General features: G+C 41.5%; 4 protein-coding genes across 6 annotated transcripts; 2 read left to right on the top strand and 2 right to left on the bottom strand.

Annotated features, from left to right (window-relative positions):
• Positions 1-4,515: 4,515 nt before the first annotated feature.
• On the bottom strand, positions 4,516-7,926 carry LOC119220564 (uncharacterized). The gene is made up of 2 exons (XM_062558270.1): positions 4,774-7,926; positions 4,516-4,736 (listed from the first exon to the last, which is right to left on the bottom strand). The coding sequence occupies exon 1, from the start codon at positions 7,794-7,796 to the stop codon at positions 5,142-5,144; it is 2,655 nt and encodes an 884-aa protein (XP_062414254.1). The 5' UTR covers positions 7,797-7,926; the 3' UTR covers positions 4,516-4,736; positions 4,774-5,141.
• A 17,162-nt stretch (positions 7,927-25,088) lies between these two features.
• LOC119215738 (cell adhesion molecule DSCAM-like) lies at positions 25,089-71,130 on the bottom strand. 2 transcript variants are annotated; one of them, XM_037468155.2, is made up of 12 exons: positions 70,672-71,128; positions 57,968-58,285; positions 57,696-57,845; positions 36,588-36,734; positions 35,400-35,678; positions 34,959-35,234; positions 33,720-34,016; positions 32,296-32,571; positions 31,089-31,367; positions 30,762-30,881; positions 29,474-29,650; positions 25,089-25,228 (listed from the first exon to the last, which is right to left on the bottom strand). In XM_037468155.2, exons 1-11 carry the CDS (start codon positions 70,712-70,714, stop codon positions 29,577-29,579), a joined length of 2,259 nt encoding a protein of 752 aa, XP_037324052.2. In that variant the 5' UTR covers positions 70,715-71,128; the 3' UTR covers positions 25,089-25,228; positions 29,474-29,576. The 2 variants fall into 2 exon arrangements, with proteins under 2 accessions (XP_037324052.2, XP_037324053.2); XM_037468156.2 differs by lacking the exons at positions 57,696-57,845; positions 57,968-58,285 and having other exon boundaries at positions 70,672-71,130.
• Positions 70,986-88,497, top strand: LOC134106184 (uncharacterized). The gene is made up of 4 exons (XM_062558192.1): positions 70,986-71,136; positions 87,788-88,090; positions 88,188-88,306; positions 88,378-88,497. Exons 1-4 carry the CDS (start codon positions 70,986-70,988, stop codon positions 88,495-88,497), a joined length of 693 nt encoding a protein of 230 aa, XP_062414176.1.
• A 118-nt stretch (positions 88,498-88,615) lies between these two features.
• On the top strand, positions 88,616-91,234 carry LOC119215779 (piggyBac transposable element-derived protein 4-like). 2 transcript variants are annotated; one of them, XM_062558099.1, is made up of 3 exons: positions 88,616-88,680; positions 89,092-89,934; positions 90,105-91,234. In XM_062558099.1, exons 2-3 carry the CDS (start codon positions 89,130-89,132, stop codon positions 91,217-91,219), a joined length of 1,920 nt encoding a protein of 639 aa, XP_062414083.1. In that variant the 5' UTR covers positions 88,616-88,680; positions 89,092-89,129; the 3' UTR covers positions 91,220-91,234. The 2 variants fall into 2 exon arrangements, with proteins under 2 accessions (XP_062414083.1, XP_062414082.1); XM_062558098.1 differs by lacking the exon at positions 88,616-88,680 and having other exon boundaries at positions 88,872-89,934.
• The last annotated feature ends 52,945 nt before the right edge of the window (positions 91,235-144,179 follow it).

The following is a 144,179-nucleotide window of genomic DNA, read 5'->3' as shown; positions in this document are numbered from 1 at the left end:
GACAGGCATTATGTTCTTAGAGGATGGCCTTGTAATTCTGTTTTTTTCCAGGCTGCTGATCATTACCACAGTGTCTAGGAGTGGTGGTGATGAGAGGCAGCACGGAGGACAACAGGTAGTCCTCTTGGCTGGCTGCGTCACGTGTGTCTGCACTCAATGCAAAACAACATCTCCAAGACCCAGGGGGGACATGAGTCTGTTTCTAGATGGGATTCAAATTCATGGAATGAAGAGATGTATGCAATACACAGATAATTATAATGTAGTTTTATTAATACTATCAATCCTATGAATACAGGATGATAACCAAATGGTATCGAGGGATCTCATCTAAATGAGAGTGCAGCTCAGCATTTAGTGTTGTATTTTATAACATGTTACTCATCAAGAATTTAAAACCGGAGGAGGAGGACTTCATTTGACATAAGAAAATGTGTCAATCATGGGGACTCAGGGAAAAGTGGTTTGTCAGACCCTAAGGGGGCCACACTGACCTAAATACAAAATTGTCAACAGCAGTCCTACACTGACCGACCAAAAGTGAACACTGGGGACACAGACATTTAACTCTGCAAAGACGACATCAGTGCCTGAGAATGAAAGGCTTTCTTCAATATTTCATAGGACAAGTTCCACAATGTGATTCAATAAATAAAGCTGATGCTTTCTGGGGAAGAATACATGGTATGTGTATATGTTCAAAGAACATGTTGTCTCTGTACAAAGAGACAAGCTCGCCTATTTGTATGTCCTTTTGTTAACTTTAGAAAGGTTTAGACAGATGTTTTTCCCTATTGTTACTGAGTGTTTTCACATGAAGGGTGAAAAGAGAGTGTTAAGATTAGAGTTTAACCCTAACCCATTAAAGAGGATTTTTCTCAATTCAACTCGTTAGTGGTGCTGAGGTCATGGAGTCAGTGAGGACGGACACCACCGTGTGGTCAGGGGAGGAACTCAATACGAGCCCTACCCCCCTGTGCAAATCAGGATGCATGCTTGTTGTTGTTGTTCTTTACATTGGGTAATTTGCACTATAACCATGCAAGGGGTGAGTAGCATTATAATATGTGTCCTCGGTTTGACCACACGCCTCACTCTTTGTTTTGCATCCATCTTAATTGACAACTGGACTGGAATGACAATTGAAAAGACTAGCTGAAGGGTATGACATTGGCTGGGGTTTGTTGCGCTCTAGTTTATTCATGTTAATTACTTGTCTCCACTGCATACTACAGTCTGTAAGGTAACTTAAGTAAAGCTAATCAAGTACTATACCTCAGTGCAATTGTGAGGTACTTGTCCTTTACTGGTTTAATTGCTTAAAGTGTTCATTTCATTATTGACAGAAAGGTGAATGATTCTCTTCGATTAATCATGAAATAGCCAGCAGTTCCCAAAGTCAAGGTTATAATGCACACAATGACACGTGTTGGGACTTAAATACTGGTTGACCTACAAAACCAGTGAGAGTGCTGATGTTCATCACAACCGCACGGCCCTTGTGAGTCATGTAGATCTGAGTCTATGAGGCTTGACGCGCGACACCCACCTCACCAGAAGAATGAGCAGGGGGATAAACATGGCACTACCCAGTAACAGGGTCTGCCTCCTTATTGGCTGCATGATCATTTCATTTTTGTGCGAAAAATGACACATAAGGTTTTGATCCAAGCGTAAGCGGGAAGGATTATCGCAAATGTTCACACATTCAAACATGGACAGCAGTTTGTGAGTGTGCATGCACGTTCTGAGGCTTAAACATAAACAGATACACATTCTTTTACCCTTATTCATGCGTGTGCATAATTACACGTACACACAGTTCTCACTTTCACACAGTGGCAAAGTGTTGTTGAGAACTAGGGCAGAACCACACCCGTAAGCCTCTTTTTTACTTAAATATCCGCTGAGAATTCATTTTTTCACACTCCCAAGATTAGCGCGTCATTGTGTTGTAACTATTCACCCACCATAGTTCATGTGGTGGGTTGCTTACTGCTTTTTAAAACAGTACAGAAGCATTTAACAAAGTACATTTATTGAGCCTAAGCATTCCAATAACATGAACATTTATTTTCTTATAAAATGTTGAATTAATAAATTAAAATTAATGAATAAAATCCCCTTCGCAGCTTCTCACTGCCCAAGGTGGCTTCCTAAAATATCCAAATAGACATATTTAATATCCATCATAGACTCAGCTCTTGAAAAACATATACATGCATACACACACACACACACACATACACACACACATATATATACATACACATATGGATACAAATATGAAATTAAACATATACAACACTGACAACAATTAAGGTGTTAAGGTGCAGTCTTTCATTGTTTACAAGAGAGAGGGCCTGAGGGGAGATGCTGCTCCTGTTCCTGTGTCTGCTGGTTTAGGCGTGCAGTGCCCTGTAGCACCTTTAGGTGGTAGGAGTCTCTACTGCTTGTGTCCAGGGTGTGAAGGTATGTGGAGATCTTTCCTGCCAATTTCCTAACAGGACAATCGGAACATGTGTTGTTACTTAACTATAAGGGGCCATGTTGGGTTCTAAAAGGGATCTGCAGTTATTCATGTCAATGTTAATGGGTCACTGTCAGCTTTCTTATTAGATTCCTTTCTATTTTGCCGCCCACAATACTGACACACATAAACCTTTCTATATCTTGAAGAATCAAGAATATGCATGCTCGAGTTGGCTTCTTCTTCACATCCAATGTACAAGAACAACCACAAAGCTTTCAGCGAGCGGTGCGTCAGAAACCAACAATGCTTAAGAAAAAATAAGTGAATGTCCCCAATCTAGAGGACTGCTACATCAGCTCATTTGTGAAGCTTCCTAGAAAGTAGTTTAAGTATTGCCTCATGAGCTACTTAGCACAATGCCCAGAACACTAACCAAAGCCCAGCAAGCCAGAAGAGAACCAAACATGTCCCCATGCAGACCACTGGGAACTTGCCTTTTCATGTCTGCAGCGCATTTTGCCGTGCAACTCTACAGCTACCAGTTTAGCCGGAATAGTGAGTCTAATTTGGGGATCTGGTGAAAAGACTGTTTGCTCAACACGTGGGGGTTCCCGGCTTCTCCATGCCTCATTTGCGAGTCAGCAAGAAAAAAGCAAATAGATGAAAGGCGGTCCCCACAGTTGGAGATGATGCACTAAGGGTCCTCTCGCTAAGCAGGAGGCTATTCAAATGAGTGGCTAATTGTGGCATCCTTTAACCCATTGAAGAGGCGTCAGCGCGGTATCATGGGCCTGTTAATTGGTACAAACAGGTAGCAGATGCAGGCACTGGGTTTGAGCATCTGCCATTTAGTGAGCCAACCTCCATGAGCAGCAATTAGACAGGCAAGATGATGGAGAGAGATCAAAGAGGAAGGAGGCGAGAGGAGAGGAGAGGGTTAAGGAAAAGGAGAGGAAACTAGGGGAGAGAACATGAAGAAAGGATGCAACATTTGAAAAAGAGAAAGCGTAGCAGAAGAGAAAGACAGCTGCATACACATTTACAAAAGTGCAATTTAGCAAAGCTAATTTGTAGATTTATTTTTCATCGATTATTGTGGACCTGCTGATTAATTGGTTTAGAATCATAAAGCAAAAATAAGTTAATTAAATAATAATTTCACTTCAAAATATTCAAAATACATAATATTGAATCATGGTTGGTTGATTAACAGGTTAGAGGTTTTTAGTGTAATGTATTTACATGGGAAACGTTAACATACAGTTTGGAGCCTCGCAAATGTTCCAACATCATCTTAAGATTTCAAATGTCTCTGACAAGATAAGTTATTAATAATGAAATGAAATTAAGAACATACAATATAAACAATTACATCAGGCTAAGTCAGTGACATAAAAAATAGCTAGATTCATAAATTAGGGATGGGCACATTAACGCGTTATAAATGTGTTACCGTAGCAATGCATTAACGCTGCACGTTTTTTGCACCGGGGCTTAACACTGCTGCGCACATTAACCGAGAAAATGAAGAAAGATACTGCACTTTGAAATGGACATTTTTATTTGAAATGTCAACCAGCGATAAAAGCAGTGCTATTAGTGATCACTGCAAAACAGAAGTATCTTATCACCAGAGTATTGCAAGGATGAAGTATTACAAGCATGAAGCACTACAAGCGTGAAGTACTACGACAACCAGTGGTGCAACTACGGTAGAATCTCACAGAATGAGGCGGGTGCGAGCCTGACACATAATACAGGAGTTTCATGAAAACGGAGTGACGCCGTTACGAGCACCAACTGTTGCTCTCACTGACGACATGCAGACTCACACAGCAGTCTGAGGTACAACATCTGAACCCTGTAAAAATTGGTTCACTTGCTGGTCAGATTGTTCAGAAGAAACGTAAATGACCATGTGTGTCACAGCAACTAGTTCGGGGAAGAGTAAGAAGTAAGAAAATGTAAAAGTAGGAAGAGTGGTTAGAACTGTTGAGTTAATTTTGTCATTCAACCTGCAAGTTTTTTCAAACTAAAAAGACTACTGTAGTGGCCATTTGTCCTACGTATCCTTGATCAAAGGCCACTGATGCACCTAGTTTGACGTCTTTAACTCAGAAAAAAGAGTGTTGTCCAGGCGGTGTTTTCTTGTTGCTTGTTGTTTATTTTTAACCAAAATATCACCAAAAAACATAACATAAAGTGAGCTGCTTTCCTATGCACTGCCTAACTGTTAACTGTTTCGCCTGTTTCACTGCTGTACCTGTAACTGGTAACTGGTAACTGCGTAACTGTTTAACTGGTAACTGGTAAAAACTTATTTGTCACCCTGGTGCATGCTGGTCCCACCTGGCTATGCCCTTAAGTAACCTCCAGGTGCCCACCGCATTACCCAATTAGTGATCCAATTACTCAATTAGTGATCCCGCTACCCAAACAATCAAGAAAAATATATTTAAAGAATATATAACTAAATAATAGCTCCTACATTCCGGCCCCTAATTGGGAATATTATCACAATTTATCCATATACTCAAACGGAGCTATTTCCATAAACAAATAATGACATCCACAATTAATCTTTCCATGCATTAACCTAGATGAATCTTGTTGCACCTATAAGGAGAATAGATAGAGATAGAGAAGGTAGAGAAAGATAGAGAAAGAGTCAGTCCATAGTGCTAACGGCTGCTTCCAATAGCAGACAAAGCTTGGTCACTGGCCTCTCCAGAATGCTGGTCTTTGTTTGTAGCCGCACAGAGCGCACCAGACCCTTTGCATCTGGTCTCGTATCCAAAACTTTCCCCATCATCCAAGATCCTCTTGGCGCTGTGGCATCCGCAACAAGGACAATGTCTCCCGGAATGAGACTTCTTCTTGGTTTTGTCCATTTTTGTCTCTCCTGCAACATGGGTAGGTACTCCAAGATCCACCGTTTCCAGAAGAGTTCAGCCATGTACTGTATTTGCTTCCATCTTTTCCTGACATAGAGATCTGCTTTATCAAATAGTCCTGGTGGCATGATTGGTTTGCCCTTTAATATTAGAAGGTGGTTTGGTGTCAGAGCTTCGAGGTCATCTGGGTCATCAGAGACCCTTGTAATGGGTCTGTCATTAAGAATTGCTTCTACTTCACAAAAAATGGTCTGGAGACCTTCATCATCCAGAATTTGCTGTCGAAGAACTGAGGTGAGAACACTTTTCACTGAGCGAATCAGGCGCTCCCAGATTCCGCCTTGATGGGAAGCTGCTGGAGTATTAAAGTTCCACTTAATGCCATCCTGGACCAAAGCGTTTAGAATTTTACCATGATTCAGTGCAGCAAGACTTTGCTTTAACTCTCGGTTGGTGCCAACAAAGTTTGTGCCGTTGTCAGATTTGATGGTGGAGACTGGACCTCGTCTACAAATGAATCTCCTTATTGCATTTATACAGGAGTCTGTATCCAGTGTATGGGCTACTTCCAAGTGCACGGCACGGCTGGTAAGACAGGTGAAAAGCACTCCATATCTTTTAAGAAGACTTCTTCCCCTTTTAACATTGATGGGCCCAAAATAGTCAACTCCAATATTTGTAAAAGGAGCTTTGTCAGGCAACACTCTCTCTTCCGGCAAATCTGCCATCTTCTGCTCACCAAGTTTTCCTCTGTTGCGTCTACAAACAACACAATCGGAAATGACTTTCCGGGCAGCTGAGTTTGCATTTATGATCCAGTACTTTTGCTGTAACCTAGACAACATGTGATTTCTTCCTGCATGTCCCAACTGATGATGAATATGGCGTAAAATCAGTGTGGATACGTGCAGGTCTTTGGACAATATTATTGGATGCTTTGACTCTGCTGTCAGCGCTGCTTTACTCAACCGACCACCAACTCTGAGGATTTCAGCGTCCATTATTGGGTCCAGTTTGTACAGTAAACTTTCTTTGGGGACGTTTACGTGCCCCTTCAGGGAGGCAATTTCCTTTTTGAACCGCTGGCTTTGTACAAATTGAATAATTGACTCTTCCGCCTTGGCAAGATCTTCAGGTGTTAGGCTTTGTCCTTTGAGTGTGGCTTTAAAGTTCTGAACTCTCCTTTCCACTTCTTGCTTCTGTATCTCCAAATGATCCTTCCGGAGTATTGTAGAAGCCCAAAATTCCTTTCTCTTCTGTCCCAATGACTTGAGAATTTCCTTGACCTTCAAAATCCAAGCCACAGATGTATTCAGTTTGATCCAAGATGAAAAGTAATTGATCAGGTGGCTAGTGGCATTTTGCAAATCATTAACAATAGTATTCACTATCAAGTCCCTTTTGACCTCTGGGTCATCTGCAGCAATAACGTTAAGGTTATCGACCAGTTTAGGCCACTTCTCCTTTGGCATGTGTAGAAACTGAGGTCCATTTATCCATCTCCTGCCTTTCAGGAAATCCTCAGCTCCCATGCCTCTTGATGCTTCATCTGCCGGATTCTCCTTGGAACTCACATATCTCCATTGTTCCACATCTACTGTATCTCTGATGAAAGAGGTTCTGTTTGCCACAAAAGTATGGAATCGCCTGGTTTCACTGGAGATATATTTAAGGACTGTTGTACTGTCTGTCCAGAAGATTGACTTTTCAAGTTTAAGTTGCAACTCCTTCCGCAACATCTTATCAACACGAACAGCAAGAACGGCAGCTGTGAGCTCCAGTCGAGGGATTGTAGTCTGTTTTAGTGGAGCAACTCTGGCCTTTCCCACTAGAAATGCAACGTGTACTTTATGATCCTTTTCCAATCTCACATAAGACACAGATCCATATCCAACCTGACTGGCATCGGAGAAGTGGTGAAGTTGTGCTGTAACAGGTTCTCCAAAGTCTCTGGGTTTAATACATCGATCAGCCTGGAACGTAGACACCCTTTGTAGGTCCTCAAGCCAATTAGACCATTGCTTAGAGAAGAAGTGGGGAATAGCATCATCCCACCCAAAGTTTCTCCTACAAAGTTCCTGTAGCAGCAGCTTGGCTGGCATACTGAATGGGGCCAGAAATCCCAACGGGTCGTAAAGTGAGCTGACCACCGACAAAATGCCTCTTCTGGTTCTTGGTTGCTCTCGTAATGTTGTCCTGAACTTGAACTTGTCTGTTTCAATGCACCACTGCAGTCCTAGGACTCGCTCCATTGGAAGTTTGTCCATATCTAGGTCCAATTCCACTATTTCCTTTGATCTTTTATCCACAGCGATGGATTGCAGCACTGTCCGGCTGTTGCTAATCCACCCTGAAAGATTAAAGCCTCCTTTGTGACAGAGAGCATTTAAATCCTTGCTCAGTTGTAGTGCCTCCTCTTCTGATGCCATGGATTTCAGGCAGTCATCCACATAGAAGTTACTTTTGACTGTTTCTATCACTTCCTGCGGGAAATGTTGCACATTATCATCTGCAGTTCTCTTCAAAGCATAATTTGCACAACTTGGTGAGGAAACCGCGCCAAATAGATGTACCTTCATCCTATATTCCTGTGGAGCTTGAGTAATGTCACCATCAGGCCACCAGAGGAAGCGGAGAAAGTCGATGTGTTTATCTGAGACATAGACTTGATGAAACATCGCTTGGATGTCAGCCATTACGGCTACGGGCTCTTGCCTAAAACGAATGAGGACTCCTATGAGCTTGTTAGTAAGATCAGGGCCCTGCAAGAGCTGGCAGTTCAGTGATGTTCCTTTATATGTTGCTCCACAATCGCAAACAACTCTCAGTTTGCCTTTTCTGGGATGATATACTCCATGATGAGGGATATACCACACCTTTCCATCCCGTCGATCAAGTTGATTAGCAGGTACTCTCTCAGCATATCCTCGAGTTATCATGTTTGTTAGAAAAGCAGTGTATTCTTCCTTAAACGGGACATTTTTGACAAATTTTCTTTCCAGAGTTCGAAGGCGCTGCTCTGCGACACAGCGATTGTTGGGCAGAACAGCATTTTCCCTTTTGAATGGTAAGTCCATGCAGTAGTGGTTTCCAGTTAACACTGTTGTGTTGTTCATAATTTTCATGAACTGTAGGTCTTCTCTAGACATTTCCATCTGTTCCTCTGATGATCTCTCGTTAAAGTCATGGTTATATTGTTCAACCAGCATTCCTTGCAGATGTTCCACAGTGATTCGGTTGGCTGTTACAGCACTGCGGCCAGTCTTACACCGGCTTCTGCCTCGAAGTGGACCATTAATGACCCAACCAACTCTGGTTCTTACAGCATAAGGTCCTTCGTCCTGACTGTTAATCAGCTGCCAAGGCTCCATCACCTTTGGAGCATCTGTACCAATTAGTAGCTCAACACTTTCATCAATATCGTGTAGCTTAACATCCTTCAGATAAGACCAATGTACAAGATCCTCCTGTCGCGGAACATTGAGTGTAGACACAGGCATGGTCTTTTGAGTTAAAACATCAGGTAACTCAATGAAGTCCTCTGTACCCATACCAGACACTTCAAGACCTGACAGAATATGTGCTTTAACAATCTTCTTCTGATTCATTGTTCTCAACAGAATACTTGTCTTTTTACCCCTCAGGTTCAATTTTCTTGCCAAGCTCTCTGTACAGAATGTGCCGGAACTTCCTGGATCCAGAAAGGCACATGTCTGCACCAATTTACTATCCCTTTTGCTCTTGACTTTAACTGCAACAATGGAAAAGGTGGAATTATCTTCGCAACCTGCCCCAATATGGCAAGAAGTCTGAGACATTGCATTTGAAACACTTGGAGCGCTCACAGGTGTCTGGCTTTGTTGCGAGGTTGCTCCCTTTTCTGGCCGCTCTAGATGAAGGACTCCTGGGTGCCTTTTGTGACACACGTTGCAATCCAAGCGACTCCTGCAGTCTTTGCTCATATGACCCACTTTCAGGCACCCAAAACACAAACCCCGTTCCTTGATAAAGTTAATTTTATCTCGATGATCTTTCACCTTAAACTGTGAGCATATATCCAAAGAATGCCAACTTTGTAAACAAAACATACATTTTTGAATACCGGATGACTTCTTGTTTTGTGTATATTGAGTGATGCCTCCTACTTCAGTAACATTTGTAGCAAAGCTGCTTCCCCGTTTTTTTTGCCTCAAGTGACTAACATTTCCGACCTTCGAGTTGATGGATTGTAGGTCCTGGATGTTGCCAAACAGTGGATCAGAGGCAATCCTGACTTGCTTTTCAATGAAGGCAACAAGATCCTTAAACATGGCTCTCCGGCCAGTTGTCTCTTGCAGATTACAAGCAACATTTCTCCATCCTTCCCTTAGTTTATATGGAAGTTTCAAAATGATGCTCCTCATGCTAGATGGTAGGTCTAGTTCTTTCATATGCATAATTTGCTCGGTAAGATTTGAGCATCCTCGAAGAAACATGGAGAATGACTGTAATCCTTTAAGATCTTGACCTTTAACAGGTGTCCAGCTTAAAATCTTTTCCATATACGCAGATGCAATTTTGTATTTGTTTCCAAAGTGCTCTGCTAGAAGATTTTTGGCTCTGTGGTATCCCTGATCTGAAGGTAGATGTTGACAACTGCACACCAGGTCTCTTGGCTGCCCACAGGTGTATTGTTCGAGAAAGTGTAAACAGTCACTCCAATTAGTCGTCTTTGCCTCCACTCCATTTTCAAAAGCTCTGATGAAAGACTTGTATTGAAGAGGGTCTCCATCGAACACAGGAATATGTCTGACAGGAAGGACAGAGCATAGATTTTGTTGGGCCAGCAGAGCACTGATTTCATTTTGTCTCTGCATAACATTTACTATGTCACTCTGATAGCTCTCAGTCAGAGCTTGTCTTTGAGGTTGCACTAATCCTGCCTGATTCTCACTTACATTTTGTGTTACTTGAACTGGAGCCTCAGTCTTTAATAGCATCTCATAATTATGTGTTGTTGCCCTCTGCTTAGGCCTAACAACTGGTGGTTGAGTTATGAAATCTTGGTCATCAATAACATATCTTTCATCCCTTTTAACTGGATCGAAGGTGTCAGCATGAGGGTTCAACTGGCTCGTTTGCTTTTTTTGCCTTTCAAAATAAGAGTTCATTCCGTCTGAACACTTTGAGCCATACTGAGATGAACTGACTTCCAAAATATGCAGCTTTGCATTTGCCACTGCCAATTCTGCCTCAAGTTCCAATTGTTCCTTTTCTTTCCTCAACTTTTCCTCCTGTGTTTCTATGAGATGTTTCCTTTTCAGAGCAGAAACACGCTCTACCAAAGCCGCCTTGTCAACTTTAGCTTTAATGCGTGCAGACAAGGTTGATGAACTCTGTGATAGTTGAGAGTTCGCCTTTTTAATTGACACATTAGAAGCGCTATCCTCTGGCTCTATTTCATCTACGACACTTTCGCTGTCATGAGTGTCTTTATTTGGCTGCAAATATGGTTGACCCATTTCAGACAGCCAGTCCTTCACCTTTTCAGTAAAATCATTAAACAGTGTCATTTTTTCTTTGAAGTACTGACTTTGTCTTTTGCCCTCATCTTCGGGTAAAGGTAAGTTTACAAAAGAGCCATGCATGTTGTTTGCTTCTTGGCAACACTTAATGAACTTAGTAAGCTCCGCATTCACTGATTTAAGATTTTCACTTGATGCCATTAATACACGCACATTGCCCATACACTCCTTGGCTTGTTTACATCTTTTACTCCTTTTCCGCTGATACATTTCCATGTGGAAGGCCAAGCCTTTAGGAGTTAATTTACTTTCTCTTTTTGCTGCCATCGTCTCAACGTCGTTTGCCGTTCGTACGTCAGACATCTTGAATGTTTGTTCTTGTTTAGCATGCAGGCAGAGTGCAAGAAAAGCATCAAAACGTGGTTATTTTACAGTCAAGTCCATTTCATCAAACAAACGCACACGTCAGGTTTTAATCAATGAAAGTCGCCGTGGCCGATGCGCGCCGTTGCGCAATACTTATGTGCGCCGTATCGTGGCTTCTGAAACTTCAAACATTTTTGGATCGCTGTGAGTACAGACTTTTGAACTCCACTCGTTCGGCCGTTTTCCTTTACAGCAGTCTTATCACATACCCGTTTTACTCGTCGATGTCTCAGAGCCGTTGTTGATTGGTCAACGTAGTTTTCCAGCTGATGATTACTCCAAAAGAGTGATGAATGGAAACAATCCGTGCAGATCAACCATCCGTTTCCAAAACAATCCAACCCGTCCAATGAAGGGGGATCCGTCTTCCTCGTTCAAGGGTGAAGTTTTTACTTTATGTAGTGGCCATTTGTCCTACGTATCCTTGATCAAAGGCCACTGATGCACCTAGTTTGACGTCTTTAACTCAGAAAAAAGAGTGTTGTCAAGGCGGTGTTTTCTTGTTGCTTGTTGTTTATTTTTAACCAAAATATCACCAAAAAACATAACATAAAGTGAGCTGCTTTCCTATGCACTGCCTAACTGTTAACTGTTTCGCCTGTTTCACTGCTGTACCTGTAACTGGTAACTGGTAACTGCTTAACTGTTTAACTGGTAACTGTTTAACTGGTAACTGGTAAAAACTTATTTGTCACCCTGGTGCATGCTGGTCCCACCTGGCTATGCCCTTAAGTAACCTCCAGGTGCCCACCGCATTACCCAATTAGTGATCCAATTACTCAATTAGTGATCCCGCTACCCAAACAATCAAGAAAAATATATTTAAAGAATATATAACTAAATAATAGCTCCTACAACTACTTTAACCTCCCGCCAACAAGGAAACTTACTACTTAACATTAACTGGTTATGTTCTTTCGTGATAAAAGAAAAATGTTTCTTCTGGTACTTGAAAACAGATATATACTGTTTGTTAACTTGCTGTTACTCAATAATTACCAATCAGATCTTTATTTTTGTAAAGTTACTATGGCTCCTTAGTAAGGAATAGTATTTAGTAATTTTCTCAATTAATTGATACAATACCTAGTAATTAAACTCAATTGGTAAGTTATCAATAGCTGGATTTAGCTCATCTCAACTTTTTAGTCAGTTCAGAATACCAACAGCGCAGCTGTGCTGCTTGTTGTAAAAAGTCGCTCCAGCACATAATACCAGACAGACTAGAAGATGGTGTTTAAGAGTAGACAAATAGAGTAGTTTTTGTTCTGCTCGTGCTGCTAAGAAAGTAGATCCGTCAGTTTGCTCATCATTGTCCGTTTAGATGAACCACACTTTTCTGTTACAAACCAGGCAACCATACTGCAAACAGTGCAAGCAGTGCAACACTGACACCAGCTGGTACTTTTGACAACTTGATCAATTTATAGTGATCAAGCTCTCAATAAATGTTTAGAAAAGAATGTGTGACCACCGCTTCCTGCAGGGGATGGTTATCGTTCCAAAAGCAATAATTAGTAAATGACCACAGTAGGCAAATAAATATAGACCACGGCAAAGTATTTCTGTAGCGTACAACAATTTTTTTTAAATATCAATGATAGAGGCCGAGAAACCCTGCGGCCGTCGGACGAAGCGTTCGCAAGTCAGTGGTCGTTAACCGCGTGGAGCAACGCCTGGATTGCCGCTTTGCAAACTTTATCTTTGACATTATCATGGTCTTAGGCCTTTTATGTCAACCTAGAACCAGGAGCTTCTGATGTGCCATTAAAAATTAAAGCCTCTCAGAATACCATACATGAGCCAATTTCCTTCAATATCTTAACACAAGACTACATTCTGTCATTTTCAGATTAGATTTAAAAGGAAAAAAATGTTATGACCTTCAAAATACTTTCATGACCATTCCACTTCAGGCTGAGAGTACACATCACCAGGGTGTGACTTGGTGATAACCAAGACCTTGGGATGTACCATTCCAAAATAAACCTGTGCCAACTTTCAAGTTGATCGGACATCGGGGGCGAAAACTGGCCTAGTTACATAGTTACATTTTTTAATTTCTAGAGGGCGCTATAGAGACATTTCTTTATACCCAAATGTGGGACCCAAAAATTATCAATTTTTTAACAGTCCAGATATCCATGCGAATTCTAACAATTTTTTGAATATGATAAAGGCCCCAAAAAGGCCCACGGTTTGTGAGAATAATAATAATTCCTTGAAATTCAATAGGTTCCTCTACGACTAGTAGCGAGGACCCTAATAATTAAAGCTGCGAGCAGTGCTGGACGGGTCCTCGCTACTCCTTGCACGTCGGGGCACTGGCCGAACGGTTACAAATGTTGTATGTTGTCTATGTTGAAATTCAATTTTATAAGTGTTTGGGGAGGGGGGCTCGACAAACAGCGGACGTTATGGTTGCGCGTTTATGTTTGCATGCGTTGCAAGGCAATGGTCACTCTCAAGCTCAAGCTAACGTAAAATCAACGACGAAGAGGAGGAGAGGAAGGCCCTGCATAGAGGTCTGTATCTCAGACAAGATGTTTCATGTCACACATAGGATGCTTTAGATTAACACTGTCTTTTACGTAGCTAGCGCTTGTTAGCCAAATTGCGTCATGGCTTAAGCAACCTTCCAGCTAGCATAGTGATGGTGCCATGCTCTTGACACATTCTAATTACTAATTTTAAGGTACCACATGGGTTTGACGATCACTGACAGTAAAGACAGAAAGTATTTAATAAACGAAAGGGTGTTGTGTCGCTGGTCTCCGCAACCAACAGGCCACAGGACAGTCTCACGACCATCCCTAGACCATGTCTGTTGTCCGTGCCGGCGCTCCGCACACGCACTGCGCGTCGGGCACCAAGTGCCTGGGGGGCATCAGAAAATCTGGGACGTGAAAAATCATCACAGTAGGCTACTAGTATAAATAACAGATAAAATATTTCTAAAGCATGTTAATATGCAAAAGCAATACAAAAGTAATAGGCCTAGACCAAATTAGTCGAGAAAAAGGGGAACCTCCTGTGCGCCCCCGCCTCCCCCCACCTCCCAGTGATTTGTTCGATTATGCCTCAAATCTCAAATGTGGCAGACAGCTTTGAAATGGCTTCAAAAAGGCATCAAGAGTCGGGGGCGGAAAAAAGAAGAGACAGCGGGATGATCGCGCGTCACTCTCAGGTAAGACAATGTTTTTAATCAGGGGTCCCCAAACTTTGTCTTGTGAGGACCGTTGCTAGCGGTTACCGGGCGGCCGGCTGGCCACATAAACTCGCGCTCATAATGTCCGCACGGACCGCCGGTGGGCCGTATTCGATACTCGTCCGCGGGCCGCCCCAAGTTTCTTTTACCATTACCGTTTTTGTTATCATTTGTTTTTTATGTAATCATTTACGTTTTTGTTATCATTGATGTTACCGTTATCGTTTCTGTTACCGTTAGCAATAATACTAGCAATCATTCCTTAGGTTGCTAGCTAGCTAGCAATGGTATTTCTGATTATGCTTAAATTGGGCCTGGTATTTATTTTAGCCATCAGAGATATAGTCAGGAAACGTTAGCCTATTAGCCTAGTTTGCTTTGCACTTCAGGACGCTTTTTTGCGTTTGTTATCAATTATGTTCAAACAATCTTATTGTGTAGTGAAAAAGTAGCTAGCTACACTAACACTTTCACAAAGTAATGAAATGATGGGTGGGAAACGGCTCTTGGTAAGGTTAACTGTGGAAAAACCCTTCGACTGAACGTGATGTGATTAGAGAACGTTTAAGTGATCTGGCTGACATCAGCATCAATGGGGACGTGGCTCAGAATGACCTCATATGACCTGATAGCTGATTTTGCAGCTAGGAAATGCAGGTGTGTGCCTCTGTAGGGCCTTTGACAACTGATGGTAGTGAAAAAAATTTAAATCGGATAGCAGAATGGTCTCTTTATAGAGATGGTAAAGTAAATTCTTCTGTGCAGTTTGTACATGGTTATTTGCACTTTAAAATTTGCACTTTATTATTATTTGTACTTATGTATATTATTTACTGAAGAAATGTGCACATTATTACTTACACGGTTTAATACTGGAATACTTTCTGTGTTTACAATGTTCAGTTCAAAATCTGTGTTTAGTAATTGTGGTGGTATTTGGAATTTATAATTTTATCTTTTATATAATTCATTTCTTTTAATGTTTATGTAATGATTTATGTTTAGAAGTTATTTGAGGAATAAAGAGAACCTAACTAAGAAATTCTGAATGGTTGTTATTCCTTTGGGGGTGGTGGTGGTTGGTTGGTTCGTTGGTTGGGGGGGGGCACCACCAAGCATTTGTGCTTAGGGCACCCAAATGGCTAGCGCCGGCCCTGTCTGTTGTCTACAACCAGCGAAATAGAGAACAATGGCTGCCTACAAGTATTTATACTGATCAGTAAAGATGTGAAAGTCCACGCGCCCTGGGAGTGGTCTCCTGGTGAGTTCAATGTAGCTCGGATTTTGAAGGCCTCTCCGTCTATCAGTTGTGGTGTTATTGTCACATAATATAAATAAGTGAGCAGGTGATTGAGTTTAGTTTATTTTGTATAGTTACTTATTGTTTGCTGTGGTCTCTATATATTGTTTGCTGTGATTTTCTTAGTTGTTGCTGTGGTTCTGCGTTATTGTATATAGCTGTCAATTTGTATTTCTTTCCCTCTCACGATTAATTGACACACCTGCACCTAATTAGCTCGGAAATAGAAATAAATTATTGTTCTGATACGTATATATTTTGTCTGGCTGTTTTCTCGCTGTGTTGGTGTGGCCCGGGAATCGAGTTCAATTTAAAAGTAGCCCGCTTCTTTACGGACAAAGAAGAGAAAAGGGGGGGGTTACATTATCAAGTATTATATGAATGCATTTCGGGAGATTACATTACATTGAATACAATCATAACTGAACAATGGTATTATTCTATTGATTACAGTTTCCAAATTACAGTGGTTTTATAACATTCCCATTATGTATTTTATCTATAGTTAATTTATGAACCCGGTCGTCAATTTATTTTTTAATATCTTACAGTGTCAAACATCCGGCCCGCCGGGGGTTCCAGTGCGGCCCACTGGATGAGTGTGAAAATGAATATAATAATATCTCAAAGAACCATTTAATATACCAATAAACCATATAAAAACAGGTAGAACCATCCAATAGATTAAATGGTTCTTAAGAAGTTCTTTGTAGAACCCACTGCCTTCTAAAGAACCATTTAAGATCCTTTCTTTTCTGTGTGATGATTGTGTTTTTTTGGGAAGTACAGATATTTTGAATGGTTTTTGAATTGCTCTTAGTCTGGACTCTCCCCTGAGACCTGTCGTCCTCGGGCCACAGTGACAACAGATCACAAGATCACTGAGCCACTCAAACTCCTCCACCACGTTAAAGGTGGCGATTCACGGAGGAGTATTTTTTGGTGGCAAACCCAGAAAAGGGGGGGGGGGAAACCCATAGGGTGTTAGCGGGGTTGAAGGTGGGGGGGTGTCTTTAGCGCTGTCAACCCTGGGTGTTAGTGGGGTTGAAGGGGGGGGGAATCTTTAGCACTGTTAACCCTGGGTGTTAGTGGGGTTGACCGGGGGTAGATGGATGAGGTGTTGAGGTGGGAGATGAAGGAGGTTGTTGTTACTGGTGTCCAGTCACAGGCACATTGATGTTGACGCCCTGGATGGTCTCCTTTTTCTTCTCTTCCCTCTATTTCTTTGTCTCTTTGTCCTGCATCTTGCGCCTCATTTTGTCAATCTCCCACTGCCGGTCTTTCATCCGTCTCCCAAAAAAGCCTCTTCTTTTATTTAAGTCAAGGCAGATGTTCTCAAAGACTGTTTTGTCGTCCTGTAAATCTTTGATCTTGGAGATGAGGATCTGATTTCCTTTGGCGATCGTCTCCATCTGTCAAATCTGTGACATCAAGCAAGACTCGGTGAAATCCCTGCTAGAGACCACCTTGTGATGGGTCTCCTGTTGGCTCTTTAGTAAATCAAACATAGCCTCTGTCTCGATCTTGAGCAGTTTGCCTTCTGCTTCCAACTGGTGTTTTTTTGCTGGCTGCTTGTGCAGTTCCTGTTGAAGAGAACCGTTGGTGGAGAGTAACCCTGTTACTTCTTACTCCAAGGACTGTTGTTGGTAATCCAGTTCCCTGAAAGTCTTTTTCTCCAGTTCCCTATCAGGGAACTCGAGTTGCGTAAAGATGCTATGGGAACGCCCCTGCGTGACGGCGTCATTAAGCACGTGTGAAAATTAACCAATGTCGAGCTGGTACGTCATAGCGGGGACGCCGGACCAGGGCGCTATAAAGGGACCCGAAGGGCAGGACCATTCATCTCTGTGCCTTCATCTAGTGCGTGTGAAGTTTTCCACTTAGATAGAAATGGCTGAGCGGTTTGTCCAATGTGTTCCCCCTGGCACGCGATAAGGGTATTACGGGCAAAGACTCACACAACCTGTGTGTTGTCTGCTGAGGCATGGAGCACGGCCAGCTAGCCCTTGAGGGGGCTGGCTGTGCAGACTGTGAGCATTTGCTGCGGCAATTTCGCGTCTCCCGTCGAGCTCTCTTCACTGAGGACGGCTCTACGAGGCGTGCTCCCCGCGGCTCCGCTTCGGCTCATGCCGAGGCGGAGCCCCGGTTGCCTTCCTGGGGATCACAAATGGATCTCACGGAGGATTCCGGGACGGCTGACGCCTTTTCCCGGCCCTTCACCGTGGGATCCAGGCGCTCGTTTCCGGAGGCGGAGGCACGCTCCGCGGCTTCCTCCACCCCGGACGAGACGCCGCTCTCACGTTTTTCCGGCTCCGAGGAGCTGGACGTGGTGAGTGTAGAGGCAGCGGAGGCTGACGCCGAGGCGACTCATTCCCCCGCTGCCGCAAAAGAATTGCTGGAGGTCCTCACCCGAGCCGCTGACAGATTACATATCAGCTGGCCGGCGGGTGAGCAGCAGCCATCTGTAGAGAAAGTCCCAGTAAACTGCAGGAGCGGTTCTTACCTTCCCGCAGAGCGCCTCCGCGCCAGTGTCTGCCGTTCTTCCCAGACGTCCACACTGAGGTGTCGACGACCTGGAGTAGGCCGGTGTCTGCTCGCGTGTACAACCCGCGTACGGCATTGTACTCGTCTTTAGCTGAGGCTAAGCGACACGGCTACGGAAGTATGCCGGCCGCGGAGGGGGCCCTGGCCCTCGCGGCGGGGCAAGCGGCGTGCTGCCTGCATACGATGGCGCTTATCCAGGCGTATCAGGCAGAGCTGCTGGCCGACGTGGCCGAGAGGTGACAAGCGGAGGCGCTCGATTCTTTCGTTCCCCGACGACGCCACGTCCGCAGGGCCGCTCGAGGGCGCACCCCCCCGTCAAGGCCGGGCCGCAGCACGGCACGCTCGGTCGAGGTCCTCTCGCGGCCGGACTGGTCTGAGGACCGCCACCGCGGAGAGGACTTCGTCCAATATGCCCTGACACCGTAAGAGTCAGGGCCCGGAGAGTGACCCCCACCGGAGGTGGTAGGGTGCCACCGCACTCTCCGGGAGTCGGTCCGTTGTCCCCGCCGCCGCCTCGATTTCGGGGCGTACTACCCACGGTGGTAAACCCCCAGCAGGCTCTGGTGTCTAAACAAGAAGTGCAGACCCTGCTGCGGAAGGGAGCCGTAGAACGAGTTCTCCCCCCAGACAAAGAGTCAGGCTATCATAGCCGGTACTTCATCGTTCCAAAGAAGGATGGGGGTTTGCGTCCGATTCTGGATCTCCGCCGTTTGAACCGCGCTGTTGCGAAGTTGAGCTTCAAGATGCTCACTCTCAAACAGATCGCGGCACAAATCAGGTCTGAGGACTGGTTTGTCACGGTAGATCTCCAGTACGCTTACTTTCATATTCCCATCCTCCCTCAACACAGGAAGTTCCTGAGGTTCGCTTTTGGGGATAAAGCTTACCAATACAAGGTCCTTCCTTTTGGCCTAGCCCTCTCCCCCGTATGTTCACTAAATGCGTGGATGCAGCTCTGCAGACGGCTGTGTGGTTGTTCCCTTGATACATTTCAAATATCACTTGTGTTGGTCGCTTAACGACTAGATCAAAGTGATGAATGCACAAGTCTGGAAGCCCTCAAAAAAGCGTGAAGCCTTTAAAAAGGGTGGTCGGTTAACTGATGTAGTCTTCAAAAAGAGTGATGCTATCTTGAAAAAGGCTGGCTGATGTCAGTTAAGGACTAATGTCGTTGAAAAATACTCACATATATACATATACATATATGTTAGTGCTGTCACTATCCCTAACGATTAAAATATTTAATCACAATTAATTGCATTTATGTTATAGTTAACTCAAAATGAATCACAATTATTTGCAAGTTTTTATTAATTCTAAATGTCCCTTCCTTTATTTTTTTTTCCATAATTAGGGTCCTCGCTACGACTAGTCGTAGAGGAACCTATTGTATTTCAAGGAATTATTATTAGGGTCCTCGCTATGACTAGTCGTAGACGAACCTATTGTATTTCAAGCCCCCAATTTCCCTCTGCACGTTCCACTTGCAAATTATTTTTCCTGCTGAACTAAAGGAAAATGAACTAGTGTGAGCCCAAGATGGAAATATTTTGTAGATTCTTTATAGAAGTGGATTCAAAGGAAAGTCCTTTATTCGATTCTCAGGGGCTTGTTGAACCTCATGATAGTATTTCCAATATATCTAAAAAAACAAGATGATTAGCAACCTATTCATCAATACATTCAGAACGCCTTAAAATAGCCACAGCAAAATTCTATGGTAGCCAAGACTACAGTGTGAAGAATTTATATATTTGTTTGTGAAGAGTACAGGATATTCCTGTTGGAAGTTTTGTGGCGTTGACCATAGCAGCATGCCTCATCTCCTTAGGTTCCCAGTTTGATTAGATCTTGCGCACAGGAGCCCATGAAGATAAACTGTTTACATTCTCAGGCCACGTGGCAACAGTGACCTCTGCTGCAGATCTACTGGTAATACCGTTTGAGGATGTGATAGGCCTGTGGAGAGCTCGACCGATATGAAATGCACACGAATGAAAACATGTCCAAAATGATGAATTACATTACAGCTTTTCTACTTCATCGGACAGTACTTGTCACAATGTGTGCTGCTGGTGCAGGTCGGTAGTGTTGTTACCTCCGACTCTCCTGCTTCGGAGCTTGTGTCGAAATATGATCCAGTGCAAGGCGAAGCAAATATATTGGTGCTTGGTTCGTTCGCCACTGATCAGTGACGTCCGAAGCTTCGTTCCGGCGCACAGTCATGTGATCGCTTCGATTTGATTCAAATGGGTTCAAAACAGGGTTCAGGCTTGTCTGTCTGATACACTCAAAGTCAGCGTTGTTGTGAGTAGCAAAGAGGTCGCTCCGAGATGTGGGAGCCCTTCAGTTTGATTTCCTCTAATAAGGTTGCCAACAGGCAGGCCAATTCTGTGACTTGTATTGTGTAATTAATAATTAATTATGGATATTATATCTCAATAAAAATAATTTCATGCCCCATCCCGTGTCCACAAGCACCTCAATATCCTGTCATAACAAACTTGTACAATCACTGCCCCTTCCTCTGTAAATCACTTCCGACATTCCAGATAAGTCATGCCATGAACTGCACATGCAGTAGGAAGCACTTGCTGGTATTTTTAATTATATTGCTTACATATATGTATACATATCTCTTCTATTAATTATTTAGCTTGTATGATCACAAACATACATGCACAAAGGTGCAGAAAGACAGACAGATAAGTGTATGTTCTACTTCTTCCCAATGTACAAAGAATTGAAAAACACAAACAAGAGCACAATTCAAACCTGAAATACAATAGTTGTATTCATATAGGAATCCATGTATTTATTAGATGATTTATTGAATCAACTTTTCATAATCATGTTCAACCCACAGAGACTGGGCCAGTATACTGGTAGGCTATTTGAAACATGCACTACAAGTTTTCATCAGCAGAGGTCATCACAGAGTTTTTGATGCATTAAATGAATGAACCTTTTTCCGATACAATTGGCTGGAAAGCTTCACTGGTTCAGAAAGCTTTACTTTGCCATCACTACAGGTCGGAGGGAGGGAGGGAGGACTCAGACACAGGGTCTTCAGGTTTTCAACAAGTGCTCTTTAATCAAAAAAACAAGACGTGCTCCAACAACAGGTAGACTAACAATGACGCGACAGGGGACAACAGGCACACAGGGCTTAAATACACTAGGGAGATGCAGGTGATTGGACACAGGTGGAAACAATCAGGCAATCACAGGACAAGGCAGGAAGTGAAGCTAACCCAGGGACACAAGAGGCATGAAACTACAAAATAAAACTACAGAGCCGCCCTCAGTGCTGTTTTTCATCCAGAACCCAAACCCTTTGTAAAAAGCCAGAAGGTAAACAACACATGGGGCGGGTAGACGTCACTCCATCTTTGGTCTCACTCCCCTGATGTAGACTGTGGATACAAGCCTGCCATTGGCCACCTCTTCCTGCTGGCGTTCTCCTCCCCTCGAAGGAGCCATCATCGCCCACTTCCTCGGTGCCAGTTGGGTTCGGAAGTTTGTCACACGCAGTGTCACCATCTCCACATCGTCTTTACAACTCCAAGGGTCTGGTTTTGAATTAAATCAACAGAAACACCAGGCATCTATAATGATCGTATGTTTTGTGAGCGTCTTTACCTTTGGTGGGTTTACATAAGGTTTCCTATTAGCAGATAACATTCAGAGTTACAAATGTAACACAACCCATTACTAGAGTTCTCTAAAGGCTGTAGAGCGAAGACAGTGACATTACAACCTTCAAAAAACATGAAAAAGTTTACCCGCGCATCGAGTGCAGCTCATTCAGCACATTTCAGACTGCTTGTTTATCCATGTGTCCTCAGTCAAGCCCATATGTGTATTTCCTGGATCTTAATTTAGATGCTATCACTATTGGTAAATAGTGGAAACAAATGAATGGAAACAAATCATTTTCTTTCTAAATCCAATTGAGCTTTCATCTATTTACTTAAATACAAAGTACTTATTTTTTAGTTGAATATGTATGTTTTATTTAGGTACATTTATTAAACCTTTATTCCACTAAGGTTCCTGGAGCTGATTGTAAACCTCCCATCAATCATATTCTCAAGTAGTCTAACCAGACTAATATAACAAAAAGATGACACAGCAAATAAAACAGCATGATTTAGAACAAAGGAAATGGCAAAGCTCAAATTAGCCCTTCAGACAGTGTGTCTGCTCCTCCGCAGTAGTCCTCTTCATGCAGACAGCATGAGGTGAGAGCCAACAGGTGGAGGCAGAAGTTACATCAAAAGGACCATTTGTATGCCAAATTAGCCACCCTATGTTCATATTTCTCAGACACTCAATTAAAACTTTTTGTCAGGATCTTCCTCTACCACGTTAATGGAGGACATGACTACAATGGGAAAAATACATGTACATTTCTCGATGTGCTGAAATACAAATATTCATGTCAAAGGTGAAGTTGTCTTTTAACCATCTTGCAATGAGAAGTTTGGATGTGTATCGTTCTGTATTGTCCAACTCTCTCTCCGTCTACACCTCATTTGTTGTGCAAATTGAAACTGTTGTTTTATTGAAACAAATAAACAGCTTGATTTTTGTTACATTCCATTTGTGCTAATGTGAAGAATTATATAAACATAATATGATGATACATTTATATTTGTAAAGCTTTCTTGTTACGTCTCACAAAAATATTGCTGATCAATAAGTTCCCTTGAAGTTTCAGATTTAAAGTGCACTGTTTTTAATAAAGGAAGGGCGCTGATTGATGAAAGAGGTTGGTCTTTGGGTTCATCCAGAACTCAGTCAATCATTCTGTGTTGACACAAAAAACATAGTTAAAAACATGAACATGTTGTAGAGTTAGAGTTACTAGTCATTATTATTATTTCTATAACATGGTTTAAAAACCTTAATTATTTGTGGCATTTTTTGTCCGTTGCCATCTTGGCTTTTCACAACCAAAAGTGACACCAGAAAGTGGAACTGAGTACACGTAAGAGAATTCCTTCATGAAGGGAAAACATCATGTGATAGGGTCCAAGTTAATGGACGGAACAGAATCGGAATCACGAACAGCCTCCAGACCGCACAACAATGTGGTAGCCACTTGTCAATCACAAGGTAGCCCCGCCCTAAAGCATACTCTGCTTCATGGCCTATTTGAGTTTAGACAGAAGATCACTCACTTAATGGACATCATGCTGTATTGATGAATACTTTGAATCAAAAAACTAAATTATATATTATAGATAGATTGAGACCATGAACCCTTGTTTACAATGTTTACTCAGGTAATAAATTAAGATAGAAGTAGAGTCATTTCCTCATAGTGTTTTATGCAGTCAGTGGAGTCTCTTCTTGATGATAAGTGCAGATTGAAGGCACTTCTGCATTGACTTCACTTCTTAAACCCAAGGTTCACGGCAGGGATGAATGGATTTTATATCCAGGTCAATAAGATCTCAAATCTGCACTGTCTTGTGGACATCATATCAAATGGAATCTTGCACACAAACATCCACCTCAAGGATGAACGGATTAGAGCTTTAGTGCTTCTGCCTCTCGTGTTCCCCCTCACCTGCTTCAGTTACTCTGATTTGGCAGTATCATGGTACCACATCAGACTCTCGTTGCTGTAACTGTATATGATTTTTGTTGTTCAAAGAGGGAGAAGTGAGTGTCTGAAATGTGTGTGCGGGACACTTGATTGCAGAATACAACATACTACATTCCATTTCTCGCCTCCAGCCTGGGAGACACACCTAAGCCCACCTCTCAGCCAGAGAGGGGCTCGGCCTGCAGCTCAACTCAAAGGTGGGTTAATTCCTCACCTGCTTCATCTGTGGTGATGGTGAGCTCGTTGCTGGCCTCACTCTTGCCGATTAGGTTCTTTGCAAACATGCGGATGTTGTAAGTGGAGGAGGGGTGGAGGTCTATGATGGTGGCCTGGTTGAGCTGAGGTGACACATCTTTGGTCTTTTGAGCAGTATCCCAGGAGGCTGTGGAGGGGAGAGGTTTATTGGTCTTGTGTCAGGTTAGATTTTAAAGGTAAGTGCGTTAGTCTGGCCAATATTAGGAAAACACAGGCACAGTCAATCAAAACACATGTGAACCCAATCCATTGTATGATCATATGATTTTTCTAGTACCTGATTTGTTCTTGCTCTCAATATCGAAGCCTGTGATTGGGCTGTTGCCATCAAAGCCCATAGTCCAACGCAGTGCAATGGTCCTGTCATTTACTTCCCTGATCTCCACCTCTGGTGGATCAGGGGGCTCTGCAAGGTACAACGGCGACCCACACAGTCATTTCAGTTTTCAAAAAGGCAGGTAAAGTCGAGCAGAATGGCAACACAGCAGAATCTGTGATTGTAGTGCGGGCTTTGTCAGAACATTTTCAAATTTGAATGGAGAAGATGAGGAAGGTGAAGTCATACCTTGTACTGTGAGCTGGATGATTCCCCTGTCTTCGCCAAAGGAGTTGATGGCATGGCAAGAGAAGAAGCCAGAGTCCTCCCTAACTGTGGGCATGATCTGATGGATGCAGACAAATGAGAAGAGTTTTAAATAAAATAATAGTATGCAGGCAGTGATCAGTGGCATTTCAGACTGATATATTTATATTTTAAACAAAGCAATCTAAAGACCATTATTGAATTTTGTACTTCTAAGTGCCTCCTACCTGCAGGGTGGAGATGACTTTGTCGCCCACCTCCTTGACAGAAACCACGTAGCGGCTGGTCTCGGGGTTAATAATGCGTTCCTCCTTCTCCCAGCGCACCATGATGGGCTTCTCACCGTGGGCCGTGCAGCTCATCTTCTTCTCTTCCCCTTGCGTGGCCAGAGTGGTGTTGGGGTAGGATGTGATCATGGCAGGAACTGGTACGAGAAGTAAGATGGAGAGGAATAGATTTTATATGGATGAACCTCATTGGTACATGTGTTATAAGGACCAGCAACGGACACAAAGGCACAGAGAGGATGAGATTTGCTGACAGGTGATACTGGTGGTTAGTTAACTGTCACAAAAAGTGACATTGTGCAAAGAAACTGTAATTTGGACATGACAAACAACCAGATCATTCATTTAATGCATCAAAAACTCTATGATGACCTCTGCTGATGAAAAAATGCATCCTGCAAGTCCTCTGAGGCAAAGTATCTGGGCTCCTCAAAGCAGTATCATTCGAAAAATGATGCCAACAACACTTTGAAGACATCACAGTAAACGCACACTAACGATTTACATGCCTCGTTACATCCGTTACAACCCCCTTGCTCCCAGAGGATTACACACACTGATCCCACACACACACAAGCTTGTGCAAGTACTGTCGTCGAGCTCTTGCATACGTATATATATTAGGGCTGTCAAAAATAGAGCATTAACAACGTTAATTGTTTGTTGTTAATTACGTCAATTTTTTTAACACATTTCACGCATGCGCAGTGTGACAAATTATTCAGGTCAGGAAAGTACCTCTTCCTCTAGGGAATGCACTTCATCCTATACAACACATTACTGCCACCTGTAGGCATATGTCAGACCAACACAATAGCAAGATGTTCCAACACGTTGGAATTCGACGCTGGAAATGGTCAAGCGCGTGAGCAGAAATAAAGAGGCCGTCATCGCCATACTTGCCAACCTTGAGACCTCAGAATTATCAAAAGGACCGGGGGGGTGCGGGTGCTGGCGGCGCTGGCGGTGTAACCTTTATTATTGTTCGGTCTGAAACGGCGCGCCCAGTTTCGGGAGAAATTTGGGAGAAAGGTCGGTCCGGGAGATTTTCGGGAGGGGCTTTGAAATTCGGTAGTCTCACAGAAATATCGGGAGGGTTGACATGTCTGGTCATCGCAGCCCTGGACCATCAGGAGCACAAACTCGTTTTTTGCCGACCGCAGCAGAGTGGGATAAACTGCAGAGGCTCGAGACCCTTCTAGAGCCATGCAGGGAAATCAGTCTGTAACTTATCAAATAACATTGCTTTGATTATTTTCTGGAATGAATTAAACCAAGTCAAATATAAATAACATGTATTGATGTAAAGAATAATAATGATGATAATAATAATGATAATTATCTGTGTATCTGTGTCCTGTTATTTATCTTTGGTATGCATTTCAGAAAGAAAAAATGGTTAGGATTCAAGTGTAATTGCAAAAAGTGATTAATCCTGATTAATGCACTGAAAATTCGGATTAATTTGATTACAATTTTTAATCATTTGACAGCCATAATATATATGTATGTACACACACTTATGCTTACACCCAAGCACAAACTGTCACGGTTTGGTCTCTCTTCCTGTTTTAGTTTGAAGTTTCATGTTCCTTGTGGTCCTGGGTTAACTTCACTTCCTGCCTTGTCCTGTGATTAACTGAGTGTTTCCACCTGTGTCCAATCACCTGCACCACCCTTGTGTATTTAAGCCCCGTGTGCCTTTTGTCCCTTGTCGCGTCATTGTCTTTTGTCACTCGTTGGTGGTGCACGGTCTTCGGTTTTTGTTGTAAATAAAGAGCACCTTTGGAAACGCCTGCATCTGAGTCCTGTCTGCCTTCAACCTGCACCCTCGCCCTGACACAAACATACAAATCGTGACTTCAGTGTAGTGATGGCAAAGTGAAGCTTTCTGAACCAGTGAAGCTTTCCAACCAATTGTATCGGAAAAAGGTTCATTCATTCAATGCATCGCAAACTCTATGATGACCTCTGCTGTTGGATACGTGTAGTGCATGTTTCAAATACACTACCAGTATATTTTGGCCCAGTCTCTGTGGGTTGAACATGATTATGAAAGGTTGAACCAATAAATCATTAATAAATACATGGATTCCTATATGAATACAACTATTGTTATTCAGGTTTGAATTGTGTGCTTGTTTGTGTTTTTCAATTCTTTGTACATTGGGAAGAAGTGGAACAAACACTTATTTGTGTCTTTCTGCACCTTTGTGCATGTATGTTTGTGATCATACTAGCAGTAGAATTAATAGAAGATTATATATATATATATATATATATAATTATAGTTATATGTAAGCAATATAATTTAAAATACCAGCAAGTGCTTCCTACTGCATGTGCACTTCATGGCAGTCATAGGGACTTATCTGGAATGTGGGAAGTGATTTACAGAGGAAAGCTCAGTGGGGCAGTGATTGTACAGGTTTGTTATGACTGGACATTGAGGTGCTTGTGGACACATGGGATGGGGCATTAAATTATTGATTTTTATTGAGATATAATAAACATCCATAACTGATTGATAATCACACAATACAAAGGACAGACTTGGCCTTCTTATTGCTAACCTTGTTAGAGGAAATTAAAGTGCTCCCACATCTCGGAGCGACCTCTCTTTGCCAAAAGGTTCCATTGTAAATTTGCTCTTTGCTACTCACAACAACACTGACTTTGACTATCAGACAGACGAGCCCGATCCCTGTTTCGTATGGGGCGCCGTTTGTAAAATGTAGCACGTTCTAAAATCCTGCACCATTTTCATACATTTAGCATCATCATATGTATAAAAAAAGCAGGACAATATTCACATGTCGCTTTTTCAAACATTTGGAGTCAAAATCATGTAAATACATAAAATATGTAAAGCATTTTACAAACGGCGCCCCATAGTTTCGCACCCATTTGAATCAAATCGAAGCGGTCACGTGACTGTGCGCCGGAACGAAGCTTCAGACGTCACTGATCACGTGATCAGCTGCGAACGAATGTGATGGAAAATGTCAGCCAAGAGGTTGCAAACATTTAAGCATCGTCTCTTATTCACTCAGCAGCCATTTGGGGCTCGGTTATGGAAAAGATTATTCTGAGCTGAGATTTCTTCTGACATGTAGTACCTCTCTACCTGTTCTGTGGTTTTATCATTTTACATCCAACTATTCGCTTGCATTAGTCTACAGCAAGTGTTCTCAACCTTGCCTTCAAATTAACAAGAGCAACTCAACATGAAGACAAAAATAGAAAACATTAACTGGCATGTAAACATTTAAAGCTCTAATAAACAAATTCAATATTCTGCTTGGCCTCAGCCATCACTGCCTGCTGTTATAGATCCGCATTTAATAAACTCAGAATCATATTTCCTCACCAAAGGCTTTCATTTTTGAGCATGTGAAGGTATGAAAAGTGTTAGCGTTGTAAATCATCGCCCCCCCATTTGTGTATCTAATCTTAAATTTTGGTAGTTATCTGCGGTCGACTAGATGGTAAAGATTTACAAAAACTTTAGACAATGGAGAACTATGGTAGCGTTCTGTAGTTGGAAACTTCAAAGATGTTTTATTGTGAATCAGACTTGTCTGGCTGAAGACACTGGACAGTGAGAATGTGTGTGAGTGTGTTTTGGCTGCGGTTGACAGACAGTGAGACGCTCAGCAGGGTAGCAGAACTCTGCTCCGGCTTGATAAGCCTGATCTAGCAGCGACTGATCAAAAAGAGCGCAGAGCAACGGCGAACTGGCTCAAGATCACACTGGCACATGCAAAACCACCAGTGTTGGGAAAGTTCACTTTCTACATTAACTAATTCAAAGTTTAGTTCACAAATTTTAAAATGAACTAGTTCAGTTCAGTTTTTTTTCCATACGTTGCTGCGAGCTATTATTTTATCAGATTTAATCTTCATATCCAATTTTGAATCCTTATCCAACCATGGTTTACATTAGCATTGAGGGGACAGCATTTCCCCTTTGTTGCTTTAATGTTTCTGTCCATTCACTCCACACTAGCAGCAGCTGCAGCGTTCACCCCTACAGTACATTCTCAAACACGTGCTGCTTGAATGGTCTAAGGAATTATTAAAAGAAAAATACGACAGTAATCGTTAAGGTGCAAATGTTTGCAAAAAAAAGTCAGATTCCTCCCATCCTCACCGACCTAACTTCATAAAACTCTTTTAAATTATTATACGCCGTCTCTTTGCTACACGCAGCTGTCACCTCCATGCATTTCTCTTTTTTTTAAGAAATGTTTTGCTTTGAGGATAATCTACATATAAAAACAAATAAGCGGACCTCACAGACTGCAGCATTGTTAAACATGCAACAAACAGGTGACATTTACATTCTCAGGTTTTGGCTGGTCTTTCCCCATGAGACTTACTTTTGACATTGAGATACATGGACTTGCTGACAGCTCCAACGTCGTTGCTGACTCTACACAGGTAGAAGCCACTGTCTTCTTCCAGCACGTGCTTGATGAACAGCTAGCCGTTGATCAGCACCTCGATCCGAAAGCCTGAGTTGAGGATGATGGGTCTGAACTGAGGGACCCCGGCACCTGTCAACGGGGGGCAGAGTGAGTGTTGATCAGGAACACACACGCAGGCTAGTATTTAGTTTGTCTCCTAATCACAGAAATGTCTGCACATTTTGAGGTAGCATTTTGAACACAATCACTGAAACTTAAGCCATACCACAATATTTGAGCTATAACAAAATAATGGGAGTGGGGAAATACATTGTGAGGGGTTATTGAAGAACGATTGAAGGTTTCAGAAATGGATTAATTAGATTGTACTAGTGTGTCTATTTGAAATAACATTTCTTTAATGAATATATATATTGCCAGCAAGCGGACAAGCAGAAAGCAATGCTGATGTTTCGGGGGTGTAATGTTGGTGACCATCTATGGTGAGCATTTTAGCTTAGAAACATTTGAGACTGATGCAATTTTTAACAGCTTAGCAAGTATTTGGTCATAAACCAAAGTAATGGATAAATAATGTCCTGATAATGGTGCTGGATGAAATGTCAGCGAATTACCAAAGTTAATTACAATTGAGGATTACATAATGCACTAATCAAAGTGACCACAGTCCTTCCAACAGGGCTACTTCATTCAGTCACTTCATTCAAAACCAAAATTCTGAACGTAATGGAACCTAGCTTTAGATAAGCTTTGCCTTAAAATAACAGTCGTGAACCATAATATGTAATGTGATAAGATTGTTTTTGTTTTTAAGAATCACTGTCATTTTGTCCAACCAGGAAAGGAACATGGTAGCTTAGTTGTTACATCATTTCTCTCCAGGAGTAAGAGAAAGCTCTTGCTTCTCATCTCAGAGTGATTGTGTGTACTCAATGTTGGTGTTACTCTGCGTTCAACTTCAAGGCTGTGGACATTAAATTTGTTGTGTTGCATTCAAAAAGATGATAAACCATGGAGAATCAAGTTGCTGTAGGGCAGAAAAAATTGTCTGAACATAACACGTGATTTTTAAAAGAAAAGCCAGGCAGGTTATCCATCTCAAAATCTTTTGAAAACACATCCAACACTCTTAACGGACCTGGAGGAGACAGCTGTGCACTTCCCATGTCATATACTGTATGGCTGAGTGTGCAATTAGGAGACGCACGTATACTGGTGTGTGGTCAGCCTGTTCGTTTACCTATAGAGTACTCCCACTGGATGGTAGGAACAGGATAGCCTTCAGCTGAGCAGTTCAGTATCACTGCCTTTCCATATATACCGTCCTGGTCCTTTGTTTGCACCACAAATTTGGGAGGAACTGCAAGTCAAGTACAAATTACACATAGTCATCTCAAAATGCAACATATGTCTACTAACAAACAGCTCACTTTCACAGCTCAAAAAATGGAACTGCTTTTCATTGTCTTCAGAGAGACAAATCAAGAATCAATGTAAACCTTTGGGGAAAAAAGTATCTGATACTATCACCCACTACTATGTTTTCTGTTACCGGCCCTACACTCACCTTGGACGATGAGCTGACTATGGTGCTCCACGGCGGCAGCCTGGTTGCGTGCAATGCAGGTGTAGTTGCCGTTGTGCATCAGTGTGAGGTTGGAGACGCGAAGGAAGCTGGTGAAGTCGATGTTCTCAATAGTGACACCCAGGCTGGCCGGGATGGGCCGACCATCCTTCTGCCACGTGATGAAGACGGGTTGGTCGCCCGACATCACCACGCAGGGGATGAAGATTCGCTGGCCGATGGACAACCGAGGGAACCCAAATAGGTGGATGGTGGGTGGAACTGGTGGAATCAAATTAAATTGCATAGCACTGGTTTGAACGGCACACCCACAATTTAGGATTAACACCAGCAAATACAATACACAGTATGTATATTGTGTTTTTTCACAGTATATTAAGTGTATAGTTTTGAACTTGCCCCATGTGTTCAGTGTATCGTCTATGTTTTCTTTAATATAGTGTAAAGCCTTTGCCGTTACTTATATGTAATATAACATCCTCACTTATAAAATGACTAAACATATATGCGGCATAATTGTCACTCAACCACCATGCATGTAACACTCTCTCACTGTCTTTTGCTCTCTGGGGACCCCTTAGCCATCGCGAGAACAAGATACTTTGGAAAATTAATTATTTTAAATAACATTGGAAAAAATGCACTTCAGTGCTTACTTAACTAACAACCAAACAGGCATAATAGGCTCCTGGGGCTTCCCTCTCGGCAGTGCTGGAATGCTTAGCAGCTGAGAGGCAAATTAGCTTTGTCTACTCCACACCACCCCCCACACACTTGTGAGCATGTCAGGAGGGATGGAGGGGGGGGGGGGGGGGGTGTTGCCTATCCCAACATTTCTAATCATGCAGTGTCATTGAAGAAAAAAAGCCATCTCAGGTGATCATCATCCAGGCTAAAGCCCCGGATAAACAGGCTGGGATGATAGAGATGCTGCTTCACTAGTCATTAGTCATCTCGGTATCCAGGAGATTACGGTCAGAGTAAACTATATACTGGCGTATGATTCTGTCTGCATGTACATCCCAAATAAATGGCCTGAGCTGCTAACCTGACACTTCAGGTTGACCCAGAACTACACTCACCCAGGGCGCCTAAACTTGCACCTTTGTTCTGTAAATAAAGTCCCAACTTGATATCCAGTGTTGAGACGTGAACTGTAACTGGAGATGGATCAGACCGAGGTTCGTACCTTTCACAGTAACATAGACGCTCTGGTGCGTGGAGAGCTGCGGCTGCACCAGCACGTTGCACATGTATTCGCCTTCATCCACGTCCTTCTGCATGTCAAACAGCTTTAGGGTGCCGTTGTTCACAAAGGCCCGCTGGCGGTGGTTGAATGGCAGCAAATTGGAGTCTTTGTACCACTTGATGGAATAGTACGGGTAGCCAATGACGGGGCAGTGAATGAGCATGTCCCGCCCAGCTATGGCGGTGAGGTTTTTCATTGGTCTGATGCTTGCAGGCCCTTGAAGGACACATTGGAGAGACAACTCTCTTAAAATGATTTTGAGGTGGGGGTGTTGCTAAAAAAGACAGGTGTGTGTTTTCAGGAGGCATAAAAACATAAACTTGACATGCCTTGATTCATTTCGAAAGTAGGAAATCTAAACATTGCCTGGATTCGTTAAGGAGATTCAAACCGCCTGATAAACATATCTTTAAATGGAGTCTTTAGTGAACATTACCTTGTGCTGCCACCGGCTGTGATTGCCTCTGACAAGCATTAGAGTGCAATGTTCCCTCTTTCAACTCATGAAGCCCTTATCGAAACCATTACTCATGTTGCAAGCTTTTGCGCACACTTGTGAAAAACCAACAGAATAACCAATGTGCTTCCATGACAGAGTGTCTGTCAGGGAAATAGACTATTAGGCTTCTCTTTAAACCACTGTGGAAGACAGTTTAACTAGGCTCCGTAGTATACTTTGAGCCCAGGAATATCCTGGGTAGCTACTCTCTTCAGCACGATTAAGGAGCCAACGAGAGAAACAGTCGTTACATTTCCACAGGTGCCATTGCAGAGAAAGTGTATCTTCATTGCTTGGCTGCATTCGGCATCCGCGAATCCTCGCTTAAGGGTTAGAGGATTGCCCTATTTAGCCTTATAAAATGCAAGAGTGAACGCTATAAGATTAAACCAATCAGTGCACAGAAAATGCAATTCCCTCTTTGCAATAGAGAAATATTAATAGCATCGAAGCAAGTACAGAAGGCTGGAGTTACCGCTACGTCACAAAAAGCAACCCAGCCCGCCATGTCCCTGTAAAGAGCAGAAAGCACTGCAGTCATACATTGGAGATAACAATAAATCAACCTAATGGCGCCCCAATATAAAGCTATCAGTAGGTGTTGGGTAGGATGTGGGGCATTATAAAAGGTAATACTGGCAGCCGTGACTGATGATGAGAGGAGCCACAGCAGTATCTGCCGTATTCTGAGTACTTAAGCTACTATAACAGCTTTCTACTCTGAAAAAATGGCATCACATCTCAAAACTAGTTTTATCATGCCATCTTTCCTCATTGGCACATCACAGGCACTTTAAACATAACCAATTAGAAACAGAATAAATCAAGACATGTTGATGTGTATATGTGATGATCTGACAAGCACCTTTTACGTTTATTCGCGCCTGGTGGGAAACTGTCCCAGCCGAGTTGTTGCAGATGCAGCGGTACACCCCTTCGTCGGGAACCTGGGTCTGGCTGATGTTGAGGTGGCTGACCATGTGGCCCTCAGCGTTGCCGTAGTGGGAGATGCGATGGTAACTATCCCTGACAACGGGCTCGTCGTCCAGGGTCCACGTGACCCGGGGCTCCGGAGTGCCCTTCACCATACACGACAGCGACACAAACTCATTGATGTTGTAGACCCTCTCGCTGAATGAAGCCAAAATTTTGGGCGTGCCATCTGGGTAGTGGATGGAGATACACAAGATAATGGGAAATGTATAAGACTTATTTATTAGATGGGGCTGTATGCAATATTGAGAATGCTGCTTTCAAAACGTTCTACTTGTAAATATAAATTAAAAGGCTGCAGAACCATTTCTATTGGTTATGTTGATATCTAGTGTGTCTGCAGAGTTTTGGGAAAATATCAAGCTACATTAAGAAGATTAGTATTGTAGTATTTGTAGAATTAGATTGGCTTAGTAAGTTTGCTTACAACTTGTGATTCAAATATTTCACATATTCTGCCTGAATCTATATTTGTTGGTGTTTATCCTTTTAAAAACAAAAGTTACTGTGGCCAAAAGGGAGTTTGCACTTCTGCTTGCTGCACACAAAGGGAGTCAGCACTTGTATTAATAGTAGCCGCAATCCAACAGCACCATTAATTGCATTTCAATTCTATTCTATTTTTCCTAATTTTTTAGGATAATGGCGCCATAAAACACAATGGCAGCCATTAAAAGCATCATTTGAAAACCAAAATCCAAGATTCAAATGATTAAAGGAAAGATATTTGGTACATCCTAAACAATAGATTCTTTTTCTAGAAACAAGAACTAGAATCTATGCAGATTTCTTTTCCCACTGCCATACATAGCCGCTGCATAAAAAGCTAAATCGGAGGGTAAAGCAGATTAATATTCCGCCTTTCTCTGGCTCCACAGCTTCATTGATTATCAATATTCTCCTTACATTGGTGTGGTAAGGGGAGGCAGACACGGCAGAAACCCGGCTTGTGTAACAGTATGCAAGCCTCTTTTGGAAAATCTAATAAAGTGTGTACTGCAGCACTTGGTACCACATACACTGTCTGGATTTGAACACTAACACACAGAGACACCATGCATATAAAGTGAAGTGTGATTACTGCACTCATTCACATCTTAGACCTTCTGACCTTCCAGTATGACTTGAACAAAATCCTGGGCGGACATCTTGCCGTGTCTGGCAAAACACTGATAGGCTCCTCCATCGCTCTTGGCCATTCCCGCCATGACGAGGTTCTCCCTGTTTTGGCCCGTCATGCGAACGCTGTTGCTGAGGTAAATGAGCTCTCCGTTGCGGTACCAGGACAACTGGTACTCCTCGGAACCGGTCACACTGCACGACAACGAAACCTGGCTCCCCACGCTGCCCTTCACCTTCCGAGGGCTCACCACGACCTTCAGGGCCTCTGTAGGTTAGACATTTTTTTGTATTACTTGTTTTCTGTAGTTTAGGCAAAGCTTAATTATTTTGTGGAATAGGCAATGCTATGTGCAGCATAATTAACATACTAGCTTGCAGGTGTTTTGAAGCATTATGCCACTGACAGGGATCAACCTAAAATGATATTGACCTTTTACCAGCAGCCTGCCGATCACCTCAGCATTGCCGTATCCATTCCACACCTCACATACGTATGTCCCTGTGTCGCCGGGCTGCGCTCTCTCAATCAACAGGCCTGTCACACTCTGTCTGAAGCGAGTGTCGGGCTCCAGCGGCCGGTTGTCCTTTAGCCAGCGGTATTTTGGTGCGGGGTGACCGGAGGCCTTGCAGGGCAACTCCACTCGATGAGACGCCATCACCTCGCGCCGCTCAAAGCTGTCCAGGATGTGTGGCGCTGAGTTAGCAGGGTCTGCATGGGACCAGGGAGGTGTTGAGAATCTAGTGTGGTGTCACTTCTAAGCAATTTTCAAACCTTTGTTATAATGCATATCATATTATTATATTCTCCCAATAATCAACGCTCAACAGAGATTAGAAGGAAAATATTTGTTTCGGTCCTTAATCTTTAGCTGCATTAACAAAACATCAATCTCATAATCTTTTCCCACGTTACGGCTCTGGCAAATGTACTAGGCTGTTGTCTTTGTGTGTTTTTACTTACCCACATAACACTGGTTTCTGGGTGATTACCTACTTTTATTCCTGATTAAAAGCTCCAATAACACCGGATCGTATGATTCATGTAATGCAGTTTAATAGCTTCTTTCGGTCTTTTACACTGGTCTATTGGTAGTATGAAACTCAATACGAGATGATTCTGATCACATCCCATTCTCACAGGTTGAATAGTACCCCTTGCGACATGGCAACTGATCTTGAAATCTTTTCCTTTAACTGGTTGTGGAAAAGGGAGGGCGATTTTCTGTCCTGAAGCCGTCCCCACAAACTGGGTTGGCACAGTTGTGATGACCTTTATCACACGTCACCTCCTCTTTAGTTCATGTGCTTTTCCTGTCACTCTCCATTCTATTCACTATATCTACATCCTTTTTTTTTACAAGCACAGATTTATTTCCATATGGTCCTTTGTCACTTTGCACTATCTTTGCAACCTACCAAAATCAACAGCTGAACTAAAGGCTAAATGAAACCGCTTTTCAAGACGGAATTTGTACAACCCATTTGTTACGTTGTGTTGTGTCATTAACAGCAGAGAAGCAATAAAGAGCTTGATCATTCGATCGATTTAGCTGCATAGCAGGATGTCATGTTGCAGATGTAGAACTATAACATTTGCATTGATTGCTGTTCTTCTTACCTGAGACAATAAGGCGGGCACTATTGCTCTGTCGGGTCTCTCCGGTGTACCGGTGGCGTGTCATACATCTGTAGTTATACAGCCCGTCCTCCATTTGCACATCCAGGATATACAGGGCTCCCGTGGATGTGATGAGAAACCGTGACACTGCAAGTAAATACATAAATAAAACATATTAAAAGAAAATAAATCAAATATGGCATGCAATTTTAAACACATGCATTACAGTTCCTAAAGTTAAAATGAAAACAAAGGAACCTTTTAAATCGACGGCTCCCTGAAAGTTGTTTGAGCCAATCAGCACCAATTATGTTACTTCCCTGTGACCTGCAAATTGCCCCTGGTCATTTTGGGAAAGCCTTCCGAATTTCCACAAAAAATGTACTCACTCACCCACTAAAGAATGCACATCAATGCGAAACAAGCAGTGACACAACATCACCTTGTTCTGACCTGTAACGTAACCCCCACAACCAAGAAAAGTAATCCTGAACTTGGTGGAAAGGAACCACTGTCCCCAAGGCTCCATGTGTGACACATGAAAGGAACAAACAAAAGGTTCATTTGCCTCTGGATTTCATCACAGGAGTTTTTTTAACAACAAATAAGACTCTACAGTCACACTGTATTCTCGTGCACTGGAATCACAATACAGAAAAATTCAATTTTGAAGTCTCTTAGCAAATATTTGCAAGTCAACTGAGGTGTGAGCTCCGTTTAGTTGTAGTCACCAAACATCTGCTGCACCCTATTTAGCTCAGAGCCATCTGAGGTGCTGTGACAGCTGTGTGTTGTGTGTGTAACACAGCTCGTTATCATGTAGCTCATCGTTCTCTCCTTTCTCTCTCTCTGTCTCAGAGGAAACTCGCTTTCTGTCCCTCTCTTTTTCTCTGCTTCTCTCTTGCTTTCTCCTGCTCCAGCAAATAGTGCAGGGAGCCAAGGATCACAGAGTGCTTTGATAAGGCATGGCAGCGCAGGTCGGAAGTGCTAATATCATGCTAATGTTATGCTAATTTGTGTGAGCACATGGAGCAAGAGAGAGGTAGTCTGTGTTTAGGAGTACTGATGTGCGCTGCAGCCGGTGGCTGCTGTGGGTTTTCATGTCACAGATGACGGAGAAGCCAATCTGAGACGGGGATCAAACTGGGTGGCTGTACGTCTGGGGTATTATGGTTGAGGTATCATAATACACCTTATGGGTTGTTTAAATGCTCTCATTTAGTCTTGTCATGACAGTTTAACTCAAATTCAGACTGTTGGTACAGGCCCCTGCACAGTGCATGGTAGAAATTGACTTAACTTAATTTTTCGAACTAGTGATGCTGTAGTTTACATCCATCTTTGCCCCAAATGTAATCTCCTTACCCTTTTAAACCCATTGGCCATTTAGCTACAACTGTGATTAGATGCTCTGTGTTTGATCGATGGTCAAACCGTGTGTTTTGGGAGGCTAGAGGGACATACAATCAAAAAAGGTGGATTTTTATTTACGGACTTGTGTTAAAGCCATTCCCTGCAACATATCCACAATAGACAAAATTGGAATTTTTGCGAACACGTTCAAAAGTGTATTTGGTGACTATTCACCTCTGTATTTCTTTTCTCTGTATTTCTATTACAAGAAATATATTCTGCACACGGGCGCAAAAGGATCTTATATTGGTTGTGGTAAGATTTCCAACAAAAAAAAGCTTCTTACAGTTAGAGACAGAGGATGAAGCGAACGACAAAAAACATGACTTCCAACATGTTTACAGATCCCAGTAATGGTGCTATGAGAATGAATGAATGAGAACACAGAAGAAAGCAGAGAATACACATAAGAGGCTGCAAGGGTGATATTGTGAGCAAGTGATGACCTAGATAGGAATAAGAGACCATGGATTTGTCACGGTTTGGGTCTGCTCTATGTCTTATTTTGTAGTTTTCATGTCCCCTCTGTTCCTGGGTGACTTCACTTCCTGCCTTGTCCTGTCTTCCCTTGTGAATGTCTGCCGTGCCTGATCTTTTCCACCTGTGTCCAATCACCTGCACCTCCCTTGTGTATTTAAGCCCTGTGAGTCTCTTGTCTTGTGTGGCGTCATTACATGTCGAATGTTCACGTGTCGTGTCAAGTAAGTCAAGTCTGTGTTTTCAAGTCCAGGTCCCTGTGTTTTTGCCTCCTTCCTCCCCTATTTGGTTGGAGTGATTTTGAGTTTGAGTTCTTTGACTATTAAAGTCCTTCTATTTTTTCATCATCTCTGCATCTGAGTCCTAGTGATGGCAAAGTGAAGCTTTCTGAACCAGTGAAGCTTTCCAGCCAATTGTATCGGAAAAAGGTTCATTCATTCAATGCATCGCAAACTCTGATGACCTCTGCTGTTGGATACGTGTAGTGCATGTTTCAAATACACTACCAGTACATTTTGGCCCAGTCTCTGTGGGTTGAACATGATTATGAAAGGTTGAACCAATAAATCATTAATAAATACATGGATTCTTATATGAATACAACTATTGTTATTCAGGTTTGAATTGTGTCCTTGTTTGTGTTTTTCAATTCTTTGTACATTGGGAAGAAGTGGAACAAACACTTATTTGTGTCTTTCTGCACCTTTGTGCATGTATGTTTGTGATCATACTAGCAGTAGAAATAATAGAAGATATATATAGTTATATGTAAGCAATATAATTTAAAATACCAGCAAGTGCTTCCTACTGCATGTGCACTTCATGGCAGTCATAGGGACTTATCTGGAATGTGGGAAGTGATTTACAGAGGAAAGCTCAGTGGGGCAGTGATTGTACAGGTTTGTTATGACTGGACATTGAGGTGCTTGTGGACACATGGGATGGGGCATGAAATTATTGATTTTTATTGAGATATAATAAACATCCATAACTGATTGATAATCACACAATACAAAGGACAGACTTGGCCTTCTTATTGCTAACCTTGTTAGAGGAAATCAAAGTGCTCCCACATCTCGGAGCGACCTCTCTTTGCCAAAAGGTTCCATTGTAAATTTGCTCTTTGCTACTCACAACAACACTGACTTTGACTATCAGACAGACGAGCCCGATCCCTGTTTCGTATGGGGCGCCGTTTGTAAAATGTAGCACGTTCTAAAATCCTGCACCATTTTCATACATTTAGCATCATCATATGTATAAAAAAAGCAGGACAATATTCACATGTCGCTTTTTCAAACATTTGGAGTCAAAATCATGTAAATACATAAAATATGTAAAGCATTTTACAAACGGCGCCCCATAGTTTCGCACCCATTTGAATCAAATCGAAGCGGTCACGTGACTGTGCGCCGGAACGAAGCTTCAGACGTCACTGATCACGTGATCAGCTGCGAACGAACCAAGCACCGATACATTTGCTTCACCTTGCACTGGTTCATATTTCGACACAAGCTTCGAAGCAGGAGAGTCGGAGGTAACAACACTGAGTCCTCGCTCCTTGCCCTCGCACCCCGCGTTGTGACAGTCAACCATTTTGTTACAGGCGGCCAACTGACAACTGCTGAAGGTTGGCACGGCAACGCAAGAGCCTCCATTGGCTTAGAAAGCAATATTCCCACTGTAGTATTATTGGTGGAGAGTCAAGTACACGCGTATACTTTCTAGTCAAATCTTTCAATGCTTAGAAAAATGCAATAAATATGTGGCTTAAGACCATTTTCAGCATTGCCAAATAATGTATTTATTTTGAAAGTAATTCCAATATTTTTCCAATTTACTTCCATAATACTGTCATTCACAGATACAGTATATGTGCATATTTTGATTTTAATGTTCTTCTTTTGTTATTGCTGACTGCTTTTAATCTTGTTTTTACTTTGTCTGTGTGAACTTTACCTCCTTTCCCTGTAAATTATGCCGCCTCGGGACTAAAAGGATTATCTGTCTTATCTTTTGCATTTTGCAGTTTTTCCCAATTCTTTCCTCAATAAATGACATGTTTTGCTCTCCCTTCTTATAAAAGACACCACGGCACATTGTGTGGGTGGCACTCGGACCGCAAGTACGCAAAATCACAAATACAAACACAAAAACACATACAAACCAAGCGGCTGCCCTAATTTACCTTCACACCTGGACTAGAAACTGGAAGCAGCCTATCTAGGGTCCGGACCCTATCTGCTTGCTGCAGAAAAGGAAACCAAGGATTTATTTTTTATTGCTACTCCTAATCAGCGGCAGCATCACTCTGCTCATTAACTAGACACACTAGCCTGAGGCTAACGGCCTCATATGTCAACCACAGATAAAGATGTCATCGTCTGCTTGAATGGATAAACCACTATGAAAACTAGATGCAAATGGACGCTGAACGATATTCAAATCGGGAGGCAACAGAAAGCTCAAACCCTGAGGCGCTTGTCCTCGCTGTTGCCCCGCATTCCTGTGTCGTGTTAAAAGGAGAAGAGATTTGAGATACTGGCTGTCACCGTAGCGGTGTTCTACGAGACATCCCAGATCACTGCCGAACGATACCAACTATTCAGTAAGGATTCATGGTAGATGTTCTCTTCATACAACTGTGGAATGGAACAACGTTCCATTCTCCACTGACGCCAAAAGACCCATGAGACGAGTCACTTCTAGAACATAAGCCAGCTCATCAGACAAAGTGGACGAGGCCCGGTGTGTCCCCAGAGGGAGCTCCACCAGGCTTCGTCAAGTCAAGCACTTTGCTTCAAAGTCCTTGTTAGCGTCCTCATGTGCGATGGCTCCTGACCGGAACAACCTCATCAAACTGAATTAAACACTGGTCGCTGGAAGAATTGGGTGTATTTGTACAGGACTTATTTGCAACAGGAGTGACAGGATGTCTCTATTCTCCAGGAGAAGCATCCGAGGCAGCAGTGTGAGCACTTCTCTTTCCACCGGACAAATGGTTGTCTGCAGAAGTTGCAAATTAGGAGGGGAATATTAGGTTTCAAACCTGTGCCTGTCTGCGTTTCTATGAGAAGTCTGTGTGTGTTTGGCTTCATGCACGCCGTAATTAGCCGGTACTGGAGTTGAGCTATTAAACCCCTGATGGGTGTGTGTTACAATGCTATCATTGGCCTCTCTCTGGCCAACACTAAATGAAGCAGTGTTGAGGCTCAGCTGTGCAATCATAAATATTCATCCCTCTGTCAGTGAGAACATCTATGTGTGTGTGTGTGTGTGTTCAGCACTGGCAGGGATTAAGGAAGCTATTAATATCTACTCAATCACAATCAGTCACTTTGTCATGATGATAAGTCCAGCTGACAGCAATTCTCCATATCGCCAAAGCCCAAACAAAACCCCCTTTAATTAGGGGGTGAAGCCCGTATCCAGTCCTGCAGCTTTTTACGTGAAAAGAGCCCCGTGGCAGGTCAGGGTTATCTTAGAGCGCCCCCGACAGTCTGTTCTCACCATTTTGTAGATTTATACGCGTACATGCGTAGTGCTTCACCCTTTCACTCATGCTCGTGGAAAGCTCATGATTTATTCATTAAAAAATAATAATATTTGTGCCACCTGGAAAAAAAAGGTATTGACCGCATCCCATCAGCAAAACAAGTTCAGAAATGATGAAGGACATTTTTAATTTAAAGGCACGCAGTTTCCACGCAAACAGAGATATCAACACGGCAGCCCTTTGAGAGCTTTGCATAATTGTGATAACCTGGGTGTAAAGGAGTTCCCTCCCAAATAGCAATTCCCATGGGAACTTCATGGCATTGTATTCCCGCATTTAGGAAAAGAACTTAAATAAAGTGCTCATTGGTGTTTCATGGTAATTTGTGCTGGCAAGTGGAGCGGGCAATGGCGCTCTGTGAGTAAAGCAGAAGGGGCAAGAGGAGGATTAGATAATCAAACAGTGTGCAACTTTAAATAATCTCTGGCTCCTCTGGGGGAGGTGAGACTTAAAGCTGGAGCCCTTCTGATTTTATTGTCTGATTTCCCCGTCATTACGGTTGAGGGCCTCAGTAATTCCAGCTTATTAAATATTCAGCAGCCACGTTGAGGCAGGGGAGGGAACAGAGGAAGGAGGATGACGGCAGAGAGGAGCAGGAGAAGAAGAGCGAGAGGAAGTTGTGGTGAGACAAGGCAAAGATTCAGACAAAGCTGTACTTTGATCCCCACTGTGAAGAAAGACCCCTGTTTTACGACGATGGAGATAACTGGAGAGGCGTGATTGGGAGGAATGGCCTCCCTGATCTGAACCCGAGCGGTCGTTTGTTATTGGACTTCTGTGCAAGTCACGGATTGTCCATAACAAACACCATGTTCAAACATAAGGATGTTCATAAGTGTACGTGGTACCAGAGCACCCTAGGTTTTGACCTAGGGTGCTAATCGTATCATCTGATCTGAGACTGCATGTTCTGGACACTCAGGTAAAGAGAGGTGCAGAACTGTCTACTGATCACCATCTGGTAGTGAGCTGGGTCAGAGGATGGGGAAGACTTAGGACAGACCTGGTAAACCCAAGCGTGTAGTGCGGGTGAACTGGGAACGTCTGGAGGAAGCTCCAGTCTAAAAGATTTTCAACTCACACCTCCGGCGGAGCTTTGCTCACATTCCTGTGGAGGTAGGAGACCTTGAACCAGAGTGGTGCATTTTCAAAACTTCCATTGCTGAAGCTGCGGCAGTGAGTTGTGGCCTCAAGGTCTTAGGTGCATCAAAGGGCGGCAACCCTCGAACCCCGTGGTGGACACCGATGGTCAGGGAAGCCGTTCTACTGAAGAAGGAGGCCTTCCGGGTTATGATATCTGGTGGGTCTCCGGAGGCAGTTGTAGTGTACCGACAGGCTCGAAGGGCAGCAGCCTCTGCCGTGATGGAGGCAAAGCAGCGAGTGTGGGAGGAGTTCGAGGTAACTATGGAGAAGGACTTTCGGTCGGCACCAAAGTGCTTCTGGAAGACCATCCGGCACCTCAGAACGGGGAAACGGGGAACCATTCAAGCTGTGTACAGTAAGGATGAGACCCTGTTGACCGCGACTGAGGTGGTTATCGGGCAGTGGAAGGAACACTTTGAGGAACTCCTAAATCCAACTACTACGCCCTCTTTGGTAGAGGCGGAGCTGGAGGCGGAGGAGGGATTTTCGTCATTTTGCCTGGTGGAGGTCACTGAGGTAGTCAAACAACTCTGCAGTGGCAAAGCTCCGGGGATTGATGAGATTTATCCAGAGATGCTAAAAGCAATGGGTGTTGAAGGGTTGTCTTGGATGACACGCCTCTTCAACATTGCATGGAAGTCTGGGACAGTGCCAAAAGAGTGGCAGACCGGGGTGGTGGTACCTCTCTTCAAAAAGGGGGACCAGAGAGTGTGTGCCAATTACAGGGGTATCACACTACTCAGCCTCCCTGGTAAAGTCTACTCCAAGGTGCTGGAAAGGAGGGTTCGCCCGATAGTCGAACCAAGGATTGAAGAGGAACAATGCGATTTTCGTCCTGGTGGTGGAATGACGGACCAGCTCTTTACTCTTTCACGAATCTTGGAGGGGGCATGGGAGTATGCTCATCCAGTCTACATGTGTTTTGTGGATTTGGAGAAGGCGTATGAACGGGTCCCCCGAGAGAAAATGTGGGAGGTGCTGGGGGGTGAGGGGGTCCTTACTTGGGGCCATCCAATCCCTGTATGGCCAAAGCGAGAGCTGTGTACGGGTGTTCGGCAGTAAGTCGGAGTCATTCCCTGTAGGGGTTGGCATTCGCCAGGGCTGCCCCTTATCACCAATCTTTTTTGTGGTTTTCATGGACAGGATATCAAGGCGTAGTCGGGGGGAGGAGGGTCTACAGTTCGGGGGGCTGCGGATTTCATCGCTGCTTTTTGCAGACCATGTGGTCCTAATGGCATCCAACTCTCACTGGAGCCGTTCGCAGCCAAGTGTGAAGCGGTTGGGATGAGGATTAGCATCTCCAAATCTGAGGCCATGGTTCTCAGCAGGAAACCGATGGATTGCCTGCTCCGGGTAGGGAATGTGTGCTGAAAGAACGACCGAAAGAACTAGGTCATGGGTACAAGCAGCCGAAATGGGTTTCCTCAGGAGAGTGGCTGACGTCTCCCTTAGGGATAGGGTGAGAAGCTCAGCCATTCGCGAGGAGCTCGGAGTAGAGCCGCTGCTCCTTTCCGTTGAAAGGAGCCAGTTGAAGTGGTTTGGGCATCTGGTAAGTATGCCCCCTGGACGCCTCCCCTGCGAGGTGTTCCAGGCACATCCAGCTGGGAAGAGGCCCAGAGAAAGACCCAGGACTAGGTGGGGAGATTATATCTCTACACTTGCCTGGGAACGGCTAGGGATCCCCCAGTCAGAGCTGGTAGATGTGGCTTGGGAAAGGGAAGTCTGGGGCCCCCTGCTGGAGCTATTGCCCCCACGACCTGACCCCGGATAAGTGGCTGAAGATGAGATGAGATTAACTTTTACAAACATTTAGAGAGAAATTCATGTAAATTCATGCAATAACTTTTCCAAAGATAATGTTTGGCAGTAACACAATGTTGTTAAATATAAATATTAATAATGATATGGTACATAATGCTAAAGGTACCAAAAACTGCGCAGGATGTTAGAAAGAAAACGCCAGGTTATGAAAGGACTCACAGGGCGTGACGTGTAAGTAACATAGATTAACAGAAGATTATAACTCAAGTATCCAATAATCCACTTACATAATACAAAATGCTTTGAAAATAAAACCAATGTGATAGAAATTCAGTTTTTTGGTGGTATAAGGTTGTAAAACCAACTTATGTCCTCAAATAGGCACTATCACAATCATGGATAAAAAAAATGATAACAGATAATCACTAGACTTTTATTTACGTTTCTTTATGTGGCAAAAATGCACTATTTCTATGATTATTAGGCTGAGCAACAAAGTAAAACCTAAAAAGCAAAAAAACTAAATATTTAGTTAAATTTCACAAACACACACACATACACATATGAAAAGGAGAAACCCACGACTAATATGAAATATGTCAAATCTAAAGGATGAAGCCCCTTTCATTGGACCTCCTTATAGACTTGATGAGCAGAGCTGTCCGTGGTGCTGAACTATGCAGCGGAGCGACAGAACAAGTAAAGCAAGAGGCCAGAACTAGCTTACAAACAAACCCATCAATCACAACCAGGACTTGTGCATAAGCTCGGTAAACAGGATACCGACAGTTAAATTATGCATAAAATCAAATTCAAAGATAATTTCATTCACTTATAAAAACATCCCCGCTCTCATTAAACATACAGCCCTGATCAACCAATGAATGAAACTCATACTTTGGATGCAAATGGAATTTGTCTAAAACATGCAGACAGGTTAAACTACTTTCTGTGGATATGAAAGTCAACAAATGACAAAAACCACATCATTGTGATTATGTGGACAGATGTGACAAAACAAAGGGCAGCTCTCTAATGAGTCACATTATCTGATCGAGGCCCCGGGGCTGCATCCTCCATCCCAAACATGAGAGAAACTACACCTTCCTTACATTTAACCGGTTAAATGCTTATTTGTTATAACATTAGAAAAACATTATTTGGCAATCAAGCAAAAACCTTTCCCCAACCTTGTGTGCAAATGAGCTTGTTGAAAGGGTTTAGTTTGAATCAAGGGACTTTATCCTGGCTACAACATACTATTACATTATTTCAAACTATTGTCTAATCAATTAAAACACGTACAACTTTGTATATTATCAAAACAAATAATGAAGCTGGTTGAGGTGACGCGAGTATGAATCTAAGTACCGGGTATTTAGGAGACAGGTATTGTCACTAATCTGGCATGATACGACTTTTCATTGACATCATTGACATCTTCCTCTCATTGTCCTCTTATTTTGGTGCAGGAGTATTCTTATGCAAGGTGTTTTATAATCCTGATTTAAATCCCAATGGACTGCAGCTTTGCACAACTCCAACCTGCCAGTGCTTTCAGCCACAGTACAACATCTTGAATCTATGTTTTCTGTTCGAATTCTGTTTAAAATTCAATTGATTTGATTGAATTTTCTGATGATTGTATATCTTTTTGTAATAATACTTATTTATCAGATGGCAGAACACAAAACATCAAAGAGACCATTGATCACTATCTTTCCAAAATAAAAACCAATTGGAAAAAGGGTATTTGAGGCCTTTGCATTGCAGAGGAAAAATTGATAAACAATTCTTGGCAGACAACGCATAACAAATCCACTTGAATATTTGATAATAAAAATCTGTTCTCCATGAGAGATTGGGGAAGGTTGCAAGGTGCCTGTAAGTACACACTGTCAGGATCCGGGTCTCTCTTCCCCTCTACCATATACATTCACTGACACACTCATTTACCCATTAGTCTCACCTTAGCGCACACACCCACTTCTCACATAGTCTTCCCATCCACCTGCCGCTCATTTCAATCAGTGCCCGCCCCGTTTGCCGTTACACCTGTTTCTCGTCATGTCTAATCACCCTGTCTATATCTTGCATGTGTTCCCTTTGTGTCTTGTCGGATTGTTATTGTGAGTCGAGTTCTTGCCCTGTCCAGCAGCCTCAAGACCCCCTCTGTCTTTTACGCACAGCCTAGTCCTGCTCGCCCGGTCTCCAGCGTCGTGCCGCGGGGGCTGCATCCCGTGGGCTCCTGTCGAGCTTCCCTCTTCAAGGAGGAGACTTCCCCGCCCGGAGGATTACTTTGTGTTTTGCCTTTTTGCTTAGCTGGTCTCTTAGAGAATACATTTTCGTTCTATGTTTTGCCATCGAGCTCTGCTCGTTGTTTCAGTTGAATATTAAAAACCCTCATTTCTGTGACTTCCCTCTGCGTGTGGATCCTTTCCGCCCGATACGTACCAGCACGTGACATACACACCTTTCTCTGAAGAGCTTTTTTGGACTGACTTCTGTGGGAACATTCAGACACCAAAACCTAGTGGACATCACAGTTCTAATCTTTTAAAGCTGATTCTGACAAAAGAACCAATACGTTAGAACAGAAGAAAAAGTAATTGCCAACTGATTCTAGGCCTTTCGTTGCCATAAGTGGCAATCTTTTTTTAATTCCCCAAATTAATTAGGTATTTGTTGCATTTGTGAAATTTCAAGATTGCTGGTAGAGTCTGGCCACCACTTTGAAAAGACAGTAAGTAATTGAGGCCAAAGGGCTTATGCAACCAGATGGATATTGTGCAAGAAGATAAGGAATATGATGACTACATTAATCTAGCTACATTGAGAGAAGTCTTTTGACAACCTGACTCCATTTATCGCCTTTTACATCTCCGTTTCCAGGATGCCTCCACCGCCATGTAGTCTAATTCTCACATGGGCCTCCACCTTTTCGTTACTGGCTCAAGATCACAATACAAAAATATCATGACATGGCTTTTCAATTTCATCTCCCTCGCCTCCACATCTCTGACTCCGTCACTGTCCACTCTGTGTCCTAGATTGTGCATGGTGTTTCCCTTCCATCCTTGTCCACCTCCTCTTCCTCCCCCCACCCGTCGCTCCCTTCCCGCAGAGCATTAGCTTGCAGTGGTCAGACAGCTTGACAGCTGCTGCACCTGAAGAATATCAATCAATGCTGTGGAGACGGAATCTACCTCCCCCTTCTTTATTTTGTAGCCCTCTGTTTCCCTCATGTCGTCACAGTCTTGCATGCGTCTGTTCGTGGAACAAGCATGATCCAGTATTTGTTTGTTTCTCCACATTTGCAAAAGGATCATGGAGCTCACGCAGGGTGTGAATATTAGGATACCATTTAAGATCTTGAGCTGATCTATTACAGCAGAAAAGATTCAAGCCTCTCGCCGCTAATTTATTTGAGGTGTGACTAATTGAGTTGCGGTTGCAAACCCGACGACGTCTCAGACTATCACTCCAGGTGAGACGGCCAGACAGGCGTGGGATGGAAGTGTCTATCACTGCTAACACATGACAGAGGAGCGAGCGCTGTACAAATCATGCTGCTCAATATAGGCCTGCGATCAATGGGCTTCTAATTTACATGAAGGACTTCTCTGTCATCCGTGCAGAAAAAGAAAACCCGGGCCAAAATGCTTCTTAAAATTTGTCATATTTTATAAACATATTTAAATCCTCCCGGACGGCCAAACTGTCAGGAGACCAATCACACTCTTCCCTCTATATGCTACAATCTACTTCCCATAAGGCGCACACTCCCCTCTCTGAGCGCGTCTCCAAACCCGGCCCCAGCCCTGCTGCTACAGAGCCATCGTCACTGGCACTGATGCCAGGCCTGCCAGAGGAGGGTTAAGTAAATATTGGGCAAAGCAGCCGCTCTCAGAGTGCCTTCGTCTGCCTGTGTTCCTGCCTGCTCCCAGCCTGGTACAAATTACACACAGCAATTAGTGCCACGCTGCCCTTGTTAAACAAGCCTGCCTGCTGACGGAGCCCTTGCACATCAGACGCAGGCCCACATGGGACGGATAGATGGATACAATGATAGTTGTTTTAAAGAATTTCACTTTACAACCAATGTTTTTAATGTTAACCATATGATTATTCTCTACAATGTTACTACAATGTAATCACACTAAGAAAACAACAAGATCCTACAGCCTGGCAAGCAACCCTTACAGCTGTGTTTCGAGCTAAACACAATGTAAGTGCCCTCATAATGATAATGCTTACACACTGACGATAATAAGGTACCATGTTTACCATGTATGTTCACCCCCTTAGCATGCTAACATTTAAAACTCTGGGCCAATCAATCTAGTAGGTATTTTTTGTGAACTTCACAGGAAAAAACTCAGTTAGGTTAAGGCAACATTAGGTTAAAATATGTGGTCCTATTCTTCGCCACACTCAAAAAGAACAGGATCACACGCTGATGCACCTGTGACACTAAATGGATCATGATTTTTAAATATTAGTCAAATAAACACCTAATTTGTTTTTTAGATGTTCAGACTACTAGAAAGAAAACACCTAAAATACAAATTAGGTGTTTATTTGACTAATTTCACTATGTGCGTTAAAATTAATCTTAAATTTAGCATAAGTGAGTATTTGTTGCCTGATTTGCCTCATATTCAAACATAACATAAATAAAAAGAACTAGAAAATGCATTTCCTGCTGAAAATGCGTTGGAATGCAGAAAGCTGAAATTAATTTCAAAAGTTGCTTAAATTACAGAAATGAAAGAAGCTGAAATTATTCTAAACATTGCTGAAAGAATAGAAAAAGCTGAAATACATTTAAAAATTGCTGAAAATACAGAAATGAGAAAAGCTGAAATGTACTGAAAGTACTACTAGAAGTACTACAAATATTAATAGTGGCTGTAGTAAGTATTCAACGAAACAGCTGTATCCTAAGCTTCATGGTTAAATTACAGATAATCATTGCAGCTTTTATTTTGAAATGATGGTATTGGGTAAGTGGGTGGAGGGGTTGAGAGACAGAATATTGGTTATTCAAACTAAGAAGCTATAAATTAAAATGCCTCATCAAACATTACAGTAAGAATTCCCTCCATGGGGGGGTTGTTTTGAAATGAGAGAAGGTGGAGAGAAGGAGGTCATGTCAGGCTGCACTAATCAGCTAATATGGATCAGCTGTGAGTCACAGAAAGAGCCCCAGCTAGTTGCCGTGACAACAGAGCAGGTGCCGTTAGTAACAAGCTCACAGGGGCAGACAGACAGTTAGAGAATCCACACCTCAAACAAATGCTTCCTGGAGCAAAACTATTTGGGGTAGCCCAAAAATAATGGGATTTTGGGAGACAAAAGACTCTACCGAAAGCATGAGTATAGTTTTCATGTACCTTCTGTTGTTTTCTGACCTTGTCCGCACTCTAACTTCGAAAAGGACCCAAAAACTAATGAAACATAAATAGTGATTACAGAATACAGAAATGAGAAAAGCTGAAATAAACTTGAAAGATTTGCAAAAAAACTGAATGGGAGAAGCTTCTATGAATTTGAAAAAATACAGAACTAATACAAGCTATATTGTAATAAATATCCAATAAATATTCAATGAACAATACTTGGAATGCATCAATGCATTCCAACTAATGAGGATAAGGGGCTTTTGTTGGACCGAGGGGATGGACAGGAGAGAGATAAAGAAAAAGAAAAAGGTTGAAGAAGTGGAGGAAGGAAAGCAAAGCCCAGACTGATTTGACTCTGGTAAACTGTCGGAGAGAGGGATTACCCCACCAAATCCCTGGCGAAAATAGAGGCCAAAGTTATTTACTAGCCTTACAACCAGTGGCAAACCATCTGTACCTAATTGTAAGACACAACCTTTATGCAGATCAACTGGGGATTTGGCTACAAAGCCTCTTACGCCGCTGAATTGGTGTCCCTGCCTCGAGGGGTAGAGCATGGGAGGGTGCTCGAGACACGTCACATCTACTTTGGAGGACGTGGACACAGCTGCTCTCTCTAGTACCAATCAGGGCCCCGTCTTGGGTGGGGGGGGGGGTTAGCGAAGGGAACCTGCGACACGTGCGCTTGCTGAGAGGAGAGCGGGAGTTGCTTTGAGCAGAGGCCGCTCATGAGGTCCCGATTGGGCGCGCAATTGACCCGGTAACCTACACTTTAGCCATGGAAATGGGCACGGGGAAGACAATAACTAAGACGCAGAAAGCCAGCATGTGGTGACATTGTATTGTTCCTGGCAGGCATCTGAAGGCAGGAGATAAGAAGTCCTGTCCAAGCCATTGAATGGCAGGTAGCCCGCCTAATCCTATTTAACGAGAGATCCGGGCTGTATGTTGGTGGGGTGGAGGGGGTGCTGGTCAGGGTCACACGAGGAGCGCGTCGGGAAAGGCTGTGGTTTTGTTAGAGGTGTGCTACAGCACATGAGTTTCTTAAAGAGTAATGTACCTCACATCTCATCCATATTCACAGACATATATGCATATCAAGTACTTGGGAACTGAAGTGTGAGCGTGTGTTTGGTTGTTGTTGTTCTTATCTTGTTGAACAACAACAAGTGCTAACTAAAGGAAGAAAAGGCTCAGGCCCTAAAAATATGCTGAAAATACAGAAATGAGAAAAGCTGAAATAAACTTGAAAGATTTGCAAAAAAACTGAATGGGAGAAGCTTCTATGAATTTGAAAAAATACAGAACAAATAATAGCTTAAATTACTTCTAAACATTGCTGAAAGAATAGAAATAAGAAAAGCTGAGAATTAAAAATGCATTTTTTGTAGTAATATAGTTGTAATTGTGGAACTAGCAGTAGAAGTAAGTACTAGTTGTACTATTATTTGAAAGCAATTGTGGTGTACCTATGGTTGAGGTAGAGATAATCATTGAGACTTTTATTTTGAAATAATGGAATTGGGTAAGGGGGGTTGGGAGAGAGAATGTTTTTCATTCAAACTAAATGAACTTGGTAAATGGACTTGTACAGCGCTTTTCTAGTCTTCTGACCATAATACCAGACCAGAATACTACATGACATCTCTCACCCATTAATACACTAATGACAGGACCGACCATACACAGTGGCACCTGCCCATGTGCACAGAACAAACAAGACAGGAGAAGATCCTGGCAACAGGTCAAGATAAAATAAAAAAACATTTTGCATGGTTGGTGAGTGCCTCAAAAGTTTGCAAATTATGTAGAACTTACTGAGAGCTTCGTGCTGGTCCCATCAAAAACGCCCCTGTAGTATCTTGGATCCTTCCGGTTAAGTTAACCGTCACGTGTTGATGATGTCACAGAGGTGCGTGGTTGTGTGAAATAATAAAGATGGACATTTAAATGTCAGTGGTCACACACAAATACTACAGCCCCCATCATGACTACAATTGTATACTCCTCCGTGCGCAGTTTCGCCCACAAGCGGACCCCCAAGCAGATTATGAAACATAATTAGTGATTATGAAAAAATTATAATAAGATATCAACAAGCTGTTTTTTAATAAAATTGTTAAGACTTGTGTCAACATTTTAAAGTTTAAATAGTGTCTCTAGCTGAAAGATAAAAAATTGAATAAAGATTAGAAGAACAATACTTGGAATGCTTCAAGCATTCCAACTAATAAGGCGGAATAAATATTCGAAGAACAATACTTGGAATGCATCAATGCATTCCAACAATAAGTTGAATACATTTTGGAAGAACAATACTTGGAATGCATCAATGCATTCCAATAATAAAAACTTGTCTTTAGTCTTGCTAATTGCTTTACTGCTGTTATTAGCGAGCTAACGCTAGCTTGATCAGGTCGATGCTGCTGCAGGCTCCTTACGCTCCTCACGTAAGGAGGAGTTAAAACGGGACAACTAGGTGTTCTTGGGCCGTTACCTTGACTTTGCATATTTTGGCATTGACACACTTTTTTTTCAATGTGAATGCTCTTTCCTATACGTCGGCTCGGCTCTTTTATTTTTTTATTATAACACATTTAGGGGACGTGATAGTCGCGCGACACAACAAAAGTATGGAAGTAAATCTGTGCCATCGGGGGTTGAAATAAAAAGGTGATTGAATTTCTAGCACTGAATATTTATGCATTAAAGGATCCTTTTTCAGAGCGGCACAAGCCGATCTCAGTTGGGTATTAAGCGGCATTCAAAGTCCACGTAACGTTAAATGAGTCTTCATGTCCATGGGTAAACTTTATTGAGGATCTGGCACAATACAGCGAACTGCAAGTAGCGCAGAGTCTTACATAAAGGGATGTACGTCTTAATGTGAGGCTTTAGTGTCAGGATCCCTCATTTCTGTGACTTCCCTCTGCGTGTGGATCCTTTCCGCCCGATACGTACCAGCACGTGACATTTAGAATTTATCTCAAAGGGATACTGTATTTGCTCATAAAGTCTGAAACGAGAACCCATTTTTCAGTGACGGTGTTACATGCCTACTGGTTTTTGAACTACTGGTTTGGCTACGGGTGCGTGTTTGTTTTCCCCCGACAGGCAGGTGTTGTCTGCCTCCGTCACTTGAGTCGTCACACATTTGCAAACATATTGTGCTGAAAATGTTAAAAAATGCATCACATATCCATTGCAGCGATTACGATTGTATAAGTGAGCACTACGTCACTGCCACGTATGAAGAAATACATAAAAGAACATTTATCAAAAGTCCGCCACAACCGGGATTCGAACCGTGTCGCGCAAAATAATGTTGAGCCACAAAGCGGCCGCGCTACAAGTGGGCCAACCGAGCTTATAGGGTTTTAGCTGATTTGTATAGTTGTAATTAAGCTGTATATCGTCAGTGGCAAGCAAACGTTTTGGTTCAGGGTAAACGTTCTTTTATGTATTTCTTCATACGTTGCCACACTGATGGCATAAAGAAGTGTTAACGCCCCGTTATTATTGGACATGGCTACAATCCGAAGCCGAAGGTGTTTTGGGTGCTAACAACCGGCAGCCTTTTGATGGTAACTCTTGATATTTACTTAAATTATGCACAGCCAATTAAACCTACATGGTGTGACTGGCTCTTCTCCCTCCGGGTAAAGGCTGCGGGGAATCAAGGATGGCTGCAGAAATAACTCCCAACACACCTCCAAATGTCAACACACATGAAAGCAATGAACTGCACAAGATGGCTCAGCAAATGGCCAGACTAAAAGCGTTGGCGCAATCTGCAAATCCTTTAACAAACTGTCTCTACACAGAACCAAACCCAGCCGTGTGACAACATACCAGTGGGTAACAAGTAATCAGGGGTGTTAATCTAGTGTTCTAGAAATAGGCACTTTAAGAATGTAAGAGAAAAAAGTGTTAAGCTAAGTCCCTAAGCTTGCTTGTGCGCTGAATGAAAAGAAGCCCTAGAGTGGGTGTGTTTGTATGCCTATGTCTGTGTGTGTGTGAGTCTCTGCAGTAGTTCTAGGTGGGGGGGGGGTCGGCCCCCGGTCGGCCCCCGCTAAGCCCTGCTAGTGCTGAATGCAGAGCAGCAAGCATCAGGCCAAAGCAAATTACTACAAGGCCTCCTCAGTGACTACAGCGTAGGCTGCACCTGGGTAACGGCCCTGCACAGCAACATGGCCGCAGCCAGCTCCGGGCCAGCCCCACACCACCCAAAGAGTGGCCCGGCAGGAAGAAGTTCATTCGCACCAAGTGCAGGGCTTTTTGATAAACTAAAGTCAAAATGTGACCACGCATTTTTCGATCAATGTGATCAAGATGTACACATTACCTCTCCTCTCGAAGTCATTCCTGCACATTGTTTTTTTCCTTTAATTCAGCTGAGCAGCATTCCCAATTAGGTTTAAAGGAGAGTGTATTTTCTCCCTGATAATGGTGGCCTTCTTAAACACGTAAGTTGAAAGAACAAAAACAAAGAGGCTACTGAGGGAATGATTCTGTTTGGGTTGGACCCAAACCGCTTCCCTGTCAAAATAAACATAAAGTATGGCTGTCATGTCATGCAATGATGGTGGTAATGGTACTTGTACTCTGTAATCATAATCCTCTTTGTACAAATAAACCAGTCTTTCTTCAATAGAATCGGACTTTTTAAAACAATTAAGTTTTGGAAATGTATGGATCACACATCTGGGAAACAATCGTGTGCAGCAGCCGCTGGAATCCAATTCTTCAAATAAAATTCACTCTGCTCTTTGCTATCTTCATCCCTCTTGACAATGGGCCATGAGCATTCTCATTCAATGATTTCTCTCTATTGTGTCGATGAATCAGAGTAAACCCATCACAATCAGACTCTGTCCTTATTGGCTCCAGTCTAAACAATAACTAAAGTCCAGGACAATTGGCAGCTTTGGAATTGATGCATTCCCTCAACTTCCCTTGATACTACATGAGGAGGTGGGGTGGTCTGGTCAAGGCAGTGAGAGTAGATCGCGAGAAATTGGGAAAGAAATCACGTCGGGTCACCACGCATGCGGGGTTGACCGGGGCAGATAACGGAAAACTTGCAAACTGGCAATGGTGATTAGCGATCCTTGCTTACTAAAAGACACATTTAGCAAAAGCAACCCTGGCTGACTCCAACCAGTACAACTAGTATGAGTAAGTTACTGACCCAAGAAAGTATGGAATGCTCGTGACGCTACCCTCGCTTCGGAACAATGGGTCGTTGTGTTTTTTAATATTAATTTTGCACTCACGGTATGCAGCGCTGTTTCCTTTTCGGTTTGGTTACTTGTTTGCCCAACTACTACCCGACTACTGATCAAGTTTAGTAACATACTCCTGAGTATAGTTCTAAGTTTTCCAGTTCAATGAAATAACTACATTTGTCAATAAGCGTCTTAATGAAAACTGAAGTAAGGTGGCTGAACTGAACACTTACTACTTGATTCTGTTAATACTCTGGACCACTATAATAACACTGCATCAAACAGCTATACCGCACTGTCATCAAAATTTCCAATTCTATTCTAATGGACACCAGGGTTCTTTAAGTGGTGCTTTGTTAGTCTACCCTGCAGTAACTCAAAAGGCTCTCGTCCAGTGAGACTTACAAAGGGCCTATCTGACGACCGCGCTACACCTTCCCAGCTGAAAAGACACTTAAATTATTCATAGACAAGACAGAAAAGCTATATTTCACTTTTCTTTGTTGTTTGAGGGCCAAGTGTTGATATTGTTTTTCTTCATTAAAAATTAAAATTTCGAAGCTCGGTCACCGAGATGAATGGTGATTTTTCTGACAGCGTTTACATGGCTGATGGCTACAGATGTGATGATTTTCACGGCTCTACATAAACACTTTGACAGTTTTTAGGGTTTTTTTCACCGAAAGATGAAGCCTTCCAAAAATATTCAACCCCTTTAGCCACACTGTACAACTATTTAAACATTTATTGATTATTTCAAAACATCTAAACACACTAACATATTCAAAAGGAGAAGAGCTACATTTTACATTGCATCCCTGTAAATGGCGATATCTGAAAATACGCTTCCATTATATCCATTTATGGACTATTAAGAGATTGCTATAGATTTCTACATGGCCAGTTTAGCCTCGGACAAATGTGAAAAAACAGAAAAACATTTTTTAAAAAGCCATCGTTAGCCAGCATTTGCCCTCTATCCAAAAGCAAAATGGCATTAGCCCTCGTTTATCGAGTTTGCTAAATGCCCCACATAAAGTGAATTTGCCCCCCAGGGCTGGGAAACAATCACGCAGAAATGCATTCCATTTAAGTGATTTGAATGATCCGAGTGCTGCAGTGCTTCCTATCTAGGGTTGGGTATCGTTTGAATTTGAACAATTCAGATTCCTGGTTTCGATTCCGGTTCACAGCGATTCTCGATTCAGATTCTTTTAAGAGGCAGGGTCAAAAAGTTTAAGTTTAAGATATTTCAAGGGTCTTTCTGAAGGAAATAGTCTGACCTTCTCCATCAATGTTAATTCTATGAACTTTTTATTAACTTTACTATGAATTTCTAACAGGGCTGTTTTCAACTACAATATAAATATCAAACTATGAACTTGAATATTATATAAACCTGATAAATTATGAATATCTTTTAACAGGGGTACACTTTCCTCAAGAGAGCTTTATTTTTTAAACCTATTTTTGGTCCCACTGATGGGCCCTTGGAGCCAGAGGAAGAGGCAGTGGAGGACGGTCGGCGCAGCGTGTCGAAGACGGGGCACACATAGGGGGTAGCCAACTCTCCCAACCCCAAATCAGGGACACTTTCGCTGACGGCGGGGGGTGCTAGCGGTCGACGCGGGGAGTGCTAGCACAATCTTTTTTCTCTTTGCAGCGACAGCTTCACTGCTCATTTTAACTTTTAACTCAGGCCACCCGGCACCCGCGCGCACTGGTCTGATGCGTCACAAATTCACAACCACCGGGACGCTATCCATGTTCGATCGCGCTGTTATGCCAACACTTCCGGTGGACGCTTTTTCGTTGGTGTTCAGAGGTTTCTATTTCCGGTCGGCGCCGGTGGACTGAGAATCGAAACTAGGAATCGAATTTTAAACTTTTGAACCATACCGGGTAAATCGCAAAGCTAGTCCCGATTCCAATCGATTCTCGATACCCAACCCTTTTCCTATCAACCGGAAAAATGGGTCAATACACTGAGTCTAAGTGACACGGCTGGCAGAGATCCTCGCCCAGTGACTAAACCCTGATGCCAAGTTCAAACTGCCATGCATTCTTCAATTGTAACTTTCAGATATTATTCTTTACTCTAGTAAAGAAGGATGCCACAACTCACTTTCCGCATTGATATATATTGTGTCTTTCTCCCAGGACACAACAGTGATGTAGGCCTCCACTGAGGCAGGGATAATGCACTTGAATACCGCCACATTTCCTCTCATGGCCTTCTGGTCCTCCACCCGGACTGTGTAGGGTTCTCGTAGGACTGGAAGAGTGGACAGAGAGGTGTTTAACATGACATGAGAAATAGCTACATTAAGACAAAGCTACTCCTCATTCTACAACTACAATTGCTTGGACTACGACAAAGCAGTAATAGAACCTGACCGGCCTTAATGTGGACATCTTGGCTCCTGATTCTCCCTGAGGGGTTCTCTGCTGTGCAATAGTAGCTGTTGTCGTGGATGAGTTTGCTAAAGCTGGAAGGGAGGATGTGGAAGATCTGAAGGGTGCCATTGGAGTGTACATGGCGGATCCCTGGCACATCATAGATCTCCTCGCTGGTGGCCAGGTACCAGCGCAGTGAGATAGGGGGCAAGCCTGCGGCGGGACAGGGCACCGATGTCCCTGTGGTGCTGGCAAAGACTACCTCTTGCAGAGATGCATTGACAAAATATAAGCTGGAATGTAGATCTTCACAGAAAACTGCAGGGAGAGAAAAGAGATCGTAAACAGAAATGTTAGAGACATTTACTTTTTAAAATTCCTTATAAAACTTACAAAGGGTAGCCAGTCACTATTGTTACACCCACAACATACCTTTGAACTATCAAATAATCGGACAGAATGTGGGGATCTGCATGTTTGTATTTAGGCCGGGTGTGATTCTCCCTGGTTGACCATTGTGTTTGTGCTCACCGTAGTGGAGCGAGACTGCAGGAGTGCAGTTCTTGTTGTCTATGAAGAGACATTGTAGCAAAGCTCTGGGAGCGCAGCGATGGATGTGGAATAACAGAGCCTGCCTTCACAACATGCCTGTCTGTAGTTACACCCTGGCATCAAAATATAGGCATGTGTGAAAACCACAGAACACCACGGATGATTAATCAATTATCAAACTGATTTAAAATAACAATCGTGGCCATTGATTAACTCTAATGGTTTCAGTAATTATTTAAAAACTGTTGCAAAAAAATGCCAAATATTATTTCATGATTATTTTTTCATAGCTTCTCTTTTTACATCACCCCTTCAATCAAATAAAAGATACATATGATACATTTCTGGTTTCAAACAGAACATATGTAAAAAGTACTTTATTCCTCTCATAATGTCCGTGTGCATATACCCGTCATCCCGCTCTGTGGGAAAGCTCTGCTTCTGTCTCTTAAAGACTCCTAAAAACACTATTTAGCACTGATACGCTTGCAAGAAAAATATGGCACACCTTTGCAAAGATGGGTATTGGGTTTATATGCATAAGAGCCTGCATGTGACATGGGACCGGGAACCACATCTGACTTGCTCGCTGATAATATCAGCCCTCCCAAAAAACTGTCGAGGTCGGCTTGTTTCACAGTGTGGGTTGTTAAGTAATGCAGATACACAAAAGAAAGTACACAACCACTGAAGACGTGATCGTTAGTGAACTATCCACTTTAATTTTGGAAATAAATGTTGATTCCAATGTAGATTTATCATCCACAATCCTCTTCCCTCTGGGAAAACACACAACCCAACAGAGTTCTTGGAAATCCAGGTCTTGTTGTCAGTGGCATCGGGGTCCCTTTACAACAACAGAGGCATTTCTTGGTAACACTTGGTTCACATGTGTACATAAAGTGGCTTCTGACACATAATGCAAGCAATGTTCACAAGATATTTTGGTATTTTTAAGGAGTCTTTTTGCTTCTTTTGTTTGCCCTTTTTGCACGACGAAATGACCATACATTCTCTCTTGATAGACTCATTTGCATCTCCGCTTTCATCCGAAATAAAAGCTGTCACGCAGCATCCATTGCTTCTGAAAAGGTTCCATCATGGATGTAAGTCATCTATCACTGTAACAATCACATTTTTGCCGTGGTGTCAAACACTCACTAAGAATCGGTTTCCATAACTACATTTTAGATATCTGCAAAAAAAGAAGAAAAAACAGGTCCTTAAAGCTGATATTCGGTCAATTTGTCATGTTTACCAAGACAGTGCGCAGCTAATGTTATATCTAATGAAGCAGGTCAATGCAATGGGATGCACTTCCCTAGTAGTAAGTTACTGTGCTGGATAAAACCTGACAATGCAACTCTTTGCTGTAATGGACAATCCACACTGTTGGCACGGAGCCAGGGTATGTACACTGGCTGGATCCCAAGAAAAAGTGGAGGAATTGTTCAATACATCCACCCCCGATCGTGTGTTTTCTCTGTTGTGTTTGAGTAGTGCAGAACCATGCATTGTAAACAATGCAAGCAGCATTTCTAAAAATCTGAGGTTTGGAAGATTCTCTCTGCAAAAGAAGGTAATGTTCTTGAATGTCTTTACATTTTATGAAAACATAGTAACCTTCAAACTGCATTCCTCCTCACTGCACAAACAGGACATTGCTGCTTATTTTCTAATGGACAGCTCAATAAAAAAAATTAATTGCGTTATTAGCTTTCTATTAGAGTATATTTACAATGAAAAATGTCTGCTACAACAGGTGGGAGGTGGAAGCAGACAGTTATCTGCATTTCTGGAAAGAACACATGTGAAACACAATAAAAAAAACACTCAAATAATTTTTGAGCGAGCAGGTGAAAAGTTGTAGGGAAGAGTAACAGTGATAGACAAGAGTATGCCCCCTGTGCTCAAAGCAGGGTTTCAGGTTCCAGCACATTAGCTCACGTGAGCAGCAATATTCTGCGCCGAGTGATGTGAGAGTTTTAAAAAAAACTATGTGCGTTCGCATCTGTTGGAGTGGTTTGACCATGCAGATAATTGTGCTTGCGGATATTGACTTGCCCTCATAACTACAGTATCTGTTTTTACATACATCTGGTCAAATCAGTGTATGTTTTTTTGAAACTTTGTTCATCTTTGATGTATTTGTGGCATTTCTTTCCCTAAATGGTAATTCCGTACTATTCATTTGCCTGGTTTTTCCCAAGATGCCTTTTCAGGACGAGCACAGCGATACAAAAGTAAAAATGTCTCTCCTGCAGCATTGCTTAAGCTATTGTAGCTAAGTGCTTAAAAAGATGACATCTAACTGAATCCTTCCTTTATTAAGCCATTCAACGATAATGGCTGTAGACTGTAATAAAAATATGAAAGTATGTCTCGTGGATGAATTAAATATTCAAATTAGTTCCCCCTCATCTAAAATGATGACTCTACAGCTAACAGACAATGATGACTTGATAATATGTATAATATAAAAATAGGTAAAGTATGGCCCTTCAAAGCTTGACAGTGGCGTTCTGTGAACACTCACTTAACGCCTGTAAATATTTCAGGGATCTCCACTCTATCTCTACGGCCTCAGCTCTCTGTGCTGTGGGCCTGCTCCCTTTCCTGTCGCCTGCCTTCCTGCCTGTGCGGCAGCTGCCAATCCCCCCTCCCCGGAGTCCCAACATTTTAGCGCTTCATAAATTCCTAATGAGCGCGCTCAAATCACCAGCCACTTCCGCCCACTGCTAGTTCAACCGATTATGACAAACAAACACTGGCGAGGACACCGCCCGAAATTTAACCCGCCCCCTTGTCGGTCCGTTTGGCCGACTAAAAAAAGTAAACTTCTTCATATTTCTTTCTTATTGTAGTACAGACAGTAAAACTACATCATGGCAGTAATCAATTGTGAACCTGCAGTGTTTCCCATACCTGTCACACCTGTATGTCAAGTTGCGTCTTTGTCCTGTCTCCACAGTTGACTTCCTGCTTTATTTTGGAAACTAACTCCCTCTCGTTTCAGGTCCCTTGCCCTTCCTCATGTGTCACAGGTCTGATTGTCTCCCCTGATTCCTGATTGTGTCCACCTGTGCCCACAACTCCCTCATGTGTACTTATGGGCCGTTTCTCAATACCTAAGACGGCGAGAACGGACTCGCGTTCCCGCGAGAATAGACTCGGGAGACAGACTCGGGAGTCCTGACTCGCAGGTTCGGGAGAACGGAGAACGGTCATTTCCGCAGTTGGAACAGCAGCTGACTTGATGACGTCACCACGTCAGCTGGTCTTGCTAATACGTTTTTATTTTAGTTTTTGACTTAAACATTTTACTATTCAGTCAGAAAATTACATTACGTTACTTAAAAAAAGTAGTATTTATAAACTTCGACATAAAGTTGTGTTTATTTTCCTCTGTCGTTGTTGCCTGTTGCTGAGGTGAAATGCATTCTGGCATATATGTCTCTCACAAGAACAGACGAGCCTGCTCCGATGCATGCCCGGTAAAATGGGCGGGGCGACCCACATCCGGGTATTATGACCGTTCTCGGCCAGATGCGGACTTGAGAATTGGAACAGTACTCGGGCTGCGACTGATGACGTTTCACGAGTCCACGAGAACAAAAGTCCACACAAGAACGCATATTGAGAAACGGCCATAGTCTGCGTCGCCCCTTGTCCTGTGCCAGTGTGTGTTGTTGTTTTGCCCTGCACACCAGCCCTCACGTCAAGAGTCAAGTCCGGTAACGATTGTCACGTCTCTTTTTGATTCCTGTTATATTTCCTCGTTAAGAGAGATTGAGTTTTTTGCCTTTTGAATTTTGATCACGACCTTTGTTTCCTCGTTAAGAGAGATTTTGAGTTTTTGCCTTTTGAATTTTAATCACGACCTTTGTTTCCTCATTAAGAGAGATTTTGAGTTTTTGCCTTTTGAATTTAATAAAAGCATTATCAGCTGAACCCTCTCTCTGCGTCCTCCTCCTCCTCCTCCTACGCCGCCACCTGCCTGACAATACCATTATATAGGGGGTCGCCCCGACTCTCTCCATCCGGATAGGCACACACAGATACCTGCGTGCACCTCCCCTCCCCCCCCCGTCCGTCTGTTTATTTTTTCAAAAAATTTAATTCAATTTGACGTATGACTGAAGGCAAGTGGTGACAAAAGATTTCACATGAATGACTGAGAGCTAAAAATAGTACATGGCTGGTGAGTAAACAACTGGCCAAACATGAGTTTATAATGTTTGCAGGAGTTCAGGAAGCACTGATATCTTAAGGCTGCCTGCCCTTGTTTAGTCTGACTTGTTGTTAAATAAAAAGCTTCCACCTCTAGTAGACCTTATTTCTGCACCCTCACAAAAGCCTCTGTTCTTATAAAAACTCACAAATATCTTTTTAGTTCCTTGGGCCTGGTTATGAAAAAGTGAGCCACACTGGGGAAGCAGCGAGATGCTACTTCGATGTGAAAATGGCCCATTGGATAAGAATTCACTTTTTCCACAATACATGCAAAATGTTTTAATCTTTCATAGAAAAATACATTCAACATTTCTATTTTGCATCTAGCCCAACTGCCCCAAAAAGTGATGTACACAAAGAGTGTGAGTTCGGCCCTTGTTTTACTATTTATTTACTGGACTAAAAAGAAAATCTTCATGGTTCGAGTGTTTTAGGCATTTCATTAATTATTGCAATAAAAGCTTTGAGATGCATTGTTTGAGGGGTTGTTTTGCATCAGCTGGAAGTGTTAAAAAACAAAAAGCCATTTGCAGGAGAGAAACAAAGAGGCACAATACAGTGACAGTGGAGGGCAAATCAAAGTCCTGGGGTTAAATCGGAATGTGGGTCAGATGACTAGACACGGTTGTCTTTTGGCCCACAGCCATCCTCTTGTGCCTCAGAAACACCCCACCCCCCCCCCCCCTACCCACTCCCCACCCGCACCATCCCCCCAATCCCTGCTTCCACAGACATTTGTCTCAAAGGCGAGTGTATTTCAACATCAGTAACCCCACTGCAAAAGAGAGTTCTCCCTTATTGCTACAATGCAAACAAATAGTTATCTGTTCCGATGCCAATCAGTGTGTTCAACTTTCTATTTTTACAATATTTTCCCTTCAACCCAATACATTTACCTTCAATTAAAACAAAATTATAAATAAAAAACCTAGGATAACCGATTAATTAAATCTGGAGAAACACCTTGCAATACCAGAGTGGCATTGAGTCCTATGGAGGGATACAGCATCGGATCTTCATTATTTAGTCCTACAGGAGCCCGTCCATGCAGCGCTACTATAAATCACCCTGATGAATACACAGCCAATTGAGAGTAACAGTGACAGGCAATGGGGAGGGAATGGCAGCGATCTGCATTAGACCCACACTCAATCTACACACAGATGAGAGTCAGCCTTTATTAATCATCATGTTTTCATTAAAAAAAACGCTGTTTCATTTAGTTCATAACTACATCCCTGTGTAGCCTTTCATACATCTCTCCCTGTCCCATACCTGGATTGTGTGTGTCACACAGATGATGAGGGGCTGGAGGGGTTCTGCAAACACAGCCTGCCAGCAAAATACACATCAACGTATTCAAAGCATTTAGTGCCCGGGAATAATCAAAATATAATTTAATCATCTGATCAAACAGCAATTAGCATAATCACGTCTGGGGAAGGCCTGATAGAGTGGAGCGGAATGGAGCTGGGAGCGAGCAACCCTTTAATAAAACATTTGCCATAATGTTTGAAAATGTTACACATTCAGGGTCTACAGAAACAGAGCTGCATTCCGAATGCTAATCAGCACGGTTTAGTTACGCCTAATGAATCCATCCAGCAGTCTGCCTGAGGGGGAAGTCATTGCAAAGTGAGGTCCGGTTTCAAGATTTGTCGTTCTTTATCCAGGGAAGGCTTTTTCTCTTTAATATGCATTACATTTTTTCAGAAAAAATAAATAACATGCATTATCCCAATGTTTGTTAAATGTAATTTTTTTTAAATCCTACATACTGGTATATTAACCAGTATGATACTCTATTCGAGCTTCATTGGGTGAAAATGTAAGGAACGGTAGTTCTGCACGTCCGCAAATATGTCAGTGTATGCGCACACGTAGCGCTCGCACCAGCAGATAGAGAGCACCAGCGCACTGACACGACCCCCCCACCCCACCACCCCCCGGCCAACGTACGCCCGACTACTTCCGCCCACTGACGTTTTGAACCAAGGGGAAACGCTGCGTATACAGACCACATGCACAGAAAACGGCTAAGCTAATTGTTTATCAAGATTTTACAAATCGTCTTTTATATGTATGCCTAGGCAAGTTCAGGGAAATATAAATACATTTTAGACTTTGTTAGCCTTTTAATAAATAAGTCTCAAGTTTGTAATTGAGTTAATATGTTAATATTTTGTAGGATAAGTCAATGATAAAAATGATTAACGTTGTTCAGTCACCAAGTCATTATAAGTCACTATACAAATTATGGAGGTCATGTTTTTATTCCAACTATAGGTCAAAAATGTAAAAATGATGGCTATGTCCATACATTGTATCGTAAGTCAAACATGTAAAGAGGTTGGAGGTCATATATGCATATCGTAAAATAAGTCCAGTCAAAAACATACAAATGATGGAGGTCGTGTTTATACATCTTTCAATAAGTCAAAAACCTTAAATGGATTGAGGTCATAGCAAAACATATTTACGTTGATAATGTAAAGAGTTGTTGTCTTATCAATGTATCGTACGATTAGCAGATAAAGTAAAAAAGAACTCATATAATAACTATTTATCATAGGAACTATGAACAGAAGACGATGACAATCCTTGCCATGTGAAATTTCATCACCGACGTCAGTGTGTGTCCTTCGGGGGCAGTCAGTCGAATTTTATAGGTGTAGATTAAGGTGTAACCCAGGGTTCCTCACTTGGGCCTTTGTTATTTTCCATTTTTATTAATGACCTTCCACTCAGCTGTTCAAGATGCGACATTCATCTGTATGCAGATGATACAATTATATATTGTTCCAAACCAAATATTGCAGACATAAATAATTCATTGCAACATGACTTTGACTCTGTTCAGCAGTGGCTGTCATTTAATAAACTTCTGCTGAATAAATCTAAATCTTACAGTATGCTTTTCCAGAAGGAAGATAGAATTGATCTTAAGCTGCATTTTCTGGATTTTTCTCCTCTAGAGCCAACCCAAAAATTTAAATATCTCGGTGTTTGGCTGGAAACGGATCTCTCTTTTAAAACTCATGTACATGCGCTGAACAATAAACTCTGTTTTCGTCTGAAAACATTATATCAATCGATATGCTTCGACTGCTTTAATTATGAGGTTAGGAGGAGAATAGTCTCTCAGCCGTTGCTACCTATGCAGATATTATATATGCCAACACTACTGCCACCTGTCTACACTCTCTTGATGTGTTGTATAACAGCCTGTGTCGATTCGTCCTTCGCTGCCACTACAGGACACATCATTGTGTGATGTATGAACAGCTGTCCTGGCTTACAACCTCAGCCAGAAGACTCTATCATTGGCTTCAGCTAATTTTTAAATGTATTTACTTCCAATATCCATATTATTTATGGCAATATTTAGTGCCTCACAGTTCACTTTATAGTCTTTGTCATAATGAACAGATTTTCTTTAATGTTCCTAGAGTTTACAGAGAAGTTGGGAAATATGCTTTCTGTGTTAGAGCTCCTAGTGACTGGAATAGCCTTCCTGCATCCCTTCGCTCGCTTACGTCTTTTCCTCTGTTTCAAACTGTTCTGTTAACACATCTTCAAAATACTTGTCTATGTTTCTAGCGTGTCAGATTTAACATTGATGAGTGTCATATTATGTATGCGTATATACTGTATATATTTTTAGGAATGAGCTTATGAATGTACATAGTGATGTTATCTTTGTTAGTTGTATGTGGGATTATTATGTTAAATTTAGTTGTCTATCAATAACATCTTATATATGATGAGTTTGGGTTTGGGGATAGTGAGAGCTTGCGTGTGTGTGTGTGAGTATGTGTGGTTTTTGCTTCTTGTTGTTTTTTGATTTTATCTTTATTTTTATTATGATTATCTTTTTTCATTGTAACTAATCTGTTGCTCTGTCGATTGGATATGATCTGGAGGACCCCCATGAAAACGAGATGCTGCATCTCATGGGGTTGATCCTCTAATAAAATGTTCATAAATAAATAAATACAATTCTGTTGTACAGTTCTTCATTGAGACTTGGGACATATTGTGAATATGTCTTCAAGGTGAAAGTCATGAAAAAAGGTTTAAATGTTGACAGTTATCAGTCAACAACAGTCAGTTGTCAACTCAACTCAACAGTCAACTCTTCTAAACGGAGACGTGTTGCTTTCTGAAATAAAGGCTTGGATTTAACTAAATCGGCTTGAGACAACTAAAGCCCGATTAGGCTTTAGGCTACTAAAGTATTTTGGTTTGATCAAGGAAATAGAAATGTGCTGGTTAAATATGTTAATGTCGAAGCAAAACTCAACACAAACCCTGATCTGTGGGGTGAGTGCTGTGTTTTCACATTTTTCTGAATATCACCTTGAATCCGAGAATGGACTAGACATTATTATTATTGAAAATCTGTTGTGTATAAACGTGGCGCATAATGTGCAGAAAGATTTAGAGGAAAGCCCCCTTATTCTTTAGTTTATATCTTCAAGGGTTTATTCTGCAAATGAAAAGTTGCATTGGGCCGTTTTACGCTGAGCTGGAACTGCCAAACAACTCCTTGGCGAACACATTGCAGAGCGCTTTGCAAAGAGTACTGCAGAACGCATTGGCGGGGTTGAACGTTCAAAAAGAGGAAACAAAACTATCCAAATATGCTCTTTGGCTTTGGATGCAAATTTAATTTCAAGTTAACGAGAATAAGTTGAAGTTTAATTTGACACATATTTGTCAACGGCAAAACCAGTATAAAGCACAGTTTTGGTATTATTTTAACGTAAATACACTTGTACTAATTAAAGTAGATTGTGGCACTCGATGTGTACTGTGAGGTATAAATGGACAAAATTAAAAATAATAAGTTGAGTCTTATTTGGTACAAATCAGTATGACTGTCGAACACATATTGAAGAGTCTTAAATAGCCTTGTTTCTGCATGGAAAACCCAGCTGATTTGATATGATTATTTGAGCTTTACATAACACAAGCTGACTCGCTGTCCCTATTCTCCCCACTCCTCTTCCTCTTTTTCTGCCTCACTACACACTATCATCTCCTTAAGCATTCTGGTCTGGGTTAAATGAAACCTGTAACAGTTCAATGTGCAACCATTAGCATATGCTCGAGTCTACTATCGTCGGCCAAGGCGTAAGCACACACAGTGGAGCGGCGCAAAGAAATCTCCACCCGATGGCACAGACAAATTCTGGTGTCATTAGTGGTTTCAGCATGTCACTTAAACCTTCTAATATGAATGCATAACATTGATTTATAATCAAGACAAAACGTGACTTGAACTTGAACCCCTTTTACTGCCTGAAATATAAAGTTAAAAGAGAATCTGACCTAAATACATGTAATCAGGGTTCACGTTAATGAATGTGTGTGACGTCATTTTAAATCTTTAGGACAATTATGTGTTTTGTTCTGTATGAAAGTAAAGAAGTGAAGTTCTTGCCTGTGGTGATTGAAAATGGTGACATGGAGGAATGCTCAACGTGTCGGTATTCAAACCCTGTCAACAAGCACCATGTTATTAACACACTGCAGCAGCATCAGTAAATACTGTTGTCTAGTTCAACATCACTACAACCTTCTGGAATAGAATAACCACAGCATTTCCGCTGGCCTACATTGTGGTGCTATTAATGCGAGGAGCTGAGCTCAGTAGGTGTTTGCTGTGACTCTGTCAACCTCATCCTGGCTCTATGTGATGTGACACAGGTATACCAAAGGACACCCGTCTGCACAGACCCATTTTCCCTCTGGCCTTAATGTGACCTCCAAGCAACGCTGTTTGAATTGGCAACAATTGGCCAAAATGTAGATTTAAAAAAATCTAATGACTTTCCAGCATTGTCAAATGATCAAACTACTCATAAAGAACAGAGAAATAATTTGCTTTTGGCATAAAAAAAATAGGTGCCAAAACCATAATGCCCTCTTAATTAACGTTTGAGTTATTAAGATGCAAACTAGCAGAACCGGTTCTGAGGGAATCCAAATCTCAAATTATATGGATGTACACCTTTGAATGGCGTCCACATGTATAATATCTTCATTGAGATGCCCCCCTTCCCTCTCGGTGCATGACTGGTTGTAATCTCTGTCCTCATCAGCGTTTGTGGCATGTCTTCGTTACTCCTGATCAAACAGCCTAACTTCGAATGCTCCCTGTTTTCGTTATTTTCTTTATTTTTTGCTCTGATGGTCACAGCCAGGAAAAATATGTAGAAAGAAACTAAATTCTGCTCCCACATGAATCAATCATTCAGTCTCGATCAAGTTGTACCGCTAATGCTTATGTTTTAATAAACAGAGGTTCTCCAGCAGCCCCTTGTCATCCTAAACTGCAAGCTAAAAATACACATGCACGAATGATACTAAGAGCCAATTGAGGAGCTTCGCTGTATATTTACACAGCTTATTAAAGTCCAATTGAGAATGTGTCAGATCCTTCCCCCAGCGTAGCTGTGCAAAAACAATATTATGCCATTCCCCCTATTTCATCTTTTTATAACAATACTTTTTTCCCATTCCATTTAGGTGTTTAATAGACACTTCTGCTAAAGCAGGAATAAGGAATGAGGAAACATTTATTGCCATAATATGTTGGACATAAATGAAAATTGTCTTGGCGGTTGGTGCATGACGGAAGACAGTACAATAATGACAACATAGTTCTGACTCCTGGCATGGCTCTGCTGACACATGCTGCTGCAATCATCATTACTTTAAATATGATTACTTTAAATATTCCTTCTTGTAGCCGCTGTAAAAAAATCTGTCACCCGTAGTCCAAAAACAAACACTAATGCCACACCTGAATTAGTGAGTAAAAGGATTTGGATGCTTTTTTTTGGAGAAATGCACTGGGCAAGGGTGATAAGGGCTTGTCTGTTTCTTTTCCCTCCAATCCAAAATGACTTCATGTCTGTGCTTCTAACATGGCGGGTGCAATGCCAGAAAAAAAGCAGAGCCAACCTATTTAATCTTTTTTGAAGAACACTCTCGAAAGGTCTAACAGGCAAATAATATGGGCAAGTTATTTAATACCTCAAATCATTATTAGTAATATTTTTTTCAAACATCTACATAACATATTAAAGCATACAAGTAACTATACAAACATTTTTATTAATATGACTGGTTTGGTAGAGGACTTCTGAACTGAAATGTATTTCATGTCAACAAAGAAATTATTTCAATTTCATTGAGAGAATTTCTGCCTTAATATAATTCACAGGCGGATTTGAAGATTTCTAACAAAAACTGTGAACTGACCAGTTGTGGGGGCCAATGTGTTAACTCAATTCTTAACTTAAGGATCATTTTGAATAGGCCACAAATGTATAACTGTGAAAGTCTAACCTTTTAATATGCACATTTAGCATTTAAAAATGTTGGAGGAAAAAGCACCCATGCTGAGGCCCAATGCAGTTTAATGAGGAGCAATTTTTCATGGTACGAATTAAGAAGGACACAAAATAACTTCTAGGTTTCAGCTTTTGGCCAAGGGTTTCTGAAAATAAAAAAAATGAATTGCAAAAAAAAATTAAAATAACAAACACATTGAGGTACCCTCTTCTTCATGCAGTAGAGGAGAAACCATGCAGTCAACCTATATTACTCCCCTCTGTTTGTGTGTGTGTGTTGTGTGTCTACATTTTATGAAAGCCTAATTGAATAGTAAAATATGCACGATTGTTTCATGCGTTCATACGTTAAGGTTATTGTGGATTTGACTCTCTAACCTCACAAAATCAGCACATCGCAACAGCCCTTTTCTTGCTTCAAATGTCCACAACAAGAATAAGATAAAAATCAATATCTACCATATGGAAATGCTTACAGGCTATTTTGGACATTATATGTACACTGGCATAATTAAGAACCACTTGATGTTTAATGTGGACAAATGGATTACTTACCATTCAAGATGCACTGGGAAAAGATAAGAGCCAAAATCCACATGGCCCCCTCTGTTCAATATCCAAGCTTATGCTTTTCTTCTCTCTCTCTGCCCTCCTTCTTCTTATTTCTTCCTTTTATTTCTTCAACAAGTCAATTGCAGTGAAAGAAAAGGGAGCTTGCAAATCTCTCTCTCCCTCTATGTCTTCCTCTCTCTCCCTCTGTCTCTCTCTCTCCTTTCCTCTCTTTCTCTCAATCCTTCACGGTGAAGAGGGAGAGGAGGAGGTTTGCGTTTTTTTCTTCTGCCGCTGATTGTCTTCGGCCACGGCGGAAGATGGTGTATGATCCACAGACCGCGTGCCTCCCCGTGTGTTTTGGACTGACCGCACCGCGCCGCGCGGGGCCTCAGTGCAGCCGTCTCCCCGTGTCGGAGCGCTGCTCTGCGTGGAACATAGGGGAGCTCGGCTCGGTGCGCTCCGGTCCAGGTGAGCTGTGCGGCTGCTGCTGAGTCAGAGGCCGGAGACGCATAGGACAAACTGCCTCCGCGCAGAGATTGGATTAAAATCACTGCTGTGCATGGTCATAAGAGCTCAATACCTATTCCTCTAATCCCTGCTTTAACTACATGATATGATGTGAGGTTATAATCATAACAAAGGGTATTATCCTTCTTAAAACCTTCTGTTAATTAAACGTTAAAACCTTCCCAGACATTTCAACACTGTTTTTGCACTGATAAAGGGACGTGCCACACTGTGAAAAATGTCCAGTATACTTTAAAACTACTGCATGCAAAATTCATTTAAAAAGTAAGAAATGACAAAGTGAACAAATGCTAACTTTGTGAATGTTTTTGACATCTGTAACAAACATTATATTGTTTCAGGATAGAAGAATTTTTTTCACAAGCATTACAACATACAGTATGAATTTGAATTGATTTCATGTGTTTATTATGGATTTATAATATCCACAATATGATACATTGATACATTGCGTGGAAGTCTGGGAAGGTGCCCAAGGCAGTGGCTCCCAAACTTTTACTCTCAGGGCCCCCTTTGAGGATTTAGAGATATTGTAAGACCCCCAATAACAAAAATCTAAAAAATTGGGTTTTTCCTTCTTTGTTTTGAATTAATTTCTATAATAGAATCATTGAATCTATAAAACAGACTTATTTTGTTTATGAAATAAACAAAATAAGTACGTTTACCAGCTCTGGCACCATTGCGTCCCCTTATTTTGTTTATGAAATATGTACTGTATGTTTATGAAATAAACAAAATAACAGCTTTATAACATTTTGGACAGATTTTTAAATACATTTAATTCAAACATTAAAATATAATATTTTCAAACCATTTTATGCTGTCTTTGTGATGCTGTTTGACTCAATCTCTCTTTGACTCTGACTCTGACTCTAATTGGACCATGAATCTCTAAATGAACATCATGTTGTGTTGAAAAGACTTAAAACTAGAGACCATAAACTCTTTTTTATTATTTTTGTTGGTGAAATAAATCAAGTGAGAAGACGAGTCATTTCCTCATAGACTTCAATACAGTCCGGCTTCCTTGTGTCATAATAACTAAGCCTGTCAATCATGTTGATTACATTCAGTGTGAAATCCAAAAGAAAAAAATTATGTTGAACACGTTGAAATGTAGGGGAATTTTAATCATGTAGAAAACAATTTCTGAATTACTGCGCGTTTTCAGTTTTAACGCATTTTCTGTATTTTTGATTTTTGATTAATGATTGGAAAGACAATCCACTCCAAAGAGGGCTTCACAAATGATTCAACACTTCCACAGACACAGGGAAATATATCTATTTTCCTGAAAATGCTAGTTGCAGAAGTCCAAATATGCATGGTTGTTCTTTTTAGGAACCAAGGACTAACTTCATGCCTAGAACAACAGTAACATAGCTGAAAAACACACTTTTTCCTTCTTTGGTTTCCATAATAACCTAGCCTTATAAGGCAGTTACTAATTGAATAGAGCCGAGGACCTTGATGGCCAACCTTAGTCGATCTATTTATTGATCCCACTCATTGACTACTTTGCATCTCTCGGCTCAATGCCCTCCTGTCCAGCCCTGATTGAGTGGCCATGAGGGTCCTCCAGAGGTAGTTCTAGGATTGCAAATGGGAGCCCTGGTAGCCTGCACTGCACTACCCGGTGCCCCCATCCTCCCGGTACTCTCCAGGGGTCAGGCTGGTTTCTCCGCCATCATTTCAGGCCACGGCCGGCCCCAGCGAGCGCAAGCCCGAGGGCCGCTCGCTCCCTCCGAGGAGGGTCCCGGCGCTACTAGACCAGTGTTTCCCTGCCAGTGTGCTATTACAGGGCACTGTGTCTACAGACAAGAGAGTTCCAGAGACCAGTCTCGAGAGGCTGGTACCCTTAAGAATTCTGGGAGAGTGGCGAGCCCTCCCCAATGTATCTCAATGGGTCCTGCGTACGATCGACGGGGGCTACGCCATCCAGTTCAAGAGGCGGCCGCCTCGATCCAGAGGGGTTCTACCCACAGTGGTAGATCCCCAGCAGGCTTTGGTAATGGAGCAGGAGGTGCAAAGGGGATCTATAGAACGAGTTCTAGCTCCCTGCAGGGAGTCAGGCTATTACAGCCGGTACTTTATTGTTCCAAAGAAGGATGGGGGTTTGCGTCCGATACTGGATCTACGCCGATGGAATCGTGTGGTCGCGCGATGCTCACACTCAAACAAATCGCGTCACAGATCAGGTCCGAGGACTGGTTTATCACAACAGATCTGAAAGATGCTTACTTTCATGTACCCATCCTTCCACAACACAGGAAGTTCCTGAGGTTCGCTTTTGGGAACAAAGCCTACCAGTACTGGGTTCTTCCGTTCGGCATAGCTCTCTCTTGCCCCGTACGTTTACCAGCTCTGGCACCATTGCGTCCCCAGGGCACCCGCATTCTAAACTACATCGACGACTGGTTGATTTTAGCTCCGTCCGAGTGACTGGCGGTCCAACATCGAGATGTTGTACCCGCCCACATCAACTGTCTGGGGCTGAGAGTCAACGCCAGGAAGAGTGTACGGTCCCCGCTGCAAAGGACCACATCCCTGGGCGTGATCTGGGATTCGACCACGATGCGGGAACGTTTGTGTGGTGGCGGGCGTGGTTTCGGCTCGGCTGCAGGGGAAGAGAGGGGGAGTGGCTCGGGGAACAGTGCCAGGTGGAAACAATAACAACCAGCTAGCGGTGATTGTGTGTGGGTGTGCTCTCCCCTACTTGAACAGTAAGGCAGGGGCGAGCGAGGAGAGAGAAGGAACGACGAGCGAGCCGGATGCCGGCGCAGTTTTTCCCTGAAATAAACCAAATAAAATGGACGAGGAGCAATGGCAGAGAATGAAGGCCCAGCCAGCGCTCAGGTATTCTTGGAAGCCTTCGAGGCAACGGCGGAGGCGTGCGGGTGGCCAGCAGGGGAGTGGTAAGTTAGGCTGCTCCCGCTGCTAACTGGGGAGGCGCAGTCAGTAGCCATGGGGCTGCCCCTGGCGGCCTGGCGGGACTATGCGACGGTACGCAAGGCAGTAGTCGACTGGGCCTGCTGCCGGAGGACCACCGGCGGCGGTTCTGGGGGGCCAGGCTGGGACCCGAGGACCAGCCATTCTCCTACGGGCAGAAGCTCGGGGACGCTGAGCATGGAGCCAGCAGCAGACTGCAGGACAGCCCGTACCGGCCCCACAGCGGACACCGATGGCCCCGTACCGCATCCCCCCAACCACAGCAAGCCCCAGCACCCTTTTTTCACCCACAGGGAGGTTCTCAAGCGCCAGGGCAGGAGTGCTGGGAGGTGATCCGGTGGGGCAGGTGATCCGGGTTGCCGACGCTCCAGCACCCTCCCCCGGAAGAAAACACATTGGCTAGCAATAGTAACAAGTATCAACCCAATAATAGATTTTGAAAATGATTTTAGTTAAGTTATATTTTTAGGTAATATAGCAAAGTAAACTTAAGTATCATCCTAGGTTGGGTTGCATCAAAAATGATTATTGCATTCTAAGATTAGTCATAATCAGAGTTTAGCAAAACAATTTTTAGAATTGGTAAATCCAGATGTATGCTTGCCCAATTCAGGTAAATACTTTTGCATGCCGTCGAGACGGCGGTGCGGTGAGTCTGTTGCGTCACTTCCTGTCGACAGCGTGTTTGATGTCATTGAACTTTTTCAGAGCTCTTGCGATACCAAGTTAATTCTGTTGTGATATTGTCAGTACAAGCGGCGAATTATCTACGTGAGACGTTGTTAAACGCCTCACCGTCCAGCACTTTGTTGTTTAAACGAATAGTTGCTTAGACGTTGTTTAGCGTTAGCTTAGCAGCTAACCTTGTGATGTCTTCCCTCCCTACCTCCCCTGCTCTCTCTTGCTCGGTGTGTCACGTTTAGCTATTCCTCTGCCTCCCTTACGGATAATGGTACATGTAAGAAGTGTAGTATATTCGATCGCTTGGAGGCGAGGCTTAGTGAGTTAGAAGCACGGCTCAGCACCATGGAGGTAGCCGCTGATAACCAGCCATCTCCTATGGTCGGTGCAGAACCACATAGACGTATCGTTTGCTCCTGCTAACCGTCCCCCGGCAACCCCCGAGCGGCGGGGAGGCTGGGTGACTGTCCGGAGTAAGCATAAGTCTAAGTCGAAGCACACGGTTAACCACCAACCACTTCACGTTTCAAACCGCTTCTCCCCACTCAGCGACACACCGGCTGAGAAGCCAACTCTGGTTATAGGTAGCTCCATTCTGAGGAACGTGAAGTTAGCGAAACCAGGGGCCATAGTCACTTGTATACCCGGGGCCAGAGCGGGCGACATTGAGTCTTATCTTAAACTGCTGGCTAAGGATAAAGGTAAATACAGTAAGATTGTAATACATGTCGGCGGTAATGACTCCCGGTTACGCCACTCGGAAGTCACAAAAGTTAACTTGGAATCGGTGTGTACATTCGCTAAAACAATGTTGGACACCGTAGTTTTCTCTGGCCCCCTCCCAAACTTGATCAGTGACGACATGTATAGCCGCATGTCGTCATTCCGCCGCTGGTTGTCGAGGTGGTGCCCAGTAAATAATGTGGGCTTCGTTGATCACTGGAAGACGTTTTGGGGAGTGCCTGGTCTGATTAGGAGGGACGGCATCCATCCAACTTTGGATGGAGCTCAACTCATTTCTAAGAACCTGACCCAGTTTCTTAATGGACTTAATCCATGATCCAGAGTTCAGACCAGGAAGCAGAGTCGCAGTCTTACACACTTCTCTGCGCTTCATTCCGAGCAGTCACTCAGCGTAATTAACTCTATAGAAACTGTTTCTGCCCCACGGACACCGTTATTTAAGTTAAAGGAAAACAACCGAGGAGTTATATTTAATAACCTAATCAAAGTTAAATGTAACAATACAACTGTGCAACAAACTAGGAGAATTAAAGGGGGACTTTTGAATATTAGATCTCTGTGCTCTAAAGCTGTTTTAGTAAATGAACTAATATCTGACAACCATGTTGATATTTTCTGTCTTACTGAAACATGGCTATCGGATGGGGAGTACTTTAGCTTAAACCAAGCGACTCCTCCAAGTCATGTTAATACTCATATCCCCTGAGGCACAGGCCGAGGGGGTGGAGTGGCAGCTATTTATGACTCCTGCCTTTTAATAAACTGTAAACCTAAACTAGATTATAACTCATTTGAAAGTCTGACATTCAGTCTTTCACAACCAACCTGGAAAATAATCCAGCCGGTTCTCTTTGTAATAGTGTACAGGGCCCCAGGTCCTTATTCTGAATTTTTATGTAAATTTTCACAGTTCTTAACGAGTTTGGTCCTTAAAACGGACAAGGTCATTATTGTGGGTGACTTTAACATTCATGTGGATGTCGATAACGACAGCCTTGGTACTTCATTTCTCTCTTTGCTGGAATCAATTGGTTTCTGTCAGACTGTAAATAAACCAACTCATTGTTTTAACCACACGCTCGACTTGGTTCTTGTATATGGTATTGTGATAGAACACTTAACAATCTTTCCACAGAACCCTCTCCTGTCGGACCATTGTCTGATAACCTTCGAATTTCTACTGCCAGAATCTCCTCCTCCTGCCAAGGGTTTCTACAGTCGATGTTTATCGGATACCGCCGTAGCCTCATTTAAAGAAGCCATTCCCTCTGCTCTAAGTTCAGTGTCTTGTCTCAAGATATCAGAAGACTCCTGTGAAAACTTCAGTCCGTCACAAATCGACCATCTTGTCGATACTGCCACAGGCTCTTTGAGAATGGCACTGGACGGTATTGCTCCCCTTAAAAGAAGAATGGCAACAAGAAGGAACTTCGCTCCTTGGTATAACTCTCAAACCCGGAACTTAAAGAAAACTGTGCGGAAACTTGAATGGTTATGGCGTTCCACCAAATCAGAAGGATCTAGGCTAACTTGGCAAGACAGCGTTAAAACATATAAGAAGGCTCTCCGTAACGCAAGAGCATCTTATTACTCATCATTAATCGAGAAAAATAAAAACAACTCCAGGTTTCTCTTCAGCACTGTAGCCAGACTGACAGAGAGTCACAGCGCTGTCGAGCCGTGTATTCCTGTGGACCTCAGTAGTAACGACTTTATGAACTTCTTCAATAATAAGATTCTGACTATCAAAGAGAAAATTGATGGTCTCCTGCCCCCAAACGGCTCATCTCTACCGGATACTCGGCTGAAACGAGTATCCGTTACGGATAAAGCACTTTTGCCGAGTACGAGTATTATACGAGTAATACAAGTCAATATCTGTGCTCGGATTGAATAAAAGTCCTCATTGGGTAGCTGTCTGTGTCTGCGTTCTATGATTGGCTGGTAGTCGCAGCGCCCCTCCCCTACACACACACTGTTTGTGTTGCTGTGTCCCGCTCGGCTCACACATACACATAACTCCTCTCTCCCTTCCTCAGTCACCAGGTTTGCGGGTCTTTCCCGATAAATTTAAACGATTTCTTCGCCTTTATTTTTTTTTACTTCGGTTTGTTGTTCTTAACTAGTAGAGTTCAGGTAAACGTGGGACTTGTTGAGACGTGGTGCTTAAGAATGCGACTCGCGTTGCGTCTCTGCCTGTCGGAGTTTTTTTTTTCAGTCGGCTCTAACCAGTTTTTTTTCTTTTACTTCACGCACTGACCTCTCTCTCCCTCTGTCTCTGCCTCTCTCTCTCTCTGTCTCTCTCTCCCTCTCTCTCATCAGTTTTTTTTTACCGTCTGCTGGCTCTCTTCACGCACTCACAGAGATGGGGACTCGAGTTGGAGACTCGGACTCGAGTGCGACTCGAGTCGCACACACGGTGACTTCCGACTCGACTTCAGACTCGTCCTCGAAAGACTTCAGACTCGACTCGGACTCGAGCTTTGGGACTCGTGAACAATGTTTAATTTTAGGAAAAATCGGATGAGCTCGCTATATCGCTCCCTCCGTTACCTGCCTACGTAACGCGTACATTGACACATATTGCTGGCTGCGCACGCGCGGCCACACACGAGAAAGATGTCGAATGCCGCTGCTGGGTGGCGCTGACGGGAAGGCGGTGGTGCCGCTGGCGGTCCGACTGACGGTTCGCTGACGTCGGGACGTATGCGTTCCAGCGGCGGACCGTTTACTCTGCGATCTCCTTTAACTGTCTCTGTTCTGCTCACTGAAGCAAAACAATACGTGGACAAAAAAATATCAGAGCCAAGAGCAGCGTGTGTAGTCAACTACTGCTGCTAACACATCCCGTCAGACCAGGATTATTTATTTATATCCGTTCATGAACTTTTCTCCTCGTTACCCTGGTAACCGCTGTCATTACAGACGGTTGCGTCGATTCTTACTGTTAAAATCTACGTACTTCCGGTTTAGCGGCTACGCTTCGTATTTTCATTTTATGGGAAAAACCACAAAAAAAAACATTAAGTAAAGAGTAAAGGAGGAGTAAAAAGTTGTTGGTATGTTTTTTTTACGGTAAAAGGGACGTTGATAAGAGAGGGGGACTCGAGTTGGAGACTCTGACTCGAGTGCGACTCGACTCGGACTCGAGCTTTGGGACTCGTGAGCATCTCTGCGCACTCAGTGTCTGACGTTGACTAGTTGTGTTGAATAGCTAAATATTGATATTACAAATTAAGCCACACACACACTTCCCCTCTCTCTCATGATCAGCAGTGATAAGAATTAAGAAGGAATGCTGTTTTAACCGCAGAAAGGCTTAACCCGACAACTTACGGGGTAAATCCTTCCTACTTCCGGGTTAGGCCCCGCCCAGTCCGAGTACGGATACGGATACAGATAATTCATATGGTTCAACAGATACAGATACAGATAATGCTGTACTCGCTCATCTCTACTAACTACAGACCCATCTCTAATCTTCCCTTCCTCGCTAAGATCCTTGAGAAATCTGTCACGAATCAATTATGTGACTTTTGTGATGGCCCAGCTGGCGAGCAGCGCCCCACATGGCTTGGGGTAGCCAGGCAACGGCCACCAAGAGGCGTGGTAGTGGATGGGCGGTACTATAGCAGGTGGCCCTAAGTGCACCTCCCAGGTGTTCTGAATCAGAACCTCAATCAAGAGCCTGTAAAAGGGAGGGTGAGACGACACTAATGCCTCTGCCCTTCTCACTCCAGGACGAGTCCAGCTGAGCTGACCGATGCCTCCGGCGATCCCGGTGAACCCGGCGTTTTGAGTTTGCTTATGCCCCCTCCCCTCTTCCCCTCAGGTTATAATAAATAAAATTTCTGTTTGACTTCACTGCAATCCTGGGGTCTCGGCTGAACTCTTATTCCCACCTGAAGCCCCAGGCTCCTCTCGGAAGACCGAGCTCCCACATATGGTGGAGGATGCGGACAATCTGATTCATCGCTACCAGTGGATGCACCGTGGAGTGGCAACAAAAGGTTAGAGATGGAAGAAATTTTGAATGCAATGCTGACCTCGCAAGCCAATCTACAGACAGCGGTAGTAGAGCTGTGTAGAGCAACAGGGAGACCGAAAGAGCGGAAGCCAAAAGAGGTGCTGACGAAACTCACGCCAGATGATGATGTCGAGACCTACATTGCATTGTTTGAAAGGGCAGCAACAAGGGAGAAATGGCCAAGAACTGAATGGGCGAACAACCTCATGCCTTTCCTGACCGGCGAAGCTCAGAAAGCCTGCCGGGACCTTTCAGCGGCAGAGGCTGAAAATTATGATAAGGTAAAAACGGCCATCCTAGCTCAATACGGACTTAGCCTCCCCGCTAAAGCACAGCGAGTACATGACTGGAGTTACGACCCTACCCTCCCTGTCCGGGCACAAGTGATGGGGCTAGTCCGTCACACCAGGAGCTGGCTGGAAGAAGCAGAGGGGCCACCCATAGTGGAGAGAGTGGCAATTGACCGGTGTATACGAGGCCTACCAAATGACGCAAAGAGGTACGTCGCCCAGCAGGGGCCCCTTGGGGTGGACACATTAGTGGCCTTATTGGAAAATCACAGAGTAATGGCTGGTCTGATGCGATCAGAAAATAACAAGCTAACCAATCCTAAAAACAAAGCAGAGAGAGAGATGATAGGCAAAGCTGTCAGTTCCCCGTCACCCCGACCGACGTTTGGAGGGACTGGGCCGGCTGTAAAACGAACCCAGTGGCTTCCTCCAATCCCGCGATGTTTCTCTTGTGGCCGAGAGGGACATCTAGCCAGAGGGTGTCCAGATCGGGATGAGCCAATGCCGACAGCCGGGTCCACCGATCACAAAGGCCTCTCCTGCCACCACCTCACTACCTGCTGGGCACATGAGGGAGCCCCCGCCCCAAAGTTCCCAGTGAAGATTGCTGGGAAGGACACAGAGGCACTTTTAGACTCCGGAAGTATGGTCTCCCTGGTCCGACCGGAATTTGCCCGTGCCACGGGGGGGGGGAGAGATGGCGGTGTCCTGCATCCACGGGGACACACGGAAGTATCCAACGGCCAAAATCCAAGTGGTCACTCCTAAAGGACGATTCTCTCTACAGGTTGGGGTCGTCGAACGCCTGCCAGTTCCAGTGCTGTTCGGTCGGGACAGCCCACTGTTCCCCCGCTACTGGCCAGCAGAGACAAGGGTCCCCAGACGGCGAACCAGGAAGCGACCTGGAAAGAGAGAAACTGTCGCGACTCGCCCTGCTTGGGCTGTAGTGTCCCCTGATGGGAGTCCAGCAGCCACTAGTGATGACGACGGAGGTGAGGTGGTCTGCACCCACACCACAGCAACAGACCCGAAACGGGCAGCGGAGGTTGAGCCCCTGGAAGACGTGCAATCAGACGAGGTGTTCTCGCACTTTCCGGAAGCTGAAATGGAAGGTCACCGGCCAGGACAATTCGGCTCAGCACAGCTGCGGGACCCCAACCTGACTCAAGCCTGGAGAGACGTCAAAGTGATCGAGGGTCAAAAACAGGATGGGGTGAGTCAAGTACCATTTCCACATTTTATGATCCGGGACAAACTGTTATACCGAGTAACTAAGAAGAACGCGGATATATTTGAACAGTTGATTGTCCCCAAAGAATATGTGTCAAAAGTGTTGTATCTAGCCCACTCCCACTTACTAGGAGCCCACCTGGGAAGAGAGAAGACTTATGAACGGGTTCTCAGCCGTTTCTACTGGCCGGGGATCAAGAGGGCCGTCGAGGAATACTGCCGACATTGCGCTGAGTGCCAACTCAACTCCCCAAAGGTAGAATACCGAAATCCCCTGATACCCCTCCCCATTATTGAAACCCCCTTCAGTAGGATTGGCATGGACATAGTGGGGCCCCTACCAAAGTCCGGCCGTGGCCACCGCTATATCTTGGTTATGCTGGATTACGCGACCCGGTACCCGGAGGCAATTCCTCTACGGTCCGCTACAGGGAAGGTGGTTGCCCGGGAGATGTTCCTACTCTTCAGTAGAGTAGGCCTGCCGGAGGGAATCCTGACTGACCAAGGCTCCTGCTTTATGTCCAAGGTGATGAGCTGTCTGTGCCAAAGACTTAAGGTGAGAAAAATCAGAACCTCTGTCTACCACCCACAGACTGATGGCCTGGTAGAACGATTCAACAAAACCCTAAAGCACATGCTGCGCAAGGTAGTCGACGTAGATGGTAAAAACTGGGACCAACTGCTGCCTTATATTCTGTTTGCTATCCGAGAAGTACCCCAGGGTTCAACAGGATTTTCACCGTTTGAGCTTCTGTACGGTCGGAGACCCCGGGGATTGCTGGATGTGGCCAAGGAGGCCTGGGAGCAGCAGCCGTCCACCCAGCGCAGTATTGTGGAGCATGTGGAACAGATGCACCACCGAATGACCCAAGTCTGGCCCCTGGTTCGGGAGCACATGCGGCAAGCCCAAGCACAGCAGGCCCAGGTATACAACAGGGGAGCCCAGGTGAGAGAGTTTAAACCAGGAGACAAGGTAATGGTTTTACTCCCAACGAATGATTGCAAGTTTTTGGCCAAGTGGCAAGGGCCTTACGAGATAATGGAACAGGTGGGACCCGTAAACTACCAGGTACGTCAGACAGGCCGTAGGAAAACCCAACAATTGTACCATGTGAACTTGCTAAAGCCATGGCATCAGCCCCTTCCGGTCCCCACTAATGTCCTGGCAGCTAACCTGATTCCCCAGGTTCTCCCGCCGGTGAAAATGGGCGATCAGCTGTCATCCAGACAAGGTCAAGACCTCCGAGAACTGGTTGGCCGGAACGTAGATGTCTTCTCTGAGATCCCAGGTCGAACAACAGCCATCTCCCACGACATCAGAACAGAGCCGGGAAAGACCGTAAGACTACGACCATACAGAATCCCCGAGGCCAGACGGGAGGCCATCAGGGACGAGGTGAGGAAAATGCTTGACCTTGGGGTGGTGGAGGAGTCACACAGTGCCTGGTCCAGTCCTATAGTCCTGGTTGGAAAGCCGGACGGAAGCATTAGGTTCTGCAATGACTACAGAAAATTAAATGAAATTTCTCTGTTTGACACCTACCCTATGCCCCGGGTAGATGAGCTGGTCGAGAGACTAGGACCGGCCCGGTTCATCTCCACGCTAGACTTAACGAAAGGGTACTGGCAGGTACCGCTCACCCCCCAGGCCATGGAGAAGACTGCCTTCTCAACACCAGACGGCGCCTTCCACTATAAAGTGCTCCCATTTGGCCTTCATGGAGCTCCGGCAACGTTTCAGAGGCTAATGGATAAGATACTGCGGCCCCATCAGGAATACGCCGCGGCATACCTCGACGACATCGTCATCCATAGCACGTCATGGGAGAAGCATCTACAGCACCTAGCCGCAGTCCTCCAGGCCTTGCAAGAGGCGGGACTGACAGCCAACCCTGCAAAGTGCTCCCTCGCCTTGGAGGAGGCGAATTACCTTGGGTACACTGTCGGCCGAGGAAATGTGAAGCCCCAAGTAAAGAAGGTGGAGGCCATAACAACCTGGCCCCAACCCCAGACAAAACGACAGGTGAGAACATTTCTAGGGCTAGTTGGGTATTACAGACAGTTCATCCCTAACTTTGCTTCGGTAGCCGCCCCCTTGCATGAACTGACAGGCAAAAACGCACCCAACGGGGTAAAGTGGACGGAACAGGCCCAGTTGGCCTTCAATGCCTTGAAGACAGCCCTCTGTGGGGAAACCGTACTACACACCCCTGACTTTGGCAAGAGGTTCGTACTACAGACCGATGCATCAGAGGTAGGCCTAGGGGCAGTCCTGTCCCAAGTACATGATGCAAGTGAATACCCCATCACCTTTGTTAGCCGCAAACTACTTCCCCATGAGAAGAATTATGCAACTATTGAAAAGGAGTGCCTAGCAGTTAAATGGGCGATAGGTAAACTAAGGTACCACTTACTAGGCCGAGAGTTCACATTGGTCACAGACCACGCCCCCCTAAAGTGGATGGCCTTCAACAAAGACAAGAATGCCAGAATAACCCGTTGGTTTTTGCACCTACAGGACTTTACGTTCACAGTGGAGCACAGAGCGGGAAGGCTACATGGGAACGCCGATGCCCTGTCAAGAAGGGACGACTGCCTGTGGACTGCCGCTCCCCTCCGTAGTTCGGAGCGGAGGGGGGGGGTATGTGATGGCCCAGCTGGCGAGCAGCGCCCCACATGGCTTGGGGTAGCCAGGCAACGGCCACCAAGAGGCGTGGTAGTGGATGGGCGGTACTATAGCAGGTGGCCCTAAGTGCACCTCCCAGGTGTTCTGAATCAGAACCTCAATCAAGAGCCTGTAAAAGGGAGGGTGAGACGACACTAATGCCTCTGCCCTTCTCACTCCAGGACGAGTCCAGCTGAGCTGACCGATGCCTCCGGCGATCCCGGTGAACCCGGCGTTTTGAGTTTGCTTATGCCCCCTCCCCTCTTCCCCTCAGGTTATAATAAATAAAATTTCTGTTTGACTTCACTGCAATCCTGGGGTCTCGGCTGAACTCTTATTCCCACCTGAAGCCCCAGGCTCCTCTCGGAAGACTGGGCTCCCACACTTTCTACAAAACAATGCTTTGTTTGAGGATTTCGAGTGCATCATAGCACAGAAACGGCACTGGTGAAAATTACAAATGATCTTCTACTTGCATCGGACCAAGGACTAGTCTCTTTTCTTGTATTGCTCGACCTCAGTGCTGCATTTGACACCATTGATCACCTTATCCTGCTGCAGAGACTGGAACACTTGATTGGCATCAAAGGAACTGCACTCAGCTGGTTTAAATCTTATTTATCGGATCGATCCCAGTTTGTGAACGGTGAATCATCAATGACCACCAATGTTGGTCACGGAGTTCCACAAGGTTCTGTGCTTGGACCGATTCTATTTACCCTGTACATGCTTCCTTTGGGCGACGTTATCAGAAAACACTGCATAAACTTCCATTGTTATGCAGACGATACTCAACTGTATCTATCGATCAAGCCAGAAGACACCAACCAACTTGTTAGACTGCAGGATTGTCTTGGAGACATCAAAACTTGGATGACCTGCAACTTCCTGATGTTAAACTCGGAAAAAACTGAAGTTATCATGATAGGCCCAGAGCGCCTTCGAAGTCAGCTGTCACGTAATACAGTCTCTATGGATGGAATTGCTCTGGTATCCAACAGCACCGTCAGAAATTTTGTAGTTCTCTTCGACCAGGATATGTCCTTCAACTCTCATATAAAGAAGACTTCAAGGACTGCCTTTTTTCATCTACGTAATATATCGAAAATCAGGAACTTCCTGTCTCAAAGTGATGCAGAAAAACTAGTTAATGCATTTGTTACTTCTAGACTGGATTACTGTAATTCTTTGTTATCAGGCTGCTCTTGTAAATCGCTTAAACCTCTCCAGCTGATTCAGAATGCTGCAGCACGTGTATTAACAAGAAGTAAGAAATGGGATCATATAACTCCTGTATTAACTTCTCTGCACTGGCTTCCTGTTAAATCAAGAATAGAATTTAAGGTACTTCTCCTCACCTACAAGGCACTTGCTGGTGAGGCACCGTCTTATCTTAACCCTCACGTTGTCCTCGGGTCTCTCTGACCCTCGGCAACATTCACACAAGAGAGGCCTGCGCTGTTCGGGTCAAAACGACCCGACGAGGTCTCGCGAGATGACGGCTAGCTACGCATCACCATCAGAAGGGCCGGGACCGTCGTCTCGTCTCCGTCATTCGGGTCAGAAGGACCCGGCGAGATGTCGCGAGATGACGGCTCGCTACGAGTCGGCATCGCTCGGGTCTAATCGGCTCGCTCCGGCGAGCGCCTCAGCCCAGACGACGGCGTCGGGTCACACTGACCCTCGCCTCGGCAACGTCATTCGGGTCAGAACGACCCGGCTCGTAGCGAGCCGTCATCTCGCGAGAACTCGCGAGAACTCATCGCTCGGGTCTAATCGGCTCGCTCCGGCGAGCGCCTCAGCCCAGACGACGGCGTCGGGTCACACTGACCCTCGAATCGTGTCCGTCGTTCGGGTCAGAACGACCCGGCTCGTAGCGAGCCGTCATCTCGCGAGAACTCGCGAGAACTCATCGCTCGGGTCTAATCGGCTCGCTTCGCCACCGGGGGGGTGGGGGCTTCGGAGAGAGAGAGAGAGAGAGAGAGAGAGAGAGAGAGAGAGAGAGAGAGAGAGAGAGAGAGAGAGAGAGAGAGAGAGAGAGAGAGAGAGAGAGAGAGAGAGAGAGAGAGAGAGAGACGATAACATGCATCGCCGCCGAGTGCGAGAGAGGCTTCAGGTACGCGATCAACGTCCGCAAAAGATCCACACAAAGTATAATATCCAACCGTGGCAAGGCCTCTCGAGTTGACCTTTCGCTGTATGTCGCAATCAAAAGGGCCGAAGGGGTGCCGAACCACACACACACACACACACACACACACACAGACAGAGCGAGAGAGAGGGATTCTTTTGGTTTTTCAAAAACACTTTATTTCTCAACATCCCAAGAAAACAATTCACAACATCAAATCAGCTCAACACAAAGCACATAATAAACACAACCCCAAATAAACAAAAGTACTAGTAGAGAGAGAGAGAGAGAGAGAGACCTCTGCGCTCCTTTGGCTCCTTTAGTGATGCGGTGCAGAAATCCCTCTACGTAGTCCACGGCGTGAAGGCCTCCGGGAGCCGCAGCTGCAGTCGGAGGACTCAGCGGAGGCCTCCTCCTCCTCCTCCGTGCGTGCATGCGTGCCTGCCTGCCTGCCTGCCGGAATCGCGATCCGCCGCTCCACTTGTCACTTTTTATTTTTGTGAGAGCCATTTATTTAGCCTGTGAGCTTTCTCCTCTCCCTTCTCTTCGTTCGTGAGGAGGGGCCTCGAGGAGCTGTTTTTCTTCCGCCCCGATCCTCCCCTTTCTACATTACATTACATGTCATTTAGCTGAGGCTTTTGTCCAAAGCGCCGACGTAAGTGCATTTCCACATAGAGTGAGCGTACATTTTTCATCAAATAAGCAGTTTGAAAACACGTTACAGAAAAGTGCCATTACGAGTCCAATTCAAGTGCTACCATTTGTCAGTGCTACGGTCCGCTAGTGTTTTAGTCGAGGTCTGAAAAGGTGCGTCTCGACTTTTCCCGCGGAAGACGTAGAGGCCCTCCGCAGTCCCGATGCCTCATGTCGCAGAGCTCGTTCCGCCATCTGGGAGCCAGGACGACTGCAAAGAGTCGCGATCTCGCCGAGTGCTTTTCTCTCAGAGCGAGGGAGGAACAAGCGGCTTGGCAGATGCAGATCGGAGTGTCGAACCCCGCCGCCGCCTACCTGTCCACCGGCAATCGAGGTCCCTCGCCTCCTGTACAGCACCGAACGTGACCTGCGTCGGCGCGCTGCTTCTGGGAACCGCCGTCGTCATAGGGCTCCTCGCGTGGATCATCCACGAGGTAGCCGCGTAGTCCGAGTGGTGTGTGTGTGTGTGTGCGTGCAAGCTTTTCTCAATCCCTCACAACAACAACCGTTCCTGTGTGCGTGTGTGTGTGTGTGTGTGCGCGTGCGTGCGTGCGTCCGCAGACCCGGATGTGCCGAACGGCCGAGCGCGCCCGGCGGCCCGACGACGCCGTTTACGAGGAGCGGGCGGCCACTTCTCACCGTCGCTTTCGCGTGACGCGAAGGAGCACCCGGACCCTCGTGCGACACGTGTTTTCCACGTAAACGAGCACCCGTCCCCGTCGCTGCAACTTTGGAGTCCGTGTGCGTGCGTATGTGTGTGAAATAAAAAAAAAGGTTAAAACCAATCTCCACGTGTCGTTGCCTTGTCGTGTAGCGTATGGCACAAGATTTGAGGGGACGCTCTCGAGAAAAAGTGACAATATAATTCCCGGTGGCCACCTCGGTTCGCGTACCCTCGGTCGGGGTTCGTGTGGCCGATGACATTGATGTCGGTGACATACTAACGAATGCGCACGCGGAAACGGTCGCGTGCTATTCACGGATCGCCTCGACGCCGGGAAGCGCTCTGCCGACATGTCGACTTTCTACCTGAGCCTCGCGGCGGCGACCCTGTGCCTCTCCTGCGCGGCGGCCCCGCGCGGTCCCGGTGAGCGTCGCGTGCTTGTTTCTGTGTGTGTGCGGGCGAGGCGAGGCGAAATGATCTGGGGCGTGGTTTTTTTTTTTTTAAATCGTCGCAGGGCCCGACGAAGCGGTGTGGAGGGAGCCCGGAGAAGCCGTGACCGTCCGGTGCCGATCTTCCCATCCGAAGCCCGAGTACCTGAGTCTGATGACGGGTCGCGGCACCGTCGCCCCCGAATACCGAGGCAGACTTCGGTGCAGCGAAACGTTTCCGGACGTGGACGTCGTCATCGACCCCGTGACTCCCGCCGACGCGGGGCGGTACGAGTGTGTGTATTTGAAATACGATCGCCAACGGCGACCCGTGGAGTTGCCGGGCACGGGGTCGGTGTTCTTGGTCATGCCGCAGCCGTCGTCGCCGGGTGAGCAAAAATATTGCACGCGCGCGAAACAGGAGATCGCGTCGAGGCCGAGCGAATGACCCGCTCTCTCTCTCTCTCTCTCTCGTGTCCGCGACAGGCGAGAGGTGTCGAGACGAGCGATGGGATGACATCCCCCCTACGACACTGGCGACCTGCGCCTTTGTTGTCCTGGTCGTCGTCGTCGTCGCGTGGTGCTTCGCGTGGACGCTCCTGAAGGTAGGCGCCCGACCCAAAAAAAAAAAAGCCTCGCGACGCCGCGATGACCAACGCGTTCGTTTCCGACACAGGCGTGCAGGATGTCGAAGGAAGCGCTGCGCCGGTGGCGGCAGCGGCAGGAGAGGAAGAAGCTGCAGCGGTTCCCCCTCGACGACGTGTACGAGGACATGAACGCGACGGTGGCGCGCTAGAGACATCGGCCGACCGGGGCAGAGAGAGAGAGAGAGAGAGAGAGAAATTCCAGCACCTCGGACAGACGCCACCCCCCCCCCCCCCCCATCCCCCCCCGCCCACCACCTGACTCTCTGTCCGCGCGTTTGCCTGCGCTGGCTGCGCTGGCGGGTGACCAAGGAGGAGTTTGTGCAAAGTTCTTGGTAAGAATCATGAAAGTATACATGTCTCTCTATCTCTCCCTCTCTCTCTCTCCTCGCGCGCTCGCAGATAGAGCTTCAGGGGGTGGGGGACGCGGGGGCCTCTGTCCGAGGTGCTGGAATTTCTCTCTCTCTCTCTCTCCTCGCGCGCTCGCAGATCTGTCCGAGGTGCTGGATTTGTGTGTGTGTGTGTGTGTGTGTGTGTGTGCGTGTGTGTGTGTGTGCGTGCGTGCGTGTAGGTGACAGAAGAGACAGACAGAAGAGACAGAACGGGTCGGCGAGAGAGGCGATACTAACGTCGCGCGATAAAGTCGGGCGAGGCGACGCGCGAAACACTCGTCTCCCCGAAAGGGCCCGAAGTCATGTCTGCCGCGACGCCGACCGCGCTCGAGCTCCTCGAACGTCTTTTCGCAGATCCGGTGGAGCCGCGAAAGGTCTACCACTACTCTGACATGGGAGAGGGAGAGGGAGAGGCTTCGACCGCGGCTGACAACAAAGAACGAGAGCTACGAGGGGAAGAAGAAGACGACGACGACGACGACGGCGGCGACGGCGGCGAAGAATACAACCCGGAGAACGAAGCTTTGTCTTTGGAGGAGGAGGAGGAAGGAGAAGAAGAAGAAGGAGAAGAAGAAGGAGGAGAAGAAGAAGAAGAAGAAGAAGAAGACCGCGCCATGGGCGAAAGACCCGAGACCTGCACCTTTCCGTCCAAAAACGGCAAACTGACGTGGTCCTCGACGGCGCACGGCAGACGGGGCGCGACCGACGAGCAGAGTCGGCCGGGTCCGCCGACCCCCGGGCCCACGGAGGAAGCGGCGTCCCGCGCCACCGACATCGCCTCGACGTTCCGGCTGTTTGTGACGCCCGCGATAGAAGACATTGTCCTGGAGATGACCAACCTCGAAGGTCGCAGAAGATACGGGGACGACTGGAAAGGCATGGACCGGGTCGACCTGCGCGCCTACGTGGGCCTCCTGATCCTGGCGGGCGTGTACAGGTCCAGAGGGGAGGCCGCCGCCAGTCTGTGGGACGCGGAGAGCGGAAGGGCCATTTTCCGCGCCACGATGCCGCTGAAGGACTTTCACGCGTACTCGACACTGTTGCGATTCGACAACCGCGAGACGAGGCGCGAGCGACGAGCGAGCGACAAACTGGCGGCCGTGCGAGACGTGTGGGACGCGTGGGTGCTCCGACTGCCGCTCCTCTACAACCCGGGGCCCGAGGTGACCGTGGACGAGCAGCTGGTTCCGTTCAGAGGTAAGCGGCGGCGGCGGCGGCGGCTGCGGCGGAGGGGCTTTTTTTTATTTTCTTGTAAAGATTCGCGAAAAGACAATGCCGATGATGATGATGATGACGACGCTCTCTGTCTTGTGTCTCTCTCTCTCTCTCTCTCTCTCTCTCTCTCCTCGTAACCCCCCGCCGCCAAGGGCGGTGTCCCTTCAGGCAGTACATGCCCAGCAAGCCGGCGAAATACGGAATCAAGACGTGGGTGGCGTGCGACGCCAGATCCAGCTACGCGTGGAAGATGCAAGGGTACACAGGCAAGCCGACGACGGGCGGCGGCCCCGAGAGGAACCTGGGGATGAGGGTCGTGCTCGACGTCACGGAGGGCCTGGCGGGTCGCAACGTGACGTGCGACAATTACTTCACGTCCTACGAGCTGGCGCGCCGGCTCCTGGCCAGGGGGATCACCGTGGTCGGCACGGTTCGAAAGAACAAGCCCGAGCTTCCGCCCGCTCTGCTGGCGACGAGGGACAGGGCGGTGTTCTCTTCGATGTTTGCGTTCACGCCCACCACGGCCCTGGTGTCCTACGTGCCCAAGAAAAACCGCAACGTGGTGCTCATGAGCACGCGGCACGCCGAGGCCGAGGTCGGCGACCGCCCGGACGGGAAGCCCGCGATCATCCTGGACTACAACCGCAACAAGGGAGGCGTGGACAACCTGGACAAGGTGATCGGCACGTACAGCTGCAGGAGGATGACGGCCCGCTGGCCCCTGGTCGTGTTCCACAACGTCGTCGACGTGTCCGCCTACAACGCCTTCGTGATATGGCGAGAGGTCCGTCCCGACTGGATGTCCGGCAAGCGGAGCAAGCGCAGGTTCTTCCTCGAGCGGCTCGGAAAAGAGCTCGTGACGCCGCTCGTCGAGAGGAGGGCGTGTCTCCCCCGCACGGAAGCGTCCGCGGCGGTCGTGCGGGCCGCCCGGAGGGCGCGCGGTCGAGCCGAGGCGGCGCCGGAGGCGGAACGGGAGCCGGAAACGCGGGCGGCGGCCGTCGCCTCGGCTCTGTCCAGGGTGGCGAGCAAGAGGAAGAGGTGTCAGATTTGCCCGTCGAAGAAGGACAGCAAGACGCACACCGTCTGCTGCACGTGCAGGAGGTACATCTGCTGGGGCTGCTCGCGCGCGTTCTGCCCCGCCTGCGCCGACCGGCGTGTCTCGAGCGACGGAGGCGGGGGGCGCGGAGACGACGACGGAGGCGCGGCGCGCACCTGCGACTATTGGAGGACGCGAGGACGACAAGGCGTGGAGGGGGGTGACGGCTGAACGCGTGCGTGCGTGCGTGCGTGCTACTAACGGAGGGCGGGGGTGAAGGCTGAATGCTTGACGTAATAAAAACACAATGGATGTACACACCAATCTGCATTGTCTTTATTCACATTTACACAAATACTTGACGGATACATACATATATAGTGCTTACTATAGTAAAAGTTGCACCGTTTAACGTGAAATTCTAAATGAGTCTTCCTCGTCGACACGAACGCGGTCATAATACGCGGATGCGACTCGCGCCGCCCATTGTACCCACAATGCATCGGAGCAGGCTCGCCTGTTGTTGTGAGAGCCAAATATCCCAGAATGCATTTCAACCTAAGCGGCAGGCAACAGCGACCGACGGAGGAAAATAAACACACAGTCCGAGTTTTATAAATACTACTTCATTTAAGTAACGTTATGTAATTTTATGACTAAAGTTAGTTGTTAAAGCAAATGTTTGTCAACAGCCTTTAACGTAACAATCTGCCCCGTGGACGTGTAGTCATGACGGACCGTCAGACACCCTCCAGCGCCGGGAGGTCAGCTGATCATCTCGCAGCCCGCGGAGAGCGGCCTGTTTTCGTCGAGTCTGCTGTGAAATGCTCCGCCGGTCGTTTTCGCGTCTCCGTAGCGGTTTATACGTGAGACTTAGCTGTACCACGACGAGTCTTGGTACGTTTTTAACGTGGTGTCAGAGACGGAGGTTGTTCACCGTCCGTTTGTTTAGATTCATAACTTCATGTTTACATGTAACTTTTGTACATACGTATTGTCTGTATGCGCAGAGCGCAGCTTGTTTATTGTCCATCGTTGTGCATTAAAACTAACAATGTTTTAATTAAAGGACACGAGGTGAGCACCGCGCTCGAGAGTCTAAACTGGCGGAAGAGCTTCAAAGAAAATCTGAAGCTCTGAATTGTAAAAATAATGAATAAAAAAATCCACATATGGATTATTGTACTCTGTAAGATCTTTGATGTGCGGTCAGCGGCTTGCTGCACGAGGACCACTACGCTGATTATCAGCCTCTTGATGAGTAACAAGACAAACGGTAGGTGTGTGTGTGTGTGTGTGTGCATTAAAATATTTTAGTATAATAGTTTATTTTTTGTTACAACCTCCTTGATAAAGCTATCTATTTTACGACTGCTTATATATACAATTTCTGAGACCAAAAATGAGACAAAAGCTTGTTAATAGTAAAATATTTAAATCAAAAACTAAATTAAAGCGTATTAGCAAGACCAGCTGACGTGGTGACGTCATCACGTCAGCTGCTGTTCCAATGGCGGAAATGACCGTTCTCCCCCCCCCCGAACCTCCCGAGTGTATTCTCGCGGGAACGCAAGTCCGTTCTCGCCGTCTCAGGTATTGCGAAAGGGCCATAATAGTCTTGCACAGAGAGGTGAAGGCTGAACGCGTGACGTAAGCGCGTACATACGTGCGACTGCCGGAGGGCGGGGGTGTATGATGGCTGAACGCGTGACGTAAGCGCGTACGTACGTACGTACGTGCGACTGCCGGAGGGCGGGGGTGTATGATGGCTGAACGCGTGACGTAAGCGCGTACGTTCGTACGTGCGACTGCTGGAGGGCGGGGGTGTGTGATGGCTGAACGCGTGACGTAAGCGCGTACGTACGTGCGACTGCCGGAGGGCGGGGGTGTATGATGGCTGAACGCGTGACGTAAGCGCGTACGTACGTGCGTGCGACTGCCCGAGGGCGGGGGTGTGTGATGGCTGAACGCGTGACGTAAGCGCGTACGTACGTACGTGCGTACGTTCATACGTGCGACTGCCGGAGGGCGGGGGTGTGTGATGGCTGAACGCATGACGTAAGCGCGTACGTACGTGCGTGCGACTGCCGGAGGGCGGGGGTGTATGATGGCTGAACGCGTGACGTAAGCGCGTACGTACGTGCGTGCGACTGCCGGAGGGCGGGGGTGTATGATGGCTGAACGCGTGACGTAAGCGCGTACGTACGTACGACTACCGGAGGGCGGGGTTGTATGATGGCTGAACGCGTGACGTAAGCGCGTACGTACGTACGTGCGTGCGACTGCTGGAGGATGGGAGGACAACGGGAGGGTTAAAGAGCTTGTTACACCGTATTGCCCTACAATGCATCTGCGCTCCGTAGATGATGGGCTACTTGTGGTTCCTAGAGTTTTAAAAAGTAGGATAGGGTCCAGAGCCTTCAGTTATCAAGCTCCTCTTTTGTGGAACCAGCTTCCACTTTCAGTCCGAGGGGGCAGACTCGGTTAGTTCATTTAAGATAAAGCTTAAAACGTTCTTCTTTGATATTGCTTATAGTTAGGGCTGGCTCAGGTTAGCCTGGACCAGCCCTTAGTTAAGCTGCTCTAGGCTTAGACTGCCGGGGGACTTCTTAGGACACACCAAGCCCCTCTCTCACTCTCTTACTCTCTCCTTCCACAATCATCCATGTTTTATTAATGTACATCACTAATTAAGCTTTTTTCCGGGAGTTTTTTGTGCTTTCTCGCCTAGCAGGTCTCCGTGGATCATAGTTTCGTGCGGACCCCGGTTCTGACTCCTGGCATGGCTCTGCTGATACGTGCTGCCGCCATCATCATTACTTTAAATATGATTCATATTACTGTCATCATAAACCAACATCTTTCTGCTCTCTATTTTGGGGAATTTTTCCTGTGCCGATGTGAGGGTTTCAGGACAGAGGATGTTGCATGTGTACAGACTGTAAAGCCCTCTGAGGCTAATTTGTAATTTGCAATTTTGGGCTATACAAAATAAAATGAATTGAATTGAGACCTGGCTGTAAAAAAAGACAGGAAACCTGTCAACTTTCAGCTATTCTGCATTTGTTAATCATCCATTGTTTTCTAGCTATTTAAAGTCGGTTGGTAAAACAAAATGTGGATCAGAAGATCTCATGTCTTCACCTTTGTGAAAATGTGTTGGCCTATTAACAGAAGAATAAAAAAACAATGGATAGCAGCAGAATAAGTCCAAGTATAACCATTTGCATTTTGATCTGCAAATATGTACAGTAATAGGTTAAAAATATGTTTGTGTTCATCTTAATAAAACTGTGATATACTATACAGACAAGCTACTTATAGCTGGTAAACAAGAGGCTGTTTGGCTACCATTTACAAAGCAATAGTAAACATATTTCAGTTTGACTCTTCTGGTCCGTAACTGTCCATGATGGGGTGGCAGTGTTGCTTAGTAACCACAGCACATGACTGACCTTATCGGTGAAGGCATGAAAATGTATGAAGTCCTTTTATTCATTTTGCCTTCTGCTCCCTTTCTCTCTCTCTCACACGCACAAACACACACACACAAAAGAACATACATTATTGTGTATTTATTTGTAAATGTGTGCATGTGAGAGAGCCTCAGGGTGGTATTGAAGGGAATACCTGACACAGACTGCATCAAGCAGCATAAAGGGAGTGAGGTGGGGGAGGACATCCAGTGACAGGACAATCAGCATCCACACACCACCCAGGAACACAACAGACGAGTCACTGAAGTATCTTAGTACTGCCACTAATGATAAAAACAAATGAAAACAACATACATGCGATGCGGATTAAAGAAACATAATAATGTTGTAACTATGCGCTGTGTAACCTATGATCTGGTTGTTTTCAGTATCACTGTGATCTACTTAGTAGATGTCAATCTATTTACTCTTCAGGGTCTTAACCTCGGTTTAAATCCTATAACCTATTTTTTGTAACTGACGAAGTATAATGCCATGGTGGAGCCGCGTGCGACTGTGCAGACAGATTCCACACAGGACGTCAAGAACCAAGTCCGTCAGCTCCTTGACACGGTATCACAGCGACCCACTTTTTAGCAAAGAGTTCCCACAGGGCACACAGATATTCAAACACTGCGTGTGAACTTAATGCACCAGATCAATGGCAACAGCCCGTCCAAGTTTTAGCTTGATTCTTGTGACGTGATATGTTGCTATCTCACAACAATCATCTAGTTAACTGTGCTTTAAATACAGTGTGTCGTGTCAGGCGTAGCTGCTTAGGTTTAAGGAGGAACTATGACAAGATCTACGATTGAAATGCACCTAAGTCGCTTCCAATAATAGCGTCAGCTAAATGACATGTAATGTCATTTAAAATGGTCCTTGAAAATGGGATTTATGTCTAGAGAATACAGCATACAGTGGACATACAGTGTCCAAATTATATATAATGTCGTTCTTGATGCCATGTTTCACTAGTAAAAATGATTATTCTGAAGGCAAATTATGGGACAATGGCTCAGAGAGCCAATGTACTGAAAAAATGAAAATGAAAATACTTACCGCTCATTGAAATGCTGTTTTGAATCTCAGAAATTGAATATTGGAAAAATTATCCTTAAACTGCATTACCTAATATTATTTTAACATGCCTTTTATCCTTTGACTATCTTCTTACTACCTTGGAACTTCATATAATTGGCAGAGAGGCAATATAATACCTTTTGATATTCATTTGAAAAAATCAAATGAAGTGAATAAATATGCAGTTATCATTGCACCTAAACTTTATTCAGGGTATGAATAAAAATCATGTGTTGGAATAGCGTTTAATAATTGGAACCTAAAGGGCTTTCCTTTTATTTTCAGTTTGGCAAGAATCACCTGGTGGAGAGGTTCGGGTACTTTTGTGACCCTAAGGGGCTCTCCTGCAAAGTGATCCAAGGTGGGGTCACACTAAGAGAGATTAGCAGACCCCGGGGGAGAGGGATGATGACCTAAACCTGAGTGGACTTCTGCGCTAGTCAGAGATGGGTCATAACTAACACCACGTTCAAGCAATGTGTGATTCAAATTCATTCTTGGTACAAGACACCAACTTTCTGGTCACACCATCAGACCTGGGGCCACATGTCCTGAAAGGTGTGATGAATGCTGGAGCCGAGCTGTCAACTGATCACCACACCGGGCAGGGGGGAGATTGGCGGGACTGCCGGACCTGGTAAACCCAATTGTGTAGTCAGGGTGAACAGGGAACGTCAGTGGCACCTGTCGGTCCTCCAAAATAATCTCTCATGCATCCCGGGGAAAGTGGCGGGGTGGAATGGGTCATGCTCAAAGCTGCCACAGGTTGTGTTAATTGGGTCATCGGTGCTTGTCAAACAGAACAGATCCATACCGGGAGGATTTGAGTGAACTACGGAGGAACAGTTCTGGGTGACCCAGGAAGAGAAACCAGGGATTGCTTCATGCTGTTTTTAACAGAGTCACCACAAATTACAGATATTCTGTAAAGTTTATTCAAAAGCATAAAGAGGTTTAAAGTGTAATATCTGTGTCCAATTAAGATGTGGCCAAAGAACATGTACAATATCCGATGACAAGAAATCAGAAAAATGCACGTTGCACATGCCTCACTATTTGTTTTGCATCCGTCTTAACTGAAAACTGGACTGTAATGACAATTGAAAAGACTAGCTGAAGGGTATGACATTGGCTGGGGTTTGTTGCGCTCTAGTTTATTCATGTTAATTACTTGTCTCCACTGCATACTACAGTCTGTAAGGTAACTTAAGTACACCTAATCAAGTACTATACCTCAGTGCAATTGTGAGGTACTTGTTTACTGGTTTAATTGCTGTAGTAAGTGTTAATTTCATTATTGACAGAAAGGTGAATAATTCTCTTCGATTAATCATGAAATAGCCAGCAGTTCCCAAAGTCAAGGTTATAATGCACACAATGACACATGTTGGGACTTAAATACTGGTTGACCTACAAAACCAGTGAGAGTGCTGATGTTCATCACAACCGCACGCCCCTCGTATGTCGTAAAGAGTCATGCAGATCTGAGTCTATGAAGCTTGACGCGCGACACCCATCTCACCAGAACAATGAGCGGGGGGATAAACATGGCATTACCCAGCAACAGGGTCTGCCTCCTTATTGGCTGCATGATCATTTCATTTTTGTACGAAAAATGACACATCTGGTTTTGATCCAAGCGTAAGCGGGAAGGATTATCGCAAATGTTCACACACTCAAACATGGACAGAAGCTTGAGTGTGCATGCACGTTCTGAGGCTTAAACATGCACAGATACACATTCTTTTACCCTTATTTATGCGTGTGCACAATTACACGTACACACAATTCTCACTTTCACACAGTGGCAAAGTGTTGGTGAGAACTAGGGCAGAACCACATCCGTAAGCCTCTTTTTTACTTAAATATCCGCTGAGAATTCATTTTATTCACCCACCATAGTTCATGTGCTTACTGCTTTTTACAACAGTACAGAAGCATTTGACAAAGTACATTTATTGAGCCTAAGCATTCCAATAACATGAACATTTATTTTCTCATAAAATGTTGAATTAACAAATTAAAATTAAGGAATAAAATGCCCTTTTCACTGCCCATGATGGCTTCCTAAAATGTCCGAAATCCAATCAACTAATCCATCATAGACTCAGCTCTTGACATATACATACATACATACACACACACACACACACACACACACACACACACACACACACACACACACACACACACACACACACACACATATATATATACACATATATATATATATATCAAATATGAAATTAAATATATACAACAATGACTACAATTTAGGTGTTAAGGTGCAGTCTGTCATTGTTTACCAGAGAGAGGGAGCAAACTTTATCTTTAACATGATCATAGTCTTAGGCCTTTTATGTCAACCTATAACCAGGAGCTTCTAATGTACCATTAAAAATTAAAGCCTCTCAGAATACCATACATGAGCCAATTTCCTTCAATATCTCAATCACCAGACTACATTTTGTCATTTTCAGATTAGATTTAAAAGGAAACAATCAATACTTTCATGACCATTCCACTTTAGAGAGAGTACACATCACCAGGGTGTGACTTGTTGATAACCAGGACCTTGGGATGTACCATTCCAAAATAAAAGCCTCTCAAAATACCATATATGAGGCAATTTCCTTCAAAATCTACATTTGGTCATTTTAAGATGAGGTTTTAAAGGTAGCAATCAATACTTCCATGACCAATACACTTCAGGAACATTTGCATACCATGATTGACTTTTTTGTAGAGCATGTTGAAGAGCACCTGTGTGCCAACTTTGATCGGACATCGGGGGCGGAAACTGGCCTAGTGTTGTCTTTTTTTAAATTTCTAGAGGGCGCTATAGAGACATTTCTTTATACCCATATGTGGGACCCAAAATTATCAAATCTTTTAACAGTCCAGATATCCATGCCAAATTTAACAACTGTTTGAATATGATAAAGGCCCCAAAAAGGCCCACGGTTTGTGAGAATAATAATAATTAAAGCTGCGAGCAGCGATGAACGGGCCTTCGCCTCTCCTTGCATGTCGGGGGGGCAGCGGTCAGCAGGACACGCGGGTCAAAAAGAGAAGAAAAAAAAATACTATGGCCAGAACAGAAATCAATGGAGTGCTATGGAGGCACTTTTTCACTTTTGATCCAAAACTCCACATCAGGTCTTTAAAGGTCATCACTGAGGACACTCAGAGCTTTTCAAGAGTTTTGGAGTCTGCCAAGGCTCAGAATATGTGCTTAAACTTTCATGCGAAGATGGTGTCGTCACGGCAACAAAGTTTGTCAACCACTCCCAATATTCACTGTGATCATCACAGTCTTAAGGATTATATTCACAGATTTGAAGTGGATCAGATTAAAGGGCTAGGTGATGAACATCAAACTGGAAATTTTGACCTGAAAAAAATTGACCTAAGCCAATTGGTGGCGCTATACTTTTTTGAAAATCACTTCATGGGAATACTTATAGGCCTACACAAGCATCATGATTAAAAATGTCTAGCCAGAAATTGTTCCTTGGAGTTATACTATTTTACATTCTGAAGAAAATCATCAAAAATTGTCCAAAATGGACGCAAGATCACGCCCAGGTAGTTTTATGAAAACTCTGATTTTAATAACTTTTTACCCCATGGGTGTTAGGATCAACTTGCCTGATTTTGAAATCGAATTGATTTAAACTCTCAGAGGAGTTTGTTCGTTTGTAAAACAAAATACGGTGGAAATTGCAAAAAAACAAGCAAAAATACAGAGAATCACTATAGCGCCCCCTAATGTTAAATTTTTAAACAAATCTCAGGGGATGTTTTAGGATAATGATTTGCATTGTTTTCAGAATTGTAAAACACAAAACACAAAAAAGAGTGTAACATTAAGAAAACGAAGTAGGAATAGAATAAGAATATTTAAAAAACAACAAACTACCATTTTCCAACTTTTAAAAGGTGTTTGTTTTGGATGGAGACAGAACTCACATCACGAGGACTTGATACCTGATTTGATACCTGACTTTATTTACCTTTGTTCCTCTTCTTTTTAGTGGGGGGGTGAACCGGGGCATACGTCACGTTGGCATCTAAGAACACAAGACACATTTTTAGTTGAGTATTGATGGATGGATGAATTAAAATTAATGAAATGTGACATCCCCCTTATGTTTGATTCATGACTGCATAGTATTGTCATAATTTAATGAACTAAATCCAATGACTTTGTTTGGCACAACCACAACTGTCCCAATCTCTCCCACGTAATAGAAGCTTTTGTAGTTATTTTGTTACGCCTGGCCCTGGGTAAATAAATGTTGTTTCAAACTGTAGGAAGTGTATATTATTGGCATGGGCCACATTGGATGACGGTATGAACGTATTAAACTAGAGCAGGTAGCACCTGTTAAATCCTCCAGGAAGCTGTGTTGGTGTTGACTGTACCTGCAGCTGATGCAATCCTCACGGTCCAAACGGTCCTCTCGTCTGGTTTATCGTGCTTCTCTGTCACAAAGACCACATGAAGAACTTTGTTAAGAACTAAATCATCTCTGCTGTCAGAGGTAATTCTCACTAGAAAAAGTAAATCACATACCCTTCTTTTTAAAGTTGTTAAGCTCAATCACAGAATAGGTTGATTCATCTGAAATTAGAAGTTTAATTCAAATATGTGTGCATTCAATTTGAATCATCTGAATCTAGTATTTTAACAGCTTGGTGATGAACACACAGGATATAATACAAAATATTTAGGTTCTTTAGAGCTTTTGATTGTTTCATAGACACAAAAATCACCCGCAGAGCAGTGAGGATAAAGACGAGGTCATATCAATTATTTGAACCACTTTGTATGATTTATATATAAACTTCTCAAACAGATAACCAAAAATGGAAATGGACTCGATTAAAAATATTAATCTAATTAGAGGCTTTGTAATTCATTAATCGAAATTAATCGCATTTTAATTGCATAAATATTTGACCTGAGAACAGTGAGAAGTATTTTTTTTCACATGGATTTTAATTTTTGTTCAACCAATTCCAGCAGACAAGTGTAGCAATAGCATATTTAGAAATATAATACTTTTAGATATTCAGGTAGCCTATAGGTAAGTAGACCTTCTGTAAACTATGTTTTTTTAAGTAGACCAATACTTTCAAGTACATTCAGAACATTGGTTATTTTTTCAGACGTGGACTTAGTTACCCTGGTCCTTAAACCAGTCATCTGGTGCAGTGTGGGTTGGGTGTGGGTTCTTGTACTCGGAGTCGGGCTAACGTCCACGCTAGCTGCTAATTGTTTTGCGTTGAAGTGATACTTGAGGCTCGATGTGAATTCCTTGTTGCATAGCTTGCACACAACCATGCTCTTATCGACGCTTCCATCCGTTTGTTTATTATTAAGATTTCCCATTCACAGGGCCAACCGACACGGTCTCGTCAGCTTCTTCGTTCATGTTCACTGTGGTTTGTTGTTGTCTGAAGTCATGAACGCTAGTTGGTGCTCCAGTATAATCGGTCCTCCGAAACTCATCCAGTGAGAAACGTTCCGCGGTGCAAAAAATAAGTGTAAAAATGCGTAAAAAATGTTTAATGTGTTATTTTTTGTGTAATTAATTAATCTTAATTCACATTGTAATTAATTAATCGTAATTAACGCGCTAAAGTCCCGGCCCTAGTTAGAATTAAAGTTAAGAATATATTATTAAATAAATCAGGATTAAAGCTGACCATGAAGAGAAGCGTAATGTCCATCGTGAGTTTCACCCTGGTTGATCATGTGGGTCTGTAGCTGGGCTCTGATTGGTCCTCTGAGACCTTGTGGGCCCAAAACATGAAGTAAATACAGAGGATTTAATGAGGAACATGTAAAGTCCTGCTGCCATGTTCAGAGTGAGAGAAGAGAGGCTTGTACCAACCTGCTGAGGCTTGAGGCTGAAGAAAAAGGTTTCACATTGATCATTAAATACTGTGTGTAATAATATCTGCAACTTTGACTTATTTCAGTGAAATCAGTCTCATATCAGAAGGAAAAGATCTCACCTTTTGACTTTCTGTAGCGACACAGAAACAGCAGAAGGAGAAAAATCAGTAAAACTCCAAAAACCAGAACAACAACCAACAGCACGGGAAACACAGCGTGGTGCTGCTTCTTCAGGATCTACACACAAGTACACACCAACCATGAAGAGATACACAAGTAATAATAATAACACATTTTATTCATAACGCACTCTTCATCTACAGATCTCAGTGTCACAGAGCCAGAAAAAAATACTTAAAACAAAGTAATAGCTGATCACATACGATTCACCTTTCACTGCTGCTCATGTTAATTTTATTATGTGTTTTTACTGAACATCAACATTTTCATACTTATCGTTTATTTGAAGATAACCTCTAATTCAGTGATACCTTTTGTAACTCAGACTGTAAAGAGACCAAAGGACAGGAAGTCAAATAAGCTGATGTCCAATGACCAGAAGACATTCATAGTTTACATTTGTTATTCACATTCATACAACAGCTGAGTAAATAGCTGCATTTCATGGATGAAAGAGACGGCCCTTTGGTGACGTACATGCTCAGTTACATCTTTAATACTCAAGATGTGGGAGACAAATGTCCACTTAGTGGCAGTGAGCTACAGAATGGTCTAAAAGGGACAAACTGAGGAAGATAACTCCACAGCTCCTCCTGGTTTAAAGTCAATGGTGGATGTCTATGGTCATAAAGAGGAAAGTAAACCACAAAGACATGTTGAATAATTATAGTTGTTGAATAAATAGTGAAATGATACTGCAACAAACTAAGATTGTTGAATCTTTTTCTAGAATAAATATTAAGTCAAACTCATCATAGTCACCTTAAAAAATGTCAGCACTCTGTAATAAGATGTGTAAATACTGGATATGAAAATATTTAAATGAATACAAACTCAATAGTGATGTTGGCTGCATTGCTGAACTGTGTTTCAGACTCACACCAGTACACTCCACTACTCGCTCTAGTGTTGGTGTTGCATGTGGATCTAGTCATTTCTCCCCAGTTAGAACAGGTTGTATTGTATTGTATAAACATTATAAATTATGAATATATTTTAACAGGGGTACACTTTCCTCAAGAGAGCTTTATTTTTTAAACCAACCCTTGGAGCCAGAGGAAGAGGACGGTCGCAGCGCGTCAAAGACGGGGCACACATAGGGGGTTGCCAACTCTCCCAACCCCAAATCAGGGACACTTTCGCTGATGGGGGGGGTACTATCGGTCGACGGGGTGGGGTTGCTAGCACAATCTTTTTTTTTTTGCAGCGCCAGCCTCACTGCTCATTTTAACAGATAGGACAGCTCCGCTCTGGCCACCCGGCACCCGCGCGCACACTGGTCTGATGCGTCACAAATTCACAACAACCGGGAGTTTTTCGCACGTCATTATCTTGGAGGGCTGTGATTAGAAATCGGGACTGGAGCTGTCCCGGACGGGACAAATCAAAATTGCCCATAATTCGGGATGTCCCGGGTAATACGGGACGGTTGCCAACCCTAGGCACACATTTACTTTGATTCCATGACCTCGGAGGTGCTTAATCATATTTGACGTGCACCCTCTTATGCATGAAACAATTTTGCAGAGTTTTCGGTTTGTTTCGAAAAGTGTAACCACACTTTGGACTGCCGACGCACGCTATCCATGTTCGATCATTCGGTTTCTATTTCCGGTCGGCGCCGGCAGACTGAGAATCGAAACTAGGTATCGAATACTTTTGAACGATACCGGCTAAATCGCAAAGCTAGTCCCGATTCCAATCGATCCTCGATCCTCAAGCCTAGGTATTAGTAATAATAATACTCATACTCACATTTCACTGACAACCAGACTTTGACCTCAGCTCTCTGCTGAGATAAGCAGCTTCCCTCTGACGGGATTTGGAAGGAGTTTGTCATTTTGATAGATATCCACATTATAAAGAAGATTTTCTGTCCTCAACTTGCAGCCAAGAGTGACCGAATGTCCCTCAGTCACAGGACGGACAGGACTCACCTGGATGACATCACCACCTGTAAAGAGACCAGAGGACAGTCAAAAAAGCTGATGTCCAATGACCAGAAGACATTTACATTTGTTATTCACATTCATACAGCAGCTGAGCGAATAGCTGCATTTCATGGGATGAAAGAGACGGCCCTTTCGTGATGTACATGCTCACAGTTACATCTTTAATTAATGCTCAATATGTGGGAGACAAATGTCCACTTAGTGGCAGTGAGCTACAGAATGGTCTAAAACAGGGGTGTCCAAACTTTTTTTTCGAGGTGCCACATACAGAATAATTAGTTGGAATGCTTCAAGCATTCCAAGTATTGTTCTTCTTTTCTTTAATCAACTTATTAGTTGGAATGCTTCAAGCATTCAAGCAGTATTGTTCTTCTAATTAGTTGGAATTGTCAGGTTCGGTGCTGGTGCAGGCGGAAGCAGGACTCAAGCGCAGGATTCAGATTTACAAATGTGCTCTTTATTCAACACAAATCTAACAGAACGTGCACCAACGAGGACTGACATGGACAGTGACGCGACAAAGGACAACTGGCACACAGGGCTTAAATACACAAGGGAGGTGCAGGTGATTGGACACAGGTGGAAGCAATCAGGCAATCACAGGACAGGAAGTGAAGTTACCCAGAGACACGAGACACAAGAAAGCTACAAAATAAGACAAGCAGACCCAAACCGTGACAGAACCCCCCCCTCAAGGACCGAATTCCAGACGGTCCTAAAGGAGGGTGGAACCCAGAAAAACAGACAAGGGAGGGAGGGCGGGGAACCCGACAACCCCCGGCCGCCCAGGGGACTCCAAGGGTCGGCGGCACGGGGTCGGGTCCCTCCGGCCGGGATGACTGCCGGACCTCAGGGTCTCGGGGGGTCTGCCGGGTCGGCGACCGGGCCTCAGGGTCTCGGGGGCCTGCCGGGTCGGCGACCGGGCCTCAGGGTCTCGGGGGCCTGCCGGGTCGGCGACCGGGCCTCAGGGTCTCGGGGGGCCTGCCGGGTCGGCGACCGGGCCTCAGGGTCTCGGGGGGCCTGCCGGGTCGGCGACCGGGCCTCAGGGTCTCGGGGGGCCTGCCGGGTCGGCGACCGGGCCTCAGGGTCTCGGGGGGCCCTGCCGGGTCGGCGACCGGGCCTCAGGGTCTCGGGGGGCCCTGCCGGGTCGGTGACCGGGCCTCAGGGTCTCGGGGGGCCCTGCCGGGTCGGCGACCGGGCCTGAGGGTCTCGGGGGGCGTGCCGGGTCGGCGACCGGGCGTCAGGGTCTGGGGGGGTGCCGGGCGGTGCGGCTCCGGCGTCGTCGTGGCGGGGGGCGCCGAGCTGTGCGGCTCCGGTGTCGTCGTGGCGGGGGGCGCCGAGCTGTGCGGCTCCGGCGTCGTGGCGGGGGGCGCCGAGCTGTGCGGCTCCGGCGTTGTGGCGGGGGGCGCCGAGCTGTGCGGCGTCGTGGCGGGGGGCGCCGAGCTGTGCGGCTGCGGCGTCGTCGTTGCGGGGGGCGCCAAGCTGTGCGGCTGCGGCGTCGTGGCGGGGGGCGCCGAGCTGTGCGGCTCCGGCGTCGTCGTGGCGTGGGGCTCCGGCCCAACCCCTGACCCCACCCCCCCTTCAAGGACCGACTTCCAGGCGGTCCCAAGAGGGTGGGAGGGAGGGGTCAGGCGCCGCGGGGCCGGGACCGGGGGCGTGGTTCTCGGGGCAGGAACGGGCGCTGACGGGGTTCTCGGGGCAGGAACGGGCGCTGACGGGCGTCTCGGCGCAGGAACGGCCGCTGACGGGCGTCTCGGGGCCGGAAGTGGCGGAGACTGGAGTCTTGGGGCCCATTCGGGCTGGGACTGGCGTCTGGGGGCCGAGTCGGGAGCCGGGACTGGGGGGGTTCGTCGTCTCCTCCCCCCCGGGCTCCCTCTCCTTGGATTGAGGAGCTCCCGGAGCCTGAAGCATTCCTCCTGGTAGCTCCTGGGGCCAACAACGACATTTGTCTTCCATTGAAAAAATGGGCTTCTCAAATCGAGGTAGTCTGGCCCCAGGTCGCTCCAAGAGTCCGCTGGCAAGCCGGTGTTGGTGTTGCGCCGGGCAGCCTGCTGCACGCTGCGAGGACCCCCAAACGCAAGGCGAGTTCCCAAATATCTTTCATTTGGGTAAAACCCTGCTGAGTCCTTTCTTGGTCGCGTCATTCTGTCAGGTTCGGTGCTGGTGCAGGCGGAAGCAGGACTCAAGCGCAGGATTCAGATTTACAAATGTGCTCTTTATTCAACACAAATCTAACAGAACGTGCACCAACGAGGACTGACATGGACAGTGACGCGACAAAGGACAACTGGCACACAGGGCTTAAATACACAAGGGAGGTGCAGGTGATTGGACACAGGTGGAAGCAATCAGGCAATCACAGGACAGGAAGTGAAGTTACCCAGAGACACGAGACACAAGAAAGCTACAAAATAAGACAAGCAGACCCAAACCGTGACAGGAATGCTTCAAGCATTCCAAGTATTGTTCTTCTAATCTTTATTCCGCCTTATTCTATTTCTTCCGCCGCACCTTTCAACTCCTTCACACTTTCAGCTATTAAGACCATTCAAATATTAAAATGTTCAGCTCCTTCAGGAGAGGTGTGCTATTACTTTTCAGCTTTTTAGCTCTTATAATTGAATTAATATAAATTAAAATCATCAAACTTTTTAACATGGTTTCCAATGGATTAAATTTTCAAATCCTCTCAAAACTTGTTCAACTTTCAACTTTTTCAGCTTTTCCAATCTTTCAGCTAGAGACACCATTTAAACTTTAAAATGTTGCCACAAGTCTTAACAATTTCATTAAAAAACAGCTTGTTCATATCTATTATACTTTTTTCATAATCACTAATTATGTTTCAGTAGTTTTGGGGTTTCTTTCGAATTTAGAGTGGAGTTTTCCAGATTGTCCCGGGATTTAGAGTGAGCGCCGTGTCAGGATTCAGTAAAAAAAAAAGAGGCACTTTTATCTTTACGGCCACAATATTCACTTTTTCAGCCTTCATTTCAATTCAAAAAGAAAACATTAGCCGTGCTTGTGCTGGTTGGACTCGTATAAGTTTGGAATCTCAGAGTTATTTACTTCTTGCGTGAGGAGCCTGATTGTGAGACAAAGTCTCTCAAAATGTCATTATTTTTTGGCTACCCCAAATAGTTTTGCTCCATGAAGCATTTGTTTGAGGTGTGGATTTGGTCTAAATCTCTTCCCTCTCTTAGCTGTGAGCTCATTAGCAACCAGCTGGTGATCGATGGCCATAAAGACGTAGCATTTGTGTGTGTGTGTCCACTAACATTTAATTGTCCAAGTGAAACACGTAGTACTCGTATTAGTCATTGGCGCTGTATTCGTCCATCTTTATTTCACAAAACGGCGCATCTCTATGACATCATCAAAACATGACGGTTAACTTATCCGGAAGTATCCAGGGGCGTTTTTGATGGGACCGCCACGAAGCTCTCAGTCATTTCTACACTATTTGCAAACTTTTGAGGCACTCACCAACCATGCAAAATGTTTTATTTTGACTTGTTGCCAGGATCTTCTCCTGTCTTGATTATTCTGTGCACATAGGCAGGTGCCACTGTGTATGGTAGGTTGTGTCATCAGTGTATTAATGGGTGAGAGATGTCATCTAGTATGGAAGCAATTTGAGTAGTGATGAAACAAGGTCATTTGCTTGATAGAAACAGTGTTAGCTAAAGCATTCTTCTTACAGTCCGTTTTAGCTGTTTACTCCTTCTGCAAAAGCTTCGAAAGTAACAAAAATGTTTAAAACGTAGTTGGGTGAATCAGGTTCTAAAACTAGACCTAATCCTTCATACCATAATGATAATGATGAAAAGGAGCATTTGCTTGATATAAACAGTGTTAGCTAAAGCATTCTTCATACAGTCAGTTTTAGCTGTTTTCTCCTTCTGCAAAAGCTTTAAAAGTAACAAAAATGGTCAAAACGTTGTTGAGTGAATCAGGTTCTAAAACTAGACCTAATCCTTCATACCATAATGATAATGATAAAAAAGGTAATTTGCTTGATAGAAACAGTGTAAGCTAAAGCATTCTTCTTACAGTCCGTTTTAGCTGTTTACTACTTCTGCAAAAGCTTTGAAAGTAACAAAAATGTTTAAAACGTAGTTGAGTGAATAAGCTTCTGGAACTAAACCTAATCCTTCATACCATAATGATAATGATGAAACAAGGTCATTTGCTTGATAGAAACAGTGTAAGGTTAAGCATTCCTCTTTCAATCCGTTTTAGCTGTTTACCACTTCTGCAAAAGCTTTGAAAGTAACAAAATTGTTTAAAACGTAGTTAAGTCAATCAGGTTCTAAAACTAGACCTAATCCTTCATACCATAATGATAAAAAAGGTAATTTGCTTGATAGAAACAGTGTAAGTTATAGCATTCCTATTACAGTCCGTTTTAGCTGTTTACTCCTTCTGCAAAAGCTTTGAAAGTAACAAAAATGGTCAAAACGTTGTTAAGTCAATCAGGTTCTAAGACTAGACCTAATCCTTCATACCATAATGATAATGATGAAACAAGGTCATTTGCTTGATAGAAACAGTGTACGCTAAAGCATTCCTCTTACAGTCCGTTTTAGCTGGTTACTCCTTCTGCAAAACCTTTGAAAGTAACAAAAATGTTTAAAATGTAGTTGAGTGAATAAGCTTCTGAAACTAAACCTAATCCTTCATACCATAATGATAATGTAGAAAAAGGGTCATTTGCTTGATAGAAACAGTGTAAGCTAAAGCATTCCTCTTACAGTCCGTTTTAGCTGTTTACTACTTCTGCAAAAGCTTTGAAAGTAACAAAAATGTTTAAAATGTAGTTGAGTGAATAAGCTTCTGAAACTAAACCTAATCCTTCATACCATAATGATAATGAAGAAAAAGGGTCATTTGCTTGATAGAAATAGTGTAAGCTAAAGCATTCTTCATACAGTCCGTTTTAGCTGTTTACTCCTTATGCAAAAGCTTTGAAAGTAACAAAAATGGTCAAAACGTTGTTAAGTCAATCAGGTTCTAAAACTAGACCTAATCCTTCATACCATAATGATAATGATGAAACAAGGTCATTTGCTTGATAGAAACAGTGTACGCTAAAGCATTCCTCTTACAGTCCGTTTTAGCTGGTTACTCCTTCTGCAAAACCTTTGAAAGTAACAAAAATGTTTAAAATGTAGTTGAGTGAATAAGCTTCTGAAACTAAACCTAATCCTTCATACCATAATGATAATGAAGAAAAAGGGTCATTTGCTTGATATAAACAGTGTAAGCTAAAGCATTCCTCTTAGAGTCCGTTTTAGCTGTTTGCTCCTTATGCAAAACCTTTGAAAGTAACAAAAATGGTCAAAATGTTGTTAAGTCAATCAGGTTCTAAATCTAGACCTAATCCTTCATACCGTAATGATAATGATGAAACAAGGTCATTTGCTTGATAGAAACAGTGTAAGCTAAAGCATTCCTCTTACAGTCCGTTTTAGCTGTTTACTACTTCTGCAAAAGCTTTGAAAGTAACAAAAATGGTCAAAACGTTGTTAAGTCAATCAGGTTCTAAAACTAGACCTAATCCTTCATACCATAATGATAATGATGAAACAAGGTCATTTGCTTGAGAGAAACAGTGTACGCTAAAGAATTCCCTTTTACAGTCTGTTTTAGCTGGTTACTCCTTCTGCAAAACCTTTAAAAGTAACAAAAATGTTTAAAATGTAGTTGAGTGAATAAGCTTCTGAAACTAAACCTAATCCTTCATACCATAATGATAATGAAGAAAAACGGTCATTTGCTTGATAGAAATAGTGTAAGCTAAAGCATTCTTCATACAGTCCGTTTTAGCTGTTTACTACTTCTGCAAAAGCTTTGAAAGTAACAAAAATGGTCAAAACGTTGTTAAGTCAATCAGGTTCTAAAACTAGACCTAATCCTTCATACCATAATGATAATGATGAAACAAGGTCATTTGCTTGATAGAAACAGTGTAAGCTAAAGCATTCCTCTTACAGTCCGTTTTAGCTGTTTACTACTTCTGCAAAAGCTTTGAAAGTAACAAAAATGGTCAAAACGTTGTTAAGTCAATCAGGTTCTAAAACTAGACCTAATCCTTCATACCATAATGATAATGATGAAACAAGGTCATTTGCTTGATAGAAACAGTACGCTAAAGCATTCCCTTTTACAGTCTGTTTTAGCTGGTTACTCCTTCTGCAAAACCTTTAAAAGTAACAAAAATGTTTAAAATGTAGTTGAGTGAATAAGCTTCTGAAACTAAACCTAATCCTTCATACCATAATGATAATGAAGAAAAAGGGTCATTTGCTTGATAGAAACAGTGTAAGCTAAAGCATTCCTCTTACAGTCCGTTTTAGCTGTTTACTACTTCTGCAAAAGCTTTGAAAGTAACAAAAATGTTTAAAATGTAGTTGAGTGAATAAGCTTCTGAAACTAAACCTAATCCTTCATACCATAATGATAATGAAGAAAAAGGGTAATTTGCTTGATAGAGTTAGTGTAAGCTAAAGCATTCTTCATACAGTCCGTTTTAGCTGTTTACTCCTTATGCAAAAGCTTTGAAAGTAACAAAAATGGTCAAAACGTTGTTAAGTCAATCAGGTTCTAAAACTAGACCTAATCCTTCATACCATAATGATAATGATGAAACAAGGTCATTTGCTTGATAGAAACAGTGTACGCTAAAGCATTCCCTTTTACAGTCTGTTTTAGCTGGTTACTCCTTCTGCAAAACCTTTAAAAGTAACAAAAATGTTTAAAATGTAGTTGAGTGAATAAGCTTCTGAAACTAAACCTAATCCTTCATACCATAATGATAATGAAGAAAAAGGCTCATTTGCTTGATAGAAACAGTGTAAGCTAAAGCATTCCTCTTAGAGTCCGTTTTAGCTGTTTGCTCCTTATGCAAAAGCTTTGAAAGTAACAAAAATGGTCAAAACGTTGTTAAGTCAATCAGGTTCTAAATCTAGACCTAATCCTTCATACCATAATGATAATGATGAAACAAGGTCATTTGCTTAATAGAAACAGTGTACGCTAAAGCATTCCCTTTTACAGTCTGTTTTAGCTGGTTACTCCTTCTGCAAAACCTTTGAAAGTAACAAAAATGGTCAAAATGTTGTTAAGTCAATCAGGTTCTAAATCTAGACCTAATCCTTCATACCATAATGATAATGATGAAACAAGGTCATTTGCTTGATAGAAACAGTGTAAGCTAAAGCATTCCTCTTACAGTCCGTTTTAGCTGTTTACTACTTCTGCAAAAGCTTTGAAAGTAACAAAAATGGTCAAAACGTTGTTAAGTCAATCAGGTTCTAAAACTAGACCTAATCCTTCATACCATAATGATAATGATGAAACAAGGTCATTTGCTTGAGAGAAACAGTGTACGCTAAAGAATTCCCTTTTACAGTCTGTTTTAGCTGGTTACTCCTTCTGCAAAACCTTTAAAAGTAACAAAAATGTTTAAAATGTAGTTGAGTGAATAAGCTTCTGAAACTAAACCTAATCCTTCATACCATAATGATAATGAAGAAAAACGGTCATTTGCTTGATAGAAATAGTGTAAGCTAAAGCATTCTTCATACAGTCCGTTTTAGCTGTTTACTACTTCTGCAAAAGCTTTGAAAGTAACAAAAATGGTCAAAACGTTGTTAAGTCAATCAGGTTCTAAAACTAGACCTAATCCTTCATACCATAATGATAATGATGAAACAAGGTCATTTGCTTGATAGAAACAGTGTAAGCTAAAGCATTCCTCTTACAGTCCGTTTTAGCTGTTTACTACTTCTGCAAAAGCTTTGAAAGTAACAAAAATGGTCAAAACGTTGTTAAGTCAATCAGGTTCTAAAACTAGACCTAATCCTTCATACCATAATGATAATGATGAAACAAGGTCATTTGCTTGAGAGAAACAGTGTACGCTAAAGCATTCCCTTTTACAGTCTGTTTTAGCTGGTTACTCCTTCTGCAAAACCTTTAAAAGTAACAAAAATGTTTAAAATGTAGTTGAGTGAATAAGCTTCTGAAACTAAACCTAATCCTTCATACCATAATGATAATGAAGAAAAACGGTCATTTGCTTGATAGAAATAGTGTAAGCTAAAGCATTCTTCATACAGTCCGTTTTAGCTGTTTACTACTTCTGCAAAAGCTTTGAAAGTAACAAAAATGGTCAAAACGTTGTTAAGTCAATCAGGTTCTAAAACTAGACCTAATCCTTCATACCATAATGATAATGATGAAACAAGGTCATTTGCTTGATAGAAACAGTGTAAGCTAAAGCATTCCTCTTACAGTCCGTTTTAGCTGTTTACTACTTCTGCAAAAGCTTTGAAAGTAACAAAAATGGTCAAAACGTTGTTAAGTCAATCAGGTTCTAAAACTAGACCTAATCCTTCATACCATAATGATAATGATGAAACAAGGTCATTTGCTTGATAGAAACAGTACGCTAAAGCATTCCCTTTTACAGTCTGTTTTAGCTGGTTACTCCTTCTGCAAAACCTTTAAAAGTAACAAAAATGTTTAAAATGTAGTTGAGTGAATAAGCTTCTGAAACTAAACCTAATCCTTCATACCATAATGATAATGAAGAAAAAGGGTCATTTGCTTGATAGAAACAGTGTAAGCTAAAGCATTCCTCTTACAGTCCGTTTTAGCTGTTTACTACTTCTGCAAAAGCTTTGAAAGTAACAAAAATGTTTAAAATGTAGTTGAGTGAATAAGCTTTTGAAACTAAACCTAATCCTTCATACCATAATGATAATGAAGAAAAAGGGTCATTTGCTTGATAGAGTTAGTGTAAGCTAAAGCATTCTTCATACAGTCCGTTTTAGCTGTTTACTCCTTATGCAAAAGCTTTGAAAGTAACAAAAATGGTCAAAACGTTGTTAAGTCAATCAGGTTCTAAAACTAGACCTAATCCTTCATACCATAATGATAATGATGAAACAAGGTCATTTGCTTGATAGAAACAGTGTACGCTAAAGCATTCCCTTTTACAGTCTGTTTTAGCTGGTTACTCCTTCTGCAAAACCTTTAAAAGTAACAAAAATGTTTAAAATGTAGTTGAGTGAATAAGCTTCTGAAACTAAACCTAATCCTTCATACCATAATGATAATGAAGAAAAAGGGTCATTTGCTTGATAGAAACAGTGTAAGCTAAAGCATTCCTCTTACAGTCCGTTTTAGCTGTTTACTACTTCTGCAAAAGCTTTGAAAGTAACAAAAATGTTTAAAATGTAGTTGAGTGAATAAGCTTCTGAAACTAAACCTAATCCTTCATACCATAATGATAATGATGAAACAAGGTCATTTGCTTGATAGAAACAGTGTAAGCTAAAGCATTCCTCTTACAGTCCGTTTTAGCTGTTTTCTACTTCTGCAAAAGCTTTGAAAGTAACAAAAATGTTTAAAATGTAGTTGAGTGAATAAGCTTCTGAAACTAAACCTAATCCTTCATACCATAATGATAATGAAGAAAAAGGGTCATTTGCTTGATAGAAACAGTGTAAGCTAAAGCATTCTTCATACAGTCCGTTTTAGCTGTTTACTCCTTATGCAAAAGCTTTGAAAGTAACAAAAATGGTCAAAACGTTGTTAAGTCAATCAGGTTCTAAAACTAGACCTAATCCTTCATACCATAATGATAATGATGAAACAAGGTCATTTGCTTGATAGAAACAGTGTACGCTAAAGCATTCCCTTTTACAGTCTGTTTTAGCTGGTTACTCCTTCTGCAAAACCTTTAAAAGTAACAAAAATGTTTAAAATGTAGTTGAGTGAATAAGCTTCTGAAACTAAACCTAATCCTTCATACCATAATGATAATGAAGAAAAAGGGTCATTTGCTTGATAGAAACAGTGTAAGCTAAAGCATTCCTCTTACAGTCCGTTTTAGCTGTTTACTACTTCTGCAAAAGCTTTGAAAGTAACAAAAATGTTTAAAATGTAGTTGAGTGAATAAGCTTCTGAAACTAAACCTAATCCTTCATACCATAATGATAATGAAGAAAAAGGGTCATTTGCTTGATAGAAACAGTGTAAGCTAAAGCATTCTTCATACAGTCCGTTTTAGCTGTTTACTCCTTATGCAAAAGCTTTGAAAGTAACAAAAATGGTCAAAACGTTGTTAAGTCAATCAGGTTCTAAAACTAGACCTAATCCTTCATACCATAATGATAATGATGAAACAAGGTCATTTGCTTGATAGAAACAGTGTACGCTAAAGCATTCCCTTTTACAGTCTGTTTTAGCTGGTTACTCCTTCTGCAAAACCTTTAAAAGTAACAAAAATGTTTAAAATGTAGTTGAGTGAATAAGCTTCTGAAACTAAACCTAATCCTTCATACCATAATGATAATGAAGAAAAAGGGTCATTTGCTTGATAGAAACAGTGTAAGCTAAAGCATTCCTCTTACAGTCCGTTTTAGCTGTTTACTACTTCTGCAAAAGCTTTGAAAGTAACAAAAATGTTTAAAATGTAGTTGAGTGAATAAGCTTCTGAAACTAAACCTAATCCTTCATACCATAATGATAATGAAGAAAAAGGGTCATTTGCTTGATAGAAACAGTGTAAGCTAAAGCATTCCTCTTACAGTCCGTTTTAGCTGTTTACTACTTCTGCAAAAGCTTTGAAAGTAACAAAAATGTTTAAAATGTAGTTGAGTGAATAAGCTTCTGAAACTAAACCTAATCCTTCATACCATAATGATAATGTAGAAAAAGGGTCATTTGCTTGATAGAAACAGTGTAAGCTAAAGCATTCCTCTTACAGTCCGTTTTAGCTGTTTTCTACTTCTGCAAAAGCTTTGAAAGTAACAAAAATGTTTAAAATGTAGTTGAGTGAATAAGCTTTTGAAACTAAACCTAATCCTTCATACCATAATGATAATGAAGAAAAAGGGTCATTTGCTTGATAGAGTTAGTGTAAGCTAAAGCATTCTTCATACAGTCCGTTTTAGCTGTTTACTCCTTATGCAAAAGCTTTGAAAGTAACAAAAATGGTCAAAACGTTGTTAAGTCAATCAGGTTCTAAAACTAGACCTAATCCTTCATACCATAATGATAATGATGAAACAAGGTCATTTGCTTGATAGAAACAGTGTACGCTAAAGCATTCCCTTTTACAGTCTGTTTTAGCTGGTTACTCCTTCTGCAAAACCTTTAAAAGTAACAAAAATGTTTAAAATGTAGTTGAGTGAATAAGCTTCTGAAACTAAACCTAATCCTTCATACCATAATGATAATGAAGAAAAAGGGTCATTTGCTTGATAGAAACAGTGTAAGCTAAAGCATTCCTCTTACAGTCCGTTTTAGCTGTTTACTACTTCTGCAAAAGCTTTGAAAGTAACAAAAATGTTTAAAATGTAGTTGAGTGAATAAGCTTCTGAAACTAAACCTAATCCTTCATACCATAATGATAATGATGAAACAAGGTCATTTGCTTGATAGAAACAGTGTAAGCTAAAGCATTCCTCTTACAGTCCGTTTTAGCTGTTTTCTACTTCTGCAAAAGCTTTGAAAGTAACAAAAATGTTTAAAATGTAGTTGAGTGAATAAGCTTCTGAAACTAAACCTAATCCTTCATACCATAATGATAATGAAGAAAAAGGGTCATTTGCTTGATAGAAACAGTGTAAGCTAAAGCATTCTTCATACAGTCCGTTTTAGCTGTTTACTCCTTATGCAAAAGCTTTGAAAGTAACAAAAATGGTCAAAACGTTGTTAAGTCAATCAGGTTCTAAAACTAGACCTAATCCTTCATACCATAATGATAATGATGAAACAAGGTCATTTGCTTGATAGAAACAGTGTACGCTAAAGCATTCCCTTTTACAGTCTGTTTTAGCTGGTTACTCCTTCTGCAAAACCTTTAAAAGTAACAAAAATGTTTAAAATGTAGTTGAGTGAATAAGCTTCTGAAACTAAACCTAATCCTTCATACCATAATGATAATGAAGAAAAAGGGTCATTTGCTTGATAGAAACAGTGTAAGCTAAAGCATTCCTCTTACAGTCCGTTTTAGCTGTTTACTACTTCTGCAAAAGCTTTGAAAGTAACAAAAATGTTTAAAATGTAGTTGAGTGAATAAGCTTCTGAAACTAAACCTAATCCTTCATACCATAATGATAATGAAGAAAAAGGGTCATTTGCTTGATAGAAACAGTGTAAGCTAAAGCATTCTTCATACAGTCCGTTTTAGCTGTTTACTCCTTATGCAAAAGCTTTGAAAGTAACAAAAATGGTCAAAACGTTGTTAAGTCAATCAGGTTCTAAAACTAGACCTAATCCTTCATACCATAATGATAATGATGAAACAAGGTCATTTGCTTGATAGAAACAGTGTACGCTAAAGCATTCCCTTTTACAGTCTGTTTTAGCTGGTTACTCCTTCTGCAAAACCTTTAAAAGTAACAAAAATGTTTAAAATGTAGTTGAGTGAATAAGCTTCTGAAACTAAACCTAATCCTTCATACCATAATGATAATGAAGAAAAAGGGTCATTTGCTTGATAGAAACAGTGTAAGCTAAAGCATTCCTCTTACAGTCCGTTTTAGCTGTTTACTACTTCTGCAAAAGCTTTGAAAGTAACAAAAATGTTTAAAATGTAGTTGAGTGAATAAGCTTCTGAAACTAAACCTAATCCTTCATACCATAATGATAATGAAGAAAAAGGGTCATTTGCTTGATAGAAACAGTGTAAGCTAAAGCATTCTTCATACAGTCCGTTTTAGCTGTTTACTCCTTATGCAAAAGCTTTGAAAGTAACAAAAATGGTCAAAACGTTGTTAAGTCAATCAGGTTCTAAAACTAGACCTAATCCTTCATACCATAATGATAATGATGAAACAAGGTCATTTGCTTGATAGAAACAGTGTACGCTAAAGCATTCCCTTTTACAGTCTGTTTTAGCTGGTTACTCCTTCTGCAAAAGCTTTGAAAGTAACAAAAATGTTTAAAATGTAGTTGAGTGAATAAGCTTCTGAAACTAAACCTAATCCTTCATACCATAATGATAATGAAGAAAAAGGGTCATTTGCTTGATAGAAACAGTGTAAGCTAAAGCATTCCCCTTACAGTCCGTTTTAGCTGTTTACTACTTCTGCAAAAGCTTTGAAAGTAACAAAAATGTTTAAAATGTAGTTGAGTGAATAAGCTTCTGAAACTAAACCTAATCCTTCATACCATAATGATAATGAAGAAAAAGGGTCATTTGCTTGATAGAAACAGTGTAAGCTAAAGCATTCTTCATACAGTCCGTTTTAGCTGTTTACTCCTTATGCAAAAGCTTTGAAAGTAACAAAAATGGTCAAAACGTTGTTAAGTCAATCAGGTTCTAAAACTAGACCTAATCCTTCATACCATAATGATAATGATGAAACAAGGTCATTTGCTTGATAGAAACAGTGTACGCTAAAGCATTCCCTTTTACAGTCTGTTTTAGCTGGTTACTCCTTCTGCAAAAGCTTTGAAAGTAACAAAAATGTTTAAAATGTAGTTGAGTGAATAAGCTTCTGAAACTAAACCTAATCCTTCATACCATAATGATAATGAAGAAAAAGGGTCATTTGCTTGATAGAAACAGTGTAAGCTAAAGCATTCCTCTTACAGTCCGTTTTAGCTGTTTACTACTTCTGCAAAAGCTTTGAAAGTAACAAAAATGTTTAAAATGTAGTTGAGTGAATAAGCTTCTGAAACTAAACCTAATCCTTCATACCATAATGATAATGATGAAACAAGGTCATTTGCTTGATAGAAACAGTGTAAGCTAAAGCATTCCTCTTACAGTCCGTTTTAGCTGTTTTCTACTTCTGCAAAAGCTTTGAAAGTAACAAAAATGTTTAAAATGTAGTTGAGTGAATAAGCTTCTGAAACTAAACCTAATCCTTCATACCATAATGATAATGAAGAAAAAGGGTCATTTGCTTGATAGAAACAGTGTAAGCTAAAGCATTCTTCATACAGTCCGTTTTAGCTGTTTACTCCTTATGCAAAAGCTTTGAAAGTAACAAAAATGGTCAAAACGTTAATTCAATCAGGTTCTAAAACTAGACCTAATCCTTCATACCATAATGATGATGATGAAACAAGGTCATTTGCTTGATAGAAACAGTGTACGCTAAAGCATTCCCTTTTACAGTCTGTTTTAGCTGGTTACTCCTTCTGCAAAACCTTTAAAAGTAACAAAAATGTTTAAAATGTAGTTGAGTGAATAAGCTTCTGAAACTAAACCTAATCCTTCATACCATAATGATAATGAAGAAAAAGGGTCATTTGCTTGATAGAAACAGTGTAAGCTAAAGCATTCTTCATACAGTCCGTTTTAGCTGTTTACTCCTTATGCAAAAGCTTTGAAAGTAACAAAAATGGTCAAAACGTTGTTAAGTCAATCAGGTTCTAAAACTAGACCTAATCCTTCATACCATAATGATAATGATGAAACAAGGTCATTTGCTTGATAGAAACAGTGTACGCTAAAGCATTCCCTTTTACAGTCTGTTTTAGCTGGTTACTCCTTCTGCAAAACCTTTAAAAGTAACAAAAATGTTTAAAATGTAGTTGAGTGAATAAGCTTCTGAAACTAAACCTAATCCTTCATACCATAATGATAATGAAGAAAAAGGGTCATTTGCTTGATAGAAACAGTGTAAGCTAAAGCATTCCTCTTACAGTCCGTTTTAGCTGTTTACTACTTCTGCAAAAGCTTTGAAAGTAACAAAAATGTTTAAAATGTAGTTGAGTGAATAAGCTTCTGAAACTAAACCTAATCCTTCATACCATAATGATAATGAAGAAAAAGGGTCATTTGCTTGATAGAAACAGTGTAAGCTAAAGCATTCTTCATACAGTCCGTTTTAGCTGTTTACTCCTTATGCAAAAGCTTTGAAAGTAACAAAAATGGTCAAAACGTTGTTAAGTCAATCAGGTTCTAAAACTAGACCTAATCCTTCATACCATAATGATAATGATGAAACAAGGTCATTTGCTTGATAGAAACAGTGTACGCTAAAGCATTCCCTTTTACAGTCTGTTTTAGCTGGTTACTCCTTCTGCAAAACCTTTAAAAGTAACAAAAATGTTTAAAATGTAGTTGAGTGAATAAGCTTCTGAAACTAAACCTAATCCTTCATACCATAATGATAATGAAGAAAAAGGGTCATTTGCTTGATAGAAATAGTGTAAGCTAAAGCATTCTTCATACAGTCCGTTTTAGCTGTTTACTCCTTATGCAAAAGCTTTGAAAGTAACAAAAATGGTCAAAACGTTGTTAAGTCAATCAGGTTCTAAAACTAGACCTAATCCTTCATACCATAATGATAATGATGAAACAAGGTCATTTGCTTGATAGAAACAGTGTACGCTAAAGCATTCCCTTTTACAGTCTGTTTTAGCTGGTTACTCCTTCTGCAAAAGCTTTGAAAGTAACAAAAATGTTTAAAATGTAGTTGAGTGAATAAGCTTCTGAAACTAAACCTAATCCTTCATACCATAATGATAATGAAGAAAAAGGGTCATTTGCTTGATAGAAACAGTGTAAGCTAAAGCATTCCTCTTACAGTCCGTTTTAGCTGTTTACTACTTCTGCAAAAGCTTTGAACGTAACAAAAATGTTTAAAATGTAGTTGAGTGAATAAGCTTCTGAAACTAAACCTAATCCTTCATACCATAATGATAATGATGAAACAAGGTCATTTGCTTGATAGAAACAGTGTAAGCTAAAGCATTCCTCTTACAGTCCGTTTTAGCTGTTTTCTACTTCTGCAAAAGCTTTGAAAGTAACAAAAATGTTTAAAATGTAGTTGAGTGAATAAGCTTCTGAAACTAAACCTAATCCTTCATACCATAATGATAATGATGAAACAAGGTCATTTGCTTGATAGAAACAGTGTAAGCTAAAGCATTCCTCTTACAGTCCGTTTTAGCTGTTTTCTACTTCTGCAAAAGCTTTGAAAGTAACAAAAATGTTTAAAATGTAGTTGAGTGAATAAGCTTCTGAAACTAAACCTAATCCTTCATACCATAATGATAATGAAGAAAAAGGGTCATTTGCTTGATAGAAACAGTGTAAGCTAAAGCATTCTTCATACAGTCCGTTTTAGCTGTTTACTCCTTATGCAAAAGCTTTGAAAGTAACAAAAATGGTCAAAACGTTAAGTCAATCAGGTTCTAAAACTAGACCTAATCCTTCATACCATAATGATGATGATGAAACAAGGTCATTTGCTTGATAGAAACAGTGTACGCTAAAGCATTCCCTTTTACAGTCTGTTTTAGCTGGTTACTCCTTCTGCAAAACCTTTAAAAGTAACAAAAATGTTTAAAATGTAGTTGAGTGAATAAGCTTCTGAAACTAAACCTAATCCTTCATACCATAATGATAATGAAGAAAAAGGGTCATTTGCTTGATAGAAACAGTGTAAGCTAAAGCATTCTTCATACAGTCCGTTTTAGCTGTTTACTCCTTATGCAAAAGCTTTGAAAGTAACAAAAATGGTCAAAACGTTGTTAAGTCAATCAGGTTCTAAAACTAGACCTAATCCTTCATACCATAATGATAATGATGAAACAAGGTCATTTGCTTGATAGAAACAGTGTACGCTAAAGCATTCCCTTTTACAGTCTGTTTTAGCTGGTTACTCCTTCTGCAAAACCTTTAAAAGTAACAAAAATGTTTAAAATGTAGTTGAGTGAATAAGCTTCTGAAACTAAACCTAATCCTTCATACCATAATGATAATGAAGAAAAAGGGTCATTTGCTTGATAGAAACAGTGTAAGCTAAAGCATTCCTCTTACAGTCCGTTTTAGCTGTTTACTACTTCTGCAAAAGCTTTGAAAGTAACAAAAATGTTTAAAATGTAGTTGAGTGAATAAGCTTCTGAAACTAAACCTAATCCTTCATACCATAATGATAATGAAGAAAAAGGGTCATTTGCTTGATAGAAACAGTGTAAGCTAAAGCATTCTTCATACAGTCCGTTTTAGCTGTTTACTCCTTATGCAAAAGCTTTGAAAGTAACAAAAATGGTCAAAACGTTGTTAAGTCAATCAGGTTCTAAAACTAGACCTAATCCTTCATACCATAATGATAATGATGAAACAAGGTCATTTGCTTGATAGAAACAGTGTACGCTAAAGCATTCCCTTTTACAGTCTGTTTTAGCTGGTTACTCCTTCTGCAAAACCTTTAAAAGTAACAAAAATGTTTAAAATGTAGTTGAGTGAATAAGCTTCTGAAACTAAACCTAATCCTTCATACCATAATGATAATGAAGAAAAAGGGTCATTTGCTTGATAGAAATAGTGTAAGCTAAAGCATTCTTCATACAGTCCGTTTTAGCTGTTTACTCCTTATGCAAAAGCTTTGAAAGTAACAAAAATGGTCAAAACGTTGTTAAGTCAATCAGGTTCTAAAACTAGACCTAATCCTTCATACCATAATGATAATGATGAAACAAGGTCATTTGCTTGATAGAAACAGTGTACGCTAAAGCATTCCCTTTTACAGTCTGTTTTAGCTGGTTACTCCTTCTGCAAAAGCTTTGAAAGTAACAAAAATGTTTAAAATGTAGTTGAGTGAATAAGCTTCTGAAACTAAACCTAATCCTTCATACCATAATGATAATGAAGAAAAAGGGTCATTTGCTTGATAGAAACAGTGTAAGCTAAAGCATTCCTCTTACAGTCCGTTTTAGCTGTTTACTACTTCTGCAAAAGCTTTGAACGTAACAAAAATGTTTAAAATGTAGTTGAGTGAATAAGCTTCTGAAACTAAACCTAATCCTTCATACCATAATGATAATGATGAAACAAGGTCATTTGCTTGATAGAAACAGTGTAAGCTAAAGCATTCCTCTTACAGTCCGTTTTAGCTGTTTTCTACTTCTGCAAAAGCTTTGAAAGTAACAAAAATGTTTAAAATGTAGTTGAGTGAATAAGCTTCTGAAACTAAACCTAATCCTTCATACCATAATGATAATGATGAAACAAGGTCATTTGCTTGATAGAAACAGTGTAAGCTAAAGCATTCCTCTTACAGTCCGTTTTAGCTGTTTTCTACTTCTGCAAAAGCTTTGAAAGTAACAAAAATGTTTAAAATGTAGTTGAGTGAATAAGCTTCTGAAACTAAACCTAATCCTTCATACCATAATGATAATGAAGAAAAAGGGTCATTTGCTTGATAGAAACAGTGTAAGCTAAAGCATTCTTCATACAGTCCGTTTTAGCTGTTTACTCCTTATGCAAAAGCTTTGAAAGTAACAAAAATGGTCAAAACGTTAAGTCAATCAGGTTCTAAAACTAGACCTAATCCTTCATACCATAATGATGATGATGAAACAAGGTCATTTGCTTGATAGAAACAGTGTACGCTAAAGCATTCCCTTTTACAGTCTGTTTTAGCTGGTTACTCCTTCTGCAAAACCTTTAAAAGTAACAAAAATGTTTAAAATGTAGTTGAGTGAATAAGCTTCTGAAACTAAACCTAATCCTTCATACCATAATGATAATGAAGAAAAAGGGTCATTTGCTTGATAGAAACAGTGTAAGCTAAAGCATTCTTCATACAGTCCGTTTTAGCTGTTTACTCCTTATGCAAAAGCTTTGAAAGTAACAAAAATGGTCAAAACGTTGTTAAGTCAATCAGGTTCTAAAACTAGACCTAATCCTTCATACCATAATGATAATGATGAAACAAGGTCATTTGCTTGATAGAAACAGTGTACGCTAAAGCATTCCCTTTTACAGTCTGTTTTAGCTGGTTACTCCTTCTGCAAAACCTTTAAAAGTAACAAAAATGTTTAAAATGTAGTTGAGTGAATAAGCTTCTGAAACTAAACCTAATCCTTCATACCATAATGATAATGAAGAAAAAGGGTCATTTGCTTGATAGAAACAGTGTAAGCTAAAGCATTCCTCTTACAGTCCGTTTTAGCTGTTTACTACTTCTGCAAAAGCTTTGAAAGTAACAAAAATGTTTAAAATGTAGTTGAGTGAATAAGCTTCTGAAACTAAACCTAATCCTTCATACCATAATGATAATGAAGAAAAAGGGTCATTTGCTTGATAGAAACAGTGTAAGCTAAAGCATTCTTCATACAGTCCGTTTTAGCTGTTTACTCCTTATGCAAAAGCTTTGAAAGTAACAAAAATGGTCAAAACGTTGTTAAGTCAATCAGGTTCTAAAACTAGACCTAATCCTTCATACCATAATGATAATGATGAAACAAGGTCATTTGCTTGATAGAAACAGTGTACGCTAAAGCATTCCCTTTTACAGTCTGTTTTAGCTGGTTACTCCTTCTGCAAAACCTTTAAAAGTAACAAAAATGTTTAAAATGTAGTTGAGTGAATAAGCTTCTGAAACTAAACCTAATCCTTCATACCATAATGATAATGAAGAAAAAGGGTCATTTGCTTGATAGAAACAGTGTAAGCTAAAGCATTCCTCTTACAGTCCGTTTTAGCTGTTTACTACTTCTGCAAAAGCTTTGAACGTAACAAAAATGTTTAAAATGTAGTTGAGTGAATAAGCTTCTGAAACTAAACCTAATCCTTCATACCATAATGATAATGATGAAACAAGGTCATTTGCTTGATAGAAACAGTGTAAGCTAAAGCATTCCTCTTACAGTCCGTTTTAGCTGTTTTCTACTTCTGCAAAAGCTTTGAAAGTAACAAAAATGTTTAAAATGTAGTTGAGTGAATAAGCTTCTGAAACTAAACCTAATCCTTCATACCATAATGATAATGATGAAACAAGGTCATTTGCTTGATAGAAACAGTGTAAGCTAAAGCATTCCTCTTACAGTCCGTTTTAGCTGTTTTCTACTTCTGCAAAAGCTTTGAAAGTAACAAAAATGTTTAAAATGTAGTTGAGTGAATAAGCTTCTGAAACTAAACCTAATCCTTCATACCATAATGATAATGAAGAAAAAGGGTCATTTGCTTGATAGAAACAGTGTAAGCTAAAGCATTCTTCATACAGTCCGTTTTAGCTGTTTACTCCTTATGCAAAAGCTTTGAAAGTAACAAAAATGGTCAAAACGTTAAGTCAATCAGGTTCTAAAACTAGACCTAATCCTTCATACCATAATGATGATGATGAAACAAGGTCATTTGCTTGATAGAAACAGTGTACGCTAAAGCATTCCCTTTTACAGTCTGTTTTAGCTGGTTACTCCTTCTGCAAAACCTTTAAAAGTAACAAAAATGTTTAAAATGTAGTTGAGTGAATAAGCTTCTGAAACTAAACCTAATCCTTCATACCATAATGATAATGAAGAAAAAGGGTCATTTGCTTGATAGAAACAGTGTAAGCTAAAGCATTCTTCATACAGTCCGTTTTAGCTGTTTACTCCTTATGCAAAAGCTTTGAAAGTAACAAAAATGGTCAAAACGTTGTTAAGTCAATCAGGTTCTAAAACTAGACCTAATCCTTCATACCATAATGATAATGATGAAACAAGGTCATTTGCTTGATAGAAACAGTGTACGCTAAAGCATTCCCTTTTACAGTCTGTTTTAGCTGGTTACTCCTTCTGCAAAACCTTTAAAAGTAACAAAAATGTTTAAAATGTAGTTGAGTGAATAAGCTTCTGAAACTAAACCTAATCCTTCATACCATAATGATAATGAAGAAAAAGGGTCATTTGCTTGATAGAAACAGTGTAAGCTAAAGCATTCCTCTTACAGTCCGTTTTAGCTGTTTACTACTTCTGCAAAAGCTTTGAAAGTAACAAAAATGTTTAAAATGTAGTTGAGTGAATAAGCTTCTGAAACTAAACCTAATCCTTCATACCATAATGATAATGAAGAAAAAGGGTCATTTGCTTGATAGAAACAGTGTAAGCTAAAGCATTCTTCATACAGTCCGTTTTAGCTGTTTACTCCTTATGCAAAAGCTTTGAAAGTAACAAAAATGGTCAAAACGTTGTTAAGTCAATCAGGTTCTAAAACTAGACCTAATCCTTCATACCATAATGATAATGATGAAACAAGGTCATTTGCTTGATAGAAACAGTGTACGCTAAAGCATTCCCTTTTACAGTCTGTTTTAGCTGGTTACTCCTTCTGCAAAACCTTTAAAAGTAACAAAAATGTTTAAAATGTAGTTGAGTGAATAAGCTTCTGAAACTAAACCTAATCCTTCATACCATAATGATAATGAAGAAAAAGGGTCATTTGCTTGATAGAAACAGTGTAAGCTAAAGCATTCCTCTTACAGTCCGTTTTAGCTGTTTACTACTTCTGCAAAAGCTTTGAAAGTAACAAAAATGTTTAAAATGTAGTTGAGTGAATAAGCTTCTGAAACTAAACCTAATCCTTCATACCATAATGATAATGAAGAAAAAGGGTCATTTGCTTGATAGAAATAGTGTAAGCTAAAGCATTCTTCATACAGTCCGTTTTAGCTGTTTACTCCTTATGCAAAAGCTTTGAAAGTAACAAAAATGGTCAAAACGTTGTTAAGTCAATCAGGTTCTAAAACTAGACCTAATCCTTCATACCATAATGATAATGATGAAACAAGGTCATTTGCTTGATAGAAACAGTGTACGCTAAAGCATTCCCTTTTACAGTCTGTTTTAGCTGGTTACTCCTTCTGCAAAAGCTTTGAAAGTAACAAAAATGTTTAAAATGTAGTTGAGTGAATAAGCTTCTGAAACTAAACCTAATCCTTCATACCATAATGATAATGAAGAAAAAGGGTCATTTGCTTGATAGAAACAGTGTAAGCTAAAGCATTCCTCTTACAGTCCGTTTTAGCTGTTTACTACTTCTGCAAAAGCTTTGAAAGTAACAAAAATGTTTAAAATGTAGTTGAGTGAATAAGCTTCTGAAACTAAACCTAATCCTTCATACCATAATGATAATGATGAAACAAGGTCATTTGCTTGATAGAAACAGTGTAAGCTAAAGCATTCCTCTTACAGTCCGTTTTAGCTGTTTTCTACTTCTGCAAAAGCTTTGAAAGTAACAAAAATGTTTAAAATGTAGTTGAGTGAATAAGCTTCTGAAACTAAACCTAATCCTTCATACCATAATGATAATGAAGAAAAAGGGTCATTTGCTTGATAGAAACAGTGTAAGCTAAAGCATTCTTCATACAGTCCGTTTTAGCTGTTTACTCCTTATGCAAAAGCTTTGAAAGTAACAAAAATGGTCAAAACGTTAAGTCAATCAGGTTCTAAAACTAGACCTAATCCTTCATACCATAATGATGATGATGAAACAAGGTCATTTGCTTGATAGAAACAGTGTACGCTAAAGCATTCCCTTTTACAGTCTGTTTTAGCTGGTTACTCCTTCTGCAAAACCTTTAAAAGTAACAAAAATGTTTAAAATGTAGTTGAGTGAATAAGCTTCTGAAACTAAACCTAATCCTTCATACCATAATGATAATGAAGAAAAAGGGTCATTTGCTTGATAGAAACAGTGTAAGCTAAAGCATTCCTCTTACAGTCCGTTTTAGCTGTTTACTACTTCTGCAAAAGCTTTGAAAGTAACAAAAATGTTTAAAATGTAGTTGAGTGAATAAGCTTCTGAAACTAAACCTAATCCTTCATACCATAATGATAATGAAGAAAAAGGGTCATTTGCTTGATAGAAACAGTGTAAGCTAAAGCATTCTTCATACAGTCCGTTTTAGCTGTTTACTCCTTATGCAAAAGCTTTGAAAGTAACAAAAATGGTCAAAACGTTGTTAAGTCAATCAGGTTCTAAAACTAGACCTAATCCTTCATACCATAATGATAATGATGAAACAAGGTCATTTGCTTGATAGAAACAGTGTACGCTAAAGCATTCCCTTTTACAGTCTGTTTTAGCTGGTTACTCCTTCTGCAAAACCTTTAAAAGTAACAAAAATGTTTAAAATGTAGTTGAGTGAATAAGCTTCTGAAACTAAACCTAATCCTTCATACCATAATGATAATGAAGAAAAAGGGTCATTTGCTTGATAGAAACAGTGTAAGCTAAAGCATTCCTCTTACAGTCCGTTTTAGCTGTTTACTACTTCTGCAAAAGCTTTGAAAGTAACAAAAATGTTTAAAATGTAGTTGAGTGAATAATCTTCTGAAACTAAACCTAATCCTTCATACCATAATGATAATGAAGAAAAAGGGTCATTTGCTTGATAGAAACAGTGTAAGCTAAAGCATTCTTCATACAGTCCGTTTTAGCTGTTTACTCCTTATGCAAAAGCTTTGAAAGTAACAAAAATGGTCAAAACGTTGTTAAGTCAATCAGGTTCTAAAACTAGACCTAATCCTTCATACCATAATGATAATGATGAAACAAGGTCATTTGCTTGATAGAAACAGTGTACGCTAAAGCATTCCCTTTTACAGTCTGTTTTAGCTGGTTACTCCTTCTGCAAAACCTTTAAAAGTAACAAAAATGTTTAAAATGTAGTTGAGTGAATAAGCTTCTGAAACTAAACCTAATCCTTCATACCATAATGATAATGAAGAAAAAGGGTCATTTGCTTGATAGAAACAGTGTAAGCTAAAGCATTCCTCTTACAGTCCGTTTTAGCTGTTTACTACTTCTGCAAAAGCTTTGAAAGTAACAAAAATGTTTAAAATGTAGTTGAGTGAATAAGCTTCTGAAACTAAACCTAATCCTTCATACCATAATGATAATGAAGAAAAAGGGTCATTTGCTTGATAGAAATAGTGTAAGCTAAAGCATTCTTCATACAGTCCGTTTTAGCTGTTTACTCCTTATGCAAAAGCTTTGAAAGTAACAAAAATGGTCAAAACGTTGTTAAGTCAATCAGGTTCTAAAACTAGACCTAATCCTTCATACCATAATGATAATGATGAAACAAGGTCATTTGCTTGATAGAAACAGTGTACGCTAAAGCATTCCCTTTTACAGTCTGTTTTAGCTGGTTACTCCTTCTGCAAAACCTTTAAAAGTAACAAAAATGTTTAAAATGTAGTTGAGTGAATAAGCTTCTGAAACTAAACCTAATCCTTCATACCATAATGATAATGAAGAAAAAGGGTCATTTGCTTGATAGAAACAGTGTAAGCTAAAGCATTCTTCATACAGTCCGTTTTAGCTGTTTACTCCTTATGCAAAAGCTTTGAAAGTAACAAAAATGGTCAAAACGTTGTTAAGTCAATCAGGTTCTAAAACTAGACCTAATCCTTCATACCATAATGATAATGATTAAACAAGGTCATTTGCTTGATAGAAACAGTGTACGCTAAAGCATTCCTCTTACAGTCCGTTTTAGCTGTTTACTCCTTATGCAAAAGCTTTGAAAGTAACAAAAATGGTCAAAACGTTGTTAAGTCAATCAGGTTCTAAATCTAGACCTAATCCTTCATACCATAATGATAATGATGAAACAAGGTCATTTGCTTGATAGAAACAGTGTAAGCTAAAGCATTCCTCTTACAGTCCGTTTTAGCTGTTTACTACTTCTGCAAAAGCTTTGAAAGTAACAAAAATGGTCAAAACGTTGTTAAGTCAATCAGGTTCTAAAACTAGACCTAATCCTTCATACCATAATGATAATGATGAAACAAGGTCATTTGCTTGATAGAAACAGTACGCTAAAGCATTCCCTTTTACAGTCTGTTTTAGCTGGTTACTCCTTCTGCAAAACCTTTAAAAGTAACAAAAATGTTTAAAATGTAGTTGAGTGAATAAGCTTCTGAAACTAAACCTAATCCTTCATACCATAATGATAATGAAGAAAAAGGGTCATTTGCTTGATAGAAACAGTGTAAGCTAAAGCATTCCTCTTACAGTCCGTTTTAGCTGTTTACTACTTCTGCAAAAGCTTTGAAAGTAACAAAAATGTTTAAAATGTAGTTGAGTGAATAAGCTTCTGAAACTAAACCTAATCCTTCATACCATAATGATAATGAAGAAAAAGGGTCATTTGCTTGATAGAAACAGTGTAAGCTAAAGCATTCCTCTTACAGTCTGTTTTAGCTGTATACTACTTCTGCAAAAGCTTTGAAAGTAACAAAAATGTTTAAAATGTAGTTGAGTGAATAAGCTTCTGAAACTAAACCTAATCCTTCATACCATAATGATAATGAAGAAAAAGGGTCATTTGCTTGATAGAAACAGTGTAAGCTAAAGCATTCTTCATACAGTCCGTTTTAGCTCTTTACTCCTTATGCAAAAGCTTTGAAAGTAACAAAAATGGTCAAAACGTTGTTAAGTCAATCAGGTTCTAAAACTAGACCTAATCCTTCATACCATAATGATAATGATGAAACAAGGTCATTTGCTTGATAGAAACAGTGTACGCTAAAGCATTCCCTTTTACAGTCTGTTTTAGCTGGTTACTCCTTCTGCAAAACCTTTAAAAGTAACAAAAATGTTTAAAATGTAGTTGAGTGAATAAGCTTCTGAAACTAAACCTAATCCTTCATACCATAATGATAATGAAGAAAAAGGGTCATTTGCTTGATAGAAACAGTGTAAGCTAAAGCATTCCTCTTACAGTCCGTTTTAGCTGTTTACTACTTCTGCAAAAGCTTTGAAAGTAACAAAAATGTTTAAAATGTAGTTGAGTGAATAAGCTTCTGAAACTAAACCTAATCCTTCATACCATAATGATAATGATGAAACAAGGTCATTTGCTTGATAGAAACAGTGTAAGCTAAAGCATTCCTCTTACAGTCCGTTTTAGCTGTTTTCTACTTCTGCAAAAGCTTTGAAAGTAACAAAAATGTTTAAAATGTAGTTGAGTGAATAAGCTTCTGAAACTAAACCTAATCCTTCATACCATAATGATAATGATGAAACAAGGTCATTTGCTTGATAGAAACAGTGTAAGCTAAAGCATTCCTCTTACAGTCCGTTTTAGCTGTTTTCTACTTCTGCAAAAGCTTTGAAAGTAACAAAAATGTTTAAAATGTAGTTGAGTGAATAAGCTTCTGAAACTAAACCTAATCCTTCATACCATAATGATAATGAAGAAAAAGGGTCATTTGCTTGATAGAAACAGTGTAAGCTAAAGCATTCTTCATACAGTCCGTTTTAGCTGTTTACTCCTTATGCAAAAGCTTTGAAAGTAACAAAAATGGTCAAAACGTTAAGTCAATCAGGTTCTAAAACTAGACCTAATCCTTCATACCATAATGATAATGATGAAACAAGGTCATTTGCTTGATAGAAACAGTACGCTAAAGCATTCCCTTTTACAGTCTGTTTTAGCTGGTTACTCCTTCTGCAAAACCTTTAAAAGTAACAAAAATGTTTAAAATGTAGTTGAGTGAATAAGCTTCTGAAACTAAACCTAATCCTTCATACCATAATGATAATGAAGAAAAAGGGTCATTTGCTTGATAGAAACAGTGTAAGCTAAAGCATTCCTCTTACAGTCCGTTTTAGCTGTTTACTACTTCTGCAAAAGCTTTGAAAGTAACAAAAATGTTTAAAATGTAGTTGAGTGAATAAGCTTCTGAAACTAAACCTAATCCTTCATACCATAATGATAATGAAGAAAAAGGGTCATTTGCTTGATAGAAACATTGTAAGCTAAAGCATTCCTCTTACAGTCTGTTTTAGCTGTATACTACTTCTGCAAAAGCTTTGAAAGTAACAAAAATGTTTAAAATGTAGTTGAGTGAATAAGCTTCTGAAACTAAACCTAATCCTTCATACCATAATGATAATGAAGAAAAAGGGTCATTTGCTTGATAGAAACAGTGTAAGCTAAAGCATTCTTCATACAGTCCGTTTTAGCTCTTTACTCCTTATGCAAAAGCTTTGAAAGTAACAAAAATGGTCAAAACGTTGTTAAGTCAATCAGGTTCTAAAACTAGACCTAATCCTTCATACCATAATGATAATGATGAAACAAGGTCATTTGCTTGATAGAAACAGTGTACGCTAAAGCATTCCCTTTTACAGTCTGTTTTAGCTGGTTACTCCTTCTGCAAAACCTTTAAAAGTAACAAAAATGTTTAAAATGTAGTTGAGTGAATAAGCTTCTGAAACTAAACCTAATCCTTCATACCATAATGATAATGAAGAAAAAGGGTCATTTGCTTGATAGAAACAGTGTAAGCTAAAGCATTCCTCTTACAGTCCGTTTTAGCTGTTTACTACTTCTGCAAAAGCTTTGAAAGTAACAAAAATGTTTAAAATGTAGTTGAGTGAATAAGCTTCTGAAACTAAACCTAATCCTTCATACCATAATGATAATGATGAAACAAGGTCATTTGCTTGATAGAAACAGTGTAAGCTAAAGCATTCCTCTTACAGTCCGTTTTAGCTGTTTTCTACTTCTGCAAAAGCTTTGAAAGTAACAAAAATGTTTAAAATGTAGTTGAGTGAATAAGCTTCTGAAACTAAACCTAATCCTTCATACCATAATGATAATGATGAAACAAGGTCATTTGCTTGATAGAAACAGTGTAAGCTAAAGCATTCCTCTTACAGTCCGTTTTAGCTGTTTTCTACTTCTGCAAAAGCTTTGAAAGTAACAAAAATGTTTAAAATGTAGTTGAGTGAATAAGCTTCTGAAACTAAACCTAATCCTTCATACCATAATGATAATGAAGAAAAAGGGTCATTTGCTTGATAGAAACAGTGTAAGCTAAAGCATTCTTCATACAGTCCGTTTTAGCTGTTTACTCCTTATGCAAAAGCTTTGAAAGTAACAAAAATGGTCAAAACGTTAAGTCAATCAGGTTCTAAAACTAGACCTAATCCTTCATACCATAATGATGATGATGAAACAAGGTCATTTGCTTGATAGAAACAGTGTACGCTAAAGCATTCCCTTTTACAGTCTGTTTTAGCTGGTTACTCCTTCTGCAAAACCTTTAAAAGTAACAAAAATGTTTAAAATGTAGTTGAGTGAATAAGCTTCTGAAACTAAACCTAATCCTTCATACCATAATGATAATGAAGAAAAAGGGTCATTTGCTTGATAGAAACAGTGTAAGCTAAAGCATTCCTCTTACAGTCCGTTTTAGCTGTTTACTACTTCTGCAAAAGCTTTGAAAGTAACAAAAATGTTTAAAATGTAGTTGAGTGAATAAGCTTCTGAAACTAAACCTAATCCTTCATACCATAATGATAATGAAGAAAAAGGGTCATTTGCTTGATAGAAACAGTGTAAGCTAAAGCATTCTTCATACAGTCCGTTTTAGCTGTTTACTCCTTATGCAAAAGCTTTGAAAGTAACAAAAATGGTCAAAACGTTGTTAAGTCAATCAGGTTCTAAAACTAGACCTAATCCTTCATACCATAATGATAATGATGAAACAAGGTCATTTGCTTGATAGAAACAGTGTAAGCTAAAGCATTCCTCTTACAGTCCGTTTTAGCTGTTTACTACTTCTGCAAAAGCTTTGAAAGTAACAAAAATGTTTAAAATGTAGTTGAGTGAATAAGCTTCTGAAACTAAACCTAATCCTTCATACCATAATGATAATGAAGAAAAAGGGTCATTTGCTTGATAGAAACAGTGTAAGCTAAAGCATTCCTCTTACAGTCCGTTTTAGCTGTATACTACTTCTGCAAAAGCTTTGAAAGTAACAAAAATGTTTAAAATGTAGTTGAGTGAATAAGCTTCTGAAACTAAACCTAATCCTTCATACCATAATGATAATGAAGAAAAAGGGTCATTTGCTTGATAGAAACAGTGTAAGCTAAAGCATTCTTCATACAGTCCGTTTTAGCTCTTTACTCCTTATGCAAAAGCTTTGAAAGTAACAAAAATGGTCAAAACGTTGTTAAGTCAATCAGGTTCTAAAACTAGACCTAATCCTTCATACCATAATGATAATGATGAAACAAGGTCATTTGCTTGATAGAAACAGTGTACGCTAAAGCATTCCCTTTTACAGTCTGTTTTAGCTGGTTACTCCTTCTGCAAAACCTTTAAAAGTAACAAAAATGTTTAAAATGTAGTTGAGTGAATAAGCTTCTGAAACTAAACCTAATCCTTCATACCATAATGATAATGAAGAAAAAGGGTCATTTGCTTGATAGAAACAGTGTAAGCTAAAGCATTCCTCTTACAGTCCGTTTTAGCTGTTTACTACTTCTGCAAAAGCTTTGAAAGTAACAAAAATGTTTAAAATGTAGTTGAGTGAATAAGCTTCTGAAACTAAACCTAATCCTTCATACCATAATGATAATGATGAAACAAGGTCATTTGCTTGATAGAAACAGTCTAAGCTAAAGCATTCCTCTTACAGTCCGTTTTAGCTGTTTTCTACTTCTGCAAAAGCTTTGAAAGTAACAAAAATGTTTAAAATGTAGTTGAGTGAATAAGCTTCTGAAACTAAACCTAATCCTTCATACCATAATGATAATGATGAAACAAGGTCATTTGCTTGATAGAAACAGTGTAAGCTAAAGCATTCCTCTTACAGTCCGTTTTAGCTGTTTTCTACTTCTGCAAAAGCTTTGAAAGTAACAAAAATGTTTAAAATGTAGTTGAGTGAATAAGCTTCTGAAACTAAACCTAATCCTTCATACCATAATGATAATGAAGAAAAAGGGTCATTTGCTTGATAGAAACAGTGTAAGCTAAAGCATTCTTCATACAGTCCGTTTTAGCTGTTTACTCCTTATGCAAAAGCTTTGAAAGTAACAAAAATGGTCAAAACGTTAAGTCAATCAGGTTCTAAAACTAGACCTAATCCTTCATACCATAATGATGATGATGAAACAAGGTCATTTGCTTGATAGAAACAGTGTACGCTAAAGCATTCCCTTTTACAGTCTGTTTTAGCTGGTTACTCCTTCTGCAAAACCTTTAAAAGTAACAAAAATGTTTAAAATGTAGTTGAGTGAATAAGCTTCTGAAACTAAACCTAATCCTTCATACCATAATGATAATGAAGAAAAAGGGTCATTTGCTTGATAGAAACAGTGTAAGCTAAAGCATTCCTCTTACAGTCCGTTTTAGCTGTTTACTACTTCTGCAAAAGCTTTGAAAGTAACAAAAATGTTTAAAATGTAGTTGAGTGAATAAGCTTCTGAAACTAAACCTAATCCTTCATACCATAATGATAATGAAGAAAAAGGGTCATTTGCTTGATAGAAACAGTGTAAGCTAAAGCATTCTTCATACAGTCCGTTTTAGCTGTTTACTCCTTATGCAAAAGCTTTGAAAGTAACAAAAATGGTCAAAACGTTGTTAAGTCAATCAGGTTCTAAAACTAGACCTAATCCTTCATACCATAATGATAATGATGAAACAAGGTCATTTGCTTGATAGAAACAGTGTACGCTAAAGCATTCCCTTTTACAGTCTGTTTTAGCTGGTTACTCCTTCTGCAAAAGCTTTGAAAGTAACAAAAATGTTTAAAATGTAGCTGAGTGAATAAGCTTCTGAAACTAAACCTAATCCTTCATACCATAATGATAATGAAGAAAAAGGGTCATTTGCTTGATAGAGTTAGTGTAAGCTAAAGCATTCTTCATACAGTCCGTTTTAGCTGTTTACTCCTTATGCAAAAGCTTTGAAAGTAACAAAAATGGTCAAAACGTTGTTAAGTCAATCAGGTTCTAAATCTAGACCTAATCCTTCATACCATAATGATAATGAAGAAAAAGGGTCATTTGCTTGATAGAAACAGTGTAAGCTAAAGCATTCTTCATACAGTCCGTTTTAGCTGTTTACTCCTTATGCAAAAGCTTTGAAAGTAACAAAAATGGTCAAAACGTTGTTAAGTCAATCAGGTTCTAAAACTAGACCTAATCCTTCATACCATAATGATAATGATGAAACAAGGTCATTTGCTTGATAGAAACAGTGTAAGCTAAAGCATTCCTCTTACAGTCCGTTTTAGCTGTTTACTACTTCTGCAAAAGCTTTGAAAGTAACAAAAATGTTTAAAATGTAGTTGAGTGAATAAGCTTCTGAAACTAAACCTAATCCTTCATACCATAATGATAATGAAGAAAAAGGGTCATTTGCTTGATAGAAACAGTGTAAGCTAAAGCATTCCTCTTACAGTCCGTTTTAGCTGTATACTACTTCTGCAAAAGCTTTGAAAGTAACAAAAATGTTTAAAATGTAGTTGAGTGAATAAGCTTCTGAAACTAAACCTAATCCTTCATACCATAATGATAATGAAGAAAAAGGGTCATTTGCTTGATAGAAACAGTGTAAGCTAAAGCATTCTTCATACAGTCCGTTTTAGCTCTTTACTCCTTATGCAAAAGCTTTGAAAGTAACAAAAATGGTCAAAACGTTGTTAAGTCAATCAGGTTCTAAAACTAGACCTAATCCTTCATACCATAATGATAATGATTAAACAAGGTCATTTGCTTGATAGAAACAGTGTACGCTAAAGCATTCCTCTTACAGTCCGTTTTAGCTGTTTACTCCTTATGCAAAAGCTTTGAAAGTAACAAAAATGGTCAAAACGTTGTTAAGTCAATCAGGTTCTAAATCTAGACCTAATCCTTCATACCATAATGATAATGATGAAACAAGGTCATTTGCTTGATAGAAACAGTGTAAGCTAAAGCATTCCTCTTACAGTCCGTTTTAGCTGTTTACTACTTCTGCAAAAGCTTTGAAAGTAACAAAAATGTTTAAAATGTAGTTGAGTGAATAAGCTTCTGAAACTAAACCTAATCCTTCATACCATAATGATAATGAAGAAAAAGGGTCATTTGCTTGATAGAAACAGTGTAAGCTAAAGCATTCCTCTTACAGTCCGTTTTAGCTGTATACTACTTCTGCAAAAGCTTTGAAAGTAACAAAAATGTTTAAAATGTAGTTGAGTGAATAAGCTTCTGAAACTAAACCTAATCCTTCATACCATAATGATAATGAAGAAAAAGGGTCATTTGCTTGATAGAAACAGTGTAAGCTAAAGCATTCTTCATACAGTCCGTTTTAGCTCTTTACTCCTTATGCAAAAGCTTTGAAAGTAACAAAAATGGTCAAAACGTTGTTAAGTCAATCAGGTTCTAAAACTAGACCTAATCCTTCATACCATAATGATAATGATTAAACAAGGTCATTTGCTTGATAGAAACAGTGTACGCTAAAGCATTCCTCTTACAGTCCGTTTTAGCTGTTTACTCCTTATGCAAAAGCTTTGAAAGTAACAAAAATGGTCAAAACGTTGTTAAGTCAATCAGGTTCTAAATCTAGACCTAATCCTTCATACCATAATGATAATGATGAAACAAGGTCATTTGCTTGATAGAAACAGTGTAAGCTAAAGCATTCCTCTTACAGTCCGTTTTAGCTGTTTACTACTTCTGCAAAAGCTTTGAAAGTAACAAAAATGGTCAAAACGTTGTTAAGTCAATCAGGTTCTAAAACTAGACCTAATCCTTCATACCATAATGATAATGATGAAACAAGGTCATTTGCTTGATAGAAACAGTACGCTAAAGCATTCCCTTTTACAGTCTGTTTTAGCTGGTTACTCCTTCTGCAAAACCTTTAAAAGTAACAAAAATGTTTAAAATGTAGTTGAGTGAATAAGCTTCTGAAACTAAACCTAATCCTTCATACCATAATGATAATGAAGAAAAAGGGTCATTTGCTTGATAGAAACAGTGTAAGCTAAAGCATTCCTCTTACAGTCCGTTTTAGCTGTTTACTACTTCTGCAAAAGCTTTGAAAGTAACAAAAATGTTTAAAATGTAGTTGAGTGAATAAGCTTCTGAAACTAAACCTAATCCTTCATACCATAATGATAATGAAGAAAAAGGGTCATTTGCTTGATAGAAACAGTGTAAGCTAAAGCATTCCTCTTACAGTCTGTTTTAGCTGTATACTACTTCTGCAAAAGCTTTGAAAGTAACAAAAATGTTTAAAATGTAGTTGAGTGAATAAGCTTCTGAAACTAAACCTAATCCTTCATACCATAATGATAATGAAGAAAAAGGGTCATTTGCTTGATAGAAACAGTGTAAGCTAAAGCATTCCTCTTACAGTCCGTTTTAGCTGTTTACTACTTCTGCAAAAGCTTTGAAAGTAACAAAAATGTTTAAAATGTAGTTGAGTGAATAAGCTTCTGAAACTAAACCTAATCCTTCATACCATAATGATAATGAAGAAAAAGGGTCATTTGCTTGATAGAAACAGTGTAAGCTAAAGCATTCTTCATACAGTCCGTTTTAGCTGTTTACTCCTTATGCAAAAGCTTTGAAAGTAACAAAAATGGTCAAAACGTTGTTAAGTCAATCAGGTTCTAAAACTAGACCTAATCCTTCATACCATAATGATAATGATGAAACAAGGTCATTTGCTTGATAGAAACAGTGTACGCTAAAGCATTCCCTTTTACAGTCTGTTTTAGCTGGTTACTCCTTCTGCAAAACCTTTAAAAGTAACAAAAATGTTTAAAATGTAGTTGAGTGAATAAGCTTCTGAAACTAAACCTAATCCTTCATACCATAATGATAATGAAGAAAAAGGGTCATTTGCTTGATAGAAACAGTGTAAGCTAAAGCATTCCTCTTACAGTCCGTTTTAGCTGTTTACTACTTCTGCAAAAGCTTTGAAAGTAACAAAAATGGTCAAAACGTTGTTAAGTCAATCAGGTTCTAAAACTAGACCTAATCCTTCATACCATAATGATAATGATGAAACAAGGTCATTTGCTTGATAGAAACAGTGTACGCTAAAGCATTCCCTTTTACAGTCTGTTTTAGCTGGTTACTCCTTCTGCAAAACCTTTAAAAGTAACAAAAATGTTTAAAATGTAGTTGAGTGAATAAGCTTCTGAAACTAAACCTAATCCTTCATACCATAATGATAATGAAGAAAAAGGGTCATTTGCTTGATAGAAACAGTGTAAGCTAAAGCATTCCTCTTACAGTCCGTTTTAGCTGTTTACTACTTCTGCAAAAGCTTTGAAAGTAACAAAAATGTTTAAAATGTAGTTGAGTGAATAAGCTTCTGAAACTAAACCTAATCCTTCATACCATAATGATAATGAAGAAAAAGGGTCATTTGCTTGATAGAAATAGTGTAAGCTAAAGCATTCTTCATACAGTCCGTTTTAGCTGTTTACTCCTTATGCAAAAGCTTTGAAAGTAACAAAAATGGTCAAAACGTTGTTAAGTCAATCAGGTTCTAAAACTAGACCTAATCCTTCATACCATAATGATAATGATGAAACAAGGTCATTTGCTTGATAGAAACAGTGTACGCTAAAGCATTCCCTTTTACAGTCTGTTTTAGCTGGTTACTCCTTCTGCAAAACCTTTAAAAGTAACAAAAATGTTTAAAATGTAGTTGAGTGAATAAGCTTCTGAAACTAAACCTAATCCTTCATACCATAATGATAATGAAGAAAAAGGGTCATTTGCTTGATAGAAACAGTGTAAGCTAAAGCATTCTTCATACAGTCCGTTTTAGCTGTTTACTCCTTATGCAAAAGCTTTGAAAGTAACAAAAATGGTCAAAACGTTGTTAAGTCAATCAGGTTCTAAAACTAGACCTAATCCTTCATACCATAATGATAATGATGAAACAAGGTCATTTGCTTGATAGAAACAGTGTAAGCTAAAGCATTCCTCTTACAGTCCGTTTTAGCTGTTTACTACTTCTGCAAAAGCTTTGAAAGTAACAAAAATGTTTAAAATGTAGTTGAGTGAATCAGCTTCTGAAACTAAACCTAATCCTTCATACCATAATGATAATGAAGAAAAAGGGTCATTTGCTTGATAGAAACAGTGTAAGCTAAAGCATTCCTCTTACAGTCCGTTTTAGCTGTTTACTACTTCTGCAAAAGCTTTGAAAGTAACAAAAATGGTCAAAACGTTGTTAAGTCAATCAGGTTCTAAAACTAGACCTAATCCTTCATACCATAATGATAATGATGAAACAAGGTCATTTGCTTGGTAGAAACAGTGTAAGCTAAAGCATTCCTCTTACAGTCCGTTTTAGCTGTTTTCTACTTCTGCAAAAGCTTTGAAAGTAACAAAAATGTTTAAAATGTAGTTGAGTGAATAAGCTTCTGAAACTAAACCTAATCCTTCATACCATAATGATAATGAAGAAAAAGGGTCATTTGCTTGATAGAAACAGTGTAAGCTAAAGCATTCTTCATACAGTCCGTTTTAGCTGTTTACTCCTTATGCAAAAGCTTTGAAAGTAACAAAAATGGTCAAAACGTTGTTAAGTCAATCAGGTTCTAAAACTAGACCTAATCCTTCATACCATAATGATAATGATGAAACAAGGTCATTTGCTTGATAGAAACAGTGTACGCTAAAGCATTCCCTTTTACAGTCTGTTTTAGCTGGTTACTCCTTCTGCAAAACCTTTAAAAGTAACAAAAATGTTTAAAATGTAGTTGAGTGAATAAGCTTCTGAAACTAAACCTAATCCTTCATACCATAATGATAATGAAGAAAAAGGGTCATTTGCTTGATAGAAACAGTGTAAGCTAAAGCATTCCTCTTACAGTCCGTTTTAGCTGTTTACTACTTCTGCAAAAGCTTTGAAAGTAACAAAAATGTTTAAAATGTAGTTGAGTGAATAAGCTTCTGAAACTAAACCTAATCCTTCATACCATAATGATAATGAAGAAAAAGGGTCATTTGCTTGATAGAAACAGTGTAAGCTAAAGCATTCTTCATACAGTCCGTTTTAGCTGTTTACTCCTTATGCAAAAGCTTTGAAAGTAACAAAAATGGTCAAAACGTTGTTAAGTCAATCAGGTTCTAAAACTAGACCTAATCCTTCATACCATAATGATAATGATGAAACAAGGTCATTTGCTTGATAGAAACAGTGTACGCTAAAGCATTCCCTTTTACAGTCTGTTTTAGCTGGTTACTCCTTCTGCAAAACCTTTAAAAGTAACAAAAATGTTTAAAATGTAGTTGAGTGAATAAGCTTCTGAAACTAAACCTAATCCTTCATACCATAATGATAATGAAGAAAAAGGGTCATTTGCTTGATAGAAACAGTGTAAGCTAAAGCATTCCTCTTACAGTCCTTTTTAGCTGTTTACTACTTCTGCAAAAGCTTTGAAAGTAACAAAAATGTTTAAAATGTAGTTGAGTGAATAAGCTTCTGAAACTAAACCTAATCCTTCATACCATAATGATAATGAAGAAAAAGGGTCATTTGCTTGATAGAAATAGTGTAAGCTAAAGCATTCTTCATACAGTCCGTTTTAGCTGTTTACTCCTTATGCAAAAGCTTTGAAAGTAACAAAAATGGTCAAAACGTTGTTAAGTCAATCAGGTTCTAAAACTAGACCTAATCCTTCATACCATAATGATAATGATGAAACAAGGTCATTTGCTTGATAGAAACAGTGTACGCTAAAGCATTCCCTTTTACAGTCTGTTTTAGCTGGTTACTCCTTCTGCAAAACCTTTAAAAGTAACAAAAATGTTTAAAATGTAGTTGAGTGAATAAGCTTCTGAAGCTAAACCTAATCCTTCATACCATAATGATAATGAAGAAAAAGGGTCATTTGCTTGATAGAAACAGTGTAAGCTAAAGCATTCTTCATACAGTCCGTTTTAGCTGTTTACTCCTTATGCAAAAGCTTTGAAAGTAACAAAAATGTTTAAAACGTAGTTGAGTGAATCAGGTTCTAAAACTAGACCTAATCCTTCATACCATAATGATAATGATGAAACAAGGGCATTTGCTTGATAGAAACAGTGTAAGCTAAAGCATTCCTCTTACAGTCCGTTTTAGCTGTTTACTACTTCTGCAAAAGCTTTGAAAGTAACAAAAATGTTTAAAATGTAGTTGAGTGAATAAGCTTCTGAAACTAAACCTAATCCTTCATACCATAATGATAATGAAGAAAAAGGGTCATTTGCTTGATAGAAACAGTGTAAGCTAAAGCATTCCTCTTACAGTCCGTTTTAGCTGTATACTACTTCTGCAAAAGCTTTGAAAGTAACAAAAATGGTCAAAACGTTGTTAAGTCAATCAGGTTCTAAAACTAGACCTAATCCTTCATACCATAATGATGATGATGAAACAAGGTCATTTGCTTGGTAGAAACAGTGTAAGCTAAAGCATTCCTCTTACAGTCCGTTTTAGCTGTTTTCTACTTCTGCAAAAGCTTTGAAAGTAACAAAAATGTTTAAAATGTAGTTGAGTGAATAAGCTTCTGAAACTAAACCTAATCCTTCATACCATAATGATAATGAAGAAAAAGGGTCATTTGCTTGATAGAGTTAGTGTAAGCTAAAGCATTCTTCATACAGTCCGTTTTAGCTGTTTACTCCTTATGCAAAAGCTTTGAAAGTAACAAAAATGGTCAAAACGTTGTTAAGTCAATCAGGTTCTAAATCTAGACCTAATCCTTCATACCATAATGATAATGATGAAACAAGGTCATTTGCTTGATAGAAAAAGTACGCTAAAGCATTCCCTTTTACAGTCTGTTTTAGCTGGTTACTCCTTCTGCAAAACCTTTAAAAGTAACAAAAATGTTTAAAATGTAGTTGAGTGAATAAGCTTCTGAAACTAAACCTAATCCTTCATACCATAATGATAATGAAGAAAAAGGGTCATTTGCTTGATAGAGTTAGTGTAAGCTAAAGCATTCTTCATACAGTCCGTTTTAGCTGTTTACTCCTTATGCAAAAGCTTTGAAAGTAACAAAAATGGTCAAAACGTTGTTAAGTCAATCAGGTTCTAAAACTAGACCTAATCCTTCATACCATAATGATAATGATGAAACAAGGTCATTTGCTTGATAGAAACAGTGTACGCTAAAGCATTCCCTTTTACAGTCTGTTTTAGCTGGTTACTCCTTCTGCAAAACCTTTAAAAGTAACAAAAATGTTTAAAATGTAGTTGAGTGAATAAGCTTCTGAAACTAAACCTAATCCTTCATACCATAATGATAATGAAGAAAAAGGGTCATTTGCTTGATAGAAACAGTGTAAGCTAAAGCATTCCTCTTACAGTCCGTTTTAGCTGTTTACTACTTCTGCAAAAGCTTTGAAAGTAACAAAAATGTTTAAAATGTAGTTGAGTGAATAAGCTTCTGAAACTAAACCTAATCCTTCATACCATAATGATAATGAAGAAAAAGGGTCATTTGCTTGATAGAAATAGTGTAAGCTAAAGCATTCTTCATACAGTCCGTTTTAGCTGTTTACTCCTTATGCAAAAGCTTTGAAAGTAACAAAAATGGTCAAAACGTTGTTAAGTCAATCAGGTTCTAAAACTAGACCTAATCCTTCATACCATAATGATAATGATGAAACAAGGTCATTTGCTTGATAGAAACAGTGTACGCTAAAGCATTCCCTTTTACAGTCTGTTTTAGCTGGTTACTCCTTCTGCAAAACCTTTAAAAGTAACAAAAATGTTTAAAATGTAGTTGAGTGAATAAGCTTCTGAAACTAAACCTAATCCTTCATACCATAATGATAATGAAGAAAAAGGGTCATTTGCTTGATAGAAACAGTGTAAGCTAAAGCATTCTTCATACAGTCCGTTTTAGCTGTTTACTCCTTATGCAAAAGCTTTGAAAGTAACAAAAATGTTTAAAACGTAGTTGAGTGAATCAGGTTCTAAAACTAGACCTAATCCTTCATACCATAATGATAATGATGAAACAAGGGCATTTGCTTGATAGAAACAGTGTAAGCTAAAGCATTCCTCTTACAGTCCGTTTTAGCTGTTTACTACTTCTGCAAAAGCTTTGAAAGTAACAAAAATGTTTAAAATGTAGTTGAGTGAATAAGCTTCTGAAACTAAACCTAATCCTTCATACCATAATGATAATGAAGAAAAAGGGTCATTTGCTTGATAGAAACAGTGTAAGCTAAAGCATTCCTCTTACAGTCCGTTTTAGCTGTATACTACTTCTGCAAAAGCTTTGAAAGTAACAAAAATGGTCAAAACGTTGTTAAGTCAATCAGGTTCTAAAACTAGACCTAATCCTTCATACCATAATGATGATGATGAAACAAGGTCATTTGCTTGGTAGAAACAGTGTAAGCTAAAGCATTCCTCTTACAGTCCGTTTTAGCTGTTTTCTACTTCTGCAAAAGCTTTGAAAGTAACAAAAATGTTTAAAATGTAGTTGAGTGAATAAGCTTCTGAAACTAAACCTAATCCTTCATACCATAATGATAATGAAGAAAAAGGGTCATTTGCTTGATAGAGTTAGTGTAAGCTAAAGCATTCTTCATACAGTCCGTTTTAGCTGTTTACTCCTTATGCAAAAGCTTTGAAAGTAACAAAAATGGTCAAAACGTTGTTAAGTCAATCAGGTTCTAAATCTAGACCTAATCCTTCATACCATAATGATAATGATGAAACAAGGTCATTTGCTTGATAGAAAAAGTACGCTAAAGCATTCCCTTTTACAGTCTGTTTTAGCTGGTTACTCCTTCTGCAAAACCTTTAAAAGTAACAAAAATGTTTAAAATGTAGTTGAGTGAATAAGCTTCTGAAACTAAACCTAATCCTTCATACCATAATGATAATGAAGAAAAAGGGTCATTTGCTTGATAGAGTTAGTGTAAGCTAAAGCATTCTTCATACAGTCCGTTTTAGCTGTTTACTCCTTATGCAAAAGCTTTGAAAGTAACAAAAATGGTCAAAACGTTGTTAAGTCAATCAGGTTCTAAAACTAGACCTAATCCTTCATACCATAATGATAATGATGAAACAAGGTCATTTGCTTAATAGAAACAGTGTACGCTAAAGCATTCCCTTTTACAGTCTGTTTTAGCTGGTTACTCCTTCTGCAAAAGCTTTGAAAGTAACAAAAATGTTTAAAACGTAGTTGAGTGAATCAGGTTCTAAAACTAGACCTAATCCTTCATACCATAATGATAATGATGAAACAAGGGCATTTGCTTGATAGAAACAGTGTAAGCTAAAGCATTCCTCTTAGAGTCCGTTTTAGCTGTTTACTCCTCATGCAAAAGCTTTGAAAGTAACAAAAATGTTTAAAATGTAGTTGAGTGAATAAGCTTCTGAAACTAAACCTAATCCTTCATACCATAATGATAATGAAGAAAAAGGGTCATTTGCTTGATAGAGTTAGTGTAAGCTAAAGCATTCTTCATACAGTCCGTTTTAGCTGTTTACTCCTTATGCAAAAGCTTTGAAAGTAACAAAAATGGTCAAAACGTTGTTAAGTCAATCAGGTTCTAAATCTAGACCTAATCCTTCATACCATAATGATAATGATGAAACAAGGTCATTTGCTTGATAGAAACAGTACGCTAAAGCATTCTCTTTTACAGTCTGTTTTAGCTGGTTACTCCTTCTGCAAAACCTTTAAAAGTAACAAAAATGTTTAAAATGTAGTTGAGTGAATAAGCTTCTGAAACTAAACCTAATCCTTCATACCATAATGATAATGAAGAAAAAGGGTCATTTGCTTGATAGAAACAGTGTAAGCTAAAGCATTCCTCTTACAGTCCGTTTTAGCTGTTTACTACTTCTGCAAAAGCTTTGAAAGTAACAAAAATGTTTAAAATGTAGTTGAGTGAATAAGCTTCTGAAACTAAACCTAATCCTTCATACCATAATGATAATGATGAAACAAGGTCATTTGCTTAATAGAAACAGTGTACGCTAAAGCATTCCCTTTTACAGTCTGTTTTAGCTGGTTACTCCTTCTGCAAAACCTTTAAAAGTAACAAAAATGTTTAAAATGTA

This window comes from Pungitius pungitius, chromosome 16 (assembly GCF_949316345.1).
Source record: "Pungitius pungitius chromosome 16, fPunPun2.1, whole genome shotgun sequence".
Lineage (NCBI taxonomy): Eukaryota > Metazoa > Chordata > Actinopteri > Perciformes > Gasterosteidae > Pungitius > Pungitius pungitius.
This window is presented reverse-complemented; position numbering and strand designations above follow the sequence as displayed.

Excerpts from the sequence above, each read along its gene's own strand:
- LOC119220564 (XM_062558270.1), bottom strand. The coding sequence starts at position 7,796 with ATGGCATCAGAAGAGGAGGCACTACAACTGAGCAAGGATTTAAATGCT.
- LOC119215779 (XM_062558098.1), top strand. The coding sequence starts at position 89,040 with ATGTCTGCCGCGACGCCGACCGCGCTCGAGCTCCTCGAACGTCTTTTC. Across the intron at positions 89,935-90,104 it reads GCAGCTGGTTCCGTTCAGAG|GGCGGTGTCCCTTCAGGCAG; the intron begins GTAAGCGGCGGC and ends CCCGCCGCCAAG.
- LOC134106184 (XM_062558192.1), top strand. The coding sequence starts at position 70,986 with ATGGTGTATGATCCACAGACCGCGTGCCTCCCCGTGTGTTTTGGACTG. Across the intron at positions 71,137-87,787 it reads CTCGGTGCGCTCCGGTCCAG|GGCCCGACGAAGCGGTGTGG; the intron begins GTGAGCTGTGCG and ends AAATCGTCGCAG. Across the intron at positions 88,091-88,187 it reads GCCGCAGCCGTCGTCGCCGG|GCGAGAGGTGTCGAGACGAG; the intron begins GTGAGCAAAAAT and ends TGTCCGCGACAG.
- LOC119215738 (XM_037468155.2), bottom strand. The coding sequence starts at position 70,714 with ATGTGGATTTTGGCTCTTATCTTTTCCCAGTGCATCTTGAATG. Across the intron at positions 34,017-34,958 it reads TGTTCAAGTCATACTGGAAG|ATGGCACGCCCAAAATTTTG; the intron begins GTCAGAAGGTCT and ends TCCACTACCCAG. Across the intron at positions 29,651-30,761 it reads CCAGTGGGAGTACTCTATAG|GTGCCGGGGTCCCTCAGTTC; the intron begins GTAAACGAACAG and ends CCCCGTTGACAG.